This window comes from Rhamphochromis longiceps, linkage group LG17 (assembly GCF_057381845.1).
Source record: "Rhamphochromis longiceps isolate RC_006_pf linkage group LG17, R_longiceps_female_GT1.1, whole genome shotgun sequence".
Taxonomy (NCBI): Eukaryota; Metazoa; Chordata; class Actinopteri; order Cichliformes; family Cichlidae; genus Rhamphochromis; species Rhamphochromis longiceps.
The window spans coordinates 2118290-2223830 of NC_140573.1; the positions used below are offsets into that span (position 1 = coordinate 2118290).

General features: G+C 42.2%; 1 protein-coding gene and 3 long non-coding RNA genes across 4 annotated transcripts; 1 reads left to right on the forward strand and 3 right to left on the reverse strand.

The window, feature by feature from the left end:
• Positions 1 to 5549: 5549 nt before the first annotated feature.
• Positions 5550 to 9295, reverse strand: LOC146649053 (uncharacterized). The gene is made up of 3 exons (XR_014908165.1): positions 7156 to 9295; positions 6083 to 6251; positions 5550 to 5746 (listed from the first exon to the last, which is right to left on the reverse strand). It is a non-coding gene; the product is annotated as an uncharacterized LOC146649053 (long non-coding RNA).
• A 4747-nt stretch (positions 9296 to 14042) lies between these two features.
• LOC146649054 (uncharacterized) lies at positions 14043 to 17270 on the forward strand. The gene is made up of 3 exons (XR_014908144.1): positions 14043 to 14135; positions 14494 to 14576; positions 16435 to 17270. It is a non-coding gene; the product is annotated as an uncharacterized LOC146649054 (long non-coding RNA).
• A 7573-nt stretch (positions 17271 to 24843) lies between these two features.
• On the reverse strand, positions 24844 to 30376 carry LOC146649055 (uncharacterized). Its single transcript, XR_014908143.1, has 3 exons — positions 28042 to 30376; positions 27601 to 27683; positions 24844 to 25679 (listed from the first exon to the last, which is right to left on the reverse strand). It is a non-coding gene; the product is annotated as an uncharacterized LOC146649055 (long non-coding RNA).
• A 10086-nt stretch (positions 30377 to 40462) lies between these two features.
• Positions 40463 to 100249, reverse strand: LOC146649056 (uncharacterized). Its single transcript, XM_085387911.1, has 4 exons — positions 99572 to 100249; positions 71367 to 71454; positions 58048 to 58102; positions 40463 to 46233 (listed from the first exon to the last, which is right to left on the reverse strand). Exons 1-3 carry the CDS (start codon positions 99800 to 99802, stop codon positions 58065 to 58067), a joined length of 357 nt encoding a protein of 118 aa, XP_085244037.1. The 5' UTR covers positions 99803 to 100249; the 3' UTR covers positions 40463 to 46233; positions 58048 to 58064.
• Between the last annotated feature and the right edge of the window lie 5292 nt (positions 100250 to 105541).

A 105541-nucleotide genomic window follows, 5' to 3' on the forward strand; every position in this document is an offset into this window, starting at 1 on the left:
CCATGCAGCGTTGAAATGCTGCCGGAGCATTCATCAGTCCAAATGGGATTCTGACCCACTCATACAGGCCCCAGGGGGTCACAAAAGCTGTTAGGTGTTTACTGTCTTTGCCCATGAACCCCTGGTGGTATGCTTTACCCTGGTCCAGTAGAGAAAAGAGAGTGTTGCCACCTAAGTTGTCCATGATGTCTTGTACTCTGGGAATGGAGTGGCGGTCTGGGTGAGTCTTCCTATTCAGCTCTCGGTAGTCAATACACAAGCGCAATGTACCGTCTTTTTTTCTCACACAGACTACTGGAGAGGAGTAAGATGAGTTTGATTTTTCCACCCACCCCTGAGCTATTAGGTCCTGTAGGTAGTTTTTCATTTCCTGATACAAGGGTTTTGGTACAGAGAGATAAGTCCGTGTGACTGGCTCATTATCTTTCAACGAAATGTTCATTTGCAAGTTTTCAACACAGCCTATGTCGTCATCAGATTTAGAGAATGACTCTGACTCTTCTCTTAACATCTGACTAACAGCTTGTCTCTGGTGGTCATTCAGGTGAGTCAAGTCGACAGGTGGGTCCCATTGTTCACTTTTAGGTGTGTTCTCACCTGAGCTCTTAGCCTGGATGGGACGGACTGATGCAGTAGGGAGGCAGTCAGTTTTGAATACATTAGTAGGATATATTGATGCAACAGACTGCACAGTTCCAATAACAGTCCTACTTGGCAGTGTGATGTCATGGCTGGTGGGATTTTGTACACTAATGACAATTTTTGGTGTCATACCAGTCTTTACTAAAACAAGGGTATCACAGAACTCGAGTCCTTCAGGCCACTGTGGGTTCTCATGAGGCTCGAAGATCAGGGTTCTATCTTCTTTGAAAGGCGGGGCTTGCACACGACACTCGATTTGGAGGGAGCTGTGTTTAGGCACTTCAACTCTCTCATTTGTTGTTCTTACACTGTGCTCACATGGCTTTCCCACTGTCACTGCATTAACAAAAGCTCTTGCCCTACTCTTTCTGAGGTGAGGAAAAGCTACTTTTACTGTTTTCATGAGTTTCTCTTTATTCTTAGTGTTTGTCTTATCCTGTACTCTGTTTGCAACTAGGTGTGAAATCACATTGAAGCCAATTATGGGGCATGACTGTTGGTTGCCTTTTAACACTAACACAGGTATTAGCAGATCTTTATCAGTAGCAGCAAGTCTGAAGCTTACCTCGAGCCAACCAATATATGGTATTTCCGTCCCATTGGCTGCTTCAAGTTGCAGTGGTTCAAGTGGGTCTACTAGTTCTGCTATATCTCTTAGTTGGACATCAGGCAAATGGGTCTGTTTCCAGGCCGCATCTACAGCACAAATTTGTGAACCTGTGTCCCAAAGTGCCTGGATTCTTTGGTTGTGCAGAAAGCACTGAATGAGACATTTCTCTCCTACAAGCTCTTTTACAGTAGGCATCTTCACTGGATTACTTCTTTTTCTACACTTTGGTTTGCAACTTGACTGTGTTTCCTGTTTCTTAATAGATGAACATGTATGTGGCTTACAGTACCTTCTGTGCACAGACCAGTGTGTCTCTTGACAGTCTTTTGAGCAGTACAATGTTATTTTACAAACAGAACAACATTTTAACTTCATACTCTCTTCCTTTCCCTCACAGTTAGCACAATATTGGGACTTTTCAATGCTGTCGGTTGCCCCATGTCCCGTGGGAGCAACCTCCCTTAGTTTAAAGGGCTCCCTTTATCTGATTTTGTCAGTCTAGGTGCTTTACAACCTGCACGGAAATGCTCACTACTCCCACACCTAAAACAATGCTGGCAATATGCCTCACCTGCCTGCACACATGCAAAACATCTGGGACGGTGACTTGGTGAGGGATAATATCGCTGTGGTGCGAATCTTTGTTGAAACTGTGCTGTCCCATACACATGCCCAGATCCATGTGCTGGGTGGTGTTCCTGTGCTGCTGCAGGAGGGTGCTGGTGGTAAAATGGCATGCAGTTTTGTTCAGCCTTAATGGGGAAAGGCTGCTGAGGTGCTGGGGTTGTCTTTTGAATGGTTTCTCTGATTTGGGAAACTTCAGCCCTCAAGTCTTTCAGCAGCACCATGTCAGCACGCATTTCCTTTATTTCTGTTAGAAGATCAGGGGGTGGAGGGGCTGGTTTCTCTTGAGCTGTGCTTCTCTTTCCCACTGGGGAATCATTAGACTGGACAGTATTTACAGCTGTTACTCGTGATGGAGCGGCATGTTTCTTTTTGTCCTGTCTTTCCTTTTCATTTGCGACTGCAATATTTACCTTCTCGAGCAACAACTCATCTGAAGTATTTGTTTGCAGGAGGTAAGGTTGCAGGTCACTTTTAATATTGTCATTCTGAAGACCAGTCAGGACAGTATGCATAAAAAGGCTCTGGACTAGTGCTGGATCATACTTTAGACTGGACTCAACTTCCTGAGAAGCAAACAGGATTTTCTGTCTCAAGTCCATTGTCCTGATCAAGAAATTTTGGGGTGTCTCTTTACTACTCTGAACCTCAGAGGTAAGTTGTTTGTATAACTCTGTGGCACCTTTCTCCTGGTAATGAGACCTGAGGATTCTCCTAAGAGCAGGTAATGTGAGGTTTTCTTTTCCTTCAAGATAACTCCTCAGCTGCAAGCCTGGCGTGATAGCACGAATTACAGCATCAGTGATTTCTGATTCTGGGTAGCCTCTATTGAGCCCGCTCTCAATTTGTTTGGCCAGACTGGAGAATGTCAGCCTGTCTTTTTGCCCCGGCTCTCCTATTTGGCCTGATATCTTAAAATCTTTGCGCCACATGGAACTGTTTGGTGCTGTTGGAACAATGTTTCTCACTGGGGTGCGAGGACTTAAGGCAGGATTCATGCTATTCCTCATCAAGTCATGCATTTCACCCTCTTTTTGTTGTAAGAGCAGTCTTAATGTCTCTATCTCCTCCTGGCTACTTTCCTGGTCCTGAACAGCTGGATCCACTGTTTCATTCACACCTTGTTTTTTATCCATTTGTATGTCACTTATAATGTCCTGGACATTAAGAAGTTCTGACATACCTTCATCCTCTCGGGTAGCCAGCTCGGTGCGTTCAAGGTGCTTAACTAAATGCGAGACTAGCTGACTGCGCGTTCTATTAATCACAAACTCTTTTCCTGGTCCTGAGATTTGAAGTACATCACATAATTTAGTCAGCTGCTCTAAAGTCAGTTGATACAGTGTTCCTTTAATCTCCAGCTGTAGCTTTTCTAATTCAGACTCCATGTTGTCAGAGGAGTTAGCACAAGCAGTCAGTTGAGAAATGATCAGACTTAGTTGGCTTTTACTGCCCCCTAGTGGCCACTTTTTCCACTTCAGGATACAGATACCAACGTAGGTCTAGCGATGTCTCTGCTGCTTTAATATGCTCCTTTCTGATACCTGGGTCGTCTGGGGGGGATGATCAACGAGAGGATTTCTCTTACAGGTCAGGGATGGTCCTCGAATCAATCATCCCAGCGGTGCCTCCAAATGTTGTGCCCTTAAACAGGGGAAATAGTGAGGAGAGGTGAAAGAAAGGCACAGACACGCAGCTCTCACTCTCACTCGTCTGTATTGAGTGAAGGAGGAAGCGCGCGAACCCACCTACTGGAGCCCTGAGGCATTAACAATGGATCGACGCACAATCAACCCAGGCAAAACTTTCACTACTTATCTCCCTCTATATTCCCACTGCATATTCTATTCGAAAACAGTCAAAGCAACAAATAAAACATTAATAAGGGCATGACATGAAATATAAGGAACAGAGATGTACAACTTCAAAACTAATCAAATTTATGATCCACCACACTTGCTGCGGGAGATTTCACGTGCCACGTTTGAAGAGTAAGCTAGTGAGTGATGTTGTGTCCTGTCCGACTATACCATATTGCACCACGGGTGGTGTCGTGAAATAAGAGGAAAGTGCAGTCGGGAAATTGAAGAGTTAGAATATAGTTAAGACGGCTATCTGATAACTCGATATGTCTCCCTGTTACCTCTACGATGTAAAGTTATGTGCTGCATTCATTAAAGAGCACTGTTCTTTGATGAGGACTCAGCTAATTACTCAGCTACATTTGCGAAAGAAAGCAAAGGCATTGTCATATATTTTTACTTCCTATGATAGCCCGACGGGCAGGGCTGAGATAGATTTTGGTAGCCTGACTGGAAATATCACTAGCCCCGGGACGTCGGGCTAGCGATTTTGCGAGCCCTGATATATATTTTGTTAATATTTTGGCTATGGTGTCTTGTTTTGAAATGTACAAGAGTAAAAGTGTTTTTAGCATGTGCTTCAAAGCTAAGTTTGACTGGGAAAGTCAAAGCTCAATAGGCTGTATCAACAGAAATTCACTGCAGCCTATGTAATATTTCATGCGTCATAATTTATTCTACTCTATCTTGCAAATACATATTTGTGTGGCAATGTCATGCACAACACACACAACTATTAGATCCTTAAGATCAAACCCGTGTCATTCTTTTGGTCCACTGCAGTGCAGTAGTCAAAAAAAAGAATAAGTGAAGTGTCCACAAATGGCCAGGATAGAGCCCAGAGTGTTAATGTTTAAAATGTATAAAAATATTATTGATTGCAATTCTTTACTGTTAATATCAACAATAAGCTTTTTATTTTGAAATTACAAGTTTAAAAAAATGCTGTTACATTTACATTTAATGCTGTTACACTGTAATCCTTTATTATAAGTATGGACACAGAATAAAGTGAACAACATTTTGAAATAAGTTTAATTGGAATTTTGTACTACGCAAAAAACAAAACAAAACAACAACAACAACAACAACATATTAAACAAACAAACAAACACAGCCAGTGCCTTCATTTGTCCATTACATGTCAAACATAGCACTGACCCTTAGCCCCTGCTCATCAGCACATGCTTTCAAAAAGAGCTCCATGTCCTTTGCAAACTGAAAAACAAAGAGGAACAAGTCCCTTGCTCCAGTGTCTTCTTCCTCTGACATGTCTATTAAGACCCTCTGCTGGTCCCCTTGATTTAAGGACACATATTTGGGCATTGTTACATGTCCACAGAAAAGTGCCTTATTTTGGACAACCCACTGCACAGCAGGACGCAGATCTTCAACAACTGCTGGCTCCTGTGTCAGGCAAATGGGGATGAAAACATAGTTATTTCTCTGTTGCAGAACAGTTTTTTAACAGTTATTCAAATTTCACTAACCATGTAATTACACTACTGTTTAAAGTGAATACTGACCTGACTGACTTCCTGGAACTTGCGCTTTTTCAGTCTGAAAATGGGCACGTGTTGTCCTTCAAGCACAGCTTTGGCTTCCTCTCTCCAGTGTGCAAATAGCTTGCCAGAGCTATGAAGAGTAAGGCCACAGTGAGGGCATGTCATTTTCATGGACTTTCCATCAGCTGCAGTTTTATTGAACACAGAGGGTAGAGCCAATGAATGTTCTAACAAAGACTCAGAAAATGGTTCAGATACCGAAGACAAAACCTTGGGGGGGAAACGGGGCTCCTCGAAGAGTACTGCCGGAGGAATACGGGTCTCCTCGGAGAGTTCAGCGGGGAGCAGTCCTGATAATGGTGGCTGACTTGGCATTGAAGAATGCTGACAAGACAATAAATGCCTTGCCATATCCCCACGCCGTATGATTGTAATCTTACAGACAGGGCAGTGAAAGTGTCCTGTTGTCCTACAAGGCAGCCTGCACCGGCATATCATTTTATCTGTAAGAGAAAAAAACAAACAAACAAACAGATGTAATTTAAATGTAGTTGTATAGAATGCAATCAATTTGTCTAACAATCAGATTGTACATGTTAACAAAAACATCCAAGCCAACCTCAATAATGAAAGCAAAATGGTATGGATCACAAAACTTATGTCAAGAAAAGTGGTGAAAAGTAAATAAAAATATATTTTATAAAAACACTATTTTTGTTGCAGATGAATAAACTGAACTGTACAATATCAACAGCAACTTTTAAGTCAACAAAGATACTGCAGAAGTGCTTAAAAAAGTGCATATTTATAACTATAAAGTATATTTAATACAAACATACCTTTGAAAGGCAAAGCATTTTTTATATGCACACTTAGATGCTCCTCAATCTTTGCCCTGACAGTAGGGCTGAAAGTGGGGCACAGAGGGCAGTGAAAGAGTCCTCTGCAACACGTGTTGCATTCCTGCAATTCTGGCTTTAAGCCCGAATTCCAGATTGATGTGTGCATCTAAAACAGAGAGAGAAACAGATAAACACCATATACACATTTAAGTTAAGGTTTTAGCAGAAATAACAATTTACAGTTGACATGTAATAGATTTGGGAAGAAAATTCTTGAAAAAAAACCCACAAATATTTTACAAGACACTTTAATTTGTGAGACATGTTTCTATTGACATATAACAGTCAATTGAACAGAGGCTAACTAAAATCTGGGCAATAAAAAAGCTGTACAGAATAGAATGACGAATAGAAGTATTGATAAATATATAAATCTGTTTGTGATGAAATTTACAGTGTTGACGCTAACCAAAGGTGTCACAAGTACACACGTTCCTTACTACAGTTTAGATACCTCTGTTGAGAAAGCACTGACTCGACTTTTTAGTCAAGTCGAAGTAAGAAGTACAGGGTCTAAAATATAATTTATGTACAAAATTTTGAAGTAATCTTGCGTCCAAAGCACGCGTGCTGATTTACAAATGTACGGATTACAAAGTACAGATACGCGTGCTAAAATGTGAGAAGTAGAAGTATAAAGAAGTATACAGTAGGCACAAAAAAGTACAGCAGTAAAGATACCAGAAAATTCTACTTAAGTACAGTATTGAAGTATTCGTTATTTCGCATCTCTGACGCCAACAATAAATCATACTCTAATGCAAAATGTGGTTTTTGCTTCTTCTCGCCCACAGAAGCCGTTAATCCAGCTCTCTTACTTAAACCAGGCCCAGGAAAAAGCATATCTGTGTGTTTCTCTGCCATGGAGCACGATGAAAAAACATTAAAATAAGGAGGAATGTTGTTGTAACGCTAAATAAGTGGCAACATGATCATTGTAAGAAAACTAGACGATTCCTAGAATTATAAAATCACTAACGGCAAATTTATTTAAGAAAGACTTAACCAACCTTTGTGATCAACTTGCAAGACTTCCACGGTATCCATGAATGTTTACGGCTAGTGTGGAGGTCACGTGCTTCCGGCTACTGTGGAGGTCACGTGTATCCGGTTACTGTGGAGCTCCACAGTGGCTGCAGCAAGACCCTTCTCGCTTCGGCTGTTATCAGTCCATACAATGGGCGTTATTAGCACAAATCAGTCCCATAGATATGGGCCATCTCCTGCTAGATTGTTCAGAAGGTTGTTCTCATCCATCCAGATGGAGGATCACTAACAGGAGCGTGGAAGACTCCAGAATCCACTCTGGCTGGAATCCGGTGGATATGCAGTGTTTACAGGTAAGACCATTTACACGGACAGCATTTATAGAATGACTATTAAAAGTCAGCGAGTGTCAGTAATGTTAATGTGGTTATCTTAGTAATACACCGAGTGCTAATATAACAGCTCCTACATTTGCTTTTTACACATGTATGTAAGCATTGAGCCAAATTTAGTAATGCCAACAAATTAAACAAACAATATTTGTTACATAATACATCTGTAGATACACTGTCACAGATACTTTTTAGTAGAGGTGGGAATCACCATACATCCCACGATACGATATTATTGCAATTTTCTTAAATATTTTGCGATATTCAGATTCTGTACATAAAGGTAAACTTTATCAATATTCATTTTATCTAATATCAAAGTCTCACACTCAGTCTTTCTCTCATTTCAGTTTTATTGTTGACAAACTGAACGGTTTGTATTACAGTCTAGTCCCACTGAACTGAATGCAACCATCTGGTACAATTATAACTATTCTGAACTATGCAATATGAAAACTATGCAGCCCCTTCAGCAACTGAAGAATTTGAAAGTAAATTAAAACAAAATAATTTTACATTAAATAAAAAAGTTTTAAACTTAATTAAAATAAAACATGTCTTAAATTAAAATAAGTAAACTGTCATGTTTATTGCTGCCAAAAAAAAAGTTAAACACATTTGGACAGTGAAGGAATGTCAGGATTCTTGCTCAGAAAAAGGATCAACATGCTCTGAAGTAAGAGTCCACAAAAACTTTTTTTTGTAACAAAATATCGATTTCTGCCGTCCCTGTATCGATACATTATTAGAAAACAAAATATCACGATACTACACAGTATCGATTTTTTCCCCCACCCCTACTTTTTAGATGACCTTTTTTTTCAACTTTTGAGCTTTAAACCTTTAAAGAAATGTCACAGGGAAACGGTGATCAGTTAGACCCACTGCAGCGTACGATAGAGGAACTCAGGGAAGAACACATACAACTCAGTGAAACATTCATAGAATTCAGTCAATATATCAGAACAATCACTCGAGAAAACACACAACTCAGTCAAGCAAACGCACAACTCAGTCAAGCAAACGCACAACTGAGTCAAGAAAACACACAACTGAGTCAAGAAAACACACAACTGAGTCAATCAAACGCACGACTCAGTCAAGCAAACGCACAACTGAGTCAAGAAAACGCACAACTCAGTGAAAACTACATACAACTCTATCAAGAAAACACACAACTCAGTCAAGCAAACGCACAACTGAGTCAATCAAACGCATGACTCAGTCAAGAAAACGCACAACTGAGTCAAGAAAACACACAACTCAGTGAAAACTACATACAACTCTATCAAGAAAACACACAACTCGGGCAAGGAAACGCACAATTGAGGCAAGAGATGGCAGAACTCAGACAAACCGTGGAAAATCTTCAGCGCCCAGCGGTACATGAACAAGAGACAACAGAAAGAGAATCGCCTGGTTCGTGGGGTCTAAACCTACTTAAAGTAGGTTTAACTGCTGCCGGATGTGTCATTGCTCTTCCTGCAGCTTTCTGGGTCGCCTCTAAGATTTTCGGCTGAAGCGAATGTCCCGCTCTGTGGGGTCGTGATTATTGTCATCATGTACTCATATATGTAAGCATTGAGCCAAATGTAATAATTCTAACATATTAAACAAACAATATTTGTCTCTTATGTATAATACATCTGTAGATACACTGTCACAGATACTTGTCTTTGAGTGAAGATTTAAGGTGATAGGAAATATAAATAACTGCAACTTGAATCTCTGACCCAGAGTTCAAGCTCACTGCTGTAATATATATATATATATATATCATAATAATCTGACAATACATATAATATTGGCCATATTATATTTACATTACCACAGTGAGATGACTTTAGTCCCATGATTTTGGCCCGATCCGCCATTTTGGGGGTCGAAACAAAGCGCAAACGAAAAAGGAGCGAAGGCACACACAACAGCCATGGTTCGTTCTTGCTGTGTGGTCGGCTGCAATGTTCGATCGCACGACCGGCAAGAGAATAAGCTCGAAAAGGGTTTGTCTTTTCATTCTTCCCCAACCTGGAAGCAACATGAGGCAGCTCGTGTATCGATGTTACCAAACGAAGGCGTCCAGCCTGGATAGCAGCTGTGAGACGAGCTGATATCCAGTTCTCTTCCATCTCCAAATATCTGTTGGTGCTCCGGACATTTTCATTCCGGTAAGTTCTAAATATGTTCATATCTTTATAGCCTTTTAGTTTTATTTTCTATGCGCTCTGAGCTCATAGCAAATTAGAACAAACATCCTACTGAGTGATTTTGCAGAACTACCTTCTATTTATAGAGATGCTAATTATTTGGCATTATTGCAGCAAACCAGCCCATGAAATGGATGAAACATCGTGACTGAGTTCCAGCGCTACACGAGGGACCTGCTTCAAACATACCACCATGCCAATCAGATTACTTCTTCCATGTGAGGGTGAAGAGGTGACCCTTCTGGATAAGATGGTGAAGGTTTGCTGCGTTTAGTGAACAGTGATAATAAAACCAGGGAAAATGAAAGCTGCTCCTGTTAAATATTCTTTAGTCTTTTGCTGTATAAATAGCTGTATTTTTTCAAAAGACACAGTAAATAAAGTAATGTTAGTAGTGGGTGATATCATGTAAACACTGTCATGATTTTGTGTAAACATTTTGTCATTTGTAAACTATAAATGACATCATCATTGTAACTGATGTGATGTTCTATGAAGTGGTTTTAATTTAAAAAAAAAGAGGCAAAAATTAGTTTGTTTCTTTATTCAACTTTTGAACAGCAGGACTCAGTCAGTACATATTCAGTAAATGCAAATTATTTACACGGCAGTGCACTACAGGCATAAATCTAGACCCCTAGATAAAACATGATGGCATTATAGCAGTGACGACTCCTCCACAGTAGCAGGTGGGGTTTTTCTTTTTTGAGGACGGCTCCTTTTACCTGTCACTACAGATGGTCTGTGTATGTTTTGATCAAGAGCCTTTTTTGGGCAGCTGAAGAGGAGAAGTCCATCTTATGGCCAACCTCTGACTGTATCTTGGTCATGTTACCGGCACCAGACCTAGGGGAATCTGGACCGGCAGCAAGCGGCACACAGGCTAGAGAGCACTGCGTAGCCAAATATGAGCAAACTGTGGATTAATAGAGAGGACACCGAAGTTAGCGTCTTGCTCAGGCCGGAGCTCATTTATTTCTCTACATATACACAATACAAATCACACTAGACCATGCATTCTTCCCATAAAATAACAGAGTTCATAAACAAAAATGAAGTTACAAAAAGCATTCTCTCAAAAGCAAAATAAATACAAACTAATTCAAAATGACTTTACATACTCACAACTTAAACAAAACACTCACGGTTAAAGCATAACAACATACCACATTCACACAACCTTTCCCCACATTCGCGCCATATACGCTATTACTTTTGAACATGGCGTCCCTTGAACGCAACATAACATGGCGGCAGACGACTGCAACGTTGTTTCACCAACAAAAAGCTTTCCTCTTAATACATGTACTCAGTACTGCTTGGCTAACACTAAAACAAACACTACAACACATTTTCGGAAGTCGCAGGTTGCCACTGTCATAGCATATACTTATAGTGCTACGTAGCATTATAGCATTATGCCGATGATACACTAATACTCATTACAACAAAATACCACAAAACAACATCATCACTCTCATCTCAAAATATAGCCGAACAGTTGTTACTCAACTTACATGACATTTAGAACCAGTTCGGTAACATAAAAGTTTGTTTGTCAGTACCTGTGGATTAATAGAGAGGACACCGAAGTTAGCGTCTTGCTCAGGCCGGAGCTCATTTATTTCTGAGCTGCGCATGCGCAGAGCCTATAGCTAGAGTCTCTCTGGTAGTTCCACAGCAGTGCAAGAGCACCATCTACTGGCATAATGAAATATAACCAATATAACAACACATAACAATGTCAAAATAAGTCACAATAATAAACAAAAAATAAGGGGGTAATTGGTTTTCTTACAAAAATAAACATGTAGCTTTTTTCAACCTGCTACAGTCACATTACCCAGCAAAACCCAGTATGGAGGTTCATCTGTAACAGTCCTTGTGCCACGGATCAACACTGTTGCTTCTACTTTAAACAGAAGAGCAGCGACGTGGGTGCAGGTCTCTGCGACTCCGGCCATGCAGGTGCAGCGGGCGGCTTCAACCTTCCCTGTGATGCTCACAGTGACCCATGGCTGCAATGCTGGTTCATTCAGTCTTTGAGAGTGCAGGACCTGAAACACACACAGACAAAGTTCATTTAAAGACAAGAACTATGAGCCAAGGCCGACACAAATGTGTTTAATCTACTTTATCATAAATGTAACAAAGTGTTTAGAAAGTTAGCACATACATGTCATTTTTCATTTCTTTATGTGTCCATCGCTGCAGGTTATAGTGTAAATCTGCCTGTTCTCTGTCAGAAACCTGCCTGCAGAAAATGAACCTAAAGTATGTAATGCAAGGATGCCATCACTGTAGAGATGGAGAAAGCATAAAGTGACAATTATGAATCACTTAATATGATAAGGAGATTCTGCAGGTCATTAATCAATGTATAAAACTAAAATAAAATGTATTTTTAGTGATTCAAGATACAAATATTGACGCAAGATGTATAATTAGAATTATTTATAATAAACATTAATAAATCATTGCAATTTCTTTAACCATAAAGAATAACTAAATCCTTCAGGACAGTGTCTCATCAATGCACTGAACTCACTATGTTATCCCTCTAACAGCCTCCACATGTTCTCACTGTAATTTCCCCTCATGAATGAATTTATGCTGCACTAATGTGAATGTTCGGATGGAAATCAAACGCATTTCACTCGCAGTACTCGAGCTGACTTACCTTTAGTGATGGGCAGATGAAGCCCCATGAAGCACTGAAGCTTTTCATCCAATTGGTTCACCCCAACGCGAAGCTTCATGAAGCTTCATTTGCTCTAGCAGGACACCTACTGGACGTAAAAATAATAGCTGGCATGAATTTGAAGAGTGTGGCATTTTGCACACAGCCTGTAAATGTCAACAACAAAAGGAGTGTGTAAAACATGTATATTGTAGTGATGGCAGTATACTGTGTATATTTATAGTGGCAGTATGGGAAATGATTATTTGGAAATGCTTGAAATGGAAATGATCATTTACTGTGAGGTGAGGTGTGGTTGGGGTGTGGACAGTAGTTGTGCTTTTGTAACGTTGAGGTATGGACAGCTACACACTGAGGCTTTGAGCCTCAGTCCTGCCTGTTCACATTTTATTCTGTAAAAACTAAATTTTCACTGCTTTTACGACCTTTTTAGTGGGGAGAACATAGCTAGGATTTAATGATTTAACAAGTCTTTTGAATCCTTTGTCCTCCACAATGCTAAATGGCTGTGAGTCCTCAATCACCATGCTGACCAGGTCTTCATCTATTTGAGATTGTTCTCCTGAGGAAAGACAATAAAGACAAAGCACAAATATAAATATCACACACGTAACTTATTACAGTTGTATAATATTGTTATATCATTTAGTAACATTACTGCATCCTATATTATCATTGCATTTGATGGCTCACCTGGTCTTGCTCCACAATCGGTGTTCCCCTTATTCTCATGCAAAGCTCTGTAGTGCCTAAGCATGGATGAGGTGTTGTTGTTATATCCCAGCTCCCTGGCACATAGCAAACACTTCACCTTGTACAAAAGTAAAGACAGCTTAACATAAATTGTATTGCACCATCAGTATCATGAAAATACATCTTCTGTAGAAATTTACATACCTTGTTGGGAGGAATAAGATCAAAATGTTCCCTCACAGGGGAGGACATCCTCCTCTTCTTAGCTGGCTCCATTCTCTCCAGACTTTCTCTCCTCACTCTCATAAACCTCCAAACGGTCTCCAAACTCTCTCTAACCGCAACTCTCCATCAAACACCCACATTTTTGAATGAAGTCTGAGGGGTTTATATCGCTGTCATAGCTCGCGGCAAAGTTCGAACCACTTCATGAACCAGTCACGTGGTACAGCCGGGCAGCGAGGCTTCGGACGTCATCATTTTCAGCTCCTCCCATAAATGAAGCAAGCCTCGATACGCGCTTCGCGGAAACGCCCCCACCATTACTCGACACACGCTCCGAAGCCTCGATACAGAACGTCCCATCACTACTTACCTTTGTTTGAATGACGACTTGTACGCGCTGACTCCACAGATAAGGTACGAGAATATCTCAGGCTACGTCAATAGCGGTTGGTCTCCAGGGTTTTTACTCCACGGCCGTATTTCATACGGGTCCACATTTCCAATGCAGGCTATTTTCTGCAAGTACCGCCGCTTCGCCTCTGAACGAAATCGGTCTCTATGCAGTCCGTTCTCTTTTGAGCTGCTTTTAAGCATCTTTTAATCGTCGTTCCAACATTTGGAGCCAGAGTCTGCGCAGTAGTGACTTGAGGTGGAGCGACTGTGTAACACTCCCGCCCACACACCCGCTGGACGTGACCGCAAACACGCCCCCTACACTTTTTACGTAGCACCTGTGGCTCGAGTTTTTTGCTGGTTTCCCGCGACTGACGACTCGTTTAATTAAGGTAAAAATACAACCATGTCACTGTTATAAGAAAAGACACACAGCTTATCGTCTTATAGTTCTAAAATCGCTCTGTTGTTAATTCGTTTGCTAGATTAGCCGCTAGCATGCGCGCTGTGTTGGAGGCTTGTTGCTAGCTAGTTAGCGATGCTACACACTCTAATAGTCTGTGTTATTGAAGGATTCAGCCCTCCTTATGGTTTTTTTTTTATCCATTTTTAGACAGCGATGACATCATCTGCACACTCTACAGATGTCCAGAGTTACTGTTAATATCAGAAATATAATGCTGTCCTCTGGTTTTATACATTTTAAACATTTGGTTAAAATCTCAATGTTTTATACATTCATTGGTGCAGACCCTGAATTGGGACACAGCCTAGTGGTGCCGAGCTGGCGCACCGAGTAGTTCCTGTTACCTGCTGTGTGTCTGTTTTTACAGGTAAGCTGGGTTCCAAATAATACATATGTGATAGACAACAGTAGCAATCGAAAAGCTAGAGAGCCAATTCACGAGTTTAAGGGTTGATAACGATGAATCACCACCAGCTGTTGCTAAAAGCACCTTTATGATCTGAGCATGCGCAGAATGATCCACAGCGCTCCTTTGATCTTCTCGAACGATCATTGTGACGTCACGGTGACATAACAATGATCCTTTGAGAACATCAAAGGAGCATTGTGATGTCACAGGGACATCACGTTCTCTGCACACCCACCAAGTCTATAAATAGAGGAGGTCGTTTAACAGTTTACATCAGAAAGAGCCAGTTGTTTTAGACAAAGCTGACCTTAGACAAAGCTGACCTTTGCATTTAAATCATTCAGAGATTTAACTTTTTTGACACTTTTGAGCTTTAAACCTCTAAAGAAATGTCACAGGGAAACGGTGATCAGTTAGACCCACTGCAGCGTACGATAGAGGAACTCTGGGAAGAACACATACAACTCAGTGAAACGTTCATAGAATTCAGTCAACATATCAGAACAATCAATCGAGAAAACAGGCGTCTCAATGGAGAAAACACACAACTGAGTCAAGCAAACGCACAACTGAGTCAAGCAAACGCACAACTGAGTCAAGCAAACGCACGACTCAGTCAAGCAAACGCACGACTCAGTCAAGAAAACGCACGACTCGGGCAAGGAAACGCACAACTCAGTCAAGAAAACGCACAACTCATGCAAGGAAACGCACAATTGAGGCAAGAGATGGCAGAACTCAGACAAACTGTGGAAAATCTTCAGCGCCCAGCGGTACATGAACAAGAGACAACAGAAAGAGAATCGCCTGGTTCGTGGGGTCTAAACCTACTTAAAGTAGGTTTAACTGTTGCCGGATGTGTCATTGCTCTTCCTGCAGCTTTCTGGGTCGCCTCTAAGATTTTCGGCTGAAGAGAATGTCCCACAGGATGGCTTGCGTGTGCTTGCATGCACACGTCCCATCGACAATTGTGGACCAGTTACCCTTTAAAAACAGTAATGATGTTTTCCAGCCACAGTCCACCTTCATCCTGGCGTTGTTCCCGCTGGTGCAGGGTCCGCTCCTCAGCAAAGGTTTCTCCGTTTGGTTCTGTCCAAGGCGTCCTCAGGTGACGCGTTGATGGTCTTAATGTCTTCCTTGATTTTGTCCATCCACCGTTTTTTCGGTCTGCCTCGAGGCCGGCGCCGTCTGGGTCGATCCTTAATAGTCGTTTTTGCTGAGTTCTCATCGCTTCGAATCACGTGTCCATACCACCTCAGGCGGGATTCGAGCATCTTTTAAACTCGAGCCACAGTCCACCGACCTGTGCTCTCCTTTATGTTTGATTTTATTTTGCCCCTCACCTCCCAACCAGTCATGGCAGAAGAACGCCCCTCCCTGAGCCTGGTTCTGCCAGAGGTTTCTTCCTGTTAAAAGGGAGTTTTTCCTCTCCACCGTTGCCAGAGTGCTTGCTCATAGGGGATCATTTGATTGTTGGGTTGAATTTTTGGATTTCATTTCATTGGCTTGAACTGAAAAACCTAAAAATTCAGCTGAGGGGTTCACATAGTGGAGAGCACTACATTTGTTAACTGCACTTTGTTTATTTGTGGATTTTGTAGTTCTTCCTACTACAAAAACTACAAATGAAAACAAGGCAGTTAGCAGCAAATGAAAATAAATAAAACACATTAAAAAAATCTGCTACTGCTCTGTGTGTTTACTTTAGTGAACACTGTTTGTTTTTGTGTTAGAAGATCATAGATTGTCCTGACGTGTCCACAGACGTGTGGATTTGTGTGCTGCTGTGTTCACTTGTGTGTTTTTGTGCACTCAGGAGGACGGTACCTGTCTCGTCGTCATCTCGTAGACAAATATTTGACGACGTCTAGAAGAGAAGTCTGAGTCGCCGTCCAAACGTCTGCCTGCAGCACAACCTCCGTCTCTCAGCGCTCGGCATGCACGCTGACTAAGAGCCCTCAGGTGAACTTCTCTCACCTGCATAAACACTTTGCATCGGTTTCTCGGCTGCAGGTCCATGAAGGCACTTTTGGAGGAATGTTATGGTCTGACCATCATCCTTCAGCTCACTCTGAACTCGCTGAGCAGCTCTCTGGCGTCTCTGTGAGGACCTGCAGGAACACTTCTCCAGACTTCTTGAAGGACATTCAAAGCTCTTCTGCCTTCTGTTGATGATGTTGATGACTCCACACTGTTTATGTCCTGCTGAGCTTTGTGCTCTGGGAATGCCAGACCATGACTGATAGTGTTATTGTCACTGCTTATATCTGAAGTCCTGCTGGCAGAAATGCCCTTCAGTCAGAAAGGTTGATGGTCAGGATGAACCTGGACACTTCTTTGCACACGTGTGTCGTATCTTTTGAATGATAAGTGCTGACAGAGACAGACGTGAGTCTGTATTTATATTTCTTGCAGCCTGTTAGCACTGTACCTCCTGCCTTTCCAAACGGCTCTTCTGTGTTTCTGTCTCATCGTTCTGCTGATGAACATTTGTCGCCCACCGTGATCTCAGCATGTCGTCCTGGTTCTGGAGAGCAGACGTGTGTTGATCTGAGTCCTGTGATTTCCAGTAGTGATTTATTCCCAAGACAAAATCAAATCGTCCTCTGCTGCCGTGTTGTTGCACAATAAAAACGATGCAGCTGTCAGAAACGGTCCGGCCCTGGTTATTGTCTCAGATACGACGCTCGTCTTATCCTGTCTGCTTCTGTCGGTTTCCTTCATTTACTTCTTGTTATTTTCCTAAAATGTGCTCCAGAGTGACAAATATATCTGCTGGAGTTGATGCTGCCCTAAAACCTCTGTGACATCGTTGCACTCACTTGCTTGACTCAGTTGTGCGTTTTCTTGACTGAGTTGTGCGTTTGCTTGACTGAGTTGTGTGTTTTCTCGAGTGATTGTTCTGATATATTGACTGAATTCTATGAACGTTTCACTGAGTTGTATGTGTTCTTCCCTGAGTTCCTCTATCGTACGCTGCAGTGGGTCTAACTGATCACCGTTTCCCTGTGACATTTCTTTAAAGGTTTAAAGCTCAAAAGTGGAAAAAAAAAAGGTCATCTAAAAAGTAGGGGTGGGGGAAAAAATCGATACTGTGTAGTATCGTGATATTTTGTTTTCTAATAATGTATCGATACAGGGACGGCAGAAATCGATATTTTGTTACAAAAAAAAGTTTTTGTGGACTCTGACTTCAGAGCATGTTGATCCTTTTTCTGAGCAAGAATCCTGACATTCCTTCACTGTCCAAATGTGTTTAACTTGTTTTTGGCAGCAATAAACATGACAGTTTACTTATTTTAATTTAAGACATGTTTTATTTTAATTAAGTTTAAAACTTTTTTATTTAATGTAAAATTATTTTGTTTTAATTTACTTTCAAATTCTTCAGTTGCTGAAGGGGCTGCATAGTTTTCATATTGCATAGTTCAGAATAGTTATAATTGTACCAGATGGTTGCATTCAGTTCAGTGGGACTAGACTGTAATACAAACCATTCAAGTTTGTCAACAATAAAACTGAAATGAGAGAAAGACTGAGTGTGAGACTTTGATATTAGATAAAATGAATATTGATAAAGTTTACCTTTATGTACAGAATCTGAATATCGCAAAATATTTTAAAAAATTGCAATAATATCGTATCGTGGGATGTATGGTGATTCCCACCTCTACTAAAAAGTATCTGTGACAGTGTATCTACAGATGTATTATGTAACAAATATTGTTTGTTTAATATGTTGGCATTACTAAATTTGGCTCAATGCTTACATACATGTGTAAAAAGCAAATGTAGGAGCTGTGATAACTGTGTCTGATAGAATGAAGAGTAGACTGATATATGAAATATTCCTTTATTGGGTGAGAAAATCAGACCATGTCATAACTGCTGTAAGTCACACAGAATAGACATCAGAGCCTTAAACAGGCTGACGTCTGCTAAATGGGTCAAACTGGGCAGAAAGTCTACAAACACATAACATCCTTATAGAATATGATGTAACACTATAGATCAACTTAGCTCAGAATATATAAAGCATATAAACAGTTACAGCAATATGATGCAACAAACACAGCAGCTACTGATCCAAAATACTCAAAGCTTCATAGAACTGAAACCAACATTTATTTTAGCTCCATTCTGCTGCTGATGCATACTTTAGGTTTCTGAACATTAAACTTGTTGCTGCCTTTCATAGTGTGTAGCTTGAAGGCCCTGAGTACTTTCTCCACACTGGAAACACTGGGATGATCACATTATTTGAACATTACCTAATAAGACTGATTCAGCACAGACAGTTAAACTTTCCTAGCAGTCCTTCACAAACAGGGAACAGTCTGTCTATTCTCTCCATCTGTCAGCTGCTGCTGGCTCTTCCTCCTCCTCTTCCTCACACACTGCTGAGTTTGTCCTGGTGGATCATCAGGGCTGCAAAGCCTCACAGATGATGTGCAGCAGTGGGTCCCTCAGTCTGTCCTCACTCTGGACACTTGCAGTCGTCACACATGGAAATCAAATGTGTGATAAGCTGCAGGATTCAAACACAAGTGTAACTTATAAACACATGTTCATACTTTTATTCCACAATCAGAGAGAAAGAAACAGAGAGAGAGTGCAGGACAGACAGACAGGTGACAGTCTCAGGTGTACACACTGCTACAAACAGGAGGATTTAGTGTTTGTGTTATTACGAGTGTAAACAAGAAGAGTTCAGTTCAGTTCAGTTCATTTTTATTTCAAACATTTCAAACATGTGCCTTCACAATCATTACAAAATATCATTCCATTATTTGTTTGAAAAGGAGTAGGCTGAAGTATTTACTTATTTGTCCCTACCCCCTCAAGTTTTACCTCTCATTCATTTAAATTTTTTTTTGTCTTAAATTAAACAAACAACATATGAAACATATAAACATATGAAGTAAAACAAAACATAACATACATAAATCAAAAACAAGAAATTAGCAAGCCCCACCACAGTATAGTTTCTTTCATATGAAAAATACAGAATGTGTATATTTGCAGATACACAAGTTATGGAAAAACAACAAAACAAAACAAAACAAAACAAAAAAAACAAAAAAACAACCAAAAAAGAACCGCAACACCATTACCAGCAACATTACCATCCTGGGTTAACCCCGTTTTCTTCATTCTTATACTTATTTAAAATTAGGTTTTTATATTTTACTTTAAACTGTTTTATGTTTTGACTGTCTTTTATTTCTTCTGTTAGACTGTTCCATAATTTAACTCCTGAAATTGAGATTGACATAGTTCTTAAAGTTGTTCTAGCACTTTGTATTTTTAAATTCCATTTCCCTCTTAAGTTATACCCACCTTCTCTTTCTATGAACAATTTACAGATTTCTTTGGGAAGCAATTTATTTCTTACTTTATACATTATTTGCGCTGTTTTAAGCTTCACCAAGTCTTGGAATTTAATAGCTTGCATTTTGACAAAGAGTGCATTTGTATGGTCCCTGTACCCTACATTATTTATTAATCTAATGGCCCTTTTCTGTATTATAGTTATTGTTTGTGTGTTACTTTTGTATGTGTTTCCCCAGACCTCTACACAGTAGCTCATATATGGCAGTAGTAAAGCACAGTATAAAATGTGCAGTGCTTTCTGATCCAACATATGCTTTGCTTTTCCCAGGACGGCAATGCCCCGTGCCAATTTCCCCCGAACATAAGTAATGTGTGGCTTCCAACAGAGCTCGTGGTCAATGATCACCCCAAGAAATTTTATTTCATTTACTCTTTCTAAATATACATTGTCAACACATATTTCTACTTCGATGTTTTTCTTTTGGTTTCCAAACAACATAAATTTGGTTTTATCGAGATTCAATGATAATTTATTTATATCAAACCACTTCTTTAATATCGTTAATTCCTGTGTGATCATTTCCAAAACCTGTGGCAACTCCCCACCTGCACACAGTATATTTGTGTCATCTGCAAATATTACAAACTTTAAAATCTCCGATACTCTGCAGATATCATTTAAGTACATAATAAACATTTTTGGACCCAGTACTGAACCTTGAGGTACTCCACAAGCTATATCCATCAAATTAGATTTATATTCATTTATTTGTACATATTGTTGCCTATTCCCTACATAGCTTTTTAACCATTCCAAAACCACTCCCCTAAACCCGTACTTTTCCAGTTTTTTTAATAGAATTTCATGATTAACAGTATCAAACGCCTTCTTTAGATCTAAGAAAACTCCGAGCGCACACCTCTTATTATCCATACATTCCGTTATCTTTTCCATTAAATCTATCAGTGCCAAAGCTGTTGATCTGTTGTTTCTGAACCCATACTGACTATCTGTCATTAATTCATATTTTTCCACAAAACTGTCAAATCTTTTTATGAAGAGTTTTTCCAGTATCTTAGAGAACTGGGAGAGTATTGACACTGGTCTATAGTTTGTAAAATGATGTCTTTCACCGGTTTTGTAAATGGGAATAACTTTAGCAACTTTCATTTTTTGTGGAAAAACTCCTTTTTGAAACGACAAGTTGAATATATATTTTAATGGTTTTACGATACCATCAATAACTGTCTTTACCGTTACCATATCAATATCATTCCAGTCTGTACTGGTTTTGTTCTTAAGTCCTCTAACCATGTCATAAATCTCTTTCTCTTCCACTGCTCTTAAAAACATTGAGCTATTATTCCTTTCAATATTTTCACCAGTGTCCCTTTCTATTCCATCAACCTTTATTTCTTCTGCCAGTTTTGGCCCTATGTTTACGAAGAATTCATTAAAGCCATTTACTATCTCCTCCATGTTATTAATACTTCTTGTCCCTTCTATAAAGTACCCAGGGTAATCATTATTCCTTGTTTCATTTTTGATTATTCTGTTTAATACATTCCATATATCTCTTGTGTTATCTTTATTGTGTTCTAACCTTTTAATGTAATACTCTCTTTTACAGGATCTCATTATATTAGTTAATTTATTTTTGTAAGTTTTATACTTCATTTCAGTTTCTATTGTTCTCTTTTTTATGAATTCTCGATATAGGGTATTCTTTTTTTTTGCTGGCATTTTGTAGTCCTTTTGTCATCCATGGTCTTCCTGCATAGTTGTGTTTCCTATTGATTTCAATTACTGGGCAGTTTTTATCAAGTAATGTGTTAAATGTTCTTAAAAATCCTTCGTAAGCTTTATTAACTTCTGTTTGTTCATATACAATATTCCAATCTTGCTTTAAAAGTTCATTTCTAAGACAATTTAAGGTCTTCTCTGTTCTTATTCTTTTGTAAATAATCTTATGTCCATCGTTGTTCACTTTATAATGGCAATTATACGATGCAAAGACTGGTAAATGGTCACTTATATCATTGATTAACAGCCCACTTTTTATCTTTCCTTCTATTATATTTGTAAATATATTATCTAATAGAGTTGCACAATGAGATGTTATTCTGGTCGGTCTTGTTATCAGTGGAAATAAACCGATGCTGTACATGGAATCAATAAATTCTTCTGTACTCTTATTATGATTTGGATTCAATAAGTCAATATTAAAGTCCCCACAAATAAACATTCTTTTCTGATTTATATTTGTAAATAAGTCCTCCATATTATCCTTAAATATCTCAATCTTAGATCCTGGTGTTCTATATATACAACTGACAATTAGGTTTTTCCTTTTTTCTATACTTATTTCCACTGATAAACATTCCATCACTCCATCAATAACAGTTGTCATTCTTCCCATTCTTTTGTACTTTAGGTTTTTATCAATGTAAAGTGCCACCCCACCTCCTTTCTTGTTGATCCTGTCTACATGAAGGAATTCATATCCATTTATTTTAAAGTCTTCTTCTTTTCCAGGAGTTATCCAGGTCTCCGATATGGCTATCACATTGAATGGCTGTTCAAACTGTGTTATGTAGTCTTTGATGGATTGAAAGTTTGCATATAAGCTTCGACTATTAAAGTGAACCATTGTTATACCCTGTTCTACCTTGAATTCCTTTTTAAGTTGCTCATTTGTATAATAATTGCATTCATTTGTCTTATTGTTAAAGAAATTACAATCAGGATCTATGTTGCTGTCATACATCAATGTCTTATTTTCAATATCTATATGAGTTGTTAGTTGAAAATTGTCAGACATCTGCGTTGGTTGAGCACTTGGACGGTCACATCATATTTAGCACTGCTTTGCATTTATCAGTTATATTTTTCTAGTTCAGTCATCTCTTTGATGACTAGAACCTTAGCCTGCTCTGGTGTTCCATTTAACTTAATGAATATTTTACAGTCTGACGTCCAAGTTGACTGTATTTTCTTCTGTTTTCTTAATATTCTTGCTTGTCTTGCAATGTCTGCATTTTTCTTGATTAGGTGTTCATTTAAATAAACATTTGTACCTTTTAGCTTTCTTCCTTGCTTGAACAGTTCTTTTTTCTGTTTTCTATTAACAAAACGAATGATAATGGCAGGTATTTGATTTTTTCTCGGAAGAGGATGGCATCCCTCAATATTTTTACTGTCCATTTCTATACCTTTGCTTTTAAAGAAGGCCATTACCTGCTCTTCCAAAGAGCGTAGCTCTTGCTCGGGTGGCTCCCCTCTCTCTGCTGCTGCTACCCGTGCGTATGTCTGATGCTTGGTTTCCAGTCCTGTCACTATCACATCATTTACTCTTGAATATTGTTCCAGATCTGACACCCGTCCTTCCAGCATAGCAATCTTCTTGTCCTTTTCCTCGCTCTGCCTTCTTAGTTCTTTAATATCATCCATTAAATTGAGTATCAGTTTTTGTTGTTTTGAAATTGTTGTTATTTCTTCAGACATAAAGTTTAGGGATTTCTTTATGTCCTCCAGTTCCTCCTCATTAACGTTGCTCCTCTTAGGCGGCATCTTAACGCTCCTGGGCCTGGTGGAGCAGGAGGATCCTGGGCCTAGTGGCTGCTGGAAGAGCCTGGGCCTGGTGGCTGCTGGAGGATCCTGGGCCTGGTGGCTGCTGGAAGAGCCTGGGCCTGGTGGCTGCTGGAAGAGCCTGGGCCTGGTGGCTGCTGGAAGAGCCTGGGCCTGCACCAGATGGTGCAGTGGACACATGTGTGACTGCTGTGATTAAAGCATCTTTCTTTCAGCTTAACGAGTGAACCGTCAGCTCGTTCAAACACACGTTAAAGTCCGTTTGGCTCGACACCACCGAAAGCGTGCTGCTGCAGTCTGCTGGGGGGCATCATCAGAAACAAGGATGCAAGGAGAGGAGACAAACTAGTGAGGAATGCTGGCTCTATAATTGGAGCTGCCACATGCACACACACAGACACACACACACACACACACACACTCACAGACACACACACACACACTCACAGACACACGCACGCACACACACACAGACACACGCACGCACACACACACACACTCACACTCACAGACACACACACACTCACACTCACACACACAGACAGACACACTCACAGACACACACACACACACACAGACACACACACTCACACACACACACACACACACACACACTCACACAGACACACACACACACACACACACACACAGACACACACACACACACTCACAGACACACACACACACACACACACACAGACACACACACACACACACACACACACACACACACTCTGTGTGAAGCTCGTCTATATTATATTTTCTGATCTATCATACAGCTTAAACTTATTCCTGGTTATATCCTGATCAGTGCTGAGCAGTTAAACACATAACTATCAATGAAATCATGTATGAATTATGATTCTGTGATTAACAATGAATACACTTAATATCACTTCTCATTTTCAAAATCATGTCGTTTAGCTTTGAAATGTCTGCATTTGTGAAGAAAACATTTTCTTAGTAACAACATTTGTTAAGATCCAACCATGCAAACTATGATTTTTGCCATTTTTCAAGTGGTCTTAAACCTTTAATCAGGACTGTATCTGATATCACTTCCATTTAATGTGAAAAAGCTGCATCAGTGTTTTGCTGGGATGCGTCTGCTCCTCTGGCTTTCCTGTTAGCAGTGAGTGCAACGATGTCACAGAGGTTTTAGGGCAGCATCAACTCCAGCAGATATATTTGTCACTCTGGAGCACATTTTAGGAAAATAACAAGAAGTAAATGAAGGAAACCGACAGAAGCAGACAGGATAAGACGAGCGTCGTATCTGAGACAATAACCAGGGCCGGACCGTTTCTGACAGCTGCATCGTTTTTATTGTGCAACAACACGGCAGCAGAGGACGATTTGATTTTGTCTTGGGAATAAATCACTACTGGAAATCACAGGACTCAGATCAACACACGTCTGCTCTCCAGAACCAGGACGACATGCTGAGATCACGGTGGTCGACAAATGTTCATCAGCAGAACGATGAGACAGAAACACAGAAGAGCCGTTTGGAAAGGCAGGAGGTACAGTGCTAACAGGCTGCAAGAAATATAAATACAGACTCACGTCTGTCTCTGTCAGCACTTATCATTCAAAAGATACGACACACGTGTGCAAAGAAGTGTCCAGGTTCATCCTGACCATCAACCTTTCTGACTGAAGGGCATTTCTGCCAGCAGGACTTCAGATATAAGCAGTGACAATAACACTATCAGTCATGGTCTGGCATTCCCAGAGCACAAAGCTCAGCAGGACATAAACAGTGTGGAGTCATCAACATCATCAACAGAAGGCAGAAGAGCTTTGAATGTCCTTCAAGAAGTCTGGAGAAGTGTTCCTGCAGGTCCTCACAGAGACGCCAGAGAGCTGCTCAGCGAGTTCAGAGTGAGCTGAAGGATGATGGTCAGACCATAACATTCCTCCAAAAGTGCCTTCATGGACCTGCAGCCGAGAAACCGATGCAAAGTGTTTATGCAGGTGAGAGAAGTTCACCTGAGGGCTCTTATTCAGTGTGCATGCCGAGCGCTGAGAGACGGAGGTTGTGCTGCAGGCAGACGTTTGGACGGCGACTCAGACTTCTCTTCTAGACGTCGTCAAATATTTGTCTACGAGATGACGACGAGACAGGTACCGTCCTCCTGAGTGCACAAAAACACACAAGTGAACACAGCAGCACACAAATCCACACGTCTGTGGACACGTCAGGACAATCTATAATCTTCTAACACAAAAACAAACAGTGTTCACTAAAGTAAACACACAGAGCAGTAGCAGATTTTTTTAATGTGTTTTATTTATTTTCATTTGCTGCTAACTGCCTTGTTTTCATTTGTAGTTTTTGTAGTAGGAAGAACTAAAAATCCACAAATAAACAAAGTGCAGTTAACAAATGTAGTGCTCTCCACTATGTGAACCCCTCAGCTGAATTTTTAGGTTTTTCAGTTCAAGCCAATGAAATGAAATCCAAAAATTCAACCCAACAATCAAATGATCCCCTATGAGCAAGCACTCTGGCAACGGTGGAGAGGAAAAACTCCCTTTTAACAGGAAGAAACCTCTGGCAGAACCAGGCTCAGGGAGGGGCGGTCTTCTGCCATGACTGGTTGGGAGGTGAGGGGCAAAATAAAATCAAACATAAAGGAGAGCACAGCGTATTTATGACAGGTCGGTGGACTGTGGCTCGAGTTCAAAAGATGCTCGAATCCCGCCTGAGGTGGTATGGACACGTGATTCGAAGCGATGGGAACTCAGCAAAAACGACTATTAAGGATCGACCCAGACGGCGCCGGCCTCGAGGCAGACCGAAAAAACGGTGGATGGACAAAATCAAGGAAGACATCAACGCGTCACCTGAGGACGCCTTGGACAGAACCAAACGGAGAAACCTTTGCTGAGGAGCGGACCCTGCACCAGCGGGAACAACGCCAGGATGAAGGTGGACTGTGGCTGGAAAACATCATTACTGTTTTTAAAGGGTAACTGGTCCACAATTGTCGATGGGACGTGTGCATGCAAGCACACGCAAGCCATCCCCGCTCTGTGGGGTCATGACAATAATCATGACCCCACAGAGCGGGACATTCGCTTCAGCCGAAAATCTTAGAGGCGACCCAGAAAGCTGCAGGAAGAGCAATGACACATCCGGCAACAGTTAAACCTACTTTAAGTAGGTTTAGACCCCACGAACCAGGCGATTCTCTTTCTGTTGTCTCTTGTTCATGTACCGCTGGGCGCTGAAGATTTTCCACAGTTTGTCTGAGTTCTGCCATCTCTTGCCTCAATTGTGCGTTTCCTTGCCCGAGTTGTGCGTTTGCTTGACTGAGTTGTGTGTTTTCTTGACTCAGTTGTGCGTTTCCTTGCCCGAGTTGTGCGTTTGCTTGACTCAGTTGTGTGTTTTCTTGATTGAGTTGTAGGTAGTTTTCACTGAGTTGTGCGTTTTCTTGATTGAGTTGTATGTAGTTTTCACTGAGTTGTGTGTTTTCTCCACTGACTTGTCCGATAAGTTGACTTAATTCTATGCAATTTTCACTGAGTTCTGCGTTGTCTTCCGTGAGTTGTACGTGTGCTTCCCTGAGTGCATCTGCCATACGCTGCAGTGGGTCTAACTGATCACCGTTTCCCTGTGACATTTCTTTAGAGGTTTAAAGCTCAAAAGTGTCAAAAAAGTTAAATCTCTGAATGATTTAAATGCAAAGGTCAGCTTTGTCTAAGGTCAGCTTTGTCTAAAACAACTGGCTCTTTCTGATGTAAACTGTTAACGACCTCCTCTATTTATAGACTTGGTGGGTGTGCAGAGAACGTGATGTCCCTGTGACATCACAATGCTCCTTTGATGTTCTGAAAGGATCATTGTTATGTCACCGTGACGTCACAATGATCGTTCGAGAAGATCAAAGGAGCGCTGTGGATCATTCTGCGCATGCTCAGATCATAAAGGTGCTTTTAGCAACAGCTGGTGGTGATTCATCGTTATCAACCCTTAAACTCGTGAATTGGCTCTCTAGCTTTTCGATTGCTACTGTTGTCTATCACATATGTATTATTTGGAACCCAGCTTACCTGTAAAAACAGACACACAGCAGGTAACAGGAACTACTCGGTGCGCCAGCTCGGCACCACTAGGCTGTGTCCCAATTCAGGGTCTGCACCAATGAATGTATAAAACATTGAGATTTTAACCAAATGTTTAAAATGTATAAAACCAGAGGACAGCATTATATTTCTGATATTAACAGTAACTCTGAGCATGTGTAGAGTGTGCAGATGATCTCATCGCTGTCTAAAAATGGATAAAAAAAAAACCATAAGGAGGGCTGAATCCTTCAATAACACAGACTATTAGAGTGTGTAGCATCGCTAACTAGCTAGCAACAAGCCTCCAACACAGCGCGCATGCTAGCGGCTAATCTAGCAAACGCATTAACAACAGAGCGATTTTAGAACTATAAGACGATAAGCTGTGTGTCTTTTCTTATAACAGTGACATGGTTGTATTTTTACCTTAATTAAACGAGTCGTCAGTCGCGGGAAACCAGCAAAAAACTCGAGCCACAGGTGCTACGTAAAAAGTGTAGGGGGCGTGTTTGCGGCCACGTCCAGCGGTTGTGTGGGCGGGAGTGTTACACAGGATACGACAAGATGGCGGAGTGAGCAGCAACTTTACTGCAGGCGTCCAAACTTTTTGGCTTTTTTTTGTCCTGGAACTCTGAATTTATTAAAAGCAATAACCCGTTTTTTGCGCTTTTTGTGCACTTCAACCAGCCACTGGAGAACTAACTGTAAACCAGCTTTAATTTGTAATTTGTCCGGGGTTAATTTTGATACTTGTCCTATGATCGCGATGGATCATAACTACAACGTTTCGGTATTGAGAGAGGCGTGTGACGAGGAGGATATTCAAGATTTGGAGATCACTGACATGACTTCCAAGGACTCCAGAATCAACTGGGCTCACACTCTGACGAAAAGCCCTAACCCGAAGAAAGCAAGAGGGGTGCGAGCGCAGCCGCTGGAGGAGGAGGACACCGCCGCAGCAATCTTGCAAGCATTCAATGTGTTAACGCAAAAGATGGATGAACAGACGGCGTTGCTGCGTAAGTTTGAAAAGCGCATTGACATGAACACGGCGGAAATAAGAAAAAATAAAGAAAGTATAGTAGAACTCCAGGAGAAAGTTGGTGAGCTGCAGAAAGAAAACAAATCCCTGCGCAGCTCCTGTGAGGAACATGCTCGATATAAGAGGAGATGGAACCTAAGGCTGACTGGTCTTCCTGAGAAAGATGATGAAAACACGAGAGAGTCAGTTATCGGGATTCTCACCAGAGTTGTGCCCTTGTCTGTGGATAAACTGAGAGAGACTGTTGATACTGTTCATCGGCTGGGAAAGAAGGGGAACGCTGCATCTTCCGGGTCCCCGAGAGCCATAATTATCCAGTTTGGCATGAGAACGGTCCGGGACGACGTCTGGAAGAAATCGAGGCATGCGAGGGTTTGCAAGGAGATGAACATCCACTTCAAAGAAGACTTCTCCAAGGAAGATCGGGAGGCTCGAGTTAAGCTGTGGCCGCTGGTCCAGGGTTCCAGGAGTAAGGGAAAGGGAGCGTTTTTGAAGGACGGCTACGCTCTGATTGATAACCAAAGAGTGGACCCGAACTGATTTTCTTTTGTGTGACCTTTTACACCTCTCAGGTATGCTGCTGTTGATTAAGCCTATTGCTTAGCATGTCATTTAATTTAAAATTTCCCGGTTGTTAAGGGTTATTGCACTGAATAGTTATTTTATACAGGACACGGCTGCTCGTTCCTGCGTGTCTTCTTAAGTTTCTTTTTCTTTTCCCCAATACTTTTGTAATAGTGTTATATGTTATCTGTTATTTCCTTGAACATCAGGGGGCTAAGAAACATTGTGAAGCGTAAGGCTATCTTTCTTTTTTGCAAGGAGCAACAGGCTAACTGTGTCTTTCTACAAGAGACCCATTCGGCAGAGGCAGACACAAAGTTCTGGAAAACACAGTGGGGTGAATCTGTTTTCTTTAGTCATGGTACGTCTCACTCAGCTGGAGTGATGATTTTATTTAATAGGTTTCCGGGAAATGTCATAGACTGTAAAAGTGATTCTGATGGTCATTGGCTGATGATAGTGTCAGAGATTAATGGTTCAAAATACATTCTGCTGTGTGTATATGGTTATACTAATAGAGCTCAGAATAAGAAACTTCTAACCTTCCTTTGTGAACAGTTAGAGCAATGGAAATTGAGCTATCTTGTTGACAAAGTTGTTGTGGGGGGAGACTTTAACGTAGCTCCTGATCCCTCTGTAGATCGTCTTCCATCCAGGACCTCATGCCACAGTTACGATGAAAGTATCCTTAATTTGGTCAACAAAGTTAGTCTCTGTGACGCTTGGAGACTGAAAAATCCATCTGTATCTCAATTTACTTGGTTTAATTCATCTAATAATGGTCAGTGTTCCAGGATTGATTACTGGTTAGTCTCTAACAATTTGATCAATAACATTTCTAAGTGTGAAATCTCAGCTTCCCCTCTAACTGATCACTGTTTGATTTCCTTATTCATCTCATTAACCAAGGTGAAACATCAATCCCTTATTTGGAAATTCAACAACAACTTTCTGCATAATGACAACTTCTGCCTTGAAGTGAGAAATTTAATTGTGGAAATTGATAAACTAGATATGTCACATGTGAGCAAATGGGAATGGTTTAAATTCCAAGTTAAACAGGTAGCAATTCAAATTAGCAAATCCATTGCTAAACAGAAAAGACAGGAGCAACAAAGCATTATTGAAAGAATTAACAGGCTATGCTGCAAACAGGATTTATCTCTGGACGAACATATACAACTAAACACTTTTCAATCTCAACTAGACAAAATGTTCTTAGAGAAAGCCAATGGTGCCTATGTTCGTTCAAGAGCCCGGTGGATTGAGGAGGGTGAGAAAAACTCTTCCTACTTTTTTAATTTAGAAAAATACAGACAATCAAATAAGAAGATTCAATCACTGAATATCAAGGGGGTTTTGACTGAGGACCATGACAAAATAAACGTGGAAATACTTCATTTTTACAGTAACCTTTACAAGTCAACCTATTCAACGGAGAATGGCACTGTGTTTCTGGAAAGTCTTAGAGGCCTTAATGGGACATTGGATGTGGATATAAAGGTTCGTATGGAGAGTAAACTTGCAATCGAAGAGCTGGACAAGGCAATCGGACAAATGCCCAGGGGCAAATCACCAGGTATTGATGGGCTAACAGTGGAATTTTACTCCTTTTTCTGGCATGACATTAGATTAACTCTTTACAGTGCTTACTTAGAATGTATCTCATCAACTAATCTTTCACCTACAATGAAACAAGGTTTAATCACTTTAATTCCAAAACCCAACAAAGACAAACTACTTCTGGATAATTGGAGACCCAAAACCCTTCTGTGTAATGATTATAAATTACTGGCTCATGTATATGCGAACCGCTTAAATGATTGTTTAACACATTTAGTGGATGAATGTCAGTCGGCGTTTATAAAAGGAAGACATATACACAATCACATTAGATTGATTTTTGATATGCTTGATTATCGCCAGTATATAAAGACAGAAAGCTTAGTGTTGTTTTTGGACTTTTATAAGGCTTTTGACACGGTTGAACATCCCTTCCTGCTTAAAGCCTTGAATTTCCTGGGTTTTGGGGAAAACTTTTGTAATGTGATCAAAATGTTTTACAGTAACATTTCTAGCTCTGTCTCGCTTAACCCTGGAATGACACCTAGGTTTGAAGTGCAGAGAGGTATCCGTCAGGGATGCCCTATTTCCCCCAAATTGTTCATATTAACCACTCAACTGCTGGCACTTATCATCCAAAAAGACTCTGATTTGTATGGTATTAACATTTTTGACAAGGAATTCAAAATAAGCCAGTTTGCTGACAATACTGCATTGTTTTTAAGAGATAAATCCATGGTAGCTAAAGCGCTTAACACTATCTCATTATTCTCCCAGGCGTCAGGACTATGTCTGAATATTAACAAATGTGAATTGTTACCTATTCACACGTGTTCTGATTCTAATATAGCTTCTATAAGAGTTGAACTGGAAGTTAAATATTTAGGTATAGTGATTTCTAAAAATATGTCCCGAAGAGAAGACGACAACATCTGCAATCGTATCGTCGACATGAAGAAATCCCTTAGTCGTTGGTTGACCAGGGATATCACTATATTTGGCAGAGTCATCCTTTCCAAAGCTGAAGGTATCTCTAAATTAATTTACCCATGTCATTCTCTTTATGTTTCTCCCCAAAATATTAGGAAAGCCAACTCAATTATTTTTCAATTCCTATGGAAAAACAAAACCCACTATATTAAGAGATCACAGTTGGTTAAAGACTATAAGAAGGGTGGTGTCAGAGCCTTAGACTTTGAATCACTGATCGGAACTTTTAAGATCAACTGGCTCAGAGCTTGCTTATCTCAGTCTGATTCCATGTGGTTTCATATACCCAGATCTTTATTTAAGGAACTAGGAGGAATTGATTTTCTATTAAAATGTGACTTTGAGACTAGTAAAATACCTGTTACACTCTCTAATTTTCACAAACAGATTCTTCATTTTTGGAAAATGATGTTTACACACAACTTTTCTCCTCACATGTCGACCCTATGGAACAATAGAGTGATAACTGCTAACAAAAAGACATTATTTATCAGGAACTGGTTTGAGAGTGGTATCTTGTTTGTAACTGACTTGCTGGATTTGAGTGGTGCTCTATTGGATTACGTGCCTTTCTCAAAGAGACACAACTTTAATTGTCCATTAAAAGAATACAGAAAAGTTTGCTGTGCTATCCCTTTGGCCCTAAGGCAGCTGATATGCAACACAATGCTACACTCTGAGGTCAATCCAGCGCTGCCAAACCTAAAAATTGGTAACTGGCATCCTAAATGATAGTAAATGTAACAATAAATTTATCAGTGTGAATTTTAAATCTATTCTTTTCCAGGGGTTTAACTCAGGTAGATATTTGCAGGCCCTTCATGGGGACCAGTCACTCATGGAAAAGGCGTTCTCAAAATTCATTCAGTGGCCTGTCTCCCCAAAAGTAAAAGAAACTCATTTCAAGATAATTAATAATATATATCCTGTGTCTGAATTTTTAAAGAGGAGGTTTAAATTTGAGGTTAACCAGTGTGCATTTTGTGATTCAGCCTGTGAAACATTACACCATTTGTTTTTCTCATGTCCTGTGTCAGCTGCCTTTTGGTTAGAACTACACAGCTGGTTATCCCTCAAGATCAATGATATTCCCCAGTTTAGTATTTCTGATATTATTTTCTATATGGCTAAACAACATCCATCTGTCTCTACTGTGATTAACATTGTCATCCTGTTAGGTAAATACCATATACATTGTTGTAAATGGAGGAATAGAAAACCATCCTTTACTTGGTTCATCAATGACTTTAAACATTATTTCATGTCACTTAAAAAACTGAAGTCAAGCAGATTTGCCGCAATCTATGATGACATTTCCCATTTCCTACTGTTTTGATTATTACCTATATTGTGCTCCTTTTTTTTTTTTTAATTTCTTCCCCGTTAATACTGCGGATCTTTTGTCTAGCCCTCTCCCCCCATATCCTTGCTGTTAGTTTTGTTGTATTGACTGTGTTCTTCTTTTTTTTTATTTTTTTTTTATCCTCCACGAGAGTTCATTTGCACTATAATGTGTTATTTTGTTTGTGACTGTATTGTTCCAATTGTTAATAAAAAATTTTTTTAAAAAAGTGTTACACAGTCTCTCCACCTGGTGGCGGTATCCTCGTACACCATTAACCGAACAGAAGAAGAAGAAAACCCCTGCACATGCGCAGTAAGGATCGGGAGTCCCGATCTGTCACTATCTTTTTATCTTTTTTTTTTTGTCTACATTATATTAAATGTTTCATTATCGGAAACATTTTAAGAGATACTTGTTATTCTTAACATCTTAACAGATACTATCGTAAAATGCTTCGACCGGAAGTAGACACCTTTCGCGCATGCGGGGTACCGATCGGGTTTCCGGTACGGATCGGTTAGTGACAGTCTCTTTTTTTTTTTTTCCATACTTTAATTAAATTTATGCACATATTACAATCTCTCGTTGGGAGACAACATTAGTGCAACAACATCTTGAAAAGGTTGAATAAGAAACCAAACGAAAAACAAAACAAAACAAAAAAACAAAAACACATATATACATATACATAAATATATGAAGGCCATTTTTATAACATATAACAGTTTCTTTTCTGTGAACACTTTAACATATATGTGGCTTACTTAGTACACCAAAAACACAATCATTAAAAGGATAGAGATTGAGTCCCATTGTCGCATATCAAAGCAGCCTCTTTACATGAATCCCTCAGTAATTCTAAAGATGACAAAAAAGATTTTAATTCAATTTTCAATACAGTTAGGGAAGGTCTTTTACTTTGCCATTTGCATTTGTGTACGTGGTATTTGCCCATAATTATCACCACCTTGTGTAGCATGGACAGTTCCTTAGATGGATCACCATTATTATATAAAACTTGTGTTAGAGTCAGTGGGGTCATCCCATCTATTCTTATACTCAACCAGTCTACTAGATCTTGCCAAAAGTCAGTTGTTACTGAGCAGGAAAAAAACAAATGATCAATACTTTCCACCTTTTGTGAACAAAATCCACATGGCTCTACCTCAAACCCAAACCTTTTTTTAAGCATTTCAGCTGCTGGGTAATATCCATTAATTATTTTAAATTGCATTTCTTTGACTTTGGGGGGGATAGGCCATTTTAAAAAGTGCGTATATTTGTTCGTTATTTTAACATTACTCCCTTTTAGTTTTGTGTTACTGTTAAAGTCGTGAAATAATTTGTTTTTAAATATCTTGTTCATGGTTTTATTATTACAGTTTTTATCCGTCAAAGGAATCTGGTTTAGATGTAAAGAAGGTAGACTAATTTGTGCCTTAGAGTAATACAAATAACCTTGAATCAAACTCAACAGAGGTAAGGGGATTGCCTTACAAACCTTGTCATATTCTCTAAGGGAACACTGAATGTTAAACTTAGCATTAAAAACACCCACTGAGAGAAACTGACCCCTTTCATCAAGTAAGTCTGTTATAAAGATTATGTTTTTTTCAAACCACTCTTTAATAAACAATGACTTCTTATTAATTGTAATTGTCCTGTTATTCCACAAGGTGGAGCAATGTGGTGAAAAGTTATGGGCAAACACCATCTTCCAATAAGACAAGACCTGCTTATGATATTCTGACAGTTTCACAGGCAACTTCAATATATCAAAACCACATTTCAGGAGAAAATCCAACCCTCCCACCTTTTTGAAAATATTTTTTGGGATATGGAACCATATGGAGTCAGGTTTCAAGAGGAAGGCTTTTATCCAGTTTATTTTAAATACTCCAACCATTGATTGAAAATCAATTGACTTTATACCACCTTTAGCGTAATCTTTGACAAGTTGTGATTTTTTAATGTAATGTGTTTTATTGCGCCAAATGAATTGATAGATTATAGAGTTAATCTTTTTAATGCTTTTCGGGGTAATGTATAGTGAGTATGCTGGATAAACCATCTTTGAGACGCCCTCTGATTTGGATAATAGATTGCGTCCAAAAATTGTAATATCTCTCGTCAACCAATGATTTAGTGTTTTGGACATGCCATCAATTTTGTCTTTTAGGTTTTTTGATTCTCTAGTGTTGATGTCTTTGTCTAAATAGATGCCTAGATACTTAACTTCATTTTTCACTGGAATCGTCCTCATGCTATTTTCCAAACAATCATAAAGTGGCAAAAGTTCACACTTCTTCAGGTTCAGACACAAGCCTGAAGCTTTAGAAAAAATTGAAATGACATTCAATGCTTTCTCGAGTATTGATTTATCCTTTAAAAATATTACTGTGTCATCTGCAAACTGACTTATTTTCAGTTCAATATCAAAAATGTTTATTCCTTCGATGTCTGAATGGTTCACAATGAGGTAAGCCATTAATTGAGTGCAAAGAATAAATAATTTTGGAGAAATTGGGCAACCCTGTCGAATTCCACAGAATATGTCTATCCTAGATGTTATGCCTGGATTGAGCGAAACATAACTATAAATTTGCTTGTAGAACAGTTTGATCACTTTGCAAAATTTGTTTCCAAATCCAAAAAGTTCTAAAGATCTAAATAAAAAATTATGGTCTATTGAATCAAATGCCTTAAAAAAGTCAATAAATAGTATTAGACTTTCTGAATTAATAAAGGATCGATAGTCAATCATATCTAATATTAATCTTATGTTATTATGAATCTGCCTTCCTTTAATAAACGCTGATTGGCACTCATCAATCAATTTGGTTAAGACGCTTTTAAGCCTATTTGCATATACTAAGGCTAATAATTTGTAGTCGTTACATAAAAGTGTTATGGGTCTCCAATTGTCTAGCATTTGTAAATCTTTGTTTGGTTTGGGTAATAAGGTTATTAATCCTGTTTTCATTGTTGGGGATAGTTCTTCATTTTTTAAACAATCCAAAAAGCCATTAAATAACAAATCTTTAATGTCTTGCCAAAAGGTTTTATAAAATTCAATCGTTAGACCATCAATTCCAGGCGATTTTCCATTTTTCATTTGTTTTAGAGCTGTATCTAATTCGGATATTTTCAAATCTTCTTGTAACCATGTTTTATCATCCTCTTCCAATTTTTTAACCTGATCTTTAATCATATCAAAAAAGATATCTGCATTTTCTTTTTCAGTTCTTGATTTATACAGATTACTATAGAACATGTTAATGTTCTTGTAAGTTCTGTCGGTGCTGTGCTTTTTTGGAAATCGAATTTCCCAGAGGAACCCACCCGAGGGATTAATAAAGTTCTATCTAATCTAATCTAATCTAATCTAATCTAATCTAATCTAATCTAATCTAATCTAATCTAATTTCCTCACTTATTTTGTTTGGTTCCTCAATTATAGTACCATCCTTACTCAATTTAGTTATTTTTTCTTTGTTTGTCTACGCTTCTCTAGACTATAGAAATAAGATGGATTTTTCTCCATGTTCAATCCACTTGGCTCTAGACCTTACATATGCTCCTTTAGCTTTAATCAAGTACACCTCATCTAGCTTATTTTGTAAAGATTGTAAGCGTTCTGACTCTTCCGCAGTCCTACAGGGTTTACCACATAATAAATGAATTTGTTCAATTAGATTTTTCTGTTCACATACGCGTAGGGCAGACACTTTCTTTCCCGTTTCTATAGCTAATTGTTTCACACTATATTTAAACCATTCCCATTTACTGACATTAGTCATGCTCATATTGTTAATTTCTGATTTAAGTTCTTTAACTTGTTTACAGAAGTCTTCGTTTTGTAATAAACTATTGTTAAATTTCCATATGTTGTCAGATCTTTGTTGTTTACGTAGAGATAATAAGAGACTTATCAGACAATGATCAGTAAGTGGGGTTGACTGGGTCTCACATTTTAGGAACGTGGTGGGTAGCCGAAAACGTAATATGGTGACGATTTGTCACCTAGCGTAAAATGTTACGCTTTGGGAGTGAGAACGGGTTGGTTTGGGAGACAAGCCAATAATCTAATCTTGAACATACGTTTTTATTTGATGGACTAAACCAAGTATATTTCTTCGTATTTGGGTTTGTCATCCTCCAATAATCGATCATATTGGTTGTCGTACAAAAGTCACAAATAATGCTATCGTGGTCTGGTTGATTTCCTCTTTGTGGTTGTCTGTCAAGCCATGAGTTAGGAGCCAGGTTAAAATCGCCTCCAGTTATCACCTGGGTAGAACCATATGTAGTACTCCACTTTGCAATTACTTTACTTAAGTCAGACATCATATTTCTATTTAGCGACCTGTTATTGTATCCATACACGTTAATAAGAATAATTTTCTGTTCACAGACTTCTACCAACACCATGATCCAATGCCCCATTCCGTCGCTTTTATGATCAATAACTCTCCCTGCAAATTTGTTGAATAAGATCATAACTCCTGCTGAGTGAGTAGTACCATGTGAATAAAGAATACTATCTCCCCATTGATGTTTCCAAAATGTTTCCTCTTCCTTACCAGAATGTGTTTCTTGTAAAAACAAAATGTTTGCCTTAATTTCCTTGCAGAATAAAAACATGGCCTTACGTTTGACATTGTTTTTTAAGCCTCGAACATTTAAGGAACTTAATAGAACAGCCATCTATAAGATAAAGAAAAAACAAAAACAAAAACACAAGAACAAAATACAAAACAAGAACAGTAACGGCTTCCTTGGCACTTACTAGAAGAAAAAAAAGTGCTTGAAGCAGGAATAAGCCTAGTGTCCTACCTATGTAATCAAAACAGTACTCCGACCCTATCACAGTACTACCCCTTTATATATGCGGCAATTTTAGCTCTGGATAGCCCACGTTTAACTACGGCTTTGCTTTTTGACCCTCTCCTATTTTTTATTTGTGTATTTTTAACAGATATGTATATATAAACATATATACACACACACATTTTATGGTTAACTTGTAGTGACTTCTTCAAGTGCATCTCACAGATCGATCCTTTTACCGTCTATTATTGCATAACCCTCCTTTAGGAATGCTCTTTTGCCGTTGTTTCGAGCTTCCTGCACCTTGGGCCACAGCTTGATCCGAGCTTCACGGTCTTCTTTGGAGAAGTCTTCTTTAAATTTTATGTTCAGTTCTTTGCAGACCCTGGCCTCTTTGGATTTCCTCCATACTTCATCCCTTGCCGTCCTCATGCTGAACTGTATGATGATTGGTCTTGGCACCTTGTTGCTCACTGCATTGTCTTTCTTCCCCAGTCGGTGTACTGTATCAACCATGAGCTGCAGTTTTTCCACTGATACAGGAACCACTCTTGTTAGAATGCCGATCACTGTTTCACGTGTATTCTCGTTGTCCTTCTCTGTCAGACCCAAAATTCTGAGGTCCCATCTTCTGCGGTAACGTGCACTCTCCCGACAGCTCTCCTTTAATTCTTTGTTTTCCTTCATCAGCGACTCCACCTTCGTCGTCAGCTTGTCAATTTCCTCTCTGTTTTTTTGGGTCGCCTGTGTATTTATTTCAATGCGTTGTTCGAAGGCTTCCAACTTCTTTTCAGGCGAATCAAACCTTTCCTCGCATCTCTTTGTGAAGCCAAGTAAAACTTCATATACATTCTCGATGCTCACCTGCTTCTCAGTTATTTTGCTTTTCATTTTTTTGGGATTGGGACTTGGTAACGGAGTGTGGTCACCTATGGGTCTTCCGATCTCTTTCTGAAGTTCCATCTCTTCTATATCTTCATCCTCACATGCTTCTCGCATAGCAGCAAGGTTGTAATCATGGTCGGAGAGGCTACCTGTTAGCTTGGGGTTAGCCATTTTTATCACTCTAAGTTTATCTTTGTGTCTGCCTGAAGGTCTGTCAAAGTAACTTCCAGGGGGTTTCGCTTGCGTTCTACTTCCTTTGGAGTAACAGTTTGTCAGTAAAGTATTTTACAGGACATCAAAATCACGTTTCTTAATCAGACCCGCAGATTGTACAACCGCTTATTCCGCCATCTTTCTCTCCCCCCCTCAGTGACAGTCTCTTCTGTTTCTCTGAAAACCCACTGGAGGGTTGGAGTTCTCCGCTTTCACTCATTTTAAATCAAATAAGCTGGGACTTTAGTTAATGTCTTATTGAAATAGAAGAATAACAAAAATAATAAATATTAATAATAAAAATCGAGCTTTATAATCAGAGTGTGATTTTGAGCCCCATAAGTCCTAATATACTGAAATAAATGAATGTTTAAAACATACCCGTTTATGACTTAGACTCTGAAATATCCTTGAATCTAATTTTGAATCAGAAAGTATTCAGATCAGACATTTGTTTTTCAGTGATTTCATTCATCTGGATTATAACTATAATCAGAGGTCATTACATGTATTTTCTTAAACAATGGGCTCCTTATTATTAATATTATTATTATCATTACAAATAAAAAATATCCGTTTAACACTAAAACAATTTCTTGCTTCAGTTTAGAATTCGTGTTATAAACACGAGGGGCTTGTGTAGGTGTCAGACCCCAAAGTGTAATAAAATCCCTCAGATTCAATGTTCTCCTCACCCTGCTCCACTGTGGGTTTGGTGTCCTCCTATCTTTTCTTTGAATTTGTACATACATCAGTCTGAGACTTCGGTCTCAGCCCACACTGAGGGTTGGGGTTCCTCACCTGAGACATGCTTAACCTTTGTGAAGAAGAAGAGAGTAAACACTATGAGAAAAAGGAGTTGGCCAGTCTGATTGTAGTTTGGTGCAGAAGCGCAGTCTTCTTGAGTTTTCAGTCATATTCTCATAAAAAAAATCAACTTTGGACCCCCACTGTGAAAATAAACAGAAGCTTGTTTTTTCTTGTGTTCTTTACCATTATTACTTTTACATTGTTGCTCCAACTTTATTTACAGTACACACACACATATACATACACACATACATATATATACACATATATATACACACATATACACATACATACACACATACATATATATACATATATATACACACACATATATACACATATACACACACATATATATATACACACACATATATATATACACACACATATATATATACATGTATGTATGTATACACACACACACATATATATATATATATGTATGTATGTGTATATATACATGTATGTGTATATATACATGTATGTATGTATATATATACACACACACACACACACACACATATCTATCTATCTATCTATCTATCTATCTATCTATCTATCTATCTATCTCTCTCTATCTATCTCTCTCTATCTATCTCTCTCTATCTATCTCTCTCTATCTATCTCTCTCTATCTATCTCCAACTCGGGTCCAGCCATTCCATCCAAAGGGTAATCCAAGTACTCTTGGACTTCGAGCACCCTCTAGTGGTATCTTGAAGAACTGCAACGTTGATCAGCTGTAGAAAGGTCAAATTCCACAGCTCAGTTTAAAAATTGACGTAGGCGAAGCTGATTTATTAGCGACAGACTCATAATATCAATGGGGATGTAATCCACGAGCGTCCTCCAAGCTTTCTGGGTTCTTGTCTTCTTTCTTTGACGACTCACAGACGCAGTGATCCACAGTTTTATAACCGATTTCAAATGGTGCTAGAAGGCTTCAGCGGGCTCTAAGCACCAGAAGAAATCAGTTATCTTTTAGTGGCAACAGAAGAAGAGGAGGAGAGGAAGACGAGGCACTCGTGTACTGTCCTCCTAACACTCACTCACTGCTGCTGTCCTGCTCTCCCCAAGAACACTGATTTCAAATGGTGCTAGACAAGAGCAGCACACATCTAAACCACCACGTGAAACCAGCTTCTTGGAGAAGACGTTTGGTCACCACAGCTGCAGCGGTGAGATGAACTGCAGATCTCCGCCCTGATCTGTGCTTCGCCACTACATGCACCAACAAAGAGAGATAACTGCAGCTGATAGCATGGTTTTTACACAAACAGGAAGCTAACCACAACGTTTGTTGCCACTGAAGGTTAACAGGTAGTAGTTATATATAATTTGAATGTAGGCAATTTTATTCAGACATGTTATAAAGCAAAGCCAATACAACTGTAGGAAAGTCCCAACACGTACTTCTCAGGACAGATCAGAAGCACTGACCATAATATTTAGAAATTTCTTGGGTCACAAGTAAGTAGTGATTTATAGATATATATAGTTATGTTGTAGGAACATGAAAAAAACAACTCATTCACCTCCTAATAGAAAGACGATTAAAAGATCAATAAGTCAGATGTTGATCCAGAGTGCAGTGTTGTGTCGGACTGCTTCACGTGGACAAAACGACTCGATGAATAAATCAGATTCATTCGAAACCAAAGGTTGGTGGGAGAACAATGTCACCTTATTCTGCTTTAAAACTGCAGTTTAGAGATTTTAGAGATTAAAGTTTGGTTTCAGCACTTCTTCTTTGTGAAATAGTTCAACATTAAACCAAAGTGTGCTTTGCACTAGACTGAGTCGGGAATTGGACTCCAGCCTGGGATGCTCTGCACAGCAAATTCCTAATGTTCTAGACTAAACCATATTTACTGTCACAATATTACATTTTCACCCCACAACTATGAGCAACAACAAAGGAAATGTAAAGGTATCATTATCAAATCCACAGAAGCAAGGGAACTACACTGAACTTCCTATAACCACGTACAAAAAGAACAACTACATAGCTTTTCATTTATATTATTTAATTTTAAAATATTATTGCTATCAAAGCATATATCATACCTCTAGCACAGAAACCTGTCTACTCTTGTAATCCTGATTACAGATGCTAACATGTAGGAAAGGCAGGCGTGTCTGACGTCTGTGTGGATACCTGCAAACATTCACCTGCAACCATCAGCTTTCACTGCATGTGAACATGAGCTATAATCCACACAGGAAGTCAGCGAGCTGTCGTGCTCTGAAGCTGACGATTGGTTGCTAGCGGACATTCCAGGCTCCAGTTGCCTAGGTGACCCTGCAACATATTTACCAACCAGTCATATATCAGTCACCTGTATCCTGCACTCTCATTGGTAGTTGGTTCAAATGCTCACCTTGAAGCTGAGACAAGTTTTCAGTGCGTTTGTTTTTCACCTGTAGGTGCTTGCAGATAAACACAAGTTAGCTCCCAAAAGCCCAAACCAGGGTCAGCTATTATTCCAGCAAGGAAATACAAACCAGTTAGTCCAGCCTACTAAAAACCACTATTATAACACAAACACACACATCTGCTCATCAGGGTTATCTCTGCTGTTGCCATGCCAGTCCAGCATCATGAGCAGCTGGCACCTGAATACTTGCTTCAAGCAACGAAGATGAATTCAAACAGAACAGACGTCACATGAAAAGTGAGGCTGACAGCATAAGACAGGGACGCCTGCCACAGGAGCAATGCATCGAGCCTGCTGTGAACGGCGTTTGGAAGCACGGTGCTCGCAAACACAATGACGAGCGCTCGCTCCAGTCTACGTCAGCCTACACTCACGACCTCCCACCTTCCACAGACACTACAGGAAGACAGAACCACATGACGTCAGAGAGGAAAACCAACGTGAACGGATGGATACGAGTATGCTCAACGTCAACTTTACAGAGCCAAATCTATGTGACACTGTGACAAAGTGGCTAGGACAGAATTCATTTGCCATTTGTCACTTGCGTATATTGTTATTCTGTGTTCTGTTATTTTACAGTCAGCCATAATGCTTTAATTTAGACAGTGCTGGTGTAACTTCTCTTAACACACAATATCCCGGGTTTTGTTTGTGGTAGCAGTAGTTACATTCTTTACATCCATGCATGTGTTTTAAAGCAAACACTACTAACCATCAGATCATCTGAATTCTCTTCTGTTTACAGGCACATGTCTAGTAAATTATGTTTCTTTATGTTGCTTTGGTTATACTTACTATGGTGTCCATGTTGTGCATTCAGGTCCTGTATGTGAGACGGGTGTATGGGAAGGGCCGCCCACTACTTCCTGTTTATATAGGGTCATGAGGTCAATGATTGGATCACTGGGTGTAACCAAATGGAGGGTTTTCATTTTGTATAGTATTGTTTGTTTTCTTTAAAGTAGCCTTTTGAGTTATATTGTATGCAGTGTTTTACTTTACAAACCATTTAGTTGAGTAAATGAGTTTGTCAGTTTCATGCATGACTTTATTCCTGTTCTTTGTTTAGAATTGTATTATTTGGTTTGACCTATTTTGTTCAATGGTAGGGGCTAACGAGGTCAGGTGTGGGCAAAGTCTTGTATAAAGCCAGTGGGATTTTTGCATACCTGATTGATTGTTTTATGGTAAAAGGGAGATGCTAGCAATAAAGTATGCTTAAAAAGAACTTCAATTGTCTGCTAATGCTATTTACTTATCACCTTCCTTGCTACTTAAGTTATGCTACATCACAGACACATCAGCTCCATCAGTACAGACGGACACATGGGTACCTCTACACACATTCATTGTTGTGGGTCCACAGCAGAAGCATTTCCAGGCTGTTGCCACAGAGACAGAGCGTGTGAAGAGAAGCACCCGAGCAACAGAGAAGCTGGTAAATGTGAGTCTGCTTTAGGGTCACGAAATCTTTGGATTAAATCGAGGTTACACAGAGGATCGCTATAGCACTTATTAGTCAAAGTACTGTGCCTGTCGCACACATGACATCTCAACATACAGACTGGAGGAGTTGTGAAGCTAACAGCCAATCAGAGAAAGTGTGGCCAAGCTCAAGAAATCAGCAAAAATCCAAGAAAACCAGCGAGCTCACTTCAGTTTTGGAGGGAACTGAGACAAATTTGCTGAATTACTGGAAAGAAACTGTGCCACCCAAATTCTTGACGTTAGACTGCAACAAAGTCTCTGCCCCGAGTCGGCCACAGGCCTCACCTGAAGCACACGTGCTGCTGGCACAGGGTTACGGCTCATCGCTGAGGGTTAAATGGCTCGTTGTAGACACTGCAGGGTGACACGTGAGCAGCTGGAGGGACGGACAAACTGTGACCGTGTGTGTGGTTTCTAGTGTCACAGCACAGAGATCTGCGTGCACCACTGTTTGTGGGAACCAGAGCCCAGTGCTTACATAACCAACTAGGTCGTCATGACAACAAATCTAACAGTACATCATTGTCCCAGCGGCCCTCCAGGTGTTTGGAAGATGGGTGTCAGATGATCAGAGGTGTGTCCAGGCTACAAAGTCTTTACGCTGTCGGCGCTGCAGAAAGGTGGGGCTTTGGAGGGCGGAGTCAACTAACAGCGGCCTACATCCGATGTTAGTGCTGACGTTCACCAGACAGTGTTTTGCATACTATTTAAAAACTCAGCCTGAATCCTGCAATTTTAAATTCACACACAAGAGGGCGACATTGCATCTATAACACCGTGCGGGTCCTCAAAGGGAGGGCTCAGCTTTGATGCACTTGTGTTGGTTAGAGAGGTCAAAGGGCAGAAGTAAATCCACAGTAGGGACCGAAACACGAACATTTTTAATTTCATTTTTGCGTCGCAGTCATCTTTCCATCCTTTAAACACAGACTCACCAGAGCCTGCAGAGCCTGAACCACAGCGCGTCCTGTCTGCCCATATGGAAAAGAAATAGTAAAAACTTATATGTGATTACTCGTGAAAGTGGCCACTTTCTCATTACTTTCATACAATAAGTATCCAAAACATTCAAGTTTCATTGAATGTTTTGAATATAATTTTTCAAGGGATCTTATATCTGTTTTCACTCTTGTATGCTTTTCATACAAGTTTCACACAAGACAGATACAAACTTTATAAGATTGATATATATCTTTTCCATGTGGGTGAGTTCGGGATTTGTGTAAAAACTATTCAGGTAGCAGGACGTGTGCCTGCTTTGTATGCCTGCACAGTGATGAATAGTACAAAGATGCTGTGTACGCATTAAGCAGGCTGCATTTGAGTCGCTCAGTTGGATGCAGCGTTTTAGAGCATGAAGACAAGTAGAACAACACGTCTACTCATTAGCAGCTCTGAATCAGCCACGTTAGCACCTTAACACAGACATGAATCATCACAAAGCCTCATGATTAAAAAAGCAAACCAAAGCTCACGATGAGCTGGCATTTCAACAAAGCTTACTAACTTATTTCAGCCATCATCTTAAGAGAACACTTCAACAGGAAGAGAAGCTCTTCGATCTTCCTGATGACTCGCTGCAGTTTCTGAGCTGCAGCCACGTCCCTGCATTTTACAACAGTAACACAATATCAACAAATAGCCATATGAATAACTGTTGATCTGGTAACATGAGTGGATGTTGAGGGTTTAACTGAGGGCTCTGTGCAGAGTCAAACTGGACTTTTCCTTTTGGAGCCTTTTGGAGTTAAACAGAGTTACCTGACAAATATCTGAGGCTTACACCATTCAGGAAAAGGACTGATCAGAAATTATGGATGGAGCCCTGCAAGCTACACATGCAGCTAACCAATTTTCACTCGACCCTTTTGTCCAATATGGGAAAGCTCCAGCATAGAAGCAGAGTGTGGCACCGGCCAAGGGACCGAGCCTCACCCCGACCCAGAGTCCAACACCATCAGGTGACGTCACAGTGGCCTCCACGTTTGTAAATCCACCCTCCTCCAAACACTGCTGACCCAGGGCAGCAAAATAAAGCCTGCAGAGGCACAGCTTACTGCATCCGTACCCATAAAGTCACCACTCTGACTTATTTTAACTACCGTTGACGTGTAAAATAACAAGCTCTTCAAAGGATTTGTTGCAAAAGGCTCAGAACTGAGCTCAAAGGAAATGAAAACAATCAGGGCTTACACGAATTCTGAACCAGCACCAGCCCTCTGCGCGATGAATGCAGGAGTGAGCGAGGGACACAAGCAGACACACATTTTGCTCTCGGGGGAAAAAGGCTTCCTTGTGGAGGTGAGGGGAGCGCTCGTTGTCGGCTCTCGCGCTGGCTTCCTGTTCTATTCTCTCCCAGGAAGTGACACCAAGAATGACAGGCCCAGGCTCCCACGGGTAACAGTGATGTCATCCTCGTTCCGTCCGTCCGTCTGCTCCCATCTGCGCCTGCAAATATAGACAGGAATGATGTGAAGTGGTGACGATTATTTTATGTAAGCTTATATTCTTGTCCTGCGTGTCACTCCTGCTGAGTCACGTAGAACACTCCACTTTGCTGATCAGTGGGCTTTCTTCTGAGTCGTGTGCTATTTCACATGACCTGTGGTTAACTTGGAGACAGGGACGTATAATTGGATGGACAGCCGGAGGGAGGGATGGAAGGCGAGCACGGGAAGGAGGAAGATTCATCAAACAGATGCACAGGATGTTCACGCCATTTAGCAACAACTATTAGTCACACTGCGGCACCGCTGTGTGCACCACCTGCCACAAGCTGCATCACCACACACCTTTAGGTGAGAACTGGAGAGTGAGCGCGTATGTGTGGGTGAGTCGCCGATAAAGAGATGGAGATGTGTTTGTTCTGCAGCCTCGGATTCGCTGAAAAGCAAAATAGCATCCACTCGTGCGGTGCGCGTATGAAAGCAGCTTCACCTTGAGAGATTGCAGCGACATCTTGCAGCCTCTTAGAGAAATGAGCCGATGCTGACTGTGGCGTCTGCTTTTACTTCACACGCACATAAACAACCAAATGCAAACAACGCCCTCGCATAAGCACATCAACCTTCATGGCTTTTACAGTGCAGTTCACCAGCCAGCTGCATAATGTGCAACAATCAAAGCACCACATTCACATATAGAAACCAAGGCTGCGCTCTTTCCTCAGTCATGAAACTTCAAACTGGGAGTCAAAGGGCAGATGTTGTCTGTGCACATGCCCCACAGGTTGGATCACCTTCTGGAGGAGGTTCAGTGATGTGCCCCCGGGGCAGAGTAGTGACTGGAGCACACTTAAACGGTGAGGGGGACAGTCAAGTCAAATTCATTTATAGCACATTAAAAACAACCACTGATGACCAACGTGCTGCACACTTAAGATAATCAAAAGTCTCTGATTTAAAAGCTGAGGAGTAAAAGAGAGTTTTTAGATTTTGAAAGTGTCCCATGTTGGTCCTGATGTGAAGGAGCAGTCACAGCTACAGGGGTAATGAGGAGGCGTTGGATAGGAATGCTGTTATGGAGAGAAATACAGAAGGACAGACGATACTGGAATTTGCAAATGGCTGTGATGAACTAGGAGGAACATAAGGTGGCACAAGAGAAATGAGCAAGTCGCTAAGAGGTGGACTGCATGCTATGCAACCTGGGAGCAATATCAGGTCATGAAAACTTTGGAAATCAAGAAGATGCAAGTGAAGGCAGAGGCATTAACTGGTTAAAGTTGAAGAAGGAAGAATTCCAGTGGAGATGAGACGAGACAGGATAGTAGGGAAGAATTACCAGATGACTGGGAAAGTACAGCAGTAGTACTGGAAGTGCAGGATTAGTACGGAGGAAGTGAAGTATCAAGAGAATGAAGAGTGGACCTGTGGAAGTGTGGAGATGTGCAGGAGACAGGGCAGTGGACTTTCTAACCAGATGAGGAGTGTATGAGGGAAGCAGAAAAGGTTTAATGGTACCTATTTTCAAGAACAAGGGTGAAGTGCAGAAGTGAAGCAACCACAGAGGTTCATGAGCCACACCGTGAAGCTACGGGAAAGCAAGGTTAAGAAGAGAGGTGGCGATCAGTGAGCAGTGGTATGGCTTCATGCGTGAAAGACCTCCACAGATGTGATGTTTACGTTGAGAGTGTTGAGGGACGAGTACAGAGAACATCAGAGTGGCTCTGTGTCTTTGTGGATGGGACTGGTACTTATGGAGCACTGTTCTACATACGTTAAGCACTCTTAACTACACGCCTCATTCACCCATTCACACACATGCCTAAGCACTTTTAACGTAACACTCTCACGCGTACCTCGGGAAAAATGTGCCCAAGGATACTTGGATAGATGGATGTACAGGACACAGGGATCGAACCACCGACCCACTTCACTGGGAGTGACCCGGATGGACAGGATCAGAAATACGGATATCAGAGGCAGTGTTGGTCAAGGAACTTGAAAAAAGTAATCAGTAACTAATTACTGATTACTTCCCCCCAAAAGTAATCCCGTTACTTTACTGATTACTTATTTTCAAAAGTAATTAATTACTTAGTTACTTAGTTACTTAGTTACTTTTTAAAAACACGATTTACAACCTGAAGAGGTGATAAAGTGATAGATCTTTCAGCCCAATTCTACTTTTTCTGCATAATCCATCATACAAAATGTAATCAAATGGAAAAGTCTCTTTTTAAAACTTGTTTTATTAGTTTTAATCTTTTAACTTTATGCATCAAGCAAAGATTTAATTATCTGCAACATTCTCTGACTGGAAGAAATTAGTTTAACATTTAAACCTATTTTCTGCACATTCCAGCACATAAAATAAAATATTTTTTGTGTTTACACTCAGTCTTTCAAATAGATGCAAGTAAAACACAGCAGAACATAAATAAAGTCAAAGACTCAGCGGCCCTGTTGCTCTATTTTCACCTGTAAAGCAGGAGTGGGGTAGGCGGAGGTTTACCCTGGTGCAGGTGTGCCGCGGTCAGTGGAAGAATCCGCGAGTTTCTCTGTGAGTTTCCCATTACGTCGTAGCTACTCGGTGCTTGTTGGAAGTTTAGGGGTTTTTTTCGCTGTAAAAAGAAGTTTTCTTCCCACGCACAGCGGACACTAATGTTTTTGTCACTTTTTATGGAATCAAACTCAAAGTAAGGTCAGTACTTCCACGCTTTAAACGCTGCACGCTCATACTCTCTCCCGCACTCGATATGTGATCCATTGTTGATCCGCACACAGCTGCTGTCACGAACGTCGCACTTGCTTACGTCACTGTCATGAGACACTCTTGCAAAAGAATCAAAATTTTAGTAACGCAGTAACGCAGCGTTCCTACGGGAAAGTAACGGTAATCTAATTACCTTTTTTACAATAGTAATCCCTTACTTTACTCGTTACTCAAAAAAAGGAATCAGATTACAGTAACACTGCCCATCTCTGATCTCTGACGTGAGCGCTCACGTTGAGCAGTTTGGGGACAAAGTTATAATTTCTCCAAATGACGAAATATGTTAATTACTCACATTTCATCGCAATTAAGAATCCAGTTACATTAACACAGATTTGGAAATTCCAACAAAAACCAAACAGTGTCTATAAACTATTAGTAGATGTTAGGAAACACAATCTAGCAGCCGCGCTGCGAGCGCTCTACACCAGCCGTCCCCAACCCCCGGGCCATGGACCGGTATTGGTCCGTGAGTCGTTTGGTATCTGTTTCCTGAAGGAGGTATGCAGTGTAGTTGTATTGAATGAAACCCCTCAATTATTCCTGCAACAGAGAATGACTACATAGTTCGACATGTGGTATTGAAAACCATTAATCACCCTCTGCTTTTGTGTCTGCTTGAAACTCTCCCAGCGGCCTACTCCTCTAGCAGGCAGCCTGTCAGACAGATCCAGTACCTCAGAACCGCCGACCCGACACTGATCTTCCCTTCCCGTCAACAAACCTCCCCCCTGTGAGCCATCTTACTGTTCAGCTGTTTCCAGGAAAATTAGCGTGGTCTGACACTGACACGAACAGGCAAAGGCCAGCAGATTCAGTGTATGCATTTACAGGCGATGAATCACTGCACAGTCACTGTTTAACTGCCATTACTGATTAGCCCAATAATACTATCCAGGAGCGATTCCCTGAAGAGGACTAACATGCTGCCATTATGAGTTTTTTCTTTTGTTTCCTGTAAGTTGAGAGTGAAACATTTAGCAGGGGGAGAAAAAACCACAATGTAAAGATCTCATGTGGTTTTAGCGCGCTAGCTAGCACGTTAGCTAGCATGTTAGCTAGGACACAAACCTTCTGACTGTGTCACCAATCCTCAGGAACGATGGAGGCCTCCACAGCTAATTACTGACAACATCCATAGTCCACCATAGATGGTTACTGACTGCATTCAAACCAAATATGAACCACTGTTTGCAACAATAGTTTACTCACTATTTGGTTCAACTTTATCATCATCAGAAAAGCCTCTTCCACAAAGAAACAATAGAAAAAAAGTAGATTTTTAGTCTAAGGTCAGTATCATGTCTGCCATCTTCAATGCAAACTATACCACAATATGACAAACGCAAAACTTATCATACCCTTTACTGCTGTTACACAACATCTGAATTAATGGATAAATGTCAGGGCACAGGCATTTCTCTCACCAATGACATTACCATAAAGCAGTTCATGCTGTATGGAGCGTACGGCCCCGGGTTACCGTGTGTATTAATGTGCGTCAGTGGCGCGGTTCAGGTGGGGGTCGTGCAGAGTAAAAGCCCAGAGGGATGTGGGCACGAGCCCCAGTGAGGAGAGCTACTCTGATGGAGGTGATGGTGATGGAGTGTTGGAGCATCAATCTCAGGGGAGGAGCGTAGTGTGGCTCACAGTACCACACACAGACTAGTCTGTTTTACTGGAGCCTCAGGTGACTCTATCCTGGGACTTTATGAACAGGTTTTCAATTTCAATCCATGTTGTAAATCCGGAGGACAAACATGTGACAGCTGAGTTTGTAAGATGGTATACTGATTTTTTTTTGCAACAGGAGACTTCCTGTTTTTTTCCTGTGAGTGTCAGCTGATCGGCAGGTATAAATTAAAAATGAAATGAAATAAATTACTATTAGCCCAACCCCCAGAGTCCACTGAAGTTAGCTGGAGTGCATTGCATCGTGATGTTGGCTCCCGGAGATGTTGTCATTAGCTACAGTGGAGACAAACTCAAAGGTGTCATAACTGCTTGTCTTAGCCCTTTAAGACCTACTATAGAACCAAGGCCGCCAGAGCTTACTTTATATTTTTACATGCTGTAGAGCCATTTTAGGGAGCATTTCAAGTTGCTATACATCAATACAACTGTTATAGCCCACATTTTAATAATATGTATGCATTAAGTCCATAGTAACGACATAAATTGCAAAAAAGTGCAATAAACTACAAAAAATTAGAAAATCGTTTTTGTTTTTTTTTTTACATATATTTCTACTTGGAGAAATTTAAGAGGTTTATCCCTCAAAACTTTAAATACAAAAAAGTTGCAAAAAATAGTTTACAACAACAGGAAATTTATTTTGAGTGTCTTCATAGTTTTATTTTGGAGATACACCAATTTTTATATACTGCAGGAAAAACAAAAAAACAATCCTATGATGCAAATTTGCAAAGAAAACAGCAGGTGCATCAAAATAAACTATTTCCAGCAGTGCAATTCGAGTTCTAAGCATCCCAGCAACTATTCAGAAAAGCATAAAGTCAAACATGACTTATAAAAACACCAGTATAGGCTTTTAAGGCCTACAAGTAAAAAACTACATTTTCCGTGAAAATGACGTCACTTCCAGTTTCGGGCAGGAAATGGCGGACATGCGATCGTTCGCGCTGACGTCTGTTTCACTGTGGGAAGTGTTACGAACAGCTGATCAGATCGGCAAAGCGTGTTTCTGGAATATTATGTTTTTGTTCCTGCAAGAGCTTTTTATGCAGTTTTTGCAAAGCTTTATGTGGAAGGAAACCGTGACCGAGGACAAGCTGATGGCATCAGATGTAAGTACAACTCCTCCGGTTTCATATGCAAAAAAATTTATTGCGCTAGCTTATGTGGTTCCGGTTCTACAGGGATTTAAAAATAGTTACGCAAAACGGAGTGTGCTGCTCTGATCAGCTTTAAAGGGTTAATGCTGCACCAGTCAGAGCTTCTATATATGATAGATGGAAAACTGCAGCTTCCAGTTTGGAACAACCAGCTGATTGGAGCAGGGTCACCCACAGCATCAATGAGTAGATAACACATGTGAGGAAAATCTGTTTGTTTCATGTATCTGAGAGAAAGAAATCATCCAATATGATGACACTGGTGCAAAGTTAAAGAGTCCAGACTCCCATGGATGTTACCCTCAGCAGATTCTGTTGAAGCCCACATCACAAGAGAAACCTCGGAGTTCCTGAACTCAACCCATTTTCCATTCTGGAAGGGAGACGGGACAAAACAATAACTTCTCCTTCTAGAGAATTTCTAACAGCTGGCTTTGGTTGGCCGTAGTTCTGGGAAGGGATCACTGCTTCAGACCACTCCCAGCGCCGTCGCCGCCAGCCGGGCTGTCCTGGCATGGAGGCCTTCCTCCCAGGACACAGATAAACAATCCTAACAGGCCAGTTTAAAGGGGGGGTAAAAATAGCAGCAAGCTCATAGACGTGAACTTCACTGGAAAACAGGCCTTTTTAAGATTCCAGGAAGAAAGCAAGCATGAAGGAAGTGATGTCAGAGCCTCATATCAAATGGATGTACAGAAGCACGGAGAGGCTGATGTGGTATCGAATCGGGAAAATAATCTGATGTCTGTGTTTAAAAGAACGGCTTTCAGTCCTCAGAGAGCGGGCGGGGGGAGGGGCTGGTGGGGCTGACTGTGGAAAACAGCACCGACTCATCCCTGTTCACACACACACGTCGGGTGTTGCTGTCCTTGTGGGGACATCTCACTGACATAATGCTTTCCCTAACCACAGCCCAATTGTAACCCTGACACTAAAACCACAGTCTGAAATCTCCGTCCCACGGGAGCTGTTTGTCCCCACCAGTATAGTAAGACCCCGTACACACACACACACACACACACACACACACAATGGCGATGTGGTGCCAAGAGCGGCTCATGACGCAGCTCGAACACTCGGGCCTCGCTGCCCGGCAGACACACAGCAGCGGTGTGATGGATGTTCTCAGGCTGCGGACGCTCACACACTGAATTAGTCAGCAAAAGCTCTAACCAGCACTTCAAAGTTCCCTGGCTCTGGTCCAGGGTAGCTTCCTAAAAACGAGCGTCACGTTTACAGTAAGAGCTCGTACATTCCCGGAATCCCCCGCCTGCCGACACATCGCCTTTTCCAAAAGCTCCTCATCTGAAACTAAATATCCCGTGCTTTCACATGCACCTCCTCATATCTGTTTGTGGCTGTTCTGTTAGAAACTGTAGGTGAACTGACAGCTAGTGAAAGATTCACGCCAAGGTCTGCTGGCAAGAGTGTAAACAGTCTGTGTGCAAATGAAGAGTCCTTTTTCAAAAAGAGTTGGCAGAAGTTCAGCGCTCGATATCTCTCTTTATACACACTGGGATCTGTGAATGTATTATTTGTATTATTAATTCGCCTGGATTTCCAACTCGGCTTGTAAACAGGTTATGGAAAGTTTTTAATAAGCTGTCACTGAACCTTAGAAAAGCGTGATGGATGGGTCCACACCTACGTGCTTCCTTTTTTTCCTGAGACCAGCTAAGATGAGGGGCAGATCTGTCCAAACTGCCCTGTTGAGACTTGTTTAGATTTCTTTATTCAGATTTCCATGAACTGAGGTTCTGTTGGCTTTTAGATGCCATCACTTGACTTTTCATAGAGTCACTTCCTGCGGTTTCCTTTGATTATCTACTGACAAAATGAGAGCTGTTGGAATTTGGCTGCCTTAAACAAACAAGGAAGCAAAGCTCCGCCTCCTACATACTCTAAAACCATTCACAACATGTTTGGACTTCAAGCACCACGTGTACATTGACCTCACTATAGTATTACTCTACAACTCGATTGCGGGTGTTGATTTTAGCTGGAGAGAGGAGCTACAAGGACATTGTGCAAAGTCACATGGGATTAAAAAGTCATTAATATTTAGATGATCAGACAGGCTGCAAAAGCAAACACAGGTTTGTGGAGGTTGTCTAAACCAAACGCCGGTGGGGCTGAGATGTTACTGCATGGGAGGAAACAGCAGCCGGTCAAAGGAGTCCTCTGACAAACTACACTGCTCACAAAAATAAAGGGAACACTTAGACAAAACAATGTAAGTCAAACTGTCCACTTAGGAAGCAACAATCAGTGTCACATGATGTTGTGCAAATGGAACAGACAACAGGTGGAAATCATAGGCAATTAGCAGGACGTCCCTAATAAAGGAGTGGTTCTGCGGGTGGTGACCACAGACCGTTTCTCAGTATCTCAGCTTTCTGGCCGATGTTTGAATGCTGGCAGTGATTTCTCTCTAGCGGTAGCGTTAGACAGAGTCTACAACCCACACAAGTGGCTCAGGTAGTGCAGCTCATCCAGGATGGCACATCAATGCGAGCTCTGGCAAGAAGGTTTGCTTTGTCTGTCAGTGTCCAGGGCATGAAGGCACTACCAGGAGACAGGCCAGTACATCAGAAGACGTGGAGGAGGCTGTTGGAGGGCAACAACCCAGCAGCAGGACCGCTACCTCCGCCTATGTGCAAGGAGGAACAGGAGGAGCGAGAGCTCTCCAAAATGACCTCCAGCAGGCCACAAATGTGCATGTGTCTGCTCAAACGGTCAAAACAGACTCCATGAGGGTGGCCTGAGGGCCCGACGACCACGGGTGGCGGTTGTGCTTACAGTCCAACACCATGCAGGATGTTTGCCAGAGAACACCAAGATGTTGGTGCATGACCGGTTTGGCAGCGGGTCAGTAATGGCGTGGTGTGGCATTTCAGAGAGCCTGACTTCCATTAGATACCATGATGAGGTCTGTGTGGAGTTTGCATGTTCTCCCCGTGTTTGCGTGGTTCTCCCCGGGTACTCCGGCTCACGTGTGGTGTCAGTTTGAGATTCCTACATCGCCTTGTTCTCGAGTTATCATATACACAAGAGTTTTAGAAAGCTTGATCTCAAACTCATCAGAGACTTTTGCTGATACAGCGATGTTATCAATTTCAAACTTTATCGCATTCAAAGCCTGCGTGTCCATGAGGCCCTCCCGCCTGCAGGGTGAGGACAACACTGATAAAACTAGAACTTCCCTTTAGCCAGCACGCTCAGTAAACACATCCTGAGCTGTGTGCTGTCCCTGTGAAAGCACCAGTGTTACAGTGGTAGGAAAATGTGTTTGCCCCGTTCAGAGTTCCTGTTTCTTTGTATGTTTGTTGCACTTAAATGTTTCCAATCAACCAGTCGAAAAAAAGAAAAAGAAAAAATCAATCAAAAATCGGCCGATAGATTTGACTTAAATCACCAAATACTGGTATCAGTTTAAAACAGATCGCTTAAGCTCTGATTGAGAACTTGAAACCTCTTCACAGTTCTTCAGATCACTTCCGTCAAACGTCACCCTCCCAGTGACATGCATTCTGTTCTGACTGAACTATTTTTGCAGTTTTAGACTCTTTCAGCTCATGAGTTGGGTTTTGGACCCATGCACTGGGTTTCCAGCTGCGCTTTCAGATGCACCACCACTTCCAGCAGCAAACGGCACACGAACAACGTCTGCAGTTTTGTTTGTGTGGTGGAACGTTCAGCAGCTAAAGACACAGAAATGTTTCTCAGAGACAGCAAACCACTCCCATGAGCAGCACTGCCAACTACGCCTGCATTTTAATAACTGTTGGACTCACATCAATAAGGACGGGATGTCGTTTATGTCAGAATTCATCATGTGAGAATCAGGCCAGAGCAAAGTTCTGTTCCAAAGGCCCGATCGTGAGGAGCGGGCAGCGTTCAGCACATATTCATTAATCGATAACAAACGGCTGCACAACACGCTGTGCTTCAAAGAATTTCAAATTGTATATAATATTTCGCAGTTACTATTCCTACATGATTAGGACTGAAACAGTGAACTGACAACTGTTCAGGCTACTGTAGGGGTTAAAAACAGACATACGGCTCAGTGATCACCAATAAGTGATCCATCAACCAACGACTGCGGGCATGTAGAAACCCATTATTTAGTGCAAAACGCTGATGATGAGCGCATACACAGCCATGCGTATAAAAGATGTTTTAAGAACACAAGTGGTGCTGTGTGTGTGGATGTGAACAGACAATATGCATGACTGTGTTCACCATCTTCAGTGCTGAGTGCTCTTACTGTCAGGACTCTCAGATTTGACTTGGAAATGAAGCGTAATCAAGGCCCACTCAGAGTTTCACTTGAGAAGCTATTTTACATTCTGGTGCCTTTTCGATTAGTCTGGTGTGACCTGGACTGTACCGGCCAATGGGCAGTCACTATCATGGCAACACCTTTATTTGAACCTGACACAAAGCGTCCTGTGCAATTACAGGTAGCAGCCAAGGATACATGACAGTCCAGGCTGTGCGAACAAAGTGTGCGCTGGCAGCAGGTGGAATCGTAGCACCATGTCTCCATTACTCCGGTTGCTTCTTACAAATAATGCCCCACAGCTCCATCACATTCAGATTCCCCCCACAGCAGGAAGCAGTGGTATGCTTTCCATTACCATTTACATTATCATGTCATTACTCATCATAGATGAAGCTAGTTAAGGGTCACCATAACTATCCAATGAAAAAACTGTTACTATTTAGTTACATCAAAGTCAGTGCAAACAACAAATCTAGAAAAACACTGTTTTAGTTTTTTCTATACTGATTGGTTCAATTGTGTTTTTTATGTTGTAGAAGATGTCAAAACCAGCTGTTAACATTTAAGTGTAGGCCTGAACAATGCTAAAGCACACCAATGAACGTAATGCGTCCCTTTTTAACCGGCGTTTATGCAGTCAATGGTACATGTAGGCAAAAATTAAGCATTAGAAGTTGACACAGTGACTGCATTCTCATCTCCTTGTATGTGCCTGACTACTGAAGAGCCTGAATGTTTCTGAAGGCTTTTGGAAGGTCACAGTCCATGCACTTCACTTAGACAGCTCGCTGGCAAACACATGCAAACTCGTGTGAAATTATTCCTATAAATGGCTGAATAATACTGAAAGTGTGAAATTACTGGATGACTGACATGCTTAGCCCTAATAATGAAACTAGAACAAAGCACGGAGAAAGACACCAGGAGACAGAGTTATATTGAGAAATCTTTGTAGGCGTTCTGCCAGCAACAAACTGTACATCTGTCATGCTGACTCAGAAAAATTACACATGCATTAGGCTGTAGCTTCATTTCACTTTCTTGCAAAAGTGTATTTGAGGAAGCATCAGGCTGTGGCTAATTTAAGACACAAAGGGTGTGTAAATAAAAGAAGAAGGACTTGTGTTCTAGCGAAGAAGGAACCATGAGCCTGGAGCCTATCCCGGCTGTGTTAGGGTGAGAGGCAGGGTGGAAAGGTCGCCAGTCTGTCGCAGGGCTGACACAGACAACCATCCACACCCCCCCGTGCTGCACTTCTAATTTATGTTAATAAAATATTAGTGTTGTGTTGGTGTGGCGTTTGTATGTTCTCCCTGTGTCTCTGTAGCGCTGCTGCTTTCTTCATTTTCTTTTTCCCTTTTTTTTTGTAAATATAGCACCAATGAGTCAGATCAAGGTGCTTCACTGTAACGTAAAAACAATAATACAAAGAAAAGCCCCAAATAATCAGACCACCTCCTAAGAGCAAGCATTTGGCGAGAGTGGGAAGGAAAAACTCCCTTTTAACAGGAAGAAACCTCCAGTAATACAAAGGCTGAGGACTGTGAGGGGAGGGGGAGTACGCTGCTTGGTAAGAGACGCCTAAGAAAAGCCTAGGTAGAACTTTAACGTGCAGCTGAAACTAATTTGATGACTCAAAGGTTTCTATGATTCTAAACACTTTGGCAAACAAGACTCACACTAAAGAGGAATATGGCTGCGATCAATAAATAAACAAAGAATATAAACGAGGACTAAGTAGAATCATTAACAGCACTGAAGTATTGTACGACAGCTCTGCTGTCTGAGACCAAGGACAGTTCGTGTACATCGTGTTTATATATTTACTGTCAACCTGAGAGAGAGCTCAGCGTTATGCAACAAATATACAGCGTGCTGTATCAGAAACATTATATAACTTACTGAGTCCAATGCTGTAGTTACATCACAGCCTCTCTGCTCTGGTCTTCTTCAGCTTCTGCCAGGGTAGAAAAACAGAGTCAATACACCTGCCACAGAAAAGTGTCATTGCAGAGATGAAGAAGTAGGGCTGTGCGATATGACCAAAATCTCATCTCCCGATATAAGACATCTATCGTCCGATAACGATATAAATCACAAAAATGTAACATTTTCTGTAAATTCTGTGAATCTCGGGCAGCTCGACTTGGTGAAGTGTTTCCTGCTGGGCGTCGTGTAGCTGGAGTCGAGTGTTTTAACCGATGCATGAAACGATACATTTTTAGACATAAGTTGTAACGACGCCGTTTTCTTTGTGAGTATTTATTACACGGCGTGCTGCGGGGAGAAGCCTGTTCTAACGTTTGAGTCTAAGGTTTATTTTTTAGCACCTGGCGTCTTTTTTACTTCTCATCCGTAAATAATCTCCTCTTTCACGTGATTCAGTTTATTTTGAAAAGTCTGAACAGGATCTTGAGCTTTATTGTGAAAAGTTTATGTGGAACATAAACAAGCGGACATGCGATGGTTTTACCGTCGTTGTTGCTAACGACAACGCATAAAAACAGGCGCTTGTCCGTCCGTAGTGTGGTTATATTAAATATAAGAGAAAGAAGAAATGAATATAACCACTACAGTGACATCAGAACCATGAAAAAATATTACTGTAAACAGTTTATTTTGCGACACCACGAAACAAATGACAGCGTGAAATGAAACGATAGATGTTTGTATATCGTCATCCGATATATATCGTTACATCGAGCAGCCCTATGAAGGAGAGTAAGAAACACTGCAGATCACAAGTTATTCATCTGCTTTTGACTGTGACACATACTCGCGTCTGATCTAAGGGACGGCCCGTGGCCATTAGTCAGGCTGCTTACAGGACTGGCCTGTGGACAAGCAAAACAGGACATGAGCAAGGAGCCGCACAAGAACCAGCGAAACGGTTCCATGTTCCTCATCAACCACTTGAAAAGCGCTTTGACCCAAAGCACCACCAGGACCACACATGAGTACAGCAGGATGAGATCACAGCTACAGACTATCAGACGCTTGACCAGCACAGAGACACGCCCCTCTGTGACACAGCCTCTCAGCTGATACTTCCAAGTCAAACAAAGCGCTCGGTCGCTGCCGGTCCCCGCCCAGCAGGAAATGATGAAAGGCCGCCTCGTGTCACACCTCTGGCTCCTGTCTTAGGGTGCTCCTTTGAACCAAATGAATGGTCAGGTGTCAGATTTTGCTGTGGTTGGTGAAAACAAGCAGTGATTTCTCACTTTTACCAGGCTAAGCAGGTAAAGTGAGAGGAGGCTGGGCAGATAAAACATCAGAGAGCTATGAGGTCACTCAGCTGACAAGTGGAAATTCCCTCATTAATTGAATAACATGGAAGGACAATAGCACTGCTTCCATCCAAGTTTCAGTCATTTGACACCCAAGAATTGAAGTTACTGCTCAGAAATGACACCTCAGTTGTTGTGTCTTTAGGGTTTGTACATAGGATTATATTACAAGAAAGTCAGAATTCAAGATTTATGGTTGTGATGTCACAGATTTAGAAGAAAAACGGTGAGATTCACGTACAACAAGATGTCAGTCTAACTCTCCAAAAGCATAGCAGCTCCGATGGACTCGTCCCAGGAGGAGGAAAAAGACACACCAGGACGCGTCTGACTCCCTACCTGCGTTTCTCATCAAGACTCCTGGACTTTCACTTCTCCGCTCTACCCGACACGCACGCTGACACGCACGCTGACACGCACGCTGACACGCACGCTGACACGCATGCTGACACGCACGCTGACACGCACGCTGACACAACCCTGCTCGACAGCCTCTCTCCCTGTGCTGCCTACCTGGCATTGACAGCAGAGCATTACAGAGACGTGGCGGGTTAATTGTTTATGGCTGGGCTGGGTCATAGCAGTGGATCCTGTTACTTTCCACTGACGTGAGTTCATGGAGGTAGGCACGCAGGCAGGTAAACAAACCCAGGCGAGGTGAGTGCATGGGGCAGTGCAGCGCGCTCACACACACCCACCTCCACGGGCACTGTGAACAAGCCGAGCATTAATGACATCAAATCAGCATCAAGCTGCTGTAGTGCAGGTCACTCACCATCTCTTCTGCGTGTACAGCAGGTGACCCTTTAGTGTTTAGTTACAAGCCTCCTTTTTCTTCAGAATGCGGTAACCGCCTCCTTTAAATCCCCAAAACACCCACACTGTGTGTGCTGGCCCCATGTGACGCCATCCTCTAACTGAGCAGCTTCGAGTGTGATTCCTGGCTCTCGCTGTGTCCTGATAGTGACGGATTTACAGTTCCCGCTACTCTCTCCTTCTGTGTGTGTCTCTTGTCCTACAAAAATGGGTGTATCTCCCTGAAAAGAGTGAGACAAATGTGAGTAAGAAGCACACCCACATGAAAAGCTCACTTTCCCTCCCTCCCTCCCTTTCAGTCTGGCTGTCAGCATTTCCTCCAGGATGCACACTATGACTGTGATTTATAGTGTGTTATATACTTGTGTTCTCTATCCAAGCAGCTGGACAGAATCCCAGCAATGCTGGGGAATAACAGGAGAAATGGCTTCCCCCTCACATACTGTATGGGACTGCACGGGGAACTGAAGCCATGATCCCGGCAGCGTTGGCGGCGTGCTCAGCCTGTAGAGCTACACACAGCGGGACCACACACAAACCCCCTTTAGCTCTGTAGTAGTCAAATAACTCCCAGTTCCTCTTGTGCTCCGTTAGTCTCCAACATATGAACTGAATGGTAAACAGCAGGAGAATGAAAGCAGTCGAGGGACTCCATGAAAAGAGTCGCCGTCTCCATGGCAATGCCAGAGGCAAAGAGCGCCCCCCCCCAAATCGCCGCAATCCTTTCTGTACACATAGGGAATTGTGGGAAAGCGGATATGGGCCACATAACCTCTCTGTCGGGTACCAGGCACATCTCCACTCACATCACTACACTTTGACTACATGCAGGTCAGAGGTCATGGCCAGGACACCAGTTTGACTTGGTATGAACTGTTACAGACACAAATCCCACTTCTACAGCTGATTCTGACCCGACACCTTACCATTGTCACAGGGTTTCAGTGTTGCAGACAAATATCAATGAAACAGACACAAAATCCAATATATCACCTTAAGTGTTTTTTGTTTGTTTGTTTTTGCCTTTTCTCATGTAAATAGTGAAATTCAGCCAGAACTACATCCACAGCATTGCTCAAAAACACAACTGCAACCTCTCCAAAGTAATCTAGCTGTCGCTCTGCAAACAGCAACCTGGCAAGTTCCCCATCTTTGCTAAACAAATACTTGTCTTTTGATGTAGGAGAGTCTAATTCTACTGTAATGTAGTCACCAGGTTAGTGCCTAAAATGACCTTCTCTTTCTCTTATCACGTTCCTTTAACCTCGATGGAAAACGTCCCGAGGAAAGGCGCCAAGGAGAACTCACAAGGCAACTGCAGCTCTTACAGGACACTGGGCTATTGGATGGTGTGATGGTGGTGACACGGGTCGTGCTCATGGTGAATGACAGCAACACGCAGCACAGACCATAACTCCAAACTTATAGTTGGAGCTGCTGTGGCTCTGGTGGAGCAGAAGAGGATCAATCCCTGATACAAAGTCCGGCCTGGATGCCGAAATATCCTTGAGCCTGGACCCAGGCTGCATCCACTAAAGTGTGTGTGTGTGTGTGTGTGTGTGTGTGTGTGTGTGTGTGTGTGTGTGTGTGTGTGTGTGTGGGACTGGGTGAATGAGACTTGTAGTTGGAGGTTGTAGTGTAACTCCTGACTTTGTGAAGACTTTCTGTGACTGAAGTAAGTTACAGATCATCCTGAGAGCAGCCAACACATCAACACAGCAACTGATGGTGTGCTTATCCTGAACTCACTTTGATATACGCCGCTCCCTCGCTATAACGCGGTTCACCTTTGCGGCCTCGCTGTTTCGCTGATTTTTTTTGTGCAATTTTGCATGTTTTTATTCCCAGCACATTGTGTTCTGCGTCCTGATTGGCTGTAGACCACCGTCAGTCTCGTGCCGTGTCTGCTGTACAGCACAGAAGCGTTCAGCTTGTGTACTGTACATAAATCTTCGATCCTAGCAGTGTGACTCTGAAGTGCTGCACTGCATGTTTGTAAGTTTTTCCCCCAACAAACAACAGTGTTGATGAAACGTCGTCACCTGCGGGTTCCTTTGGTTTCTTTCTGTAATACTGGACTCATTTTCTACAAGGTTTGAACTTTGAGAGTTTAAACAAGACAGAAAAGTGTGAAAATGTTCATGCCTGTCTAACAAAAGTGTGTAAAGTGTGTCGTGAGGGGTTTTACAGCCTTAAAACATCTATAATAATTGTAAAAAATAAAGTTGGCTACTTTGCGGATTTCACTTATCGCGGGTTGTTTTTAGAACGTAACTCCTGCGATAAACGAGCGACTGCTGTAACTCATAACAGCTTTTATGGATTTGTTTTTTGTCCCACACAGCAACCACTTCATACAGAGCACATGTTATTACAAAAAGGTAATGTTCACAGTTCACCTATAAAGTGACTTTAAGGTATGGGTCATGGCATGCAATGAAAAAACATTTCCATGAGCTGCATCCCTTGTTGGTCATGCTTATGTTTATGGAAACAGTCAAAGAGTGTGTTGCTGTGAATTGTGGTTCAGCATTATCCGTCCAACCTGCTAAAGAAGGTAAGAAGGAAATAATAATAATAATACATTTTATTGAAGAGTGTCTTTCTAAGGTCACCTTACAAAGAGAAAAGAAACTGTAGATTACAATAGATTAAAACTGACAACAAGTAAAATCTGTATTAAAGTGAGTAAGCCAGTTTAAACAAGTAGGTTTGGAGCTGTGACTTATCTGGTCTCTAATGGGAGTCCGAGTTATGACCCGAGCTGCAGGATCCTGAAGAAGCTGAAGTTTATGGACGGACTTACTGGGGAGACCAAATAGGAGGGAGTTGCAATAATCAATCCGGGAAGTAATAAGACTGGACGAGGACGGCAGCAGCATGGGGAGTAAAGAAGGGACGAAGTCGGCTAATGTTATGTAAGTGATGCAGACCGGGTTATGTAATTAATGTGGGACTGGAATGAGAGAGTACTGTCAAATATGACAATATTAATGCAGAAACTGTGAGATCTGGTTAAGGTAGAGGCCGTGCCAACGAGTAAGACTTCTGCCTTATTACTGTTAAGTTTGAGAAAGAACCAAGATCTGATCTCCATAAGACAGTTAGAGAGGGAGGTAAGTGGGAGGGATGAATTAGGTTAGGAGGAAATGTAGAGCTGGGTGTCATCAGCATAACAATGACAATTGATATTATATTTTTGGAATATACAGTGGGGCAAAAAAGTATTTAGTCAGCCACCGATTGTGCAAGTTCCCCCACTTAAAATGATGACAGAGGTCAGTAATTTGCACCAGAGGTACACTTCAACTGTGAGAGACAGAATGTGAAAAAAATCCATGAATCCACATGGTAGGATTTGTAAAGAATTTATTCGTAAATTAGGGTGGAAAATAAGTATTTGGTCAGCTCAAACAAGGAAAATCTCTGGCTCTCACAGACCTGTAACGTCTTCTGTAAGAAGCTTTTCTGTCCCCCACTCGTTACCTGTATGAATGGCACCTGTTTGAACTCATCATCTGTATAAAAGACACCTGTCCACAGCCTCAAACAGTCAGACTCCAAACTCCGCCATGGCCAAGACCAAAGAGCTTTCGAAGGACACCAGGAAAAGTATTGTAGACCTGCACCAGACTGGGAAGAGTGAATCTACAATAGGCAAGCAGCTTGGTGTGAAAAAATCAACTGTGGGAGCAATCATCAGAAAATGGAAGACATACAAGACCACTGATAATCTCCCTCGATCTGGGGCTCCACGCAAGATCTCATCCCGTGGGGTCAAAATGATCATGAGAACGGTGAGCAAAGATCCCAGAACCACACGGGGGGACCTGGTGAATGACCTGCAGAGAGCTGGGACCAAAGTAGCAAAGGTCACCATCAGTAACACACTACAACGGCAGGGAATCAAATCCCGCAGTGCCAGACGTGTTCCGCTGCTGAAGCCAGTGCATGTCCAGGCCCGTCTGAAGTTTGCCAGAGAGCACATGGATGATACAGCAGAGGATTGGGAGAATGTCATGTGGTCAGATGAAACCAAAGTAGAACTTTTTGGTATAAACTCAACTCGTCGTGTTTGGAGGAAGAAGAATACTGAGTTGCATCCCAAGAACACCATACCTACTGTGAAGCATGGGGGTGGAAACATCATGCTATGGGGCTGTTTTTCTGCCAAGGGGACAGGACGACTGATCCGTGTTAAGGACAGAATGAATGGGGCCATGTATCGTGAGATTTTGAGCCAAAACCTCCTTCCATCAGTGAGAACTTTGAAGATGAAACGAGGCTGGGTCTTCCAACATGACAATGATCCAAAACACACCGCTCGGGCAACAAAGGAGTGGCTCCGTAAGAAGCATTTGAAAGTCCTGGAGTGGCCTAGCCAGTCTCCAGACCTCAACCCCATAGAAAATCTGTGGCGGGAGTTGAAAGTCCGTGTTGCTCGGCGACAGCCCCAAAACATCACTGCTCTCGAGAAGATCTGCATGGAGGAATGGGCCAAAATAGCAGCTACTGTGTGTGCAAACCTGGTAAAGACCTATAGTAAACGTTTGACCTCTGTTATTGCCAACAAAGGTTATGTTACAAAGTATTGAGTTGTATTTTTGTTATTGACCAAATACTTATTTTCCACCCTGATTTACAAATAAATTCTTTACAAATCCTACCATATGGATTTTTTTTTTTCACATTCTGTCTCTCACAGTTGAAGTGTACCTCTGGTGCAAATTACTGACCTCTGTCATCATTTTAGGTGGGGGAACTTGAACAATCGGTGGCTGACTAAATACTTTTTTGCCCCACAGTAGATAACGAATAAAAGAGGCCCTGATACTGAACCCTGGGGCACACCAGCAGAAACAGGATAGAGACTTGAAGAGTGTGATTGAAGTTGGATAAACTGAGTGCGGTCTGAGAGATATGAGGTGAACCAGGCAAGGGGGGTGTGACTAATGCCAGTGGATGCTAATCTGCTCAGGAGGGTGTTATGAATATCAAACGCTAAGATCAAGCAGGATGAGGTTATTAGTGATCCTTAACAAAGCAGTTTCTGTACTGTGATCGGGGCGGAAACTGTTGGTAGAGATGATTCACTGAGGTATGAGTGAAGCTGGGAGGCAACAACTTTCTCAAGGATTTTCAAAATAAAGGGGAGGTTTGATATTCAAAATGATTGGGATCTGCAGCAGGCTTTTTGAGAACTGGAGTGACAGAAGGAACAATTCCAGTGTTAGGGGCAGAGTGGATAATACTGATGATGAGGGAAGACCAGCTTTAGCTAACAGAAGCACAGAAACACTTTTTGTTACATGTTCACTCAGTTGGGTCTCGTGCCTGACATCCAGTTCCAAATGTGTGTCCCAGCCACAGCTTTCTGTCTCCAGGAGTATCTGGGCCACAGCAGTAAACATAAACACAGCTGGTGGCTGGTACAAGGAGAAGGTGAGAGCAGGAGCACATATGCTGTGTCTCCAATTAGAGAGCATGATCCATGACTACAAACACACACGGCTGGGTCAGACCTCAATAAGAGTGTGTGTCTGAAACAGAGGGAAGAGAGCGCGTGCACACGCGTGGCCTGAGCGATGAGCGGGTTTCTCACTAATGAGGCTGAACTCTGCTTTAACTCCCGCAGAGATTCACCTTCTGATGGAATGAGGCTGTGTCCACACATGCACACGTACCGGAGAGCACAAACAAAATGGAAGAACAGGATGAAGACGTAAAGCTGCCAATTGCCTTCCCCTGTAGGCGGGGATAAAGTTCCCCTGAATGGGATGTTGTTGCACTGCAGGGCAAAGACACAGCAGTGCCACACCCAGTCATTCACAGACTCCAGGCTCCAGGAGGGGAGAGAAAATGCTGTAAGGAGGTGGAATGAAACGGCGCAAAATAGGCAGAACTTCTTCACTGCACCGCCGACTACACGCACACGACCTCCACAAGGAAAACCGGATCTCAGTTTGAAACGGAAAAACTTCCAGAACAGCCATTTAGCTGTTTCATCCTCCACTTATGTACAAAACAAGCATCGTCTCCAAATTTGGTTTCTATCAGTTACATTACAAAGCATTGGTTTAGCTCACCGGGATGAGCGGGCCATATGGCTGAGAGTGAGGGCAAAAGTTCAAATCTGAGCCATGTCTCTGCTTTCCTTTAGAAGAAAGACAAGTGGATGATGTTTGAAGGCAACTCTTTAACATGAATGAAATGCGTGACTGGAGATCAGCATAAGAACCTGCAGAAGGAGCTGCTGGGTGGATGGTGGGTGCACAAAACACTGAAGCCTTCTGCGGCTCGGTACATTAATGCAGCCCGTACCATACTCTGTCTGCCTCCAGAGTGTTTCTGTTAATGAACCACAATCTTTGTATAAAGAGTTAGCGAGTGTGATCCACCATGTGATGGTGTCACAACAGCCTGGACATCAGGGCTGCCACAAACGATTATTTTGATAGTCGACTAATCAGATCATTGGACGTGAAGCGCAGCGCTTCTTGCACCAGCAGCATCTGCTCTTATATAACTATCATTAGCTTACAGCTTTAAGTGTTTAAGGTGCTCACTAAAAATAAAGACAAGATGATAGTTTATTAAACTTTTAATGACATTTGCAGATTGTTTTGGTGAAGTTTAATAAACTCAGCCGTCTGCTCCTTGCTATCTAAAATATAACAGGACACCGGAGTAAGTTCTGGAGCATCTCACACTTCTGATAATCAGTTTTCTGTTTGACGTTTATTCAGCTGCGTGAAAACTAACTTTAATCTCAGCCAAACCGATTTACTCAGGAACAAATAAAATACTAAAAAAAAGCCAAACAATAACATTTTAAAGTTATGAGTAAGTGTAAGTGACTTATAAATCATGTTTAACCTAAGTAGCCAAAGACCACGGGGGTCAGAAAACGACATGCCAGGAGTTCGCTGTTCTCGCCGGCTCTAGAGACCCTCGAGCTCCCGGCTTGCTATCGAGCTAGTGGGTAACAGACGTCTCCGAAAAGGTCGGAGCACTTTTGCAAATATGTGATGTCTTGATAAACCGAGGAGATATTTGAGGTTTACACAGCTACATTCTCGCCTGAAAATATGTTAAAAGTTTATTTTGTGACCCAGAAAGAATAATAAGAGTAACATTAAAACAAGTAGCTGCCGCCATTGTTGGAAACTGGAATTGGCTGGGCTGCGCTATGAATTCTGGGATAGGAAAACATCAGACGTTTACAGTGTGAAAGACGAGACTTCAAACTGGGAGTCCTGGGTCGGAGGAAACTGATCCCAACTGCGTGACTCAATTTTCAGTAGCTCCCCCTGGAGTGGGTGTGTCCACATACAATCAAGGTGTAATAATACCTCAGTCACAGCTTAAGTGATGAACATGTGAATCTATCAACAACTATAATAAAACATACACAAATGTGAAAGGGGGTCATTCTACATATCAGCCATTATTTTGGTGTCTTTTGATGGTGATAATACTAGAACATATTTTTAGGATATGATGTTACTCCTACTCAAGCAAAAGATCCAAGTACTTGATCCACACAGGGAAAGAAAGTTAATCAGAATTTAGAGTTTTCAGTGGCCTAATTACATGAAAACAAGCTGTGTAAACCTGGAAAGTACAGACAGAACAATAAGTCATACACAGCGCCAACACTCACACTGCGTCCACGCTCCGCTCACTCCTTTCCCCTTCAGCCTCTCTGGCTCTACGGCGCCTCATGCCTGTGTGCTATCATTCATAGTGCAACACTACTCAAAGTGTCATCATACTATCTGTGACTCAACAGGCTAACCCCCACCTATGCCTCCCATCCATCTTATCTATCTGCACTCGGGATTTTAGAGTGTTTGTATGAGAGAGCTCTAAGCCAGCCACACTGCAGACAAATGCTGCGTCCTCAAATAACAGAACAGTACACGAAGCATTAGAAGCATGCCTGTGGTTCACCCTCACACAGCGTGGGCTGCGTGTGTGTGCGGCAGGTGCGAGTACACAGAAGGAAGTGACTTGGAGATCCGGAATTCCATCGGAATTCAGTTTCGATGGTGGGAAGTCGTAAATTGCATGACGCAGACTCGATATAATCATCACCACACACCACAGCTGACCCTTTGTGTGTGTACACAGAACATACGTGTGTGTTTGTCCAGCCAGCCGTGCGCTCACGTTGAACCTTTACCCACTTCTGTGTCACTCCATCATAGTTCCGCTTCCATGATTTTCCTGACTCTTACACTGAAATGAAAAGCGCTCCGAGGTGTTAGCCGACTGATGTGTCGGGCACGCTCAAATAGAAATTCAGGTGAACGGTGATGCTTACGTTAATTTCACGCTGGCACTATGGAAAACAGTGGATCAGACCACACCATCGCATTATTGCAACGATGTCCATGGAACGTGTGATTTCATTACCTGTGAAGTAACTATTTCAAAGACGTGCACCGGCTGGGTCTGTGACCTCTCACTGTCAGCAACCAGCTTCAAAGCGACGTTGGTGCATCGAGATGCTGATGAGATACCGATAAGGCCGAATCCGTCTGTTTGCTGCCGGTTAGCAGTAAAATACAATCCAGTCGGCATTAACGTGAAATCCGTTTGTGATAATACAGCGATTAGCTGTAAAAAAACAACACTGCATACACAGAAACTCAGTTAAACTGAAATTCACATCAACTTCTCACACTCTCAGGACGGCCTCACAGGTCTGAAGCACAAACAGTTACAAAAAGACACTCAGCACAAAGTCAGCTTGCTTTTTTATATATAATCAGAACAAAACCAACTGGCAATCTGCTGAGACAAGGACGCCATCGCAAAGACGACGAGTTGAGCTCATTAGCACAGATCAGTTCAGATCTGTAAATGTTCAAACAGCAGCCATGGGTGTGGTTAGGTCTATAGGTGATTTTGAAAAGTTACAGTAGGGGTGGTTAGGGTGGGGGTGTCACACAGTTTGCATGTATGATTTCAATATTCTCCTCCTTATATTTTCACCTTGAGAAAGGAACTCATTTGCACAAATACATATGCAACTAATCTCTGTCTCTCTTCCACAGCATGTCTTTATCCTGTCTTCCTTCTCTCACCCCAACCAATCACAGCAGATGGCCCCGCCCCTCCCTGAGCCTGGTTCTGCCGGAGGTTTCTTCCTGTTAAAAGGAGTTTTTCACACTGTTGTTGTGATTTGGCGCTGTATAAATAAAACTGAATTGAACTGAAAATCTTACATAATCTTGTAAATACTGGCAGTACTTTTATCCACACCAAAACAGTTCCTGCGAGTCCAACACGTTAGTAAATCTTAGTACAATCAGTTTTTAGGGGCTTTTTTTCTACCAGCTGAAATTAGCATTTTATATAAAAACAGTAAATTATTCATTAATTTCTCAGACCTGATGGATGGGTCCATCTTTCATACCGTCTACTTTGAACACATACTGTTCATGAATACAATCCCAAATAGTGTTAGCAGCTACAGCTAATATCTGCTGATCACTGTCAGCCCAGGTTGCTTCTGTTCAATGTGCTAATTTAGCATTAGCATCAGCCTCATATAGCGTTTATCATCCTTACTGTCACTGTTAGCAGAGTCAGCGCCTTAACGTTTACACCTGAAACTACCTGAAAGGCTCAACCCTGTGGTGAAAGGGTATATTACAATAGATGGACTATATATTTTCTAGCAGTTCTAAATGCTGTCTCTCATTATACAAATATATTCTCTAGGATTAAGCCATGAAACACCAGCTTGCACTTGTCAGATTATTCAGATGGAGTGAGCAGTGGAATGCATCAAGAATAGTTGATAGATGATTTGGAGCATGTTTAAAACTGTGTATCTAATATATATGCATATTTGTGTTGTTCCTAATAATCACCATAATAACGCTGGTCCACGATCAACACTGTAACGTTGTGATGTCATAGCGTTGGAATTTGTAGGAAACCTTTGTTGATATAAAAGTCTCTTCTGGAACAAATAATGAGACTTTCAGGTGTTTTCTTTATTAATCTATGAGCTATAACTAATATATTATAATCCTGGGTTTCATGTTAGCCAAATTTAGGTTACTCCAGTTGGCTTTCTTGTGATGTTTTAAGAGCATTAGCTAACTTCCTGGCTAATGCTAACAGATGACATCAGCTCCAGTGTTGATTCTGGACAAACACTCTGGTGATGCCACAGGAACAAAGTCGACACGGGGATCAGATGGCGTGATTGAAACCCTCTATATGTTTAACCACAAATCTGAAACAGCTCTCAGCTGTGATATACTGCGACCAGCATGCAGGGGAACAAACTGCAGTGCAACAGATGAGATATTTGTGCTTTTCTCCCGGCTGGTGAGGATCACTCGCTGCTGCTTTTGCAACACACTGCCTGCTCTGTCTTGTCAGTGTCGACGTTACCACGTATGAATTTGTTCTTTTCACTGTGCGAGAAAATAAATGTGTGGCACTGAGGACGTGTGAATAGTGCCAACTGTGTGAGCTCTGTTTCAGTTTGCAAGAAACCCCACACCTATGTTTTATTGCAGAAAGGACCTACATACCCAGCTAGTATATATGTCACTTCACCAACAGCTCAAGATAAATTTTAAAGCTTCAAACACTTTGATGTACTTCCTTTCTTTCACTTTATCTGTTCCGATCAGAGTAAACACCCACTAAACCAAGCCCTCAACACAATAGATTTGATGCTCCTCATTTCCTCCTGTCACTCATCTCCCTCAATTTATCTCTCAACATTCTCATCTTCCTGTCCAGCTCACGTGATGCATGATGGCAAACACACACACCCAAAACTAAGCTGTAAAGGCCACGCAGTGTGGTAAGGAGGCAAAGTTCACAGTGTGAGGGAGTGGCATGCTGTGTAAGGGCCACGGGAACACATACACACAGTTTCACAACAGGTGGGATCACGCTGTTCGCCCACACACACATTCTTTTCGTTCCACAGCCAGGTAAACATCTTGGTCCAGAGAGGAGAAGCACAAAGACGTAACACACGTCAGGTTGAACCATGAAATGCATTTTCATCCTGGTGTTTAATGAACTGGAGACATGATTACAAGAAGTGTATCGTACAAAGACGCTCAAACACACACGGACCTTTTAGCCAGGGGTGCGTCATTCCAGTGCCGTTTGCTGATTTGAAGCCCAAAAGGCGTCTGCAGCATGCATTTGCCTCCAGCAGAGCCTGCAGAAAGAGAGAGAGACCACACGGTTACATAAGAAGTCGCTGTGAAACAGCATCTTTGTAGTGATCAGCAGTCAGTCAGCCTCGCTGAAAACGATGCAGACGTTACATAAACGCCATTCAACATAAATAAACACAGACAGGGCAAGAACTGAAGCCATGAATTACACATAATGCAATCAGATTAAGAGAATCATATATCGGCTTCTCTCTTCAGATGGGATTTTCACGACACAGCTCTCCTCTGCATCTCGACAGAATCACCAGCTCGGACCTTTAACCTCCTCCCTGCTGCTTGGTCGTATATGCATTAAAGCACATGATGCAAATTGTTTAGGATGGGGACGTGGAAGATGGAAATGTGATGAGATGAAGCATGACTCATCGGAGTGTAACGTGTGGGACCTTTGGACAGGCTTAATAAAGATTTAGCTTAAGCTAGCAGGTGAAGAGCAAAGAGCGACTTCCACTGAGAACACGTGTGAAGCTTAAGTCAGCAGTAAGTCTGGCTCCAGGAAACACGATGGCGGCTGCTACACAGAGTCCAGAATCGATGAAATCACTCGAGCCCAGCTTTGCAAAAATGTTGTAATCTTTAACACGTGTTAGCATGATGTATAAACCTACAAATACAAAACAAAGTTTAAGAAATATTCATTAGGTTAGCTAACCGTTCAATGGTTAGCTAGCAAGTGTTGTAAACCGGCAACCATGGCAATCTGATAGCAACTGAAGCTACTGCAATGATGTTTTTGGTGCAAACAAAGCCCTCTTTGCAGGCAGTTTCACGCAGGGGCAGCAACAAGTCATCACCCACTTGGGGAATACACATTTTTCCTTAGCGACTGGAGATTGCCAGGGGTCACCAACTCGTCTCTAGGCCCATGTGACTGAAGCCTTAGTTTATCCAGAGGTCGATGGAGCGTGCAAGGCTGTAAGACTGTAACGTCATTACAATGTTTCACTTTCTGCACAACTGAATTTTTAATTTCAAATGAAAGATGAAATCCTGTGACCAACAGCTGACACTTGAGCTGCTGACTGCTGGTTTCCCACACCAAGGGGACAAACCTGCAGAGTGTGATGGACTGAGGGAGAAGGCACACGGCCCTGGTTGCAGAGCAGCACAGAGGTAGCATTGTTCTCGTTGCCCTTGGACTCACAGACATTTATCCCCAGGGTTTGACAGAGAGGAATATCAGCCATGCACGAGAGTGAAATGTAGAGCAGCCCGCTGGCTCAGGGACGTGCCGCAGCTTCAGTGACTTTTGAGCATTAATGTAATGCAGTGTTAACATGAGCACAGCCAGGAGGGCATAGTCAGCATATCACTGGCTGGAGGGAGACGTCAATCACCACCAGTGCTAAATAAGGCAATGCTATGACAATCCTCCTTTTCCTCCCAGCCCTCTTGGAGCTGTGGTTAGGTGTGTGTGTGTGTGTGTGTGTGTGTGTGTGTGTGTGTGTGTGTGTGTGTGTGTGTGTGTGTGTGTGTGTGTGGTTTAATCTCAGGGCGTTCTGCTGCATCATGTTCTTGAGGTGCATCTGACAGATGCTCTGGAAGCTGCCAGGAATGTGCTTTTTGGCATCAGCGTGAAACTTTGACTGCACTCAGCACACACACACACACACACACACACACACACACACACACACACACACACACACACACACACACACTGACATGCAGGGCTTTTCTCTCAATCTTCTCACTGTGCCTGCCTTTTCACTTATGTGGCTATTTATCTCAGCACACAGCAACCCTTCACAAGCCCCACCTCGGACACCCATCTGTTGTTCCCTGTATTAAAAGTGAACAGTGCTGTATAACATAAACCTGCATCACATTTCTCATATTTCACTGTTAAAACTCCAACAGCTGCACTAAAATGAAGGGAAAACACCTCATTTCAATTCTGAAAGTCCACGACTTTCACAAGCAGTTACAGGTTCACAAGTTGAATTCATGTCTGAGGTTTGCTATGAAGGTTATTTTAATGTTTAAATATATAAGAATCGTTTCAGATCAAGTCAAAGACGACACATTCGATTCAGTCCTGCTAATTCATCTGGATAAATGTAAAAGTGAGTACAGTGAACACAACACATCCTCCTCGCCCAAACTGAAAGACGCTGCTATCAAACATCAGAGCAGAAACATCGAGAGAAAAATGAGGAATTAAATATTGGTTCCAGTAATTCTGATGAATCCTCTTTCAGATTTCTAGTCAGACATAATCCACCTACCTTGCTGCAGCGTGACATTGCCGGCATGTGAAGCAAAAGAAATTAAACTTTCATCCAAAGAAAGCTTCAAGTATTTGACTGTTGAGGACAGCTTGCCGTGACAGACAAGTCCATCAGCATCTCACAATCAGTCACTGCGGTTACTTGCTCCACCTAAGGCATATCCTCACCCAAACTAGTGCCCGCATTTGCACTGCAGCTCCAAAGCTCGTTTCGCTAATCTGCAGAGTGAGGTCGTCAAAAACTCCCAAACTATAGCAAATATTTAAACGATTGGATGATGATTAAGATTGTTTGAGCAGAGCTCTTTAATAGTGTTTCCCATTAAATGCAGTCAGGTAAAAGTCCCCCACTGGGGTATTTTTCTTGACTAAATAAGTACGCTTCGATACTGTGGTCAGTTGTGCTTTCTGACTAATTCTCTACATCGTCTATTTTCATGAAGACATGAAAGTACTGGCTGAGGTGAGCGCTGCCAACACTGCATGTGTTACTGAAATATTTGATGAATGAAACTGCGAGTGTGTGCGTAGTTCCACATCATCACTCGTTACTACTCTCAGGTGAAAACCCCACAGCAGGCTGTCGAACGGTCGTTAAAACCATCGGCGCACCGGCAGTTTGAGTCATAGCCAAACAGACCAACGCTGACACTCATTACAATAGTTCTCTCTTGGTTATCTCAGAGTTTGTGTGCCTTCCTCCCACTGTAAGGACTAACCTGCTGAAAGCACGTCGAGAGGAAAAAAGAGAGAGAGACTTCTCATTTTCATTTCAGGGTGGAACGGAAACGAGACAGATGTGTATCAAGTGAGCCTGAGACATATTTGGGTTTCGTTGCACAAAGTGCAATTAGGACTGCGCTGCTCAACTATTTAAATGTGTGATTTCAAGTAACTAGTAGTAACTAGTAATTACTAAAGAGTGACAGTCAACCTGGCAACACTCCAATATTTATTTATTCAAACATGGAACAGTTCATTTCATCCAGAAAACGAATACGTGTAAGACTCAACCCTGTTTCAGAAATAACTTCATAAACTTAATAAACAGTAAAAGAGCAAATCTAGACCAGTTTCATGAGGATTTATGTGCAAATTGTCATGACCATTGCCACGACCCCTCCTCGGTTCAGAACCTACTGATGCATCCCTGCTAGATTTCATCCCTGGGGTTTATAAAGAAAGGCCTGAAAAACGAATGGATCCATCCTGCCTTGTATTAACGGTTCAGGCTGATAGTGGTGGTGTAATGGTGTGGGAGATACTTTCTTCCACTAATACCAAGTGAGCATGACAGCCTACCTGCTATCGTTGCTGACCGTGTCATTCAATCTATGGCCGACAGCTGCCTTTGGCCGAACAGCGTGTCACAAAGCTCAAATCATCTCAAACTGGTTTCTTGGACGTGAATGAGTTCACTGTACTCAAATGGCCTCCACAGTCGCCAGATCCCAACCCAGCAGAGCGTCTTTGGGGTCTGCTGGAACGGGAGATTCACGTTGTCACGCAGTAACCATGTGACTCCCTATGAACCAAAATGTATCCATCTACACAACGAATTGAGGCACTTCTGAAACTACAAGGGGTCCAACTAGTAAAAGTGTGTATAAAATGAAATCGAATAGAAACGGCTTGATTATATTTTCACATACTGAGGAAATCTTATAGACAGAGTTCTTGGTAAAAACACTCGATGTGGAAACTTACAGCATTATATTCAGGTTTTCTCGCTGCTGCGACCTCAGTGATCGTACTCGCTTCCGCCCACAACGCAGCTTCGCCTACACCAATAAATGGACATCTTCCTGAAGTGACACCTTTGGGTATGAAAATGAGCTTCAGATCAAAGTGAAATAAAAACATTCTTCAAATTCAGTGACCAGTAGCGATAGATTTAACGCAGGAACAGTGAATACCGGTGGAAGTTTTGTTTCAGAAGCTTCATAACAAGGGGACAAGCTGCAGTTTATTGACTGACCCTCGAGACTGCGATACATTTGACCTCTGTTGGTATTAAAAAATATATATATTGCAAGTTCAAAAGATCTCTTTTGGGGACAATGGACCAAAGTTATGCACGCACAATATACAAGAACATGAGAGCTCATGGCGATGACTGTATGTTTTATTTGTTACGTATCGGAAATAAAATCCACTAAGCAGAACCTCTGTAACCACTATCTACTAAAAAAACCACTGCAAATGACTTCTTCTCTGCTGCAGCTTATTGAAAAGTACAACAACCACATGAGCTCCTCTCAAACAAAGTGGAACAAATTTGTGTGAGGCAAATCGAGTCGCTGAGCAGTGCTTAGAAGTCAAAGGCAATGAGCACGACCTGAGATCATGCACAGATACATGATGTAAAACTCTGCTGTTCTCAGAGGATGCATCCTACAAACACGTGTGCACTTTGACCCCAGACCCTGCTGCCACGCTGCCTCGGTGGGACAGAAAAACAGTCCAGCAGCGAACACGATACTTTGATCTTTAAATAAGAGCCGGCAGGCAGACAAAACAACCTCGATCCAGGAATACTCACAGCTGGAATTTGGATCTTCTCATTTTTACTCTCCTCTCCTGGTTGATTTTGACATCACAGGAGCACTCGCGCTGCCTGGCATGATCATCAATGAAAAGAGGAGCATGAGTCAGAGGTAGCAGCCCACTCAACAACCACAAACACACACGCAGAGAGTTCTAAGTAACCGACCATGCTTACGTATATGTATCTATATCTATATCTGTGTGTGCACAGTGTTCCTTTGAAGTGTTCACCTGGGTTACTAGATGAATCATAGCAACAAGGCAGATAAGGCTGAGAGGTTATGGTCTCTGGCTTTGAACACAAACATAAATGCACATATTTTGTGTATAGGGGAGAAACATAATTACCGTCATCACTCAGGCAGACTGACGTCAAAAGCAAAAAGATGTTTTTGAAAAAAAGAAAATGACAACGTGAAACTGAGCCATCGATCAGCCTCATCTGCATAACCTGAACCTGAGCTGGAAAGTCCCACACACAGTCAAAGTTTCTTAGAACAAGTGCTGAGAGCATCCTGAAGACACACTACGAAGAATATCAGCAGCCGCAGCCACAGATCTAACCCAGGAGAACCAATGAGCAGCAGGCAGGGTGCACTCTTGGTGCGCTGTCAGTAATATTACCCAACGTCTTGTTCCTGCAGATGGGTGGTGCAATCTGGTTTTATTAGCATCAAAACAGCAGGTTACACAGCACCTCAGGGGTGAAAGCATGAAAATACCTGTCACTGCATTCAGGCCAAGTGGTCAAGCTCCAAAGCAAAGAATAAAACTGAATGAAGAGGTTATAATAATGAAGAGCTCCAGCAGTTTGAGAGATGATAGACAGCAAGGGCAGAGAGAGACGGGCAAAACACGACAGATCCAGGACGTCAACAACAGGCATCACATTTCATGGTTCACACCCTAAAAATCAAGTTCCAATAGCTTAATGTGCTCAGTCACAAGGCAAAGATGTCGCTGCATATCTGAGTAGCAGAGTAACAAAGTGACAGAGTCAGTAACAGGATCTGGGTCACAGACTGAGTTAACTGAGCCGCAAAGTAACTGATCGGCTAAAGTCACCAATTCACTGGCACATACTGTGTGTCATTTAAACCGAAGCTAGATTTACACATTTTATGCGTTCACAAATTTGGACAATTTGGATTTCTCCTTTCTGTTTGGAAACATTAGAAAACGCCGAATCCTTGAGCTAGTTTATCGAGCGCTGGCACGCCATGTGCCGATGAGCCGGTTCGTCTACAAGACTCGCCGAGCTGACGTGGCCCATAACGGACTTGACCGCAGAGATCTGCAGCTGTGTTCGGATTACTTGCATCTTCACAGAAGCACACTTCCTGCCACATATTTTCTGAAGATATTTTGATCCTATCACATTGAACAACTTGTCTTTGGCATCTCACGCAAGTTTCAAACCACTGCAAGATGACTTTCAGGACATTTCCACAAAAATCAGTGCAATGCCTGACAGTTTCTTTTTAAATTGTGAAATATGCAGAGCCTCTGGAATCCTTCGAAGTGTATGTAGTGATGCAACTCACACGTGAAAATGCTGGATTTCCAAAATAAAAGCACTAAACGAGTAAGAATTCCCTTTAAAGGTCTTAAATGCAATTTCAATTCTTTTTAAAAAGTGGTGAAAAAAACAAAACAAAATGATGAGCTGACTTTCCTCTTCATGCATTCTTCTCCCGATTACACGTTTATGAAACAGCAAAAACGTAATGACTTGCACTCTGCATCAACGGCTCTTGAGCAGCGTGTGCTCGGCATCTTAACTGAACGACATCACCAGCTAAAAGCCGCATCAAAACCATCTAACTGTCCGTGTCAGCAGCGAGGTCATATCTCGATCCCATTATGAGTATTTCTGATTGTTCCCCAAACACAAAGTAGGCCTACAACAAAAAAGAGCTTACAGGAAAGGGCCCGAGATTTGTCAGGTCTTTGATACTGATACACATTTCCAACTGGACGTCTCTCGGATTTTGTTCCCGTCTTACAGATGTTCCTCTTCTCCCCACTTAGTTCTCATCTCTTTGTCTGAAACTTTGAATAGTTTTTATTGATTGCTACAGTGCTGTCAGGTCATCAGTGTTCATTCAGGGTGCAGTGTTCAGGGTACTTGGTATAAACATGCGGGTGTAAGTGCATGAAATAAAATGCATTAGGAACTGGAGAGTAACTGGAAGGAAAAAGGAGAACACGAGAACAATGGTGCACCGTGTCTTTATAAGCCAGTGATCAACCTGTTTGACCCTCATTCTCCATCATTCAGCAGTTTCATTCGTTATGGTCTATACTTATGTTTTTTAATAAACCTGAATATAATGCTGTGCCATGAAATTCAGATTTGGAATTTCAGGGATGGCAAATATGTGAACTAAAGCTGGGCGTCCTCACCTGCTCTACCAGCCTGTTAAACACGGTGATATTATAAATAATGCTGAATAATAAACACTTTAAAAAATGCCAGAAATCCATATGAATTCATGATATATCAGTATTGAAGCTCAGATATTCATAGCTTATATAGATGTTGAACCAACTTCCACCACAACAGCCAGGATGAACGGACCAGCCCACGGTGGGGAAACTGAGGCCTTCACACCTCACAGGTGTGGAAATTATAATAAAGGGTTTAGAAATCAGGATATTGTTCAGTGTCTGTGTTCCTACATGGAAAAGATATAAATCTTATAAAGTTTGTATCTGTCTTGTGTGAAACTTGTATGAAAAGCATACAAGAGTGAAAACAGATATAAGATCCCTTGAAAAATTATATAATGAAACTTGTATGTTTTGTATACTTACTAAAACAATATATGAAAGTAATGAGAAATTGGCCACTTTCATGAGTAAATCATAGAAGTTTTTTCTTTTCCATATGGGTTACTTTAGCACTCAAGACACTTAAACAGAAACTCGACGATCGCCTGTTTGTCATTCGATTGCACATTGTGACCGATATCAGAAGTTTCAGTTTCAGAAAGCAGAGCTGGTGATGGTCTGTTACTTCTGCCGTACCAGGAGCTCAGCTATTTCTGTCTTTCAGCCAGCAGAGTTTCTGGTGTGGTTTAACCGGTAATTAACGGCTCCTTGAGGCAAACCCAGTCAACCGTTACAGATTTTCTGAGGTCAAGTATCAAATTGACTGCAATGTGAGAAAACCCTTTCAGAGCATATAACAGAGCTGCTTTCTTCTATGCGTTTACATGGTGTGTTTACATGTGTGCGCCCCGTAAACTTTAGAAATGTCTTCATTTCATAATTTCATTAATGAGATGTGCCGACTCGACTACACCTGCAGAGGCAATGATAGATTACTCTCCACTGGGCACGTCACAATAGTTCACCAACTTAATATGTCTAGCCTGATGGATGTGATCACATGTGCGGTCACATACAACACTTGAGCAATAATGAAAACTAAATTACATTTACCAAAATACAAAGACACCACCAACAGACAGAAAGCAGGATTTTGGTTTAGTGTCAGTTTCCTAGTACAGGACGTTCCCGTTTGCCAGGCAGTCTCCGTGCTTTGCTTTATAAGCGCTCTCTTTTTTGATCCTGGTCATGTTTTCAGATTTTGCCGCAGCTGGTCCCTCTGTCATCTGCTGGCGTAGCTCCATCATTTGATTACAGTCTTGATTAATAGAGCATTTCGGTTGAAGTCGATATTTCTGAGTTCCTAGTTGGAATTTTCAAGTGGAACTGGGAAAGTCGGAGTCACCCCACCAAACTTTGCCTTCCATTCTGCTAGGAACCATAAGGAGGTCTGCAGTCTTAAGAAATGCTCTGTTAGGGTAATATGCGGTCTTTAAGACACAGCAGGATGTTTAGAGATTCGGATGTGCAGGGAAGGATTTTAAATGCAGAGAAGCTAATGTGAGAGAAATGTGCTCTCTCTTTCCAGTCAGGACTCTTCCTGCAGCGTTTTGGATCAACTGAAGGAGTTTCATGGACCTTTCAGAGCAACCTTATAATATTAAATTATAATAAGCTTAGAAGTAATAAATGTATGCTCTAGTTTTTTGACAGGATGAGGCTAATTTTCATTCAGATGAATGAAGGCTGCACATTTGTTTAGTGTATGCTGAATGCTCCTGGTCAGAACAGTTACTTGCAGGGTCACTAAAGAGCAACGTAATGAAATCTAAAGTCAGTGTTTGGACAGACGCCATGATTCTTTAGTACAACAACCTCAGTTTGATCTGAATTCAGAAGTAGGAAGTTAGAGGTCCCTTATAGAGGCCTCTGTGTCTTCATGTCTGAAGTTTAACTAGTTTATTTGCACCATCCAGCTTCATGCACAGATAAAGCTGGGCATCATCTGCAAAGCAGTGCAAATATATGTAATGTTTCATAATAATATTTCCTGAGGGAAGCGGCGCGTATATAAAAAAGCCTGGAAAAAAGCTCGTAACACTTCATGTTTTATAAATGTGTACGACTTCAAGAATATATTACACAACACTAGTAAATAACGAGTATGAACGATATATGTGGAATCATTTTTATAATACTTGTGTCCATGATCACTGACACTCGTGGACACAGACATCAGCAGCTACTAATTATCAGCGGTGACTGTTTGTTCCATAGCTGCGGAAACAGCTTTTACTGGGTTTCTTTAACACGGAGGAAATTCTTTAACTCCGAGGCTTCCAAGGCAAGTTCTGAAAAAAATCATCATAACAAGGAGCTCACATTAGTCCTAAGAAAAAGGAAACATTGTTTCTTAGTCAATTAAGTAAACTTAATTTTGTGCAATGTCTAAAATATAAAATGTGCTTATGTTGCAGCTGTAGCACTGTGCACAAAGCGGACACTATCGCGTGCACGATGACTTGTTTGCATCTATCTGTGCGGGTTGTAGAATTCACCCACAAGAACTGAATTAATAACTGCACCCATAAAATGAACGTATGACGTATGTCCAAAATATCATAGCAGAGTAAGAGACGCAAAGATGTCCCCATGTTTAATAGAGTGAAGGCACAGTGGCTGACCGAACCTCACGAATGCAAACCGTCTGGTTCTTATAACCCCTGTACCTAAAAGTGCTGTATACAACTTCCATCCATCCATCCATTCACTTCCGCTTCTCCTTTTCAGGGTCGCGGGGGGCGCTGGAGCCTATCCCAGCTGTCATAGGGCGAGAGGCGGGGTACACCCTGGGCAGGTCGCCAGTCTGTCACAGGGCCAACACACAGAGACAGACAACCATTCGCACTCACTTTCATTCGCACATTCACACCTAGTGACAATTTGGATTATCCAGTTATGTATACAACTTGTCTCTGTTAATACAAGCACGTATTCCTATAATTAAATGCTTTGCATCCAAAATGCTAATGATGCATCATAGGTTAACATTTTGCCCAAGAACATTTGGCATTCTGCGCGGGATCGAACCACCAACCTTCCCATTACAGACACCTTGGTTCTAAGTGTTGACTTGCTAGTTAGCTGTTAGGAATCCAGCTAACTCTGCTGGAGACTGGACAAAAAACACTTTTATTCAAGAATTATACCACTGCTTCACGTCTAACCACAGAAAACCACAGCTCTCATGTCCTCATGCAGATGGACCAACAGAATGTGTTTAAAACAACTGATAAAAAAGTAGAATTACTAAAGGAAAAACCCGCATAAATTATCTGTAGAAGCTGCTGAGCAACAATGTGCCAACAGAGCAGCTCGGGTGCTCCTTGGGACTGATTTACATGGATCTGGAATGCTGGTGGACGTGTGGAATACCACTCTTCAAAAAGACATTGTTTGGTGTTGTGATGATCACTGTTGTCAGCTCTGTTTAATGGTTAAACTGTGGTCAAAGTGACGGTGATCATCCTCATCACTGTGCCCTATGAACAGGTCCTTACCATCCTGGAATAGAGCACTACCATCGGCAAATAACAGAATAATGACCAATGGAACCGAGGGGACGTGAAGTGAAGCCACACCATACTGCAAAATGTCCCTGACTCATAAAAAACCACCAGGTCCCATCAGTGTAGGGGTTTTTCTTCCCCTTTCATTTAAGTCCAAATTTAATTGAAGTGTTCTTATATAAGTTTCAGTTTACTAAATTCCAAAGCTCTCTGTAATAAACACCAATAAATATGCTGAGATCATTTGCAGGAACTCCCTTCAGTGCTTCCCTTTAGTTTAGTTAATCCTGTGTGGAATTCAAGAAAGATCTATTTAGTGGGCCTTGCCCAAATTGACCGATCAATGCATCTACTGGGTTTTTATCTGTTTGTTTGTTTTAAATCAAGGTGGACTGTAGCTATGGTGGACCTTCAAGGAGGCTGGTGCTGGAAGCCACACAGACACATAAAAGATGAACGCTGAAGTCTTTAATGAAAATGTTTTTTCTGGATGAGTCAGCTGTGCTCATGTCGACTAATAAAGCAACTAACAATTCATAGGGGGAACACTGTTACAGAACAAAATGTCCTCGTGGTCCTGGAAAAGCTGCCACTTTTGTTTGTTCTGAAAGTACTGTTATGAGCAGGAGACTGAAAACAAAAGTAAAACTGTTTTGTGTAACTGAAATGAATCTCCCAGTCAGAAATCCATGCATTAAGCACTTTCTGGTTTCAGGTTCATTCTTGAAGACTCAGCATTTGCTTCCCTGCGTCACCAAAAAAAGAAACTTAATTTAATTCAGCAAAACTGAAGAACAAATCGTTCAGACTTTTGAATAGAAACATTATCTCCTTTACAGTTACTGTGGTCCACTGTGGCCAAAGTCGTTGTTTGGACCAGATTTTAAAGTTGTAATGTTATAAGTTGGAGATTTTAATATGGGACTCTATGGGGATTAATGGTTTTGGAGCCAGTCTCAAGTGGCCAATAAAGGAACTGCCTCCTGTGTTGGCTTCATTATTGAGTTCTGGAGGCTGAGGAAAAATGTTGAAGAAGGACAACTGATTATGTATGTCTGCGTATATATATGGTCAACAATTGAGCTCTAAACTCAGAGTGTTTGCTTGTGTCAGATGAGCATGCTAACAAACAGCCGTCAGGTTCAGGTTGTGACTCTAGTCTACATGCATATTTCACGTCAAATTTAGGCTTGAGAAAATCCAAAGTGTTGGACAAATGTTGCAGTGAGTGGATGAGTAAAGACTTTTATGTAGTCACAAACATTTCTGTTGTGCAGATTTTCGACTTTGTTCCAATCATTTGCTGAAAAACATACTTGAAAGGAATCATCTGATATCCAGTATGAAAAGCAGGAATGATTATTGCTGGAAATCATGAGATCATGAAATCATAAGATTCCAGTTTTTCTATTCAATAGAAAAACTGGAAAAGAAAGAAGCTTGCCAATACATTCACCTTGTGTATTTATGAAGCACCTGCACTTCATAAACGCATGGCACAACATAAAAGAGCCACCTCCATGTGACTCGGCTGTCCATCTGCATCTGACCTCAGGAAATCACATGATAGGGTGGGGCTAGGTTTCACGATGAGCTCACCCGAAACCCTGGCTGATTGTGACCCACACCCATTTTCACACCTTGGCTTGTGTCATTAGGCGGAGGATCAATAGGTGGTCCATGACCCTCTTGGGGGGACACTCCCACAGGACTTAAATCTGGGACTCTCCACCATTTGACCCTAGAACTGAAGAAGCTTCTCGGATGAAACATCTTCAAGCAACTTAAAGAAGTCCAGACGCTTTTCTTTCCAAGCTCCTAAGGCTACGTCCACACTGGCCCAGATAAATGTGAAAACGCCGTTTTCATCTGAAAACGCCTCGCGTCCACACCAGCATTTTCAGTTGTTTTCACAGAGTTGTGCGTCCACATTGAAACAGCCATAAACGCTTACGTTCCAGTCCTGCGCATGCGTGAAACGCAAGACAATTTGACCTGCCTCATTTCCGTCCGTTATTTACTTTCTAGGTCTTTAAAACGTTGCGGCAAAATGTTGAGGAAAAGCACCGAGTTTTTTAAATGGACTCACAATGAGGTGGAGTTGTTGCTGCGAGTAACACAAAAGTATAAAGTTGCAAAAGCGAGTGAGAATTAAAGAATTTGAAGAAAAGCTCTCTGGAGCATCTACAGACTGATATTAATCTTTAACAGGGCTGTCAAACAAAAGAACTGCTGTATAATGCCCTCCGCTACCTTAGTTTAATTGGTCACATGACTGCATCACATGACTAAAATGTGTCATCGTTTTCAAAAGTCTGCTTTTTTGCGTTTTCATTATAGTGTGTCTGAGGCTTTGAGCTGTGCTGTAAATAACTGAAGAAGTTCTCGATTATTCTAATGGCATTTAGAAATGACTGAGTGGACAATCCCTGCCTTAAGCACAGATTCTGACCTTTACCGGGTATTTTTAATACTAAATACAGGAAGTACCAGTAGTTTTCTGTCACACACTACATGTATGTGTGTGTGTGCGTGCGTGTGTGTGCGTGCGTGCGTGTGTGTGTGTGTGTGCGTGCGTGCGTGTGTTTTCTAGTGTTTTTCCCAGTAACAATATGATAGACGACACATTGAAACAAGATTTACTGGCAAAATGATGGCAAAACTGGTAATGAAATACAGTCTGGTTAAAACCGTAAATGTGTTTAATTTTACTGAGTGTTTAGAAGCAAATTAAAGTGTCTCAAATGTCCTTTGTCTAATTTGCAAACTAAAACAGTTAGGACCATATACAGTGTGTATGGTTGGACACAGCTTCTGGAATGTAATCCACTAGTTTCTGAAGTCCGTTTTGAAGCCTTGGGATTAGTGATTTCATCGCCATCATCTTAGTTTAAAAACACCAGATGTGCCAAAAATGGGAATGTCTGACTGTGAAGTAACATGCTAGCCGATGAGCACACCATGGATAATCCTCCATTTGAACTTCAGAATGAACGAGATTTAGCATAATTAATTTTTTATTGAAAAAAATAATGAGTGACTGAGTCTATGGATACATTAGGAGATCATGACACAAAGGCATTTTCCTGTTGATTACTATCCGGTCTTTAAGTCTGACGTCATTAGCCGTTTCCAGGTCCAAACTCTGCTTTAGGTCCCAAAGTCAAACGATCACTGTGGCAAAACTGAGAGTTACAAAGTGTCTAAATTCTTTCATCTTTAATAAAATGATCAGCGTTGCTGCTTTACCAGGTGTAACAATTAAGTTTAACATCCAATTAGCAGAAGTTAGCAGGATGTTAGCTTGCTAGCTTCCACCTAAACATGATATAGCATGTTCTGACTGAGAGATTTCTGAAAAATTCAAACGTACAGCTCTGCTATCACTTCCAACATAAATGAAGGCAGGAAACTAAACAGCAGTGACGTTTGTAGGGTTACTGAAGTTGGGCTAGCTGGTATATAATGATGTGCTACGTGATCGCTAGCGACACAGCTATGTTAGCATAACATAAACAGTGAACCTGGAGGATGAACGCTAAAATTTTCCCACTCCAGCAGCAAAAGAAGATCCAAACTACGCTTCACATAAACATCATCATGACTTTTGTACTTCAAGAACAGTTTCCCGTCTAAAAATCAGTTTTCTGCATTATTCGCTTGCTTGTTACGCACAAGACTACCGTTGTTTACAGGCTATCGGCCGCTGTTTTTTTCCTTTTACTTACTTCCGAAAAGAAAACCTAATTTCTGCCGTTCAACAGGCTTCTGAACAAATTTAAACTTTTTAAAATTATGCAAAATGCAAAAAGCTGTCTGTAACTTCAGAGGTAATGTTCATATGTCAATTAATGGTTTTCTTTCGTTTTTTGATGTACTGCAGAATATTTTTATAAAATCCCAGGCCAGGAAAATCACCTTCATGTTTTTCTGTGTTTTATCTTCAGCTACTTTGACACAAAGGCCTCTGCTGTGATGCTCACACCTTTGATAAAGTCTTGCGTGTGTCAGCTTCCTTTTTATAGATACAAAAATATGTAAATGTACTGATCTGAATTATAATATTTCTGACTGTCTGAGGCAAAATTTCCCCGATTCAAATCGAACCGAATCGAATCGAACTGAATCGATTCTAGAAATCAGTGACGATACCCAGCCCTATTCAGAGGCTTAGCAGATCCTACCAACATAACGTTTTTTAAAAAGATGATCCATCAGCCAACTCTTTGTTTTATTAGTTTTCTTATCAACTGCATTATATTATGCTGTACTACCAGCTGATTAACTGACACCCACAGAAAAATAATCTGTAACCAAAGGAAAGCAGCTCATTTGGACTGTGATTTAAACCATTTCCAATATTTAGACTATGATCAATATATGTGTCAACTTGTTTTGGATACTTATATTTTGTTTATTTAACAAATATTGTTATAGATTCAAAAAGCAAACTTTGCGTCTTCCTTGTTTTGTTTTGTTTCCAAATGTAAGTTTGATCCACACAGCTGGTTCATGTCATGTTATCCACACTTTGCTATCACTTGCATGCATTTAAGGTCTGCAGGCACAGGGGTCAAGGACCGGGCAACACTCAAACTTGGACAAAGTGTATGCAACATGAAACAGAGAGTAGACGCTCGTCCTGCATGAGTTCTACCTTCAAACATGCCTCACAGTCACCGTTTTTCATGCTTTAGGCTTTTATACAGTAAACAGAAGCACAACAAAAGCCAGTTTATTGGGAAATAGCTCCTGTGTGCTTCACCAGCGCTTGACCTCCTCATGCCGTTACTATGGAAACATGCCATAAGAGACGGTGCTTGTGCCTCTCCTTGTGACTGAGTCACCATGAAAAACCTGTGCATCACGGCTAATCAGACGCAGCCAGAAGTGCTGAAGGTCAGTTAGACACTAACATGTTTGTGCTTTCCTTCTGACTTGTCAACGTCACATAAGTGCTAAAGCGTTGATTTTGCTTTCCCCAGGTTTCTACACTCCTTCGCAGTGTCACCATGACGCAGGTTAAATGTTCGTGGTAGCAGGCTGTTACCGCTCACAGGTCACTGCCACCTCTAACGTACAACAATGAGGAAGTGATACAATAATAAATAGCTCACACGTTGCCTGGGACACCTGTCACACCAGGAAGAAAGGCGCTTAATCACATTGCATGCAGCTCGGATTAACAAGGTCCGCGTCAGGTGTTGAGGAACCAGGACACCCTGATGAGGAGTGGGCTACTGGAACAAGACGGCATTGGTGGGAGACCACCTGACCTGACCATATTCTGGACAATCTTGCTTTCTGACTCTAAGAATTAAAAAACGGATGACTCAATATGGTCATTGGGAATCTGGAAGATCAGGGAACTGACTACAGAGTGGAGATGAAGGCTGTTTTTCCATAAATGTCTACACAACCACAGGTGTTTTTGCAGGGCTGCCCCCTGCTGGCCAAGTGCACAGAATGCACATTTCAGACACTTCTGCTGTGACTTCACATTTCACAGCCACACGCTCCCGTCTCTTTTATACGCTACTGCCCATGTTTGTGGCACTTTCAGCAGTTTCAGTAGTTACAGACACAAACATGGTTAACATAACAGAATAAATGCAGAGACACTACAGTGATTACGCTGATTAGATGCTAAATATTTTTTTCCTTTTCTAAAAAGCTGAGTCACACAGCTGAACTCTGCTGACTCCAGTCAAAGCTTTATTCCCAGTTGGTAGATAACTCCTCCAGAGACTTCAAAAAATATTGCTTAGTAGATGGGAATTATACCAGCTTTTTTCCAATAATAATAATAATAATGCTATTCTTAGTTAGTGTATTGTCTGTCTCTGTTAATGTTTGTTTTTAATGGAGCACTGTAACGAAAAATAATTTCCCCTAGGGATCAATAAAGTATTCTGATTCTGATTATGTATAAAAAATATAGGGATGAGAGGCTGCTACACTACTAACTAATCCTGAAACCTCTCATTAATTTTCTGTTGTTAATGCAAGATCTAGTTAACAATGTGCTTATAAGGTTCACATAAAAGTGCAACAAATCCAGTTAAAACCAATTTAACTTGGCTAAGCAGGGGTGGAGACAGAGTGAGGGGCTGATTGATGGGCCCGAAGCCCAACAATCACGAGCTGGGCCCTGATTACACCACCGACCAGTGTGTGTGGGACCCTTTAGGAAAGAGTCAGCTCCATGAGCACTCAGTATTCCTGGATTTATCGAGGTCAGTTTGGTAGCATAAGCAGAAGATGCCAACACAACAGACACAGCGTGGGCCATAAAGTCTCTAATAACAGCGTTCACTGCCGCGCTGCACAATGCCACACTGTACACTCAGATGAGGAACTGAGGGCTTTACTGCCGGAGCTCCTCACACACACAAGCAAAATATCCCATCTCTTAGCTTTTCCCACCATTTTTGTTTCCTCAAACACGACACGCAGACCTGACTTCTACTTGAACCGCGTGTTTTAGCAATCTTAAGTGAAAGCGCCCCCACAGACCCATATTTCTGCCTCATAAATATGAAATGAGCTCAATTAGGGGGAAGCCTGATGCTTGGGCTCACTCCTCGACATGGCTCTAATTGAAATGAACAGCAGCTCGGCCTCCCCTACTGAGGCCTGCCCAGTGCCATTAGAGGTGATCTGAGGGCCTGGCTCTGTGTGTGTGTGATTAATTTCAGATGCCCACACACATCCACATCAACATTCAATCACACACTAATCCTCATTCATACCACAAACACGAGCAAGGACACTTATTGAATGAAGCAGCCAGTGCGGGTTGCACACAGACGAGCGACGCATTCATCGGCGATGCACCATCAGCACCTTCATCTTACTGATCAGCGCTTGCTCATCAACAACTTAAGCTGGCACTAGCAGACACATTTGGTGTTTGTTACTTGCACATTGTTCCCATCTAGTGGAAATGAAATACACTGCAGCGGTGTAAAATGAGAGCACACAACCGCACAAACAAACACAAGGCTCTATTTAAGCCTGTGGCGCGATCAGTGTTAACACTATCAATAATGCGCTTGCAAGAACCCAAAAGCCTGAAAGCTGCATGTTTGGTTTCCCAAGGCCAGGGGCGACCGCAGGGACACATGCGCATGCACACAAATACGTGTGTCGTGGTTATGTAACCGATAGCCACATGTTGCCGTGGGAACAGGGGTGGAGGGGAAGCGCAGGGAGACCAGATAGAAGCGCACACAGTGGGAGAGGAAGGCTAAGAGGAGTGTCAAGTTAATGAAATGACACTGTGAGATTTCAAAAATAACATAAAGTCGGCCGCGCGTGCACAGGCCTCATGACTCGGCCAGAGGGCCGTGACGGCGATAACGAGCCTCTCGCTGCCTTCTCACACATAGAAACAAACACAAGTGGAGCACCTTATTCTGCACCAGAAAAGACTCAGCTGTGCTGATCTGATCAACCAAACGAGAACCACTGCCCAACTCTGTACTTCCCCTGAGCTGTGTGATGACAGGACACTGTGCTTCTATCAAATATGATTTCAAGTAAAACATCAAAGGCATTAAAGGCTTCAGCCACGTTTGTTTCACCACCTGCACAGAATTCATGTGGAACAATTAAATATTGTTCCACATGGGAGCGCGCTCCTGAGGATAACATCACTGAAAGCATGATCTCAACATAGAACAGCATATGGGACTGATGCTGCGTAACATAATCTTTATTTTTACATTGTTTGCGTCCCTGTGATTGTGTGCTTCACCGTATTGGAATATGTTTTCTCTTAGGCTACGTTCACTCTGCAGGTCTTGATGCTCAATTCAGATTTTTTGATCAAATCCGATTTTTTTGTCTGCTCGTTCACACTACAAATAAAATGCGACAGCAAACGCGCTCTAGTGTGAATGCTCAAAGCGGGCGCATGCGCAAAAGAAGACGTCACACACAGACGTCTGTTTAGACCCAGAGCAAACAGTGTTGTGTGACTGATGGCCTTCATATAAAGACTTGTTTCCGACTTTACGTTTCCCAATTTCGCTTTAAGTTATAAAGTTATTGTGTTATTTACATTTGGCCTAATAATGATCCTTGTTGCTGCTTCAAAGGATAGATTTCTGTCAGAATCTGCAGATTATACAGAACAAATAAAATGTTCACGTTTCTCCAACGTTGTCTTCCCAGCAGTTTCACTGACATCTACACGGGATGGCCAGGAAGCGTTCACCATGTCTTCTCCGGCGCTGATAATTGGCGTCTGTCTCGTGTCAGTGACGTAAAAGACGGATTTGATGCGACGTGACCATCAAACAGCAGTCGCTTTCTAAAACATCGGAGATGTATTGGATTCAGGACCACATATGAAAGTGACCCAGGTCGGATTTGTGCCGTTCACACTGTCACACCATGATCGGATATGAGTCGCACAGGGTCAAAAAAGTCGGATTCGCCTGCAGTGTGAACATAGCCTTAGAGTCAGATATCATAGTTTATGTGCTCGTTTTACATTATTTATTGATTTTCATCATTTTTAAATAATAATAAACACAAGTTGTGATGTAGTAAAAGTCGCCTCAAAAACCAAATTGGCTGACTAGATGATGGATGGGTTTATCAAACGAAGACACGTGTTTGCTTTTCCCTGTAAAAGGTTCTGCATGCATGTGTAGTAACATCCATCCCTGTGATTCTACCTCACCATGACTCAGCACAGAGGCAGCCCTGATTACTGCCCGACTCTTTTAAATGAAGAAATGATTTAAATAGAACTGGTCTGACCAGGAGGAGCAGGCTGAAAGAGCTGCAAAAGCAACAGGTCACGCCACGATCTGAACAAGCGCCAGAGAAGAAACAAAGGCACTGACATCTATCATGTTACAGAGCCATCTCCAAGGCTTTGGGATCCTAACCAATCACAAATCACATTCGCTGAGAAAATCTGGAACAATGTGTACTTCCCAGGAGTGTCTGGTCTGCCAAAATGACTTCAAGACCACATTGACAACTCATCCAGGAGGTCGCAAAAGAACCCAGAACAAGAACAACCTGCAGGGCACACTTGTCTCAGTTAATGTGCGATCCTGGAGTTGGGAGTTCGCCTTGTAATCGGAAGGTTGCTGGTTCGAGCCCCGGCTCGGACAGTCTCGGTCGTTGTGTCCTTGGGCGAGACGCTTCACCCGTTGCCTACTGGTGGTGGTCAGAGGGCCCGGTGGCGCCAGTGTCCGGCAGCCTCGCCTCTGTCAGTGCGCCCCAGGGTGGCTGTGGCTACAATGTAGCTGCCATCACCAGTGTGTGAATGTGTGCGTGAATGGGTGTGTAAAGTGCTTTGGGGTCCTTAGGGACTAGTAAAGCGCTGTACAAATACAGGCCATTTTACCAATGTCAGTGTTTACGATTCAACAATAGAAACAAAGTGTCGACCAAAGAGAGCACAAAGGAGTGTCCGACTCGTTACATCGGGCATCAAACCAGCACAGCGTTCCAGAAACAAAACATTCCCAAAGTCAAACACAGTAGAGGTAGTGTCATGGTCCGGGCTGCATGAACTAGTATGTTTTTCTATTTTATCTAATCTTATTCTTTTGTGTTTTTCTAAAATTTTACTGCTCTTAACTTGTTCTCTCTGCTGTGACCAAAGACATGTCCCCCGTGTGGGACTAATAAAGGTTTATCTTTATTCTGATTGCTGTCAGAAAACCCTGAAGAGAACGTCGGCCCATCAGTTCATTAACTCCATCCTGCAGACACGAGGGCGCCGACAGTCTTGTCAAATAAAAATCACATTATAATAAACATGTATATATAATACTGTGCAGCATAGTTAAGCCTGTGCAGTGAAACTGAACAACAGAATGAGTGCATCTCTGTGAGCAAGCTTCTCCTGAGTGTCAGCTTCTCTGGCACAGTGGATTCAGTTGGTGTGTGTGAAAGTGCATTGCACAAGCAAACACAGCGTGTGAAGTCAAACTGGAAGTGTTTTACTTTTGGACAAAGTGATACCCAGCATGATGGAAAACAAAGCCTGTACAAGCGGTCTCCTTTCTATTGTTCCGCGTCTTGGAAAGGGCAGCAGAACTTTTTCAGGGAACTTTGTGCTCTGCTGTTACGTCAGGGACCGGCACAGGAAAAGAGGCTATAAATGGCAAGTGTTCCATGTCCATTCTCAACATGTAGGTCAGAGTAGAGCTGTTGCATGTACAATCAACGTGTAGAAGTGGAAGTGGCTGACAAGGGATGAGAGAGTGTGTGTGACAAACATCACAGTGTCAGCAGCTTCAGCAAGCCCACATCAAGAGGCTTTCTCAGAAACCAAAGCCTTCTTTGTGTGCCGTTTTTGTGAATTCACAGGAACCCGAGATCTTGTGTTATCCCCACGTAACCCTGCCGTTTTCTCTTGCGGAGTGAACTGGTATGGCCAGTCTATTTGGTTTCCAGCCACTGGGGAAACTGGTGTTCCCTCCTCACTGTACTTTACAGAGGCAGATGACAGAAAGCCTCCTAGACAACGATGTTCAAACAGGAATAAATCCAGCCGCGTCAGAAGCACCAGTTGGTTTTCCTATGACCTCACAACTGTTACTCTGACCAACCGCACTGCTTTATTATTTTCCCACAGCCTTTCTCACTAACCCCTCTGTTTCCTTGGGGATGCTTCTCACTTTAGCAGGCTTGCAGAGAGAGTCAGCGGCGGAGGAGGTGACAGCACGCTAGGCGACAAACTGACAATAGTTTTGTCGGTTTGGCTTCTGTGGCATTAGGGACCGGGTCAGACTTCCTGGGTCTCCTGTGGCCCGACATGAGAGCTGGACACTCACCCTAAGCTCAGAGAAATCCCTGTGCTCTGCTGACCTTCAGCACTAGTTAAAGTGGTTACGGAGAAGGTCAGTGTGGTTTCCCGGCCGACAGAAATGAGCACTTCCCCTTTTCAGCAGTGCGGTTTTGGGTGTCATGCACAGACGTCAAGCAGCATGGGATACATGACGCATGCTGAGTGCTCGCTCTCTCTCTCTCGGTGAGTGTCTCTCTTCCCATCTGTGGCTTGAACAAGACACTGGAGGATGGCTAACATAGCAGTGTTGGTTCATGTGACACTCCCCTGTGCCTTTGGCCTACTTTGCAGAGCAGTAGCACTCGCTAGCTCACAGAAACTCTCCTGCTTCAGTAACATTTCCAAGTACAGCCTCACCATGTGACAAAATTCTCGAATGCCTCTTGTATCCTTTCACATATCGAATCAAAACCATCAAGGGACTCATCAAACCCTCCTGTCCTTTACTATTTATACTTTGTGGTCATTTGTTTCCTAAAACTGGGAACTGAAATCAATATAAAGTTTCAGAGTGTAGACTGTATATAAAAGACAGACAACTGTCGCCATGTTGTTTTCCTGAGATCGGCTTTCAACTGCTTCCTTATTTCCCAGTGGATTGCTACAGCTGATCCATGTTTATACTAGATGCCCTTACCGAGCCCACCCTCCCATTAGGAGGCAGTAGGCGGCCAGTTTGTGACTCCTCCCAGGCTTGAACCAAGAATCTTTTGCATGAAAGCATTGATAACCACGCAGTGCAGTCACTCGTCACGTCTCTGCTAATTAGTGCTGAACAACGACTAATAAAATTCGAGATTTCACTCAACAAAACTGAGATTGGCTGTGCCGAACAGAACGATGTGTTAGTTAGATGATTAGAATAAATGCTTAACAGTACAAACAGAGAGGAGAGGTCCAGCTCAGTGTCCATACGTCTGTCAGTCAAAACAGCAGATTATTCTTATGACAATGGAAAGTATCCATAGAGACCAAAAACACTTCTTGTGCTAGTCTTTAAATATGCTTTTTAATGTTGTGTGAGTTGGTCATTTTAACATGGGACTCTGTGGGGCGTCATTCACTCTTGGAGCTAGCTTCAAGTGGCCGTTAGAGGAACTGCAGTTCCTGAAACCCCAGTGCTAGCTATTGTTTTCATCCTCGTACGGTTCATATTACTCCTATCACTTTGTGGGGGCGGGGTCACCAACAAAACCATCCATTAGGATTTAGGTGTGGATTCTTCTTCTTCTTTATGTGTCACTCTGTACTACTGTCATCGCTTAGCAGCAAAGCTCTGTCTGCTGTGTCCTGCGATCTGAAGGCTTATCCAGGAACAGCGCAAGCAGAAATGGTGTGAGTTGTATGCATGTGGCTGAAGTGGAAAGGTGGAAAGACTTGTGAAAGGAAACAGAAGCACAGAGTTTGTGGACTCTTCCGGCTGAAGCCCATCTATGACCCAGACCATCACTCTCCCTCTTTACGTTCCTGTGTTTATATCTCACCTCCGCCACACATTTCCTTTCCCTGTGTTGTGTCATTGCTCCGACCAGCAGACATATGGGCAGTGGGCTGTTACCCACACGATGTTACATCTTTGTTAAAGGCAGACCTGATGTTCCCACAGTAAAGAGGCTCTGCCAAACGAGAGGAAGTAGAAGAAATTCACTTAAATAAGACTTTTGTCTTTTAATACAAATCTTTTATTTGCGTCTGTGTCTTACCTCTCTGATCCTCCCTAATAAAGCTGTGGGCAGTTTTCTCCTCCATTACCCGAGCCCTGCTGAGGCTTCGTTTCACGTCCTCCCCAGGCCGGTTGTATGCCAAGCAGCTTGGTGCCAGGCCAGACTCTCGCTGCCAATTCAGCCTCCATCCTGCAGACTGCTCAACAATGCAATGCGCCACTCACCTCTGACCAGACCACCTCCCAGTTCAATCACAATGCATATCCCACGGCAGTCATAAGTGAAATAAGAAGCGATTGTAAATTGGCCGTGGGTGTGAACGTGGCTGCGAATGATTGTCTCTCTGTGCGGCAGACTGGTGTTAAACAAGTGTGCAGCTGCTGCGCAGCATCTTGGGTCCAGCTCCAAATGCAAACCCATGTCATGGAAATGCAGTGCAGTACCGTGAAGTTTCAAGCTTCAAGGATAAAGCCTTTACATTTCTGATGGTACAACCCCAAACTGTGAAAAGCTGGGAGAGCCTACATTTGTAGATGGCTCAAAATGATTAGCTCACCAAATGATTTCCTTCTACTTCCTCAGAGCTTCTTTGCTGCATGTACCGAGGAGCCAGAGATCAGTGTCATTGTAGCGCAACAATCTGCAGTTCTCAGTTTGAACTATGCCGATTTCCAACCACAGAGGTTTCTTCAGATTTCCAAATTTTTAGAATTGTAGCTTTACAGCAGGACAAGTTGTTAATAGAGGAAATCAAGTGTTTCTCAAACATCTGCTCAGCACATTCAGCCACACTGGATATGAACTCTCTGGACTAATAATTAAAGGAGCTGACCTGCAGTCATAAACCAGGCTCCACAGAGGATAGACCCGGTTCTCTTTGCCAGTGTTGGACTATAATGTGTTACTTAAAGTAAAATCACAGAACGCCACTTAATAAGCATGCTCGTGCTCCTCGTGGGATGAACGCTGTTAATTTGCTATTAAATGTATGTCAGCATCTGATATAAGAGACATGTATTTACAGGCACAGCTGTGCAGACTACAGGAGGAAGAAAAGAGGAAGAACCCAGCTGATGGTGATGACCCAGTTACCTCTGCTGTCACGCCGCTCACACGGGTGGAGATTTGGTGATTGAAGTACAACCTTCGTGTTTGTCTGACTATAATGAATGCTGCAGTCTCTTGGGAACACGATCGGTGATTTACAGTACGATATGAAGAATCCACAGAAGGACCCAGATTCGATAATACTGCTGTCAGTCAGGGAAGGTCAGCACAGCCTAAACTCATTGCAGAGTAACCTGATTTTGCTTATTCCTTTGCCACGTCTCTCGTTGTGTTAGATGGCTCGTTGGGCCTGAGATACATCTGAGAACCCATCTTCCCATGTCCATTTCCCATCCCTTAGGAAGACCTCCGTTTGCTGAGGAAATATTTGAGGAGTGTCCATTACTGAAGCTGTTATGAAAGTCATTTAACCGACAAGTAAGTTGCAGTCAGCTCGAGTCTGGGAGGGCGGCTGGCCAGCGAGATGATGAGGTCACTTTGAACAGCGACTAAAGAGGTTGGCTCCGAGCTGGAACGAGCACAGCTCTGGACAAACAAAAGCCTGTGCCACTACTTTTGTAGTGAGCTGAGCGTAAACACATTTCATAATCAAATGCGCACTCGCCCAGCCCACATGGACACTGGCTCATTTTTACTGCATGTTTGCATTTGTTTACGATGGATCCAGCCACAGTGCAGGCCAGCGAGCACGCAGTAACCAAGAAAGCGATCGCTCGTTAGCTTCTTTGTTCCTGTCTCACCTTTTTATCTGTCTGTGGTTTTCCTGCTCCCCGTGCTCTCACTCCTTTCTCTCCCACTCTGCAGCAGCATAATGTCTGCCGCTCTCACCCCTCCGCTGCCGCCCGCGTCACTTCCCTTTCTGATCGGCTGTCATGTAAACACAAGCATGCCCCTGCTCAAAGGCATGCTCTTACATAAAGGCTCAAACACACACGCACACATCACTGAGTCACATGGGAGCTGCTAATTATGACCACATAAAGCCAGCGGAAACACAACTTTTACAGCTGGCTGTGTGAGCTGCTCTCACACTGTAGCTCGTTGTTCACAGGGAAAAAAACATACACCGTTTACTTCAGATCACAACAAAGGGAAAAAACATTTCTCAGATTAGCCTCTGATGCTGGGGATCCAAGTAGCACAGACTGCTGTGTGGCAGCAAAGAGACTCAGTGGACGGTGCAGTTGAACAAATCGGCTTCTGCGCTGACCATTTACACAAGCTAGCAGAAGAAAGGATGAAAACAATGTATTCAAATGAAACAGAGCTATTTGTTGAGACAAGGCGAGCACAAACATCTGACAGACGTCAGGCACAGTCTGTGACGCAGATTGGAAAGTCTGTCTTCAGTCAGCACGTGTATGCACCCACAAAAACAGTCACAGATAAACAGGAACCCACAGTAACAGGGAGGCCATGCTATCGCCGCTGAACACCACTGACACACTCCAGCCATTTCCAGCATGCGGCTAATCCCAGTTCAAATTCACTTTGCCAAGTAATGCTCTCGAGGACGGAAATAACAGCTTAGAGCTGCGAAAGTTTGCTTCAAAAGGATGATGGATTTGTTCTCGTGTTCTAATAAGGCCAAACACAGCAGGATTAATGCGGTTAATGGTTAATGCTGTGGGATTATTGCAAATTTCATTACTATACAACTACTGGAGGACAGCAGAGGTCACGTTTTACAATGCTTATACTTGTCAGGGCGCAGATGCTGTTTATCGGGAAGCTGACCATTCCTCCAGTCAAACAAACAGAATTTGGTTGGTTTCATTTGAACTTGAAAGAAATGATGCAGTGGCAGATGCACGAATCAGAGCTGATGCAGTCCCGTAAGTTTGTACTGGAGCAGGACCTGCGCTACCAAATTATTAGTGAACTTGATGTAATTTGAACAGAGGAAACATGATGTCAGAGCTTTGTTATTGGTTGGCTGTGCACTACAGAATCACTGTGTTACTGTTATGTAATGTCTGCCCTGGATTGCAAAGCTCAGGCCACATGCTCCACAGTACAACACTGTGATACAAACGTTAATGACAGGTGTAAGCGGGGAATCCTGTCACAGCCTTAAAGGTTTGCTTTGTGAAAGTGGCTCGTTGCAAGTGAAATTGATTGTTCGCCGACCTCTAGCAATGCATCGTAACAGCATACTGCACCCATCCTCCAGCGGACGTGATAATTGTGACAGGAACAAAGAAGGAAATCAAATAATGTCTTACGAAGCCACAGAAACAGCAGACGGACGATGGATGGACAGAACGCTGGACTTTAACACAGCACACTTTAGCTCACTTCCTTGAAGCAGAACCAAGTTTATCTTATTGGACTTTTTTTTAACAAAATACATTATTAGGCTAGCGCTGTCACATCATAAAGAAAGAGTTTTCCTTATCTCCTCTGGGTTGTACTGAAGCATGTTGTTATAATTACTGCAGTCAGTGTTTGAAAAGTTAAAAACTCTTTTGCACTCATTCTGTTTTTTACATTCTTGAATTAAACACCATCTGTAACTTGTTTCATTCTTTTTCACTATAAACAAAGAGAAACAGTGGACACACAGGCAGCGTTGCCAACCTGACTTTTTGTTCCAGCCACACTGTCCACAACTTCAAATACAGACTGCTGGTGTTATCAGTCTTTAGTTTCCTGCCAGTCGACTAATTTGTTCATTTCCTAATAAAAATATTTCAGCTCTTCTTCGGTGCTACAGTAACAAATAGTTTTAATAACTTGCTACTTCTTCTGTATCATTATTATATCAAACGAGTAAGAAATGGAAGAATCTGATTATTTTAGACACTACAGTCTGGAATAAGTCGTGATATTATAAAGAGTTTACATACGTCTTTAGGGGTTTTCTTGTCTGCTCTGCTGATCGGATCTGGACAGCCTTTTGTATCAGCTGCTTCTTGGAACACTTGGAGAGCGACTCCGGAAGAGCCTCTCGCATTAAAATATTGAAGTACTTCCCCTTTCTGGGTGAGACGGCGGCCAAAATAGGACGCTCTTTGAACTGTGTGTGTCATATACACAATGATGTGACTGCCCAGTTATGAATCAGCAAAACGCTGGATGGTGTGTGTGTGTCTGAGGGAGAGGGAATGTGTGTGTGTTTGCGCAATAACCAGAGCAGCAGGCAGGTGTTTTCTTGTTTTCCTCACCAGTCAGTATTGACACAATGAAGCGCTGACGGCACCTCGCAGGCATCCCGCAGGGAAATTGGGTGGCTTTATTAAACACATAGGACCGCTGCTTTAAAGCGACGCTCTCGTAAATGAGCACCGGAGCCAGAAAACCAGCACAGCCAGTTTAACACTCGGAGTTTACAGAATGTCATCCTTTTGGGCACATCTCAATGTTAAGTTGGAGAACTGTCAAACACTGCGAGCCCTCATTAAACGGTGAAACATACAAATAATCCATCTCGCTGTAAAAGCCGCACAAAATCACCACTGACAACTTCACTTGCTCTTGGCACCTCGACTCAGAGCTTCGGGTTCGCCACAGAGGCGCGGGATGTTTCCAGTCCAACATGCTCAACGTGAAAACGCGTTCTCAAAGCACCGGAGTCGAACCCTTATGCCCACTTGTTTACTTCAACTTCAATTTCTATGTGCGCAACACCACCTGGAATGCGGACACTGGCAAACACGCACATGGCCCGTGATCAAGACTCCCCTGCAGGGTGATTGCGCTTTCTTCAACAAACGCACTATTCCAAAAGCCCAGAGATGCGGGTCCTCACTAGGGTACAGCAGGCTGGCTACCAGGCACAACTCAAGCGCGAAAACGCACCTGCGGCAGCAACCCGGAGCCGATCCCCACACCAGCCGAGCTATTAGAAATAAGTTCACTCACACCGAAGGGCGCTCCTCCTTTGCTCCGGGACTGTGCGAAATACGCGCACAGGCGACATTTTCCTCCTCTTTTAAAGTGCGCGTCACAGCTGGCAGGTGCAACGGCGAACACAGAGGTCCCGTCCGATGAGGCGCAGTCTGTCCGGCTCGGCCCAGCCCGGTCGAGATCGGCAGCGTTCGGTTGGGCTCGGCCCCCTGGCCCTCTACACTGTCGGCAGATGACTGCGTACATTTCTGCTCCCTTCTGCTTTAGCAAAGAGCCCAGCGCACTCACTCTGTTCCTGCCTTTTCATTATATCATGTCCATGTGACACGCTCAGGCCTCAGTCGATGGAAACTTAAAGGGACCTCCCACGTGATGGCGCGCTCACGACAGCGAGCGCGTCCAGGAGAATTAAGAAATAAGATGCAAGGCAGCAGGAACCAGACCCGCTCGGGCTGGTTGATAACTTGTTTGGGGGGTTTGTCTGTTTTTTATCTGGAAGATTTTGCCGCTGGCTCTAATGGTCATTGTAGTAATGTCGGTCATCTCTAGTAACAGTAATGATGATGAAGATAAGTTGATGCTGCTGCTGATGAAGACTATGATGAAAATAGAGCGTGGTGTTTTATTGTAACGACAATGACAACTGCTATAGTCAGACAACCATTTGTGGTTATGATGATGATGATTATGACAGTGAGCCTGTAAAAGTTGTGATGATGATGATAAAGAAAACCTGATGGCAGCGATGAAGATAACTACATTTGGCTGGTGAAGATAACGATGATGGTCGTGGTGATGAATGTGAGAATGATGATGATGATGATGATGATGGAGATAATCCTCACTGGTTATAATAAAGATGATGATGATAAATAAAATGATTATCATGATAGTAAAGAGAATCCTTATTAGACGTGACAATGATGATGAAGGTAACCTTTGTTATTCTTAATGAACAGGCTGATGCTCTTTGTTAGCTTTTCCACCAATGAGCTCATGGCCTGTATGACATCATCACAGGGTGACTAACGTTGTGGGGAAAACACCTGATCTCATATCAGAGGCAGATTACCGAAACTGGATGTAAAGCTGTGTGTCTAGGACAGTGGACAGAGGGACACTTTGTGTGAATCTTGCTCTATTTACACTGACTTTACATTTAGATTATTTTACATTACATTTGCATTTTGTTTATTTTTATATCCTCTGTGAATGTGTTAGCATGGCTGAATACAGGGGTTTAAATCCCTCATTAACACATCTGACTGAAAAAGCTAATGTTGTGAATTTAAACAAGGATGTTTTTGGAAGCTGAGGCCAGCAGCACGGTAGTCAGAAGACTTAAAAGTCGTGGACTTTAGAGCTGATCTGAAAAATACTTTTAGTTTTACCACAGATCAGACTGCCATGTCAAATGTAAAGGGTCCCCTCACGGTGACCATCACCCCACTCTACCACTGAGGACCAAGAGACAAAAAAAATCGTTTCTTCCTTGTTAATTACAGCTGAACAGCAGCCGTGCCCAGAACGGTTGGAACGACATTAAAGCTTAAAAAAACTGAAGTTATTCAATAAAGTTATATTTAAAAACAAAATGAACTTTCAGTTTCACATTAAGCGATGCACCTCATCCACCTGGGTAGCTAGTCAGCGCCAGCTCTAAAGGCTCTAAACCAATGTTCCATAAACTGGTGGATGACTTCACTGTGGCCACAGCCATCCTTTATATACATGGTAAATGGCCTGTATTTATATAGCGCTTTTCTAGTCCCTAAGGACCCCAAAGCGCTTTACACAACCTGTCATCCACCCATTCACACACACATCCACACACTGGTGATGGCAGCTACAATGTAGCCACAGCCACCCTGGGGAGCACTGACAGAGGCGAGGCTGCCGGACACTGGCGCCACCGGACCCTCTGACCACCACCAGTAGGCAACGGGTGAAGTGTCTTGCCCAAGGACACAACGACCAAGACTGTCCAAGCCGGGGCTCGAACCGGCAACCTTCCGATTACAAGGCGAACTCCCAACTCTTGAGCCATGATCGCCCCCTATGTTGCTTCTTGCCAAGGCAGCAGGGAACACTCTAACAAAGCCTGTGTACAACAAAGACATTTACTCACTGGCGGCTTCACGCAGCGAGGCATTAACACTTCCTTAAGGATTTCTATATTTCACTGAAGAGTTGTTGGAAAGCAAAGGCCGAGGAACCGCAGGATAATGAATACTGGATGCGAAACAAACCTCGAGACAGTGCTAATGTTTCTCTTTGTCTGCTTAATGTTGGCTGTAACACATTATGGGCCATCACTTTATATGGTTATTCCACAGCGGTAAACCACGTCTCACTTGTGTTCCCAGTTTACATCCACGCACAGGAAACTTGACGAGCGTCCTTTTCCATTTCTAGTAAGTGGAAGTAAGGGTTTGCCAAGAGCTGGAAGTGTGCTTAAAAGACACACTGTTATCACTCTGCACACCATCATCAAGCCTGGATGGAGTCCACTCGTGGACGAGTCATCAAAAACTAACACTTTTGCTGAGATATGAGAAAAATATTCCAAAGACAGACTGGGCCATGTCGGGTAGCCGTGGGCTGCCGTTTCTCATTTAGTACATCTTTATGTCTTTAAAGCATGTTTTTGCAGAGATTGATTTAATTAAATTGCTATAGAAACCAATAATGTAGTACTCACTGCCTTACACTGACTTGAAGAAAACACCTGAAACAAGACAAAAACTGTTGTTAGCTCTATTATCTCGTGTTCGCTGTTCAGCTTTGGTGCGTGTGTTGTCTTTGCCCTCTGTAATGTTGGACTCTGGATAGCTGTCAGTGGGTGGGTGAATACTAAGGACAACAATGAGAGCCTAGAACTTCATCCGCGTATCAGATGTGATGCTCCGTGGTGTTGTTGAATATTGGACTAAATTATAAACACAGGTTGATAAAGGTATCGTGTATCGCAGCTGCCACAAGGTTAGCGAGTACAGTAGATTAGGCTCAGTACATACGGCTCTTTGAAGTCTATGTGTGATGTGTGATGGAGGGACTTGGTGGCAGTCGGGACCGTGTGAAAATACCAGAAGACTGAGGGTCTCTGAGGCTCACAGACCCCCTGTGGTTTGAATTAGAGTGGATTACAACTCTCAGCAACAAAAGACACCTCTCGGCTCCCCCTCTGTGCTCGTCTGAACGAGTGACACAGCCCGCAAAACGTGGATGCTTTTATGCAGCAAAGCCACAGTGCGAGTCTAGCAGGACGTCCATCGCCGTGCGCACACTGCTAACTTTAAACTATCAGGCCGAAACTCACAATCGTTGGTTCGTTTATTTTAAGTAACCAATCTAGAAAAGATGAAGCATGAAAGATGCTGCCACATGCAATCAGCTGTTGAAGCAAAGCTTTTCATTGCCAATTTTCACTTTTATGAACTTAATTAAAACGTTTGATTTCAAATACATCATATAACTGTTACGGTCCTGGGTCAGTGACTCAGTGTTTTGTTTTTTATTTTCATCATCATCATCATTATTATCATTATTAATATTGATCTTGCTCCCCGGTCGTGTCCCTCTGTGTTCCCTTTGTTCAGATCAAGTCTGCGTCTCTCTGTTATTCTTCCTGTCTCATGTCGGTGTGTATAGTTTTGCTTTCCCTTGTCTTATGTGTGATTCCTCCCAGCTGTGCTCTGCTCCGGTGTCCCATTCCCTGCTTATCCCTCAGAGTATTTTAGCCCTGTGTTTCGTCCTCGCTCCACGCTGTGTGCTTCTCCTTCCATGCGTCCCTGAGATTGCTGTCCGTAGTTTCCAGGTTTCCCGTTGTCTTTGTTATTAGTTTCTAGTTTTGGTTTTGTAAAATGATGCTACTGCGATGAAGCAGCCTCTTTTAGTTTATTCCTCTGAGTGTTTTGCATCCTGCCTGTCACACAGCCGTATCAAGACAATAACATCATCGCAACAATTTGTATTGATTGTTTTAGTCACCATTTAACTGTTGCTCTGGAAATGAGCTTCGATTTCTTTTTAAGAACAAAATAGATTGAAAAAATTTGAATTGCATGATAGGAAGTGCATGCTGCAACAACTGAATATCAACTCAAACTAATATGGACAATAAAACAACGTGTGAAGTGAATGGGGAACAAAGGGGGACGAGGATACAGCTGACTGATATATGCAGGGTTGGTTAATCCACAAAAGGGTTAGCTAGGCTGCCAGAGGCGAGAGCACTCACTGCACCAACTGTTTGCTACAAAACCATGTGCCGAATGAGGCCCATATGAATGCTACAGCTTTCCTTCTAAATAGGCAGGAACTGGAACAGGTCAGCAACTGGTTTGAAGGTCACTGGTTCAATCCCCGACATTCTCCAGCCCATGTCTTGAAAGTGCCCTTGGCAAGATGCTGACATTATCCCCGGTGGAGTGTTCCAGTGTTTGTGTAACTGTTAGAAAAGCTTCTGTGTCCATGGATGAATGTGGCTCGTAGTGCAAAGTGCTGTTCGATGTTCAGCGAGAGCAGAAAAGCACTCCATATGTACAGTCCCATGCACCGCGTTATCCCCTGACAGTCACTGTCAGGCCTGAGACTTTGCTTTAAAAAAATCTTCGATAGCAACAAATTATTCTGGCACAACTTCACCTACTTCCAAGGTGCATGGAGACAAACATCGGATGACGTGAAGGCTCCAGGATACTTAATCTTAGGGAGAAATCAACACACATGGGTGTAGGTCCTTTGTTGCTGAGATTTATTGATAAAAACAGTACAAAAAACCAACCATTTGTACACATATTTACAAATGGCCTGCTGAGTGGTGCACGGAGCATGTTCATTGGTTCATGGACCTCCCTGAACTAATGGCATTTATTGCAATTGTCATCTTGCGGGGGGTTAACAGGGTTCCATCTCTAAATGACTGCTGGTCAGCAAACCTGGGAAACCCACAGATCATTGGAACTATGGCACAAAACCGCTTCCAAGACATCATGCAACACCTACGCTTTGATGACAAGTTCACCCGCTGTGATCGAGCAAAGACTGATAAGTTCGCTGCAATTTCCAGTGTGTGGGGATCATTGGTCACCAACTGCATCACGTGCTACAACCCTGGTCTACATATCACCGTTGATGAACAGCTTTTCCCATCAAAGACTCGGTGCTGTTTCCTGCAGTATATTGCAAGTAAACCTGACAAGTTTGGGATCAAGTTTTGGGTGGCTTGCGACCTAAAATCCAAGTACATTTGCAATGTCTTCCCATATCTTGGCAAGGACCCCAATCGTCCCACTGGGGAGAGACTTTCTGAAAATGTAGTAATGAGGCTGATGGAACCATTCCTAGACAAGGGCAGAAATGTTACCACGGACAATTTTTTCACATCACTTTCACTTGCGCAAAAACTTCTTAGACGGAAAACCACCATCCTCGGCACAGTCAGCAAGATTTGCAGGGAAATTCCTCAATCCACTCAAACCCCCACTACCCTCCCTCCAGAATTCCCAGGTAACAACCTAATATACATATGAATGACTAGCCAATTTAGCTTCCACTTGGCTGAAGCTAAAGCTTAGCTAAAAGCCTACCAGCCATTTGGCTGCTCTCCGGGTTTTAAAGGTAGAAAGGTAGAAGCCTGGGGGTGCTACTGTTAAAGCAAGAGAAAACGGCTTTATCAGGTGACCAGCGCTTTCCAGCCCAAACTATTCATAGATCTATTAGTTGGTACAGAGCGAGTATTATGATGGTATCACTTTGATCTCAGAGACTATTTTCTACATTTTTACAAAGTGTTGCTCTCAGGTCGGCACAGATATCTGTTAAAAACAAGCATCCGGTTACAGAACTTGGCTGCCATGTGACCTTTTTGAGTGTCTTCAGTCAACTGACAGTAAAATGTCCAGTTGCAGCAGAGCAGCTTGTGGTGATCCAACATAACCAGTCAAGAAAACCAGTGTTTGACGTTATGGCAGCTGTGACCAG

Coding starts and splice junctions, on each gene's coding strand:
- LOC146649056 (XM_085387911.1), bottom strand. CDS start 99,802: ATGTACGCAGTCATCTGCCGACAGTGTAGAGGGCCAGGGGGCCGAGCC. Junction 71,455..99,571: donor AAGGAGGAGCGCCCTTCGGT/GTGAGTGAACTT, acceptor CTCTTTCTGCAG/GCTCTGCTGGAGGCAAATGC. Junction 58,103..71,366: donor GACGCACCCCTGGCTAAAAG/GTCCGTGTGTGT, acceptor CTACCCTGGCAG/AAGCTGAAGAAGACCAGAGC.